Below are 144,179 nucleotides of genomic sequence, written 5' to 3'. Positions count from 1 at the left end.
CAGTGCTGAATCACGTGCTGTGCACGCCGTGCAGTCTCCTGTCCAGTGCTGAATGAAGTACTGTGTACCCCCTGCAGTCTCCTGTCCAGTGCTGAATCAAGTACTGTGTACCCCCTGCAGTCTCCTGTCCAGTGCAGAATGATGTACTGTGTATCCCACTACAGTCTCCTGTCCAGTGCTGAATCACGTGCTGTGTACCCCTGCAGTGTTCTGTCCAGTGCTGAGTCACATACTGTGTACCTCCTGAGGTCTCCTGTCCAGTGCTGATGTATTTGTGTGAGTGAGTCCACTTCCGCAGAGAGCTGTCTAGTGCTGAATGATGTTCTATGTATCCCCTGCAGTCTCCTGTCCAGTGCTGAATCACGTGCTGTGTACCACTTGCAGTCTCCTGTCCAGTGCTGCATGATGTACTGTGTAACCCCTGCAGTCTCCTGTCCAGTGCTGAGTGATGTACTTTGTATCCCCAGTAGTCTCCTGTCCAGTGCTGAATCACGTGCTGTGTACCCGCAGCAGTCTCCTGTCCAGTGCTGCATGATGTACTGTGTAACCCCTGCAGTCTCCTGTCCAGTGCTGAGTGATGGACTTTGTATCCCCAGTAGTCTCCTGTCTAGTGCTGAATCACATGCTGTGTACCCGCAGCAGTCTCCTGTCCAGTGCTGAATCACGTGCTGTGTCCCCTCTGCAGTCTCCTGTCCACTGCTGAATCACGCACTGTGCTCCCCCTGCAGTCTCCTGTCCACTGTTGAATGATGTACTATGTATCCCGGCAGTCTCCTTTCCAGTGCTGAATCACGTGCTGTGTCCCCCCTGCAGTCTCTTGTCCACTGCTGAATCACGCACTGTGCTCCCCCTGCAGTCTCCTGTCCACTGCCAAATGATGTACTATGTCTCCCCAGCAGTCTCCTGTCCACTGCTGAATCACGTACTGTGTCAACCCCGGCAGTCTCCTGTCCAGTGCTGAATGACGTACTGTGTACTCTCTGCAGTGTTCTGTCCAGTGCTGAATGACGTACTGTGTAACCCCTGCACTCTCCTGTCCAGTGCTGAATGATGTACTATGTATCCCTGGTAGTCTCCTGTCCAGTGCTGTATCACGTGCTGTGTATCCCCTGCAGTGTTCTGTCCAGTGCTGAATAACGTGCTGTGTACACCGTGCAATCTCCTGTCCAGTGCTAAATCACGTGCTGTGCACCCCCTGCAGTGTTCTGTCCAGTGCTGTATCACGTGCTGTGTACGACGTGCAGTCTACTGTCCAGTGCTAAATCACGTGCTGGGCACCCCCTGCAGTGTCCTGTCCAGTGCTGAATCACATGCTGTGCACCCCTTGCACTCTCTTGTCCAGTGCTGAAAGGTGTACTATGTATCCCACTACAGTCTCCTTTCCAGTGCTGAATCACGTACTGTGTACCCCCTGCAGACTTCTGTCCAGTGCTGAGTCACATACTGTGTACCCCCTGAGGTCTCCTGTCCGGAGTTGAAGTATTTCTGTGTGAGAGTCCACTCCGGCAGAGAGCTGTCCAGTGCCGAATGATGTACTATGTATCCCGTGCAATCTCCTGTCCAGTGCTGAATCACATGCTGTGTACCCCCTGCAGTGTTCTGTCCAGTGCTGAATCACGTGCTGTGTACCCTTTGCAGTGTTCTGTCCAGTGCAGAATGATGTGCTGTGTACGCCGTGCAGTCTCCTGTCTAGTGCTGAATGAAGTACTGTGTATCCCCTGCAGTCTCCTGTCCAGTGCTGAATCAAGTACTGTGTACCCCTTGCAGTCTCCTGTCCAGTGCTGAATGATGTACTATGTATCCCCAGTAGTCTCCTGTCCAGTGCTGAATCACGTGCTGTGTACCCCTGCAGTGTTCTGTCCAGTGCTGAATCACGTGCTGTGTACGCCGTGCAGTCTCCTGTCCATTGCTAAATCATGTGGTGTGCACCCCCTGCAGTGTTCTGTCCAGTGCTGAATCACGTGCTGTGCACCCCCTGCAGTCTTCTGTCCAGAGCTGAATCATGTGCTGTGTACGCCGTGCAGTCTCCTGTCCAGTGCTAAATCAGGTGCTGTGCACTCCCTGCAGTCTCCTGTCCAGTGCTGAATCACATGCTGTGTACCCTCTGCAGTGTTCTGCCCAGTGCTGAATGATGTACTGTGTAACCCCTGCACTCTCCTGTCCAGTGCTGAATGACGTACTATGTATCCCCGGTAGTCTCCTGTCCAGTGCTAAATCAGGTGCTGTGCACTCCCTGCAGTCTCCTGTCCAGTGCTGTATCACGTGCTGTGTATCCCCTGCAGCGTTCTGTCCAGTGCTGAATCATGTGCTGTGTACGCTGTGCAGTATCCTTTCCAGTGCTAAATCACATGCTGTGCACCCCCTGCAGTGGTCTGTCCAGTGCTGATTCACATGCTGTGTACCTCCGGCAATCTCCTGTCCAGTGCTGAATCACGTGCTCTGTACCCCCCTGCAGTGTTCTGTCCGGTGCTGAATGATGTACTGTGTACCCCCTGCAGTCTCCTGTCCGGAGCTGAATCATGCGCTGTGTACACCTGAGGTCTCCTGTTCAGTGCTGAATCACATGCTGTGCACCCCCTGCACTCTCCTGCCCAGTGCTGAATCACATACTGTGTACCCCCCTGCAGTCTCCTGTCCAGTGCTGAATCACATACTGTGTTCCCCCTGAGGACTCCTCTCCAGTGCTGAAGTATTTCTGTGTGTGAGTCCACTTCCGCAGAGAGCTGTCCAGTGCTGAATGATGTACTATGTATCCCCTGCAGTCTCCAGTCCAGTGCTGAATCACGTGCTGTGTACCCCCTGCAGTGTTCTGTCCAGTGCTGAATCACATGCTGTGTACCCCCTGCAGTGCTCTGTCCAGTGCTGAATCACGTGCTGTGTACTCCGTGCAGTCTCCTGTCAAGTGCTGAATGAAGCACTGTGTACCCCTGCAGTCTCTTGTCTAGTGCTAAATCACGTGCTGTGCACCCCTGCAGTGTTCTGTCCAATGCTGAATCAAGTACTGTGTACCCCCTGATGTCCCCCGTCCAGTGCTGAATCACGTGCTGTGTACCCCCCGCAATCTCCTCTCCAGTGCTGAATCACCTGATGTGTACCCCCTGCACTCTCCTGTCCAGTGCTGAATGGTGCACTATGTATCCCGGGTAGTCTCCTGTCCAGAGGTGAATCACATGCTGTGCACCCCTTGAGGTCTAATTTCCAGTTCAGAATCACCTACTGTGTACCCCCCTACAGTCTACTGTCCAATGCTGAATCAAGTACTGTGTACGCCGTGCAGTCTCCTGTCCAGAGGTGAATCACGTGCTGTGCACCCCCTGAGGTCTCCGGTCCAGTTCTGAATCATGTACGGGGTACCCCCTGCAGTCTCCTGTCCAGTGCTGAATCAAGTACTGTGTTCCTCCTGCAGTCTCCTGTCCATTGCTAAATGATGTACTATGTATCCCCGGTAGTCTCCTGCCCAGTGCTGACGTGCTGAATCACATGCTGTGAACCCCTGCAGTGTTCTGTCCAGTGCTGTATCTCGTGCTGTGTACGCCGTGCAGTCTCCTGTCTAGTGCTGAACGACGTGCTCTGGATCCCCTGCAGTCTTCTGTCCAGAGCTAAATCACGTGCTGTGCACCCCTTGCAGTGTTCTGTCCGGTGCTGATTCACGTGCTGTGTACCCCCTGCAGTCTCCTGTCCACTGATGAATCACGTGCTGTGTACACCATGCAGTCTCCTGTCCAGTGCTGAATCATATACTGTGCATCCCTGCAGTCTCCTGTCCAGTGCTGAAGCACGTGCTGTGCACTCCCTCCACTCTCCTGTCCAGTGCTGAATGTTGTACTACGTATCCCCGGTAGTGTCCTGTCCAGTGCTGAATCACGTGTTGTGAACCCCTGCAGTCTCCTGTCCAGTGCTGAATCACATGCTGTGTACCACCTGCAGTCTCCTGTCCAGTGCTGAATCACATACTGTGTACCCCCTGAGGAACTTTCCAGTTCAGAATCACGTACTGTGTACCCCCTGCAGGCTCCTGTCCAGTGCTTAATCAAGTACTGTGTACCCCCTGCAGTCTCCTGTCCAGTGCTGAATGATGTACTATGTATCCCCAGTAGTTTCCTGTCCAGTGCTGATTCAGGTGCTGTGTACGCCGTGCAGTCTCCTATCCAGTGCTAAATCACGTGGTGTGCAACCCAAGCAGTGTTCTGTCCAGTGCTGAATCACGTGCTGTGTACCGTCCAGTGCTGAATTACGTGCTGTGTATGCCGTGCAGTCTCCTGTCCAGTGCTGAATCACGTGCTGTGTACCCCCTGCAGTGTTCTCTCCAGTGCTGATTCAGGTGCTGTGTACGCCGTGCAGTCTCCTGTCCAGTGCTAAATCACGTGCTGTGCACCCCCTGCAGTCTCCTGTCCAGAGCTGAATCACGTGCTGTGTACCTCCGGCAACCTCCTGTCCAGTGTTGAATCACATGCTGTGTACCCCCTGCAGTGTCCTGTCCAGTGCTGAATCACCTGCTGTGTACCCCTGCAGTCTCCTGTCCAGTGCCTAATCACATGCTGTGTACCCCCTGATGTCCCCTGTCCGGTGCTGAGTCACATACTGTGTACCCCCTTAGGTCCCCTGTCCAGTGCTGAGTCACATACTGTGTACCCCCTGAGGTCTCCTGTCCAGTGCTGAAGTATTTCTGTGTGAGTTCACTTCCGCAGAGAGCTGTCTAGTGCTGAATGATGTACTATGTATTCCCTGCAGTCTCCTGTCCAGTGCTGAATCACGTGCTATGCACCCCCTGCAGTGTTCTGTCCAGTGCTGAATCACGTGCTTTGCACCCCCTGCAGTCTCCTGTCCAGTGCTGAATCACATATTGTGTACCCCCAGAGGTCCCCTGTCCAATGCTGAGTCACATGTTGTGCACCCCCTGCACTCTCTTGTCCTTTGCTGAATGGTGTACTACGTATCCTCGGTAGTGACCTGTCCAGAGGCGAATCATGTGCTGTGCACCCCCTGAGGTCTCCTGTCCAGTTATAAATCACGTACTGTGTACCCCCTGCAGTCTCCTGTCCAGTGCTGAATCAAGTACTGTGTACCCCCTGCAGTCTCCTGTCCAGTGCTGAATCAAGCATTGTGTGCCCCCTGCAGTCTCCTGTCCAGTGCTGAATGATGTACTATGTATACCCGCTAGTCTCCTGTCCAGTGCTGAAAAACGTGCTGTGTACCCCCTGCAGTGTTCTGTCCAGTGCTGAACCATGTGCTGTGTACCCCCTGCAGTGTTCTGTCCAGTGCTGATTCAGGTGCTGTGCACGCCGTGCAGTCTCCTGTCCAGTGCTAAATCACATGCTGTGCACCCCCTGCAGTCTCCTGTCCAGAGCTAAATCACATGCTGTGTACCCCCTGCATTGTCCTGTCCAGTGCTGAATCACCTGCTGTGTACCCCTGCAGTCTCCTGTCCAGTGCTTAATCACATGCTGTGTACCCCCTGATGTCCCCTGTCCGGTGCTGAGTCACATGCTGTGTAGCCCCTGCAGTCTCCTGTCTAGTGCTGAATCACGTGCTGTGCACCCCTTGCAGTCTCCTGTCCAGTGCTTAATCACATGCTGTGTACCCCCTGATGTCCCCTGTCCGGTGCTGAGTCACATACTGTGTACCCCCTGAGGTCTCCTGTCCAGTGCTGAAGTATTTCTGTGTGTGAGTCCACTTCTGCAGAGAGCTGTCCAGTGCTGAATGATGTACTATGTATCCCCTGCACTTTGCTGTCCAGTGCTGAATGACGTACTATGTATCCCCTGCAGTCTCCTGTCCAGTGCTGAATCACGTTCTGTGTACCCCCTGCAGTCTCCTGTCCAGTGCTGAATGATGTACTATGTATCCCCTGCAGTCTCCTGTCCAGTGCTGAATCACGTGCTGTGTACCCCTGCAGTGTTCTGTCCAGTGCTGAATCAAGTGCTGTGTACCACTTGCAATCTCCTGTCCATTGCTGCATGATGTACTGTGTAACCCCTGCAGTCTCCTGTCCAGTGCTGAGTGATGTACTATATATCTCCGGTAGTCTCCTGTCCAGTGCTGAAACACGTGGTGTGCACCCGCTGCAGCGTTCTGTCCAGTGCTAAATCACGTCTTATGTACCCCCTGCAGTGTTCTGCCCAGAGCTGAATCACCTGCTGTGTACGCCGTGCAGTCTCCTGTCCAGTGCTAAATCACGTGCTGTGCACCCCTGCAGTCTCCTGTCCAGAACTGAATCACGAGCTGTGTACCTCCGGTAATTTCCTGTCCAGTGCAGAATCACGTGCTGTGTACCCCCTGATGTCCCCTGCCCAGTGCTGAATCACCTGCTGTGTACCCTCTGATGTCCCCTGTCCAGTGCTGAGTCACATACTGTGTAACCCCTGAGGTCTCCTGTCCAGTGCTGAAGTATTTCTGTGTGTGAGTCCACTTCCGCAGAGAGCTGTCCAGTGCTGAGTGATGTACTATGTATCTCCGGTAGTCTCCTGCCCAGTGCTCAATCACGTGCTATGCACCCCCTGCAGTGTTCTGTCCAGTGCTGAATCACATGCTGTGTACCCCTGCAGTGTTCTGTCCTGTGCTAAATCACATGCTGTGCACCCCCTGCAGTGTTCTGTCCAGTGCTAAATCACATGCTGTGTACCCCTGCAGTGTTCTGTCCTGTGCTGAATCATATGCTGTGCACCCCCTGCAGTGTTCTGTCCAGTGCTGAATCACATGCTGTGTACCCCCTGATGTCCCCTGCCCAGTGCTGAATCACATGCTGTGCACCCCATGAGGTCCCCTGTCCAGTGCTGAGTCACATACTGTGTGCCCCCTACAGTCTGCTCAATCAGACAACGAACGTTTAGGTGTGTCCACCCTGCACCATCTTCACTGGGGGGGTAATGTATGCTGTTGCTGCTATTCAGTGCTGCACCACATACTGTCTGTGTCCACCCTGCACTATCTTCACTTGGGGGGGGGAGGGGGCGGATGGGGGTAAGCCATTCTACTGCTGCTGCCCAGTGCTGAATTACATACTGGGTTTGTCCACCCTGCACCATCAGCACTGAGGGTTTAATCCGCCCTGCAATGTGCTGTCCACCCTGCACCATCAGCACTGAGGGTTTAATCCACCCTGCATTGTGCTGTCCAGGTCTGAGTCACACACTGGGTGTGTCCACCCTGCACCATCAGCACTGAGGGTTTAATCCGCCCTGCAATGTGCTGTCCACCCTGCACCATCAGCACTGAGGGTTTAATCCACCCTGCATTGTGCTGTCCAGGTCTGAGTCACACACTGGGTGTGTCCACCCTGCACCATCAGCGCTGAGGGTTTAATCCGCCCTGTAGTGTGCTGTCAAGTGCTGAAGCCTCTCACAAATCGGTGCACCTCTGCACGGAGCTGTGCAGAGCGTAACCATCTTTTTTGACGATGCATTTATGCAGCAGATGCAGTAATGCATGCATCACTGTCCAAGGGTGCATTTCACCGATGACGGGTGCATTTAATGCGCCAGATACATTGACAAGCGCATCTCTGTGCACGTGCCCACGTTATTACACCCGTATCTTTCTCCAGAAGTGCTTATCCGGGAAGCCCAGGCAGAGATACACACGTTGCTGCTTGTGGTTCTCTCGGTGGATAGCGCACGTGCCCTGGTGCACGACACCTGCAAGGACAAGCCTGGGAGGAAAAAGGGAGATTTCGGCTCAAAGCCATGCATCTGGCAGGGTGGGAGGGCTAAGGCAGAGTCTATCAGAATTAAGACTCTCCTCTGAAGAGCTGCTAGGCCTGGGTCAGCGTCAGTCACATTTCAGACTCCCTTCTGAAAAGCTGAAAGGGCTGGGTCAGTGTCAGTCACATGTCAGCATGTCAGACTCCCTTATGAAAACCTGAAAGGGCTGGGTCAGACTCTGTCAAAAGTCAGACTCCCCTCTGAAAACCTGAAAAGGCTGGGTCTGTGTCAGTCACATTTCAGACTACCTTCTGAAAAGCTGAAAGGGCTGGGTCAGAGTCTGTCAAAAGTCAGACTCCCCTCTGAAAACCTGAAAGGGCTGGGAAGGTGTTAGTCACATGTCAGACTCCTCTATGAAAACCTGAAAGGGCTGGGTCTGCGTCAGTCACATGTCAGACTCCCCTTTGAAAACCTGAAAGGGCTGGGTCAGAGTCTGTCAAAAGTCAGGGTCTCCTCAGAAGCTGGAAGGTCTGGGTCAGTATCTGAAAGGAGGGCTGGGGCAGTCAGTCCCAGGTCAGACTGTCCTCTAAGAAGCTGAAGGGCTGAGTCGAAGTTTGTCATAAGCCCGGCGGTCCTCTAATGAGCTGCTAGGGCTGGGTCAGACTCCGCTACATGTCAGACTCTCTTCTGAAATGCTGCTAGAGCTGGGACAGTCAGTCACATGCCAGGCCCTCGTCTGAGAGGCGGCTAGAGCAGGGTCGGAGTCGGCCACAAAACAAGGCCTCTGAAAAGCTAAAGGGATGGGACAGAGTCAGTCACATGTCAGGCGTTTCTCTGAGAAGGTGAAAGGGTTGTGTCAGAGTCTGTCACAAGCCAGGCAGACCTCCAAAACACTGCTAGGGTTTGGGCAGTCAGTCACATGTCGGGCTCTGCTCTGAAGAGCTGGACAGGCTGGGACAGAGTCAGTCACATGTCAGGCGTTTCTCTGAGAAGCTGAAAGGGCTGGGACAGAGTCAGTCACTTGTCAGGCATCTCTCTGAGAAGCTGAAAGGGTTGTGCCATAGTCTGTCACGAGCCAGGCGATCCTCTAAAAGCTGCTAGGGTTGGGGCAGTCAGTCACATGTCGGGCTCTGCTCTGGAGAGCTGGACAGGCTGGGACAGAGTCAGTCACATGTCAGGCGTATCTCTGAGAAGCTGAAAGGGCTGGGACAGAGTCAGTCACTTGTCAGGCATCTCTCTGAGAAGCTGAAAGGGTTGTGCCATAGTCTGTCACGAGCCAGGCGATCCTCTAAAAGCTGCTAGGGTTGGGGCAGTCAGTCACATGTCGGGCTCTGCTCTGAAGAGCTGGACAGGCTGGGACAGAGTCAGTCACATGTCAGGCGTATCTCTGAGAAGCTGAAAGGGCTGGGACAGAGTCAGTCACTTGTCAGGCATCTCTCTGAGAAGCTGAAAGGGTTGTGCCATAGTCTGTCACAAGCCAGGCGATCCTCTAAAAGCTGCTAGGGTTGGGGCAGTCAGTCACATGTCGGGCTCTGCTCTGAAGAGCTGGACAGGCTGGGACAGAGTCAGTCACATGTCAGGCGTATCTCTGAGAAGCTGAAAGGGTTGTGCCATAGTCTGTCACAAGCCAGGCGATCCTCTAAAAGCTGCTGGGGTTGGGGCAGTCAGTCAGATGTCAGGCTCTCCTCTGAAGAGCTGGACAGGCTGGGACAGAGTCAGTCACATGTCAGGCTCTTCTCTAAAAGTGCGGTGCGACTGGTGGAACAAGGCGCCTCTGAAAGGTGTTGGTGCAGAGTGAGTTACATGGAGTAACTTTAGCTGAAACGGTCAAAGTGGACTCTCACCAAAGGCGGGACGCCCCAAAAACTAAGTGAGGAATCCTTGTCAAGTCCACAGATCTAAGACGAGGTCTTGTAGCATTCTTCAGCCTTGCGTTTGATATATTCCCAAACAGAGAGAACAGTCACCGGCGGGCGCACATCGGTGTGTTCAAACGTTTATATTCCATCTGTGTCCATGACAGATGTCCCATCGCCTCATTCTCAAGGCCTCCGCCCTGCTGCTTGCTTCCAGATTTTAAAATCAGAAAACGGGGCCACGTTGGCATACAAATGAGGATTGCCAGCCACCCATTGCAATGCACCTAAGTCAGTTATTTGAAAGTTTGGTGCTGTTTGCTCGTGGACATTTGTACAAATATCCAGTTTTGATCCAACGGGTTGGAGCGCGCAGCTCACCCAAGAGGGGCGCTGTTTGCAAGCATTTCACTTCCTTCTCTACTTTAATCCTCTCTCTTGAGGCCTCTTCACATGAAAGGCAGTGATTGCTAACTCCATTTTCATGAGTAAAACATGATGTGAGCGGGGGAGGGGGCGAGGGGGGGGGGGGGCCGGCAGCGCTAACGCAGGTTCCCGGATCCATTTTGCTAGGGATGTAGGCGTTGTACTGAGTGAAAGGTTTAACATCCATGCAGATCCGCTGCACGCCGAATCTGGGATTCACATGCCCTTTCATCTCTGACTGCATTGTATGTTCTCTTTAAATCTCTCACTTTTCAGTGAACTTGCAGTCAGTTTCACAAAGAGTGAGACTGTGAAGGAGGCGAACGCGTCAGTGTGTGGAGGGATGCCAGGCCTAGCGGCCTCTGCTCTGGAGCGGGCCCTGTCCCAGATGTGTTACAGATGTGCAGAGACAGCTGTCAGAGCTGTGTCACGACCCTTGGACCGGCGATGGAAGGAGAGCACGGTTCATCTCACCTGTGTCCCTCGTGGGTAGGCCCTTTCCCTGTGTCACACCCCGGGAGGGTAGGGAGCACCTCCACAGCGAGGGAAAGAGGGGGTGAGGAGGGGAAGAGGGGGTGAGAGGGGGAAAGAGGGGGTGAGAGGGGAAGAGGGGGTAAGAGGGGGAAACGGGATGAGAGGGGGATAGAGGGGGTGAGAGGGGAAGAGGGAAAGAGGGGGATGAGAGTGGGAAAGAGGGGGTGAGAGGGGGAAAGAGGAGGTGAGAGGGGGATGGAGGGGGTGAGAGGGGGAAAGAGGGGGATGAGAGGGGAAGAGGGAGTGAGAGGGGGAAAGAGGGAAATAGGGAGTCAGAGGGAGAAAGAGGGGGGAAGAGGGGGGAAGAGGGAGTGACAGAGGTAAAGAGGGGGTGAGAGAGGGAAAGAGGGGGACAGAGGGAGTCAGAGGGGGGAAGAGGGGGTGAGAGGGGAAGAGGGGGTGAGAGGGGGACAGAGGGAGTGAGAGGGGGGAAGAGGAAAGAGGGAGTCAGAGGGGGATAGACGGGGTGAGAGGGAAAGAAGGGGTGAGAGGTGAAAAGAGGGGGTAAGGGGGGATAGAGGGGTGAGAGAGGTAAAGAAGGGGTGCGAGGGGGAAAGAGGGGGTGAGAGAGGGGAAGAGGGGGTGAGAGAGGGGAAGAGGGGGTGAGAGGGGGAAAGAGGAAAGAGGGAGTCAGAGGGGGAAGAGGGGGTGAGAGGGGGATAGAGGGGGTGAGAGAGGGAAAGAGGAAAGAGAGAGTCAGAGGGGGATAGACGGGGTGAGAGGGAAAGAAGGGGTGAGAGGGGAAACGAGGGGGTAAGGGGGATAGAGGGAGTGAGAGGGGATAGAGGGGGCGAGAGAGGGAAATGGAATGAGACAGGGTGGAGAGAGAATGTGTGGGTAGAGAGAGGGTGAGAGTGAGAGAGGTAGAGAGAGAGAGAGAAACAATTCCTAACGCAGGAGCACATTTAGCCTGCGCGAGAGGCTCCCCGCGCTCCCTATCTGTTTTCTGCTGCATTCAATGCTATTTCTTAGTGCAAACTGCATCCTCACATCTGTTTTGGACATAAGAGAGCATTTTGTGCTCTGAAAATAGCACTAAGTTCTGGGAAGATTCTACCCCAAGAGTACCTTTAGCAGCAGCTTGTGCTCGCTATTTGCGTTCTGTTGCAGGGATTGTTATTTCTTAGCACAAAATGAGTCCTCACATACATTTTGTGATGTCCTTCCACAAATGGCCTAAACACCACCTGAGGAAGTATTTTGTCACCAGAGCCATCGGGTGGTCCTGGTGATGGACAGAGGGGTTGGTGGGCAGAGTACATAGGCCTAGATTTAAGAGGGCCTAGCGCCACTATAGCGCCAACTTATTATTTTGACGCTAAGGTGGCCTTTTCCCCACACCAAATTTACAAGGCGGTGTAATGTAATGCAACCCTCTGTGCTACATTATGCATGATGTATGCATAGGGGGCGTTCCCCCATCGGGGGGCTGAAAAAATGGCACAAAGAAATTTAAGAGATTTCTTTGCATCATTGTTTTCGGCTCTTTCAATGCCTGCTCAGAGCAGGCATTAAAAGGCAGCTCCCATTGTTTACAATCAGCCCCTATGTACTGTTCAGGTTTAGCGCCAACATTCTGGTGCTAACCCTGAACAGTACAGCAATAGCGTAAAAAATGCTGATGCTGTTGCCCCCTACACTGTGCCACGGTGCACCATATCTTAAATACGGTGCACACATGGTGGCGTTAGGGGGGGGGCACTGAGGAACGCAAGAAATGTGGCGCTGCATACACTTTTCTTAAATGTGGCCCATAGTGTTTGACAGAAAATTAACATGCAGTGTGGCCTACCTAACCCTTCAATGACCAAACTAATCATAATAATGAGAAGATAATTTTCCATGGAAAAAGTTGATTTACCCCACAGGGTAAAGAACACCGAACACAAGCCTTCGACTGCTTGGGTGAAACATTGTCCTACCCATTTGTAAAGACTACTGTATTAGAATAAAAATGAAGTCCTTTGCACCACATTCTTGTGGTGCATATAAAAAAAACACACATTGGCTTGCTGTTAGGGCACTCTGACAGCTAACTCACCCAACAGCTTCCTGGGGTGCAACCATTAATCTCTCTTTGCAGGATAAAGTGTGCCAGGCACAACATGCCAGACTGGCTGCTATCACCTGGCGAGAGACAGAGGGCAAATGACTGAATGCTTCCAAATATAAAGACTTGGAGGGCAGTTTACTCCATGAACAGGAAAGACTGTCTGTTACACTTTGAGGTCCTAATCGGTCTGCCGGAGATTTCACTGCTAACAGGACAACCAATGGTGCAAGGGTTGTTCTCAAGGCACGCACAGCATTTTTCTGAGTGTGTGCAATGTTTCTGTACTACTTGGCAAATAAAATACCAAAGACTTTGGCATGGCAGGTTTCTTCCTTGAGCATCAGGCTTCACGTGCCTGCCCTGAGCAGGGATCTATTGACTGTCGCTTTGCCCTAGACGGGGCGGGCGAATGACAGTGTGATCTGAAGTACACAAGTGATGGATGGAAGGCTTGAGTTGATCTCAGCCAATGGTAATTGCTCAGGGCCACATCCCAGTCCATTGTTATTTTGCACACCATGCCACTTCAGTTTGGACCCAGGCGTATGCAAATATGTCTTGAAGCTGATCCAATAGGAACAGTGCTGAAATTATGCAAATTATGACTGCATAATTTGCATTTTGCCGAGGCCTCATAAGTATTATCTACTTTGCTTCTCAGAGCCAGGCAGATATGTAGGAATAAGGCAGAAATTAGCTTAAAAACAGGGCTCATCAGATGTGCCTTCATTGTTTCGGCATCTCCTGCGGCCATCCCTGGGCGCGGGTGTCTTCGCTGATCTCCAAGTACGATTTGATGCAAAACTGATTCCATCTCTTTGTGTCTCGTCCATTGCTGGTAACGCGTGAAAACAGATTGGAAATCATCTGTCCAAACCAATGAAGGCGCCGCTTGATTATCGCAGCCGGCGGTGTCTGTGCCGAGCGCATCCCAGAGGGCGCTGCGAGGGACCCGCGGTGTGGGTGTAGCGTTCGCTTCTCGCCACTTCTCAGCGCTAGACGGAGATGAACAGTGACAGCGCTATCTCCAGTGCAATTACTGTGAAAGGCAGTTGTGAATTTATAGGCAGGGAAGTCATCGTTTGTAATAAATTTGCTTGAATTTGTAAAATAAATCAATTTTGTTTGCTAGTCTTTCTAAATCAAAAATAGCTCCTCTTTCAGTGCGACAGTGATAAGCAAACAAAGCACATTTGCTTTTGCAACAATTTCCACATCTGCTAACCTTGCACTAATGCTCAATGTAATCATTCATCAGATGTTGGAGGGGGGGTGCAATATTGTGCATCACCACACTCCCCAAATGTTCAAGGGAGAGTGGATGTTATTTGGAGAACTCTCTCTCTCAAACTAGGTTATTAAGGGCCAGATGTATCAAAGGGTTTTACCCATTCTGTGGCAATGGGAAAATGCTTTGGTACATATGGCCCTAAATGTAGCCAAATTGCGAATTTAGGGATTACGGGTAGGGTGACAAGAATTTTGAAGCCAAAAACCGGGACATTTTACAAAATAGAAGAAGGACTACAATTTTACTTCAACCAAGCGCACAGAAAGACAGCGCTCATCAGGAAAGAATTACCGAAGAGGCACTAAGAACATGAATAAAATGCAGTTTTGAAGGCTATTATCATCTCTTTTGATTAATCTGCTCCCTTATAACAGCTGCCAACTATCTCTGTTTTGGAGAATATAAAAATGCACTTCTCACCATTTTCTGTCGAACCTTTCTAAAACCTGGGACATGAGCAAAATTTCTTGAAATCTGCCAAGACAAATGGTGAAAAATCAGGACTGTCCCAGCAAATCCGGAAAATCTGGTCACCCTAACTATGGGATGAATGTAGTGAAAACATGTCATAAAACTTGGTAACAAATTGGACATGACCTTTTTTGACCAATCTTTAATTTTGTAATGCCACCTATGAACTAAGAGATCACAACAAAAAATGTTTGGATGCAGTGGGGGGGAGGGAGTGGCTCAAAAAGACCTGCCTAATATGTATTAATTATGAATGTCATTATTTGCAACCCCCGTGACTGGCTACAAACACGAGAATGACAGCCTGCAGGGGTTAAGAGACCAACATCCCTGCATGAGCATTCCCAAAACAGGAAACTGTTTTAAGGAGCTGTTGTGGAGTACTTGAAACTTGAAATTTTTTATTACCAAAGTTAATTAAAACCATCGCCATGCAAACGTTTGTACTATGTAAAAACTCAAACATACTCTCTGTTTAAGAATTAAATACACATAGTTTTTTTTTTTGCGTATTTTGATCCTAAATCATGTCATAAAATATTAAACGTATACATGGTTAAAGCCTGCTCCACTAGTTTCATCCTTTGTTCTTGATCTTAAATTCAGGGACTTACTTACGCCCGGGTGAAAGGTTGCGTCCTGGTTACTAAAAAATAAAACATGGTCGATTTCCTAAGGTAAATAACATAAAATTATGCCGAGGTACCAATGACTAATTACTAGCTAAGAGCTAGAGTTTACCATTTGGGAACTCTTCAAACATAAACCGAGAAACCGGACACTCACAGCCTACTCGGCTTTATTCTCCATTTCTTTTTGGGCCTGCACCACAAATTTATTGATTAAGGCCTACTGGTGCTGATCTTAAAAAACGGGCCTTTTAGAAACACATTGGGGGGAGGAACCAGAGTTCCACCTGCTTCCTCTAAGGCCACCCACACAATTCCCAAAGTGGAAGCTGTCCAATGGGACAGCTTGTTACCACCTCGTCTGATGGGCTGGTGACTGCTCAATGGCTTGCAACTGCGTTTGCAGTCACAAACCGTTGATACATTGCACACCGAATTGCAGATACGAATTGTCCACCCTTTTATGCACCTTTCAAATTGTGACTAAAAGTGAGTCACACAACACCATTTGTTAACTGGAATGCTTTCATCGAATCACAAAAGTTATTCTGTAAATACTAAAAAATGACAGTTTGTGGTTGCAAACACTGTGATTTTGGGAATTGCTGGGTTTGTGGCCCTAAAATGCTTGGTATATCATGCCCTCACTTCTCAAGGTATAGGCAGATTTCCTAGCCACATCTGTACTGGACTCCTGAAACTGTGATAAAACAGGTTTGCAATCCTTTTTCACCAGACAATGTGGTGTAAGAGCGACGCAAACCTTAAATGTGCTTCATGAATCCACGCTAGGCCACTTTGCGTGGCCCTGAGTGGCTCCATAAATCTTGAGTAAGGCAACATAGCACAAAACAGTGCATTGCGTTACTCTGCCCTGGGAAGGCGTTCCATGGGAGTTGCGTGGGTGTTCCCATGCAACTCCTATGGTTCTTGACGTGTCCCACATTTACCAGAACTGGTAGATATGGGAATGCACAAAACGATACACCTTCTCAGGTGAGCGCACCAAGGAGAAATATCTTTATGTCTCCTCGTTACTTCCTCTATGCGTGTTCCATTCTGCAGCACCCATAGAAGGAGGCAAATGCCCCTCAGGATTCTTTTTGTGCAGGAAGGTTCCCCTTCCTGCACAAAAACAATCCTGCATGCAACGGAGGCTCCCTTGCACCATGGTGCAAGGAGGGCTGCATTGGTGCTAGGCTGCCAAAAGGGCGTCAGCAATGGGAAAAGGCAGCCATGCACCATATTCCTTAAATCTAGTGCATTCCTGCCCTTTTCAAGTGATACAGTGGAGCACAGCAAGGTAACTTGCTGACATGCACTGCGTGTCTTCCTCAGAAGTATGCCCCTCAGAGTAGTATTCCTCCAAAGTAACAAATCCTATGTGTGAGAACTCTTCCACTCGAAACCCACTGACTGCACATACTGAGCATTTCACCCTGCTTAAAGCCATTGATATGCTTGACAATTACTATTTACCTTCTATTGTAAGTTAGAATCCATTAATATGCTAACTGTTCATCACTTTAATGACTGATAAACAATCCAATGTGTATTTTTGAATACTCTCTATAAGTAGTCATTATAAGTACAACTTTATCACTCACCAATGTATATAGTCGTGTATGTGGGGTGGCGGGGGGCTGTGTGTGTGTGCGCGTGTTTCTTTAGAGACAGACAGAGAAAATATCTCATTAAATATTACATACAGCAGCCATTGAATAGTCGTGCATAGATTGACCAAAGATACTTTCTGCTGTCCAGCATTTTTCTAATAGATTTATTACATGCATTTTCAGGATATTATTTTAATGAAATTACTTTATTTTTTTGAGAGACCATGATACTGTAGAGCAGCTTCATACCTTCGATACTGTGACGTGGCAGACAGAGTGCACATTGCCTCCCTCAGATGAGCTGTTAGTTGAGATGGACAGATGGACAGACAGTCTCCAGTGGGGTTCACTGTTAACTTCTACACCCAGCCAAGAGTGAACTCGGACAAAAGGCATTACGGAATGTTCATTAAAAAGTGGTTTGGGGGTCCCTGTAGTTTATTCTTTCCATCACACACCAGTTTTATACCTCAAAGCTAGACTGTAGACCCCAGGCCCTCCCAAAGCAGTCTACAATGTGCCTCTAACAAAGCCTCTCTTATTTGATTTCAGGTTGTGAGGGAGGTTGTAGGATACAAAGAGGTTCTAGTTAGGGCAGACCTTCAATGTTCATGAGTTTGCAATCTCTGGGGGAGGGGTGAGGGTATCTGTGGCTCCCATATTCTGCCTCCATGAAAGATAGTTTCTATACTTTGTGCTCCTGTGAAGAGTGGTGATTCAGTGTGCACACAGAAACATTGTGTGAATTGTTTGAAGTTGTAGAGAGGCAAAGAAATTCCATCTGGAAGGGGAGACCTTTGAAGGTAATTGGTGTTTATCTAGTCTGTTTTCTCTCCTAGGGCGCGCCACCTCCCACCACTGCCACTACTGCTAGGTCTTTCTATGGCTTTCTGCACTTTACAGGGAGGAGAGATCTCCAGGTTGCACTTCTGCTTGAAACGATGGGGGCAACCACCTTCTTTTTCCACACCTGTGGGGAAACTGTGGAGGCTGTTCCTTCTCCTACCTCACCGCCAAATCCTTCAACGCCTTCCCCTCTACTTCCGGACATCGCCTTCACTGGCAGATTTAAGGAAGAGACTTAAGACCTGGCTTTTCAAATGAGCCCAGAAACTTAGTGCCTGGATACCCTCACATGTGAATAGCAACGCTTTACAAATTAATTATCCATTAATTAAAGGTGAAACTCACACCCACTGAGTGCACATGTTGTACAAATGTTGAGATTTGCACTAAAGGGCAGTGACAGCGCATCAAGGCATGAGTACCACACTTGAGGACGAGAGACAAAAGATGCAGGACTCGTATCCCATGAGCAAGACAGCAGCACACGTTTTGGGGTCACACTGAATGATTCCTCTCTCCTGTGTCTCGTCTCTTGTGTTTTCACCTCCTCGCTCTACACAGTGCGGTAAATGATGAGCCTTCCATATCTAGAGACATTGATTGACCTAGGGCTGACTGGGGGCTCCTTGAAGGGTTGGGGGCCCTGTAGGGTTTGTGGTTCACTGTGCACAGGGGCAGCAAGGGCCTGTGTTACCCCACTGACCCCATGAATGACCCAGGAGCATGGTATTCGACTCTGTCCTGCACTGGTATTTGGCTCTGTCCTGCACTGGTATTTGGCCCTGTCCTGCCTCGGTGTTGGCTCTGTCCTGCCTCGGTGTTGGCTCTGTCCTGCCTCGGTGTTGGCTCTGTACTGCCTCGGTGTTTGGCTCTGTCCTGCCTCGGTGTTGGCTCTGTCCTGCCTCGGTGTTTGGCTCTGTCCTGCCTCGGTGCTTGGCCCTGTCCTGCCTCGGTGTTTGGCCCTGTCCTGCCTCGGTGTTGGTCCTGTCCTGCCTCGGTGTTTGGTCCTGTCCTGCCTCGGTGTGTGGCTCTGTCCTGCCTCCGTGTTTGGTCCTGTCCTGCCTCGATGTGTGGCTCTGTCCTGCCTCAGTGTTTGGCCCTGTCCTACCTCGGTGTTTGGCTATGTCCTTCCTCTGTGTTTGGTCCTGTCTTTCCTCGGTGGTTGGCTCTGTCCTGTTTCGGTGGTTGGTCCTGTCCTGCCTCGGTGTTTGGCCCTGTCCTGCCTCGGTGTTTGGCTCTGTCCTGCCTCTGTGTTTGGTCCTGTCCTGCCTCGGTGTTTGGCCCTGTCCTGCCTCGGTGTTTGGACCTGTCCTGCCTCTGTGTTTGGTCCTGTCCTGCCTCTGTGTTTGGTCCTGTCCTGCCTCGGTGTTTGGCCCTGTCCTGCCTCGGTGTGTGGCTCTGACCTGCCTCTGTGTTTGGCCCTGTCCTGCCTCGGTGTTTTGATCTGTCCTTCCTCTGTGTTTGGTCCTGTCCTACCTCGGTGTTTGGCCCTGTCCCGCCTCGGTGTTGGTCCTGTCCCACCTCGGTGTTGGCTCTGTCCCACCTCGGTGTTTGGTCCTGTCCCGCCTCGGTGTTTGGCCCTGTCCGCCTCGGTGTGTGGCTCTGTCCTGTCTCTGTGTTTGGCTCTGTCCTGCCTCTGTGTTTGGTCCTGTCCTGCCTCTGTGTTTGGTCCTGTCCTGCCTCGGTGTTTGGCCCTGTCCTACCTCGGTGTTTGGTCCTGTCCTGCCTGTGTGTTTGGCTCTGTCCTTCCTCGGTGTGTGGCTCTGTCCTACCTCTGTGTTTGGCTCTGTCCTGCCTCGGTGTTTGGCTCTGTCCAGCCTCTGTGTTTGGCCCTGTCCTTCCTCGGTGTTTGGTCCTGTCCTGCCTCGCTGTTTGGCCCTGTCCTGTCTTGGTGTTTGGCCCTGTCCTGTTTGGCCCTGTCCTGCCTCGGTGTTTGGTCGTGTCCTGTCTCTGTGATTGGACCTGTCCTGTCTCTGTGTTAGGTCCTGTCCTACCTCGGTGTTGGTCCTGTCCTGCCTCGGTGTTTGGTCCTGTCCTGCCTCGGTGTTTGGTCCTGTCCTGCCTCGGTGTTTGACTCTGTCCTTCCTCTGTGTTTGGTCCTGTCCTGCCTCGGTGTTTGGTCCTGTCCTGTCTCGGTGTTTGGCTCTGTCCTTCCTCTGTGTTTGGTCCTGTCCTTCCTCGGTGGTTGGCTCTGTCCTGTTTCGGTGGTTGGTCCTGTCCTGCCTCGGTGTTTGGCTCTGTCCTGCCTCTGTGTTTGGTCCTGTCCTGCCTCGGTGTTTGGCCCTGTCCTGCCTCGGTGTTTGGACCTGTCCTGCCTCGGTGTTTGGTCCTGTCCTGCCTCTGTGTTTGGTCCTGTCCTGCCTCGGTGTTTGGCCCTGTCCTGCCTCGGTGTGTGGCTCTGACCTGCCTCTGTGTTTGGTCCTGTCCTGCCTCGGTGTTTGGCCCTGTCCTGCCTCGGTGTTTTGATCTGTCTTTCCTCTGTGTTTGGTCCTGTCCTGCCTCGGTGTTTGGCCCTGTCCTGCCTCGGTGTTGGTCCTGTCCTACCTCGGTGTTGGCTCTGTCCTGTCTCGGTGTGTTGGCTCTGTCCTGCCTCGGTGTTTGGTCCTGTCCTGCCTCTGTGTTTGGCCCTGTCCCGCCTCGGTGTGTGGCTCTGTCCTGTCTCTGTGTGTGGCTCTGTCCTGTCTCTGTGTTTGGCTCTGTCCTGCCTCTGTGTTTGGTCCTGTCCTGCCTCTGTGTTTGGTCCTGTCCTGCCTCTGTGTTTGGTCCTGTCCTGCCTCGGTGTTTGGCCCTGTCCTGCCTCGGTGTTTGGTCCTGTCCTGCCTGTGTGTTTGGCTCTGTCCTTCCTCGGTGTGTGGCCCTGTCCTACCTCTGTGTTTGGCTCTGTCCTGCCTCGGTGTTTGGCTCTGTCCAGCCTCTGTGTTTGGCCCTGTCCTTCCTCGGTGTTTGGTCCTGTCCTGCCTCGGTGTTTGGCCCTGTCCTGTCTCGGTGTTTGGCCCTGTCCTGCCTCGGTGTGTGGCTCTGTCCTGTCTCGGTGTTTGGCCCTGTCCTGTTTGGCCCTGTCCTGCCTCGGTGTTTGGTCGTGTCCTGTCTCTGTGATTGGACCTGTCCTGTCTCTGTGTTAGGTCCTGTCCTACCTCGGTGTTTGGCCCTGTCCTGCCTCGGTGTTGGCCCTGCCCTTCCTCTGTGTTTGGCCCTGTCCTACCTCTGTGTTTGGTCCTGTCCTGTCTCGGTATTTGACTCTGTCCTGCCTCTGTGTTTGGTCCTGTCCTGTCTCGGTATTTAACTCTGTCCTGCCTTGGTGTTTGGTCCTGTCCTGCCTCGGTGTGTGGCTCTTTCCTGCCTCTGTGTTCGGCCCTGTGCTTCCTCGGTGAGTGGCCCTGTCCTACCTCGGTGTTGGGTCTGTCCTGCCTCTGTGTTTGGTCCTGTCCTGTCTCTGTGTTTGGTCCTCCTGCCTCGGTGTTTGGTCCTGTCCTTCCTTGGTGTTTGGTCTTGTCCTTCCTCGGTGTGTGGCTCTGTCCAGCCTCGGTGTTTGGTCCTGTCCTGCCTCGGTGTTTGGTCCTGTCCTGTCTCGGTATTTGACTCTGTCCTGCCTCTGTGTTTGGTCCTGTCCTGCCTCGGTGTTGGCTCTGTCCTGCCTCTGTGTTTGGTACTGTCCTTCCACGGTGTGTGGCTCTGTCCAGCCTCGGTGTTTGGTCCTGTCCTGCCTCTGTGTTTGGCTCTGTCCTGCCTCGGTGTTTGGTCCTGTCCTTCCTCGGTGTTTGGTCCTGTCCTTCCTCGGTGTGTGGCTCTGTCCAGCCTCGGTATTTGGTCCTGTCCTACCTCGGTGTTGGCTCTGTCCTGTCTCGGTGTGTTGGCTCTGTCCTGCCTCGGTGTTTGGTCCTGTCCTGCCTCTGTGTTTGGCCCTGTCCCGCCTCGGTGTGTGGCTCTGTCTCTGTGTGTGGCTCTGTCCTGTCTCTGTGTTTGGCTCTGTCCTGCCTCTGTATTTGACTCTGTCCTGCCTCTGTGTTTGGCTCTGTCCTTCCTCGGTGTGTGGCTCTCTCCAGCCTCAGTATTTGGTCCTGTCCTGCCTCGGTGTGTGGCTCTGTCCTGCCTCTGTGTTTGGTCCTGTCCTTCCTCGGTGTTTGGTCCTGTCCTGCCTCGGAGTGTGGCTCTGTCCAGCCTCGGTGTTTGCTCCTGTCCTGCCTCTGTTTGGTCCTGTCCTGCCTCTGTGTTTGACTCAGTCCTGCCTCTGTATTTGACTCTGTCCTGCCTCTGTGTTTGGCTCTGTCCTGCCTCCGTGTTCGGCTCTGTCCTGCCTCGGTGTTTGGCTCTGTCCTTCCTCTGTGTTTGGTCCTGTCCTGCCTCGGTGTGTGGCTCTGTCCAGCCTCGGTGTTTGGCCCTGTCCTACCTCGGTGCTTGGCCCTGTCCTGCCTCGGTGTTTGGCCCTGTCCTGCCTCGGTGTTTGGTCCTGTCCTTCCTCGGTATTTGGTCCTGTCCTTCCTCGTGTGTGGCTCTGTCCAGCCTTGGTATTTGGTCCTGTCCTGTCTCGGTGTTTGGCTCTGTCCTGCCTCTGTGTTTGGTCCTGTCCTGCCTCGGTGTGTGGCTCTGTCCAGCCTCGGTGTTTGCTCCTGTCCTGCCTCTGTTTGGTCCTGTCCTGCCTCCGTGTATGACTCTGTCCTGCCTCCGTGTTCGGCTCTGTCCTGCCTCCGTGTTCGGCTCTGTCCTGCCTCGGTGTGTGGCTCTGTCCAGCCTCGGTGTTTGGCCCTGTCCTACCTTGGTGCTTGGCCCTGTCCAGCCTCGGTATTTGGTCCTGTCCTGCCTCGGTGTGTGGCTCTGTCCTGCCTCTGTGTTTGGTCCTGTCCTTCCTCGGTGTTTGGTCCTGTCCTGCCTCGGTGTTTGGACCTGTCCTGCCTCGGTGTTTGGCCCTGTCCTGCCTCGGTGTTTGGCTCTCTCCTGCCTCGGTGTTTGGCCCTGTCCTGTTTGGTCCTGTCCTGCCTCGGTGTTTGGCTCTGTCCTGTCTCGGTGTTTGGTCCTGTCCTGCCTCGCTGTTTGGACCTGTCCTGCCCTCGGTGTTTGGCCCTGTCCTGCCTCGGTGTGTGGCTCTGTCCTGTCTGTGTTTGACCCTGTCCTGCCTCTGTGTTTGGCTCTCTCCTGTCTCGGTGTTTGGCTCTGTCCTGCCTCTGTGTTTGGTCCTGTCCTGCCTCGGTGTTTGGCCCTGTCCTGCCTCGGTGTGTGGCTCTGACCTGCCTCTGTGTTTGGTCCTGTCCTGCCTCGGTGTTTGGCCCTGTCCTGCCTCGGTGTTTTGATCTGTCTTTCCTCTGTGTTTGGTCCTGTCCTGCCTCGGTGTTTGGCCCTGTCCTGCCTCGGTGTTGGTCCTGTCCTACCTCGGTGTTGGCTCTGTCCTGTCTCGGTGTGTTGGCTCTGTCCTGCCTCGGTGTTTGGTCCTGTCCTGCCTCTGTGTTTGGCCCTGTCCCGCCTCGGTGTGTGGCTCTGTCCTGTCTCTGTGTGTGGCTCTGTCCTGTCTCTGTGTTTGGCTCTGTCCTGCCTCTGTGTTTGGTCCTGTCCTGCCTCTGTGTTTGGTCCTGTCCTGCCTCTGTGTTTGGTCCTGTCCTGCCTCGGTGTTTGGCCCTGTCCTGCCTCGGTGTTTGGTCCTGTCCTGCCTGTGTGTTTGGCTCTGTCCTTCCTCGGTGTGTGGCCCTGTCCTACCTCTGTGTTTGGCTCTGTCCTGCCTCGGTGTTTGGCTCTGTCCAGCCTCTGTGTTTGGCCCTGTCCTTCCTCGGTGTTTGGTCCTGTCCTGCCTCGGTGTTTGGCCCTGTCCTGTCTCGGTGTTTGGCCCTGTCCTGCCTCGGTGTGTGGCTCTGTCCTGTCTCGGTGTTTGGCCCTGTCCTGTTTGGCCCTGTCCTGCCTCGGTGTTTGGTCGTGTCCTGTCTCTGTGATTGGACCTGTCCTGTCTCTGTGTTAGGTCCTGTCCTACCTCGGTGTTTGGCCCTGTCCTGCCTCGGTGTTGGCCCTGCCCTTCCTCTGTGTTTGGCCCTGTCCTACCTCTGTGTTTGGTCCTGTCTTGTCTCGGTATTTGACTCTGTCCTGCCTCTGTGTTTGGTCCTGTCCTGTCTCGGTATTTGACTCTGTCCTGCCTTGGTGTTTGGTCCTGTCCTGCCACGGTGTGTGGCTCTTTCCTGCCTCTGTGTTCGGCCCTGTGCTTCCTCGGTGAGTGGCCCTGTCCTACCTCGGTGTTGGGTCTGTCCTGCCTCTGTGTTTGGTCCTGTCCTGTCTCTGTGTTTGGTCCTCCTGCCTCGGTGTTTGGTCCTGTCCTTCCTCGGTGTTTGGTCTTGTCCTTCCTCGGTGTGTGGCTCTGTCCAGCCTCGGTGTTTGGTCCTGTCCTGCCTCGGTGTTTGGTCCTGTCCTGTCTCGGTATTTGACTCTGTCCTGCCTCTGTGTTTGGTCCTGTCCTGCCTCGGTGTTGGCTCTGTCCTGCCTCTGTGTTTGGTACTGTCCTTCCACGGTGTGTGGCTCTGTCCAGCCTCGGTGTTTGGTCCTGTCCTGCCTCTGTGTTTGGCTCTGTCCTGCCTCGGTGTTTGGTCCTGTCCTTCCTCGGTGTTTGGTCCTGTCCTTCCTCGGTGTGTGGCTCTGTCCAGCCTCGGTATTTGGTCCTGTCCTACCTCGGTGTTGGCTCTGTCCTGTCTCGGTGTGTTGGCTCTGTCCTGCCTCGGTGTTTGGTCCTGTCCTGCCTCTGTGTTTGGCCCTGTCCCGCCTTGGTGTGTGGCTCTGTCTCTGTGTGTGGCTCTGTCCTGTCTCTGTGTTTGGCTCTGTCCTGCCTCTGTATTTGACTCTGTCCTGCCTCTGTGTTTGGCTCTGTCCTTCCTCGGTGTGTGGCTCTCTCCAGCCTCAGTATTTGGTCCTGTCCTGCCTCGGTGTGTGGCTCTGTCCTGCCTCTGTGTTTGGTCCTGTCCTTCCTCGGTGTTTGGTCCTGTCCTGCCTCGGTGTGTGGCTCTGTCCAGCCTCGGTGTTTGCTCCTGTCCTGCCTCTGTTTGGTCCTGTCCTGCCTCTGTGTTTGACTCTGTCCTGCCTCTGTATTTGACTCTGTCCTGCCTCTGTGTTTGGCTCTGTCCTGCCTCCGTGTTCGGCTCTGTCCTGCCTCGGTGTTTGGCTCTGTCCTTCCTCTGTGTTTGGTCCTGTCCTGCCTCGGTGTGTGGCTCTGTCCAGCCTCGGTGTTTGGCCCTGTCCTACCTCGGTGCTTGGCCCTGTCCTGCCTCGGTGTTTGGCCCTGTCCTGCCTCGGTGTTTGGTCCTGTCCTTCCTCGGTGTTTGGTCCTGTCCTTCCTCGGTGTGTGGCTCTGTCCAGCCTCGGTATTTGGTCCTGTCCTGTCTCGGTGTTTGGCTCTGTCCTGCCTCTGTGTTTGGTCCTGTCCTGCCTCGGTGTGTGGCTCTGTCCAGCCTCGGTGTTTGCTCCTGTCCTGCCTCTGTTTGGTCCTGTCCTGCCTCCGTGTATGACTCTGTCCTGCCTCCGTGTTCGGCTCTGTCCTGCCTCCGTGTTCGGCTCTGTCCTGCCTCCGTGTTCGGCTCTGTCCTGCCTCGGTGTGTGGCTCTGTCCAGCCTCGGTGTTTGGCCCTGTCCTACCTTGGTGCTTGGCCCTGTCCAGCCTCGGTATTTGGTCCTGTCCTGCCTCGGTGTGTGGCTCTGTCCTGCCTCTGTGTTTGGTCCTGTCCTTCCTCGGTGTTTGGTCCTGTCCTGCCTTGGTGTTTGGACCTGTCCTGCCTCGGTGTTAGGCCCTGTCCTGCCTCGGTGTTTGGCTCTCTCCTGCCTCGGTGTTTGGCCCTGTCCTGTTTGGTCCTGTCCTGCCTCGGTGTTTGGCTCTGTCCTGTCTCGGTGTTTGGTCCTGTCCTGCCTCGCTGTTTGGACCTGTCCTGCCCTCGGTGTTTGGCCCTGTCCTGCCTCGGTGTGTGGCTCTGTCCTGTCTGTGTTTGACCCTGTCCTGCCTCTGTGTTTGGCTCTCTCCTGTCTCGGTGTTTGGCTCTGTCCTGCCTCTGTGTTTGGTCCTGTCCTGCCTCGGTGTTTGGCTCTGTCCTGCCTCGGTGTTTGGCCCTGTCCTTCCTCTGTGTTTGGTCCTGTCCTGCCTCGGTGTTTGGTCCTGTCCTGCCTCGGTGTTTGGCTCTGTCCTGCCCCTGTGTTTGGTCCTGTCCTGCCTCGGTGTTTGGTCCTGTCCTTCCTCGGTGTGTGGCTCTGTCCAGCCTTGGTGTTTGCTCCTGTCCTGCCTCTGTTTGGCCCTGTCCTGCCTCAGTGTGTGGCTCTGTCCAGCCTCGGTGTTTGGCCCTGTCCTACCTCGGTGCTTGGCCCTGTCCTGCCTCTGTGTTTGGTCCTGTCCTGCCTCGGTGTTTGGTCCTGTCCTCCCTCGGTGTTTGGTCCTGTCCTGCCTCGGGGTTTGGCCCTGTCCTGTTTGGCCCTGTCCTGCCTCGGTGTTTGTCTCTGTCCTGCTTCTAACAGCCCTTAGCCTCTAGATGAAGAGTTAAGGGACGCATTCCCTACATAGAGGAGAAAGGCGGCCCTGTCCTGAAGCCGGGGGTGCCCTGTCCTGGGGTGCCCTGCCCTGAAGCCGGGGGTGCCCTGTCCTGGAGTGTCCTGTCCTGAAGCCAGGGGTGCCCTGTCCTGGAGTGTCCTGTCCTGAAGCCAGGGGTGCCCTGTCGTGAAGCCGGGGTGCCCTGTCCTGGGGTGCCCTGCCCTGAAGTTGGGGGTGCCCTGTCCTGGAGTGTCCTGTCCTGAAGCCAGGGGTGCCCTGTCATGAAGCCGGGGTGCCCTGTCCTGGGGTGCCCTGCCCTGAAGCCGGGGGTGCCCTGTCCTGGAGTATCCTGTCCTGAAGCCAGCGGTGCCCTGTCCTGAAGCCATTGGTGCCCTGTCCTGGGGTGCCCTGTCCTGAAGCCAGGGGTGCCCTGTCCTGGGGTGCCCTGTTCTGAAGCCAGGGGTGCCTTGTCCTGAAGCCAGGGGTGCCTTGTCCTGAAGCCAGCCTTGCCCTGTCCAGGGGTGCCCTGTCCTGAAGCCAGCGGTGCCCTGTCCTGAAGCCAGGGGTGCCCTGTACTGAAGCCAGGGGTGCCCTGTCCTGGGGTGTCCTGTCCTGAAGCCAGCGGTGCCCTGTCCAGGGGTGCCCTGTCCTGAAGCCGGGGTGCCCTGCCCTGAAGGCAGGGGTGCCCTGTCCTGAAGCCGGGGGTGCCCTGCCCTGAAGCCAGGGGTGCCCTGTCCTGAATCTAGGGGTGCCCTGTCCTGAAGCCGGGGGGTGCCCTGTCCTGAAGCCAGGGGTGCCATGTCCTGGAGTGTCCTGTCCTGAAGCCGAGGGTGCCCTGTCCTGAAGCCAGGGGTGCCCTGTCCTGAAGCCGGGGGGGCCCTGCCCTGAAGCCAGGGGTGCCCTGTCCTGGAGTGTCCTGTCCTGAAGCCAGGGGTGCCCTGTCATGAAGCTGGGGTGCCCTGTCCTGAAGCCGGGGGTGCCCTGTCCTGGGGTGCCCCGTCCTGAAGCCGGGGGTGCCCTGTCCTGGAGTGTCCTGTCCTGAAGCCAGGGGTGCCCTGTCCTGAAACCAGGGGGTGCCCTGTCCTGAAGCCAGGGGTGCCCTGTCCAGAGGTGCCCTGTCCTGAAGCCGGGGGTGCCCTGCCCTGAAGCCGGGGGTGCCCTGTCCTGGAGTGTACTGTCCTGAAGCCAGGGGTGCCCTGTCCTGGAGTGTCCTGTCCTGAAGCCAGGGGTGCCCTGTCCTGGGGTGCCCTGTCCTGAAGCCGGGGGTGCCCCGTCCTGAAGCCGGGGGTGCCCTGTCCTGGAGTGTCCTGTCCTGAAGCCAGGGGTGCCCTGTCCTGGGGTGCCCTGTCCTGAAGCCGGGGGTGCCCTGTCCTGGGGTGTCCTGTCCTGAAGCCGGGGGTGCCCTCATGAAGCCGGGGTGCCCTGTCCTGGAGTGTCCTGTCCTGAAGCCAGGGGTGCCCTGTCCTGGAGTGTCCTGTCCTGAAGCCAGGGGTGCCCTGTCCTGGGGTGCCCTGTCCTGAAGCCGGGGGTGCCCTGCCCTGAAGCCAGGGGTGCCCTGTCCTGGAGTGTCCTGTCCTGAAGCCAGGGGTGCCCTGTCATTAAGCCTGGATGCCCTGTCCTGAAGCCGGGGGTGCCCTGTCCTGGGGTGTCCTGTCCTGAAGCCGGGGGTGCCCTCATGAAGCCGGGGTGCCCTGTCCTGGAGTGTCCTGTCCTGAAGCCAGGGGTGCCCTGTCCTGGGGTGCCCTGTCCTGAAGCCGGGGGTGCCCTGTCCTGGGGTGTCCTGTCCTGAAGCCGGGGGTGCCCTCATGAAGCCGGGGTGCCCTGTCCTGGAGTGTCCTGTCCTGAAGCCAGGGGTGCCCTGTCCTGGAGTGTCCTGTCCTGAAGCCAGCGGTGCCCTGTCCTGGAGTGCCCTGTCCTGAAGCCGGGGGTGCCCTGCCCTGAAGCCAGGGGTGCCCTGTCCTGGAGTGTCCTGTCCTGAAGCCAGGGGTGCCCTGTCATTAAGCCTGGATGCCCTGTCCTGAAGCCGGGGGTGCCCTGTCCTGGGGTGTCCTGTCCTGAAGCCGGGGGTGCCCCGTCCTGAAGCCGGGGGTGCCCTGTCCTGGAGTGTCCTGTCCTGAAGCCAGGGGTGCCCTGTCCTGGAGTGTCCTGTCCTGAAGCCAGGGGTGCCCCGTCCTGGGGTGCCCTGTCCTGAAGCCGGGGGTGCCCCGTCCTGGAGTGTCCTGTCCTGAAGCCAGGGGTGCCCTGTCCTGGAGTGTCCTGTCCTGAAGCCAGGGGTGCCCTGTCCTGGAGTGTCCTGTCCTGAAGCCAGGGGTGCCCTGTCCTGGGGTGCCCTGTCCTGAAGCCGGGGGTGCCCCGTCCTGAAGCCGGGGGTGCCCTGTCCTGGAGTGTCCTGTCCTGAAGCCAGGGGTGCCCTGTCCTGGAGTGTCCTGTCCTGAAGCCAGGGGTGCCCCGTCCTGGGGTGCCCTGTCCTGAAGCCGGGGGTGCCCCGTCCTGGAGTGTCCTGTCCTGAAGCCAGGGGTGCCCTGTCCTGGAGTGTCCTGTCCTGAAGCCAGGGGTGCCCTGTCCTGGAGTGTCCTGTCCTGAAGCCAGGGGTGCCCTGTCCTGGGGTGCCCTGTCCTGAAGCCGGGGGTGCCCCGTCCTGAAGCCAGGGGCGCCAGATGCGCCCTGACTGCCCGGAAGTCTGCCCTCTCCTGCGGCCACCCCTAGGCGCGGGTGTCCCCACAGATCTTTCAACGCGATTTGATGGGAATTGATTCCATCTCTTTGTGTCTCGTCCATCGCTGGTAACGCGTGAAAACAGATCGGGAATCATCTGTCCGAACCAATGAAGGCGCCGCTTGATTACCGCAGCCGCCGGTGCCCGTGCCGAGGGCGCTGCGAGGGACCCGCGGTGTGCGTGTAGCGTTCGCTTCTCGGCGCTAGACGGAGATGAACAGTGACAGCGCTATCTCCAGCACAATTAGTGTGAAAGCCAATCTCAGGAACGCTCGCAGAGCCACCGGCGTGAAGTAAATGTGTTTTGATTTTTAATACAAATTCATTTCGGTTGTTGGTGTCTGTAAAACGTTAATAGTCCCTCTCGGTGTACCGCAGAATTATGGGCTTAAAGGAAGCGTGCTTTCTTATTATATCCAGATCGTCGAACCTTGGAAAGGTGTCCGCACTTTGACCCTTGTGTAGGTTTTCCGGGGATGGGAGGGTTGTTCGAGGGTGCTTAGAAAAACAGCGCAAACTCTTAGGGGAGCACGAGGGCCCGAAGGGCATTTGCCCGAGTCTGCCCAAATTGTGCCACTAATCGGTGGAAAATGTTGCATTTTACGACACTGTAGGGTAGGCGTGTGCATGATGAACACGTTGCTGATTACCGGTTTGCAGACTTTACTTACTGGTAAACTGGGGCTCGAAAAACGACCTCTGCACAGAGTGACTTCACCAGTGCGAAATTTGTAAATAGAAACGTGACGGTGGCCAAAGACCCCCCTTAAACATGCGGCTGCTGCAATTATATGTGCGAACACGGAATACTGTTTGACGCAAAAGCGGCGCAAAGAATTATAGTTTGTAAGTTTTGGCTGCTTTTGCGTCAAACAATGACGCAAATGCTGCGCAAAAAAAGTATATGGGCCACAGTCCTTTCGCACACACACACAACAGGAAAGCGGATCTTGGAAACACTCGTGACACCAGACACGCGTCTGACCACCTTGGTTCCAGCCACTGGGGTTCTAGAGCCTGCTGGAGAGACTCCATTGAAAGAGGTCGAAGTTAGAAAAGCACAGAAGCCAACACAATTAATTGAGGTAGGAAACATGAACACGCACAAAGTGGAAAAGCTGCGCAGGATATACCTGTGTAGGGGTTCGAGGCGTTTCAAGCATGGGCAAAGAGGGCTCGGCCAAGGGCCCCATGTTTTAAGGGGGCCCTGACAGAGCTAGCTCTGTTCTGCAGAGAGTCTTGCCCTGATGACCTTGAGTCATTTTTAAACAGATTGTTTTAAATAACCTTTTCCTTTAATTCATTTTTCATGTGGGAGATGTGTGAGAGTCTATTATGGGCATTTTGCAGACACCTTCTCTGTTTTTCTTTCTTGCAACATCCATAAAAAAGTTTCTTTTGGATCAAAACAGGGCCTCACATGTGAGAAATGAGATGGTGTCACAGATATTGTTTGCAGTATTATCAGTGAGATACTGCTGTGCTGAATATTGACACAATTCACTATCCCTGAATATTAGATATAAACACATTTAAAGTTTGTGTGAGTGCACCTGTGCACTGTCAGTGACCTGGTTAAAGAGGGCGTGAAAGGCTGAATTGGATCATACATTTCAAGCTGGACTGAACAGGGGCCCCCAAAAGAGACATAATGTAGAGCAACGGTACTCAAAGTACGGCCCGCGGGCCGCCAGCGGCCCCACGGACCTAGCTTGGCGGCCTGCGAGACGCACACCAAACGCCACATCATAATGGCAGCAGTATGTAAACATAGAAGAGGGCCGCAGGAGCATGCTCCCGTGGCCCTCCTCTATGTTTACATACGGCGGCCATTGTTTATGGCGTTGCCCTGACGATCCTGGAAGCCAAAGCCCCATAAAAGTCAGCGCTTGCAGCTAACTTTTACGGGGCTTTGGTCGTCTGCTTCCTGTCACCGGCTCCACGTCTGCTGCCCGCCTGCCTGCCTGCTGTTCCACATTTGTGGCATCTTCACAGTGCTTTGAGTCAGGTAAGGCTCTTTGGTTATTTATTTATTTGTTTTTAATGTAGTGTGTGTTACTCGGGTAGGCATGAGAGCAGATTGCGCTGTGTGTGTGTGTTACTGGGGTGGGGTGAGAGCAGATGGCGCTGTGTGCAGATGGCGCAGTGTGTGTTACTGGGGTAGGGGTGAGAGCAGATGGCGCTGTGTGCAGATGGTGCAGTGTGTGTTACTGGGGTAGGGGTGAGAGCAGATGGCGCTGTGTGCAGATGGTGCAGTGTGTGTTACTGGGGTAGGGGTGAGAGCAGATGGCGCTGTGTGTGTTACTGGGGTAGGGGTGAGAGCAGATGGCGCTGTGTGTGTTACTGGGGTAGGGGTGAGAGCAGATGGCGCTGTGTGTGTTACTGGGGTAGGGGTGGGAGCAGATGGTGCTGTGCGCAGATGGCGCAGTGTGTGTTACTGGGGTAGGGGTGGGAGCAGATGGCGCTGTGCGCAGATGGCGCAGTGTGTGTTACTGGGGTAGGGGTGAGAGCAGATGGCGCTGTGTGCAGATGGTGCAGTGTGTGTTACTGGGGTAGGGGTGAGAGCAGATGGCGCTGTGTGCAGATGGTGCAGTGTGTGTTACTGGGGTAGGGGTGAGAGCAGATGGTGCTGTGTGTGTTACTGGGGTAGGGGTGGGAGCAGATGGCGCTGTGTGCAGATGGCGCAGTGTGTGTTACTGGGGTAGGGGTGAGAGCAGATGGCGCTGTGTGCAGATGGCGCAGTGTGTGTTACTGGGGTAGGGGTGAGAGCAGATGGCGCTGTGTGCAGATGGCACAGTGTGTGTTACTGGGGTAGGGGTGAGAGCAGATGGCGCTGTGTGTGTTACTGGGGTAGGGGTGGGAGCAGATGGCGCTGTGTGCAGATGGCGCAGTGTGTGTTACTGGGGTAGGGGTGAGAGCAGATGGCGCTGTGTGTGTTACTGGGGTAGGGGTGAGAGCAGATGGCGCTGTGTGCAAATGGCGCTGTGTGTGTTACTGGGGTAGGGGTGAGAGCAGATGGCGCTGTGTGCAGATGGCGCAGTGTGTGTTACTGGGGTAGGGGTGAGAGCAGATGGCGCTGTGTGTGTTACTGGGGTAGGGGTGGGAGCAGATGGCGCTGTGTGCAGATGGCGCAGTGTGTGTTACTGGGGTAGGGGTGAGAGCAGATGGCGCTGTGTGTGTTACTGGGGTAGGGGTGAGAGCAGATTGCGCTGTGTGCAGATGGCGCAGTGTGTGTTACTGGGGTAGGGGTGAGAGCAGATGGCGCTGTGTGTGTTACTGGGGTAGGGGTGGGAGCAGATGGCGCTGTGTGCAGATGGCGCAGTGTGTGTTACTGGGGTAGGGGTGAGAGCAGATGGCGCTGTGTGTGTTACTGGGGTAGGGGTGGGAGCAGATGGCGCTGTGTGCAGATGGCGCAGTGTGTGTTACTGGGGTAGGGGTGAGAGCAGATGGCGCTGTGTGTGTTACTGGGGTAGGGGTGAGAGCAGATGGCGCTGTGTGCAGATGGCGCTGTGTGTGTTACTGGGGTAGGGGTGAGAGCAGATGGCGCTGTATGTGTGCGCGCTGTGTGTGTTACTGGGGTAGGGGTGAGAGCAGATGGCGCTGTATGTGTGCGCGCTGTGTGTGTTACTGGGGTAGGGGCATTGTTTTGAAAAAGGGGGTGGGGTGGTTGTTCCCCCTCTAAGCCCTGCCCCCTCTAAGCCCCGCCCCCCGCTGTTACTTCAGTGCGGCCCTCGGCCGCAAACCATACTGCAATTTTGGCCCCCGAGAAAAAGTTTGTGAGTACCCATGATGTAGAGCGAAGGGTTAAAAAGTGGCGCAATGCTTGTAAATATGGCGCAGTGATTTTGGCCATGTGACACCACATTAGCGTAAAAAAATTCCCCTAATGTGTCATTAAAATCACTAAAATGGCACTAGGCCGTCTTACATCTGGGCCTATGATGTTTAAAGGATTATTTTTTAAAATGGCAGTACTGCATCCATAACCATCAGATGGTGGCTGTTTAACCTGTGAGAACACGCGGCTACCATCCGAGGAAGATTCATGCTATACAATATTACCTTTAAAATTAAAAACAAATACATACTAGTGTCGTACGCCAAAATGCTCTCCATATTTAACACTTACCCCCGCAATCCACCTAATGGTATCTCCATAACAGTGTTTCTCTTTCCTGTGAAAAAGTTATCACACATTACGCATTGACTCTGCAAATAATTGTTCTAGGAGCGCCCCCTGTGGCAAGCCCTAGTATTACTGATCCAGGCGGCAGATGGGAGGCTCCTCTGGCCTTTAGCCTTACAATGTTATTTGAGTAATCTGGGTCAGACCTAACAGGTCCCTGTTTCTCCCAGAGGCAGGTAGAGCAGAAGGAATAATCCATTACTGTTAGCTCGTCACAAGTGTCAACAAATTCATGAACTTGCAGCGCGCGGCCTCCTGGGACCAGGAAGTCCTCAGTAAGTGGGTCAGATGTGGCTCGTTCTCTTCTTCCAAAGGAGACCTTGTATAGGAAACTGTCAAATGCAAAAGGAAACATCCTGGCTCGGATGTGGATAAAAATAACCAGTCCCTCAGAAGCACCGTCCCTTCCACAAATGTCTCCCCCCTTACCCAGGGCTCTAAACTGCTTAACGCTGCGGAGTTACTTTACTGCGGTTAGAAAGAGGTGGGAGAGACTCAGGGCTCTGGAAGTGAGTGATGTCTTCGTAGCTGGGGCCTTGCAGGCTGCCTGTGGCTTCCAGAAGCTCCTAGAAGGATTGCAGTAACTGGGCCAGGCATCTCTGGGCCTTAAATCTCTTTAGGATTCAAGAACAGACCTCCGATTGCCAACTCTACCTTTCTATAGTACAGCCAGGGCTCCTGGAATTATGTGATAGTTCGGCCGCGGCGATTTCCGCATATTTATAGATTTGCCACATTTGCACATAATCCATTATTTGCCGCATAGTCTGGGGATTTTAACAATTTTTGTATTTATTTATAGCTCTAACTGTTCAAAAGTTACTAAAATGCAACAACACTTGTTGCCATGCAGGGGAAGGCCATAAGCAAAGCTGGACTAGACACCTTTCTGTTGATTATTGCTATATTTGGATGCTAAACAGGTACCAACGAGGTGCCACTAATGCCCAGAGAGTGTTACCAAGGTTACAACTGATGAAATAATGATGTAATACTAATAAAAAAGTGCCACATTGTGTGCATAATTTTCCCTTTCTTGCCGCGTAATTTACTCAACCCTGCCACATAATTTGGCCCTCTCCTGCTTCATAACTCCAGTGGCCCTGAGTATAGCTTTCAGCAGCTGGTAGCTGAAAGTGCTCTCCTTTCGTTCTTCAAAGACTTGGGGCCAGATGTATCAAGCCTTTTTACTTTCGCAAACAGTCCGAATGCCCGTTTGCGAATACAAAAATGCCTTTCAGTATTTATGAAAGGCATTCGCAACGCAAATTTAAGGAATTGCTAAAATCCGCAATTCCTTAAATTTGCGAGCAAATTGCGATTCTCGAAATAAGAAATCGCAAATAAGGAATCCTTATTTACGATTTCTAAACCACATTTAACAGGCAATTCCTTAATGCGAATTGGGTATTAAGGAATCGCTATAACCACCAAGTTGAACTTGGTAGTAACTGTTGGACTTTTCCTTTTGCAGGGTCATCCCCAGACTTTTTTGCCTCCTGCCTCCTATATTTTTCTGACATGTTGCTGTTGGCTTTTCAACTCTGAGCACTTTACCACTGCTAACCAGTGCTAAAGTGCATATGCTCTCCTGTTTAAATTGTATGTAAGTGGTTTATCCATGATTGGCATATTTGATTTACTAGTAAGTCCCTAGTAAGGTGCACTAGAGGTGCCAGGGCCTGTAAATCAAATGCTACTAGTGGGCCTGCAGCACTGGTTGTGCCACCCACATAAGTAGCTCTGTAATCATGTCTCAGACCTGCCACTGCAGTGTCTGTGTGTGTATTTTTACACTGTAAATTCGACTTGGCAAGTGTACCCACTTGCCAGGCCTAAACCTTCCCTTTCCTTACATGTAAGGCACCCCTAAGGTATGCCCTAGGTAGCCCCAAGGGCAGGGTGCAGTGTATGGATAAGGTAGGACATATAGTAATGTGGTTTATATGTCCTGACAGTGAAATACTGCCAATTTCGTTTTCACTGTTGCAAGGTCTGTCTCTCTCTCATAGGATAATATGGGGGCTACCTTTAAATATGATTAAAGTGTAGATTCCCCTAGAGAAGAGATGGACAGGTGGAGTTTGGGATCCCTGAACTCACAATTTAAAAATGCATCTTTTAGTAAAGTTGATTTTGAGATTGTGAGTTTGGAAATGCCACTTTTAGAAAGTGAGCATTTTCTTGCTTAAACCATTCCGTGACTCTGCCTTGTTTGTGGATTCCCTGTCTGGGTCAGTTGACAGTTGGGTTGTTTTCACCTCACACCAGACAGTGACACAAAGGGAGCTGGGGTGTGATCTGCATTCCTGATTAGCCATCTCTGCTAGGAGGGAGGGGTGGAGTGGTCACTCTCATCTGAAAGGACTGTGCCTGCCTCTGACAATGCTGTCTCCAGCCCCCTGGTGTGTGTCTGAGGCCTTGCCTGGGCAAGGCAGGATTTCACAAGAAGGTGTGAGTCCCCTTTGAAGGAAGGTGACTTCAAAGACTAAAATGGGTATAAGAAGGGCACCCAAACTTACAAACTTTAGAAACACTTCTGGAATCAAGGGGAACCTCTGCCTGGAGAAGAGCTGATCGCTGAGGAACAAGTGCTGCCCTGCCTGTGACTGTGCTTTGTGGAGCTTTCCTGCAGTGCTGCTTCTGCCAGAGTAAGAGGGCAAAGACTGGACTTTGTGTGCCTTCCATCTTGAAGAAGAAATCTCCAAGGGCTTGATGTAGAGCTTGCCTCCTGTTGTTGAAGTCTCAGGGATAGCAAAGACTTCTTCCTGCCAGCACCTGGAGTCTCTGGAGAGACCCCTACTCTGCTCTGTGGTGCCCTTCCAGTTCCTGGGACCCTGAAAGGAGAGGCTGGCAGCCTAAGGACAAAAATACACGCACCGAGCGCCGTGCGGAGAAAAGATCGACGCGAATCCGATCGCGGCTGAGAAAACGACGCGACGCCGGCTCCGCAGCTGAGAAACGACGCCGCAGGAAACGCGACCGGAGAATCGACGCCCGGAGCAGGAGAAACGACGCGCAGCATCGCTGACGAAGGCTGAGAGATCGCAACCTGCGCCGCGGGACTTTCGGACCGTCGCGTGGCTGGCTGTTTCGACGCGCATCGCCGTGCCGAGTTGTTTTCGACGCATATAACCGTGCAGGGTTATTTTCGACGCGCACCGCCCGTGCGAGGTTATTTTTGACGCAAACCAGGTACATTTTCACGCTAGCAGCGCTAGTGTGTTGTTACAACTACCTAAAGACTCTTTTTATTTTAAACCTTTAAAAAATCATAACTTGACTTGTGTATGTTGGATTTTTGTCGTTTTGGTCTTGTTTTGTCTAGATAAATATTTCCTATTTTTCTAAACTGGTGTTGTGTCATTTTGTAGTGTTTTCATTAAGTTACTGTGTGTGTTGGTACAAATACTTTACGCCCAGCACTCTGAGGTTAAGCCTACTGCTCTGCCAAGCTACCAAGGGGGTAAGCAGGGGTTAGCTGAGGGTGATTCTCTTTTATCCTAACTAGAGTGAGGGTCCTTGCTTGAACAGGGGGTAACCTGACTGTCAACCAAAGACCCCATTTCTAACATTGGTGACCAGCGGTCGGGATTTGGACTTGTATTTGTACTTGACATACAGTAATTGAGTGTACACTACTGTTTTTGATCTCAGACCACTACGTGACCACATACTACTTGTCTTGTGATTCTGCTTTTTGTTCTCTGATGTCCTCCTGGAAGTATTGCTAATATTTTTGGACTTTGGTTTTTGGTTGTGAAGCCTTTGCAGAAATGGAAGTCAATTTCTGGCACCTATCTATGTATAAAAAGTGGCAGCTTAAAGCATTCTGCATGGAAAGGGGACTGGCTGTGAACAAGGAATCCAGAAGGGAGGATCTTGAGTCAGCCCTGTTTCAGGATGAATTGAAACGTTGTCAGGCAACACCACCAAATGAGTCTGAGGAGGATAACTACTCTGAGGAGGAGGACTACTCCAAAGAGGAGGGCAGTGGCCCTGAGGAGGGAACAGAAAGAGATGATAGGCTCCTAGCTCGAATCCGGAGTCTGGAAGAGCTTAAGAGGGCCGAGGAGAAGAGAGCCTTAGTCCTGGCAGAAAGGAGGAGGGACTTAGAGATTAAAAAAATGATTTATGCTTACGAGCTTAAATTGAAAGAGCTGGAAGTCATGAGGGCTGAGTCCAGCTGGAATGGTGGCAGCAACAATTGTATATCCAGTGATGCTGCAGAAGTACACATGCCCAGAGAGGTGGTGCCCTACTTGAAGGAGGGAGTTAACACACGCCAGGAGGTTCAGGGGTATGAGGTAGCTCCAGTGATGCACAGGGTCCCTGAGGTGGATTGGGGAACTGGCATGGGGAGTCATATTCCTACTGGTGGGAGGGACACTCTACTGACTCTAGTTGAGAGTGACAGGGAGAGGGGTTCCCCCCAGGTAGAAGTCCTGGTTATGGAGTGTGAAGACATCCCAGAAGAGTGTGGGTTGAGTGTCAGGGACAGTCAGGTACTGTCTCACCAGTCTCAGGAGGGTGATGTGGGGTGCTTTTTCAAAGCAGAGTCACTGGATGGTTGGGTGAAGGGTACTTTGGTTAATTCATGTGAGGGGCTGAGTGATGTAATTGCTGGAGAGCATATGTCTAGTCCTTATTTTCCAGAGCTATGCCAACACCAGGTGGAGTGTGAGTTCTCTGACCCCAGGGAGCTTACAATGGAGGCAGACTTCTGGGTGAGTACCAGAGAGTCTGAAGAGGCATTTGGGGGTGCTCCTGAGAGGAGTGGTCTAGGTAGTTCCCAACCAGGTGAGGTAGGGAAGGATTGTAGTGTCCCAGGTAGGTCCCAGTGTAGTGGGATGGGTGAGGGACCCCATGTCCAGTCTCAGAGGAGAGGGAATGGGGATGGGTTGAGGCCCAAGGTGCCCGAGATCCGGTCCCAGGTCCTGGAGGGTTCCCTGCGGGAACACCAGGAGGGGAGCCTAGCCTGTACCATAGGGCCATCTGTTGAGGGAGACCCCACAGTGTCAGGAGAACTTGGGGGGGCGGCTGTAGCCAGCGTCCCACCAGTTCTGGTGTCTGGCAGTACCACTCCTAGTGAGGGGGTGCAGAAGTCCAGACAGAGGGTTGAGAGGGGGTTGCGGACCCCAGTGGAGAACCTGGAGGGTCAGGGGTCAGCTCTGAGAGCAGAGCCCCCCATGAATGACCTTGGTGAGACCATTTCTGGGTTGGGGGGAATCCAGACTCTGTCAGATGGGCAGAGGTCAGGAGACCTGCGCCAGCCAGACTCTTGTGTGGCCCTTCGGGACAGTGTGTCCCTTGAGGGGGGTAAGTGTGCCCCCCTGGAAGTCCTGGTGTGCCAGGCAGTGGTTCAACCGCAGGGTGGTGACTCTGGGTTGAATAATCAGGTTCAGGGGGTAAACTCTGACCTGATGGGGGGTAAGTGTGCTCCCCTGGAAGTCCTGGTGTGCCAGGCAGTGGTTCAACCGCAGGGTGGTGACTCTGGGTTGAATAATCAGGTTCAGGGGGTAAACTCTGACCTGATGGGGGGTAAGTGTGCTCCCCAGGAAGTCCTGGTGTGCCAGGCAGTGGTTCAACCGCAGGGTGGTGACCCTGGGTTGGATGACCAGGTTCAGAGGGTAAACTCTGACCTGGTAGGGGGTAGGTATGCCCCCCAGGAAGTCCTGGGTTGCCAGGCAGTGATCCAGTCTGTGGGTACAGGCCCTGGATTGGGAGGCCAGGTTAAGGGTGTCCCCCCTGACCTGGAGGAAGGGGCTACTGCTAACAGTGCCCCTGCCATGTTGTCTTCTGGGGGGGCCGCTCCTAGTTGGGTGGTTCAGGACCCCAGACGGGAGGGCAGGGGGAGGGAAGCCTCACCCCTGGCCCTGGTCCAACCTGAAGGTACAGACCCCAGGTTGGAGGATCAGTTGCAGGTTAACATCCCTGCACTGATGGAAGAATTGTGCAGGACTGCTTCTACAAGCACCCTGACAGTTTTTGACTCTGGGGGTGCCGCTTCTGCAGGGAGGGTACAGAGCCCCCGAGGGGAGGACCAGGGTCAGGTTGTCATCCCTGACCTGGTGGAAGAGAGAGTGGTCAAAGGGTGCCAGGCACCTGGGGCTACCACCCCCCACTCTCCACAGTCACAGTGGTTAGAGAGGCCTGAGGTCGGGCTCTCATCCCTGACAGTTGTCTGGGGCCACTGTGGCTTGCTGTCCTGGTGGACAGAGTTGCCCCTGGGGGGGGAAGGACGAGAGTCACACCCCAGGGGTGGAGTGGGCAACACCATTGTGTTGGCCCTGGTGGTACTATCTGCCCATTGCAATACATCTGTGAGCAAAGTAAAGTTAGGTGTTGCACAGATGGTGTCTGTAGATGTGGAGAAGGGTTCCCCATGGGTTAGCTTAGTGGGCCCTGAGAGTATGGACAGAGGGATCCAACTGGAGTCAGGAAGGCGTAGAACTGGAGCATGCCCCTGCTGTTGTGGGCCTGGGTCCCTGTTCTATCGCCCCAATCAGGGAAGTACATCAAGGTATTGATTGTTCTCCCCTGGCTTTAGGCTGGTAGGGGGTCGTGTTGGACTTTTCCTTTTGCAGGGTCATCCCCAGACTTTTTTGCCTCCTGCCTCCTATATTTTTCTGACATGTTGCTGTTGGCTTTTCAACTCTGAGCACTTTACCACTGCTAACCAGTGCTAAAGTGCATATGCTCTCCTGTTTAAATTGTATGTAAGTGGTTTATCCATGATTGGCATATTTGATTTACTAGTAAGTCCCTAGTAAGGTGCACTAGAGGTGCCAGGGCCTGTAAATCAAATGCTACTAGTGGGCCTGCAGCACTGGTTGTGCCACCCACATAAGTAGCTCTGTAATCATGTCTCAGACCTGCCACTGCAGTGTCTGTGTGTGTATTTTTACACTGTAAATTCGACTTGGCAAGTGTACCCACTTGCCAGGCCTAAACCTTCCCTTTCCTTACATGTAAGGCACCCCTAAGGTATGCCCTAGGTAGCCCCAAGGGCAGGGTGCAGTGTATGGATAAGGTAGGACATATAGTAATGTGGTTTATATGTCCTGACAGTGAAATACTGCCAATTTCGTTTTCACTGTTGCAAGGTCTGTCTCTCTCTCATAGGATAATATGGGGGCTACCTTTAAATATGATTAAAGTGTAGATTCCCCTAGAGAAGAGATGGACAGGTGGAGTTTGGGATCCCTGAACTCACAATTTAAAAATGCATCTTTTAGTAAAGTTGATTTTGAGATTGTGAGTTTGGAAATGCCACTTTTAGAAAGTGAGCATTTTCTTGCTTAAACCATTCCGTGACTCTGCCTTGTTTGTGGATTCCCTGTCTGGGTCAGTTGACAGTTGGGTTGTTTTCACCTCACACCAGACAGTGACACAAAGGGAGCTGGGGTGTGATCTGCATTCCTGATTAGCCATCTCTGCTAGGAGGGAGGGGTGGAGTGGTCACTCTCATCTGAAAGGACTGTGCCTGCCTCTGACAATGCTGTCTCCAGCCCCCTGGTGTGTGTCTGAGGCCTTGCCTGGGCAAGGCAGGATTTCACAAGAAGGTGTGAGTCCCCTTTGAAGGAAGGTGACTTCAAAGACTAAAATGGGTATAAGAAGGGCACCCAAACTTACAAACTTTAGAAACACTTCTGGAATCAAGGGGAACCTCTGCCTGGAGAAGAGCTGATCGCTGAGGAACAAGTGCTGCCCTGCCTGTGACTGTGCTTTGTGGAGCTTTCCTGCAGTGCTGCTTCTGCCAGAGTAAGAGGGCAAAGACTGGACTTTGTGTGCCTTCCATCTTGAAGAAGAAATCTCCAAGGGCTTGATGTAGAGCTTGCCTCCTGTTGTTGAAGTCTCAGGGATAGCAAAGACTTCTTCCTGCCAGCACCTGGAGTCTCTGGAGAGACCCCTACTCTGCTCTGTGGTGCCCTTCCAGTTCCTGGGACCCTGAAAGGAGAGGCTGGCAGCCTAAGGACAAAAATACACGCACCGAGCGCCGTGCGGAGAAAAGATCGACGCGAATCCGATCGCGGCTGAGAAAACGACGCGACGCCGGCTCCGCAGCTGAGAAACGACGCCGCAGGAAACGCGACCGGAGAATCGACGCCCGGAGCAGGAGAAACGACGCGCAGCATCGCTGACGAAGGCTGAGAGATCGCAACCTGCGCCGCGGGACTTTCGGACCGTCGCGTGGCTGGCTGTTTCGACGCGCATCGCCGTGCCGAGTTGTTTTCGACGCATATAACCGTGCAGGGTTATTTTCGACGCGCACCGCCCGTGCGGGGTTATTTTTGACGCAAACCAGGTACATTTTCACGCTAGCAGCGCTAGTGTGTTGTTACAACTACCTAAAGACTCTTTTTATTTTAAACCTTTAAAAAATCATAACTTGACTTGTGTATGTTGGATTTTTGTCGTTTTGGTCTTGTTTTGTCTAGATAAATATTTCCTATTTTTCTAAACTGGTGTTGTGTCATTTTGTAGTGTTTTCATTAAGTTACTGTGTGTGTTGGTACAAATACTTTACGCCCAGCACTCTGAGGTTAAGCCTACTGCTCTGCCAAGCTACCAAGGGGGTAAGCAGGGGTTAGCTGAGGGTGATTCTCTTTTATCCTAACTAGAGTGAGGGTCCTTGCTTGAACAGGGGGTAACCTGACTGTCAACCAAAGACCCCATTTCTAACAGTAACCATGTGCAAATTTTAAAAATGCATTAAAAATGAATTTTTATAATTGACATGTAACGCACACATGCCCCTTTGGCATGTGTGCGCCTTACATGTCCTTAAAAAACTTCTTGGGGTGCAGCAGAGGGGGCCTTAGGCCCCCAGCACCCTGGGGTTTGCATTTCCCAAATTTGCTAATTCCAGTTACGAATTCGTAATTTGGGAAATGCAAAATATTCGCAAATATGGGCCTACAGGCCCATAGGTGCGAATGGGGCCGGTATCGCAATTTGCGATTCGGTAATAGCATTTGCAATTTTTAAGAAATCTCTATTTCCGAATCGCAAATATGATACATTGCATTTTGCGAATCAGAAATAGCGATTTCTTAAAAATCGCTATTTCCGAATCGCAAATGCATTTTTTGTTACATCTGGCCCTTGATTCCTTGGCATCATGTTTGCAAACTGACAGATGAATTCCAGTATATTAGTAAAGGTCAGTGAACTGACACAGGAAACCTTTTTATTCTGCAATTGTAATTTTGCATAGATCCAGGTTATTGGATTTTGCATTCTAATTGATTTCTCCCCTCATGCTTTTTTCAGATGAATTTTCCCCACGGTGGACTGCTTTGAGCTCAAAATGTCATGTAATGCTGTGAAGCTTGAGTCCCCAGACTTAGATACAATTTACGCATAGCAGCGCAATGCATAAAGTTGCGGTGCTGCATTGCATGAACAGGAGAGCGGAACATTGCTGTCTCTACTAAGATGCGCCATTGTTCTGCAATCTCCCTGCACGGGCACACATTTGACTGCCATGCACCGATGTAGATACCCTTGCATCAGAGTGTGCTTCGTAGTAAGCATAGTTTTTGTGCAGAAATGGGTCCCTTCTGCTACACAAGCTATGCTTTAAGGCTTTTCCCAAATTGTAAGTGTGCTGTCAAATTTAGCACACGTGCAAAGAGCCCAAAACAAGGAGAAATGAAAACATTTTGCATGGTTACACCTGCCTCCAGGAAGAACAGGATTTTGGCACAAACCCCTTTCTACATTTCGTTGGGGCAGATTTACTACTATTTCATGCAACCTGGTGCACCAATAGAAACATGCTGAGCTATTAGAAAGGGAGAGAGTAGACATTCTGCATATTTACTAAGATATTGTGTATTTCTGCTTTCTCCGTGCGCCGGAGCACTGTGTGCTGCCTAAGTGCCAATGAAGCTACCTTGCATTATAGTTTACAGGCACAATTGTTGTGCAGGAAGGGATACCTTCCTGCATAAAAACAATCCAAGAGGCATTTTCATCTTTCTGTGTGTGATGCACAATGCATCACACATAGAAATAAGACATAACAAGGAGAAAAAATATTTTTCTCCTTGTTATTCCATCCTGTGGTGAGGCATACCGACTTAACACAATCCCACGTTTTCAAACCTTTTGCTTTGCTTGTTTTCCAGTAAGGAGACAACGGTGGGCCAATTACTTGTCATTCTTCTCGTCCTGCGCAGCGGATAACCCAATTTGTTACACTGATATTAAACAACCTTCCAAGCACTGAACACTCCGTACTTGTGGTCTCGCGGAAGGCTTTCAAATTCACACATTGCATGTGCTCTTTCAGAAAACATTATGCTCCAAGCATTAGCTGTGGTCTTGCAGAGAGCAGGCTGCTCTACACATTTACTGTGATCTTCATAGTTTTGTTGAGGCTCCTTTAAGTGCAACCTGTGTCCCTGAGAAGGGCATGTTCAACAAAACGTAACCTGTTGACTTGCAGAGAGCCCACTCATTAACTCATTTGTGTGCTTTGCAACAGAGCCACTTTGAGCCATACATGTACATTTTGTTTTTACCTTTTTAGGTACAGGCGGCCTGGTTCACAAAAGTAAACTTACACCTGAAATCTAAGTTAAGATCTAAAGTCTAACTTTATTCTTGAAGTCTAACTTTAGATATGTAGTATAAACTTAAGCTTCAGTCCTAAACTTAGACTTCAGGTCTAAATTTAGACTTTAGGGCCCCGATTTAGATCTTGGTGGATGGGTTACTCTGTCACAAATGTGACAGATATCCCATCCACCTCATTACGATTCCATCATGCCCAATGGAAATCATAATACGGCGGACAGAATAACCGTCACATTTGTGACAGAGTAACCTGTCCATGAAGATCGAAAACAGGCCCTGAGTCTAAGTTTAAATCAAAAGTCCAACTTTAAATCTGAAGTCTAAGTTTAGACCTGAATTCTAAGTTTAGAGTTCAGGTCAAAAGTTAGAATTCAAGTCTAAAGTAAGATTTTAGGCCTAAACTTACACTTCAGCTCTAAGTTTACCTTTGTGAGTCAGGCTCACCGGCTGCTAAGCCGAGGCCAGGACTTCTAAAGTCGGTACTGTCTCCTGTGATCTCAGACAGAGAATTTCTGTGGTGTCTGCAGGGGGCACTTTTCTCCAGTTGGCAAGCACTTCAGTTCAAAGGGACCCTTTCCACAACTTGTATTGATCTATCTACTTAAGGAGGTTATATTGTTAGACAGCAATTACCAGCAGTGTATTAAGTGAATAAGAAGAACTCAAGAATGGATTAAGCTGTCAGATAAGAAACGTGTGGGAATCCGATTAGAGTGTGCTAGCACCTATACTGACAGCGAGACAAACAAGGGGGGATAAACAGATTATTCACAGTCTAGGAACAGGGGTCTCCAAACCTTTCAGTACAAGAGCCACATCACATATAATACATATATTTGCAGGCCCAAAAAAATCAGTTTGATAAATGAATGAATAAAATGTAATCAAATTAATAAGGTTTACTTGGATCTTTTTTGTAATTAGCTTGATATGATTCAGAACAAAACAGAAATATGGCAATTGCAAAGAAACAATGCTGTGCTGAAAGTGAGAAATGGTATACAATGAGTAGAAATGTCAAATATTCACAAATGCTCTGACAAAATATTCAATTACTTAACTGTAGATGACAACAGATAGCCAGATAAAATCTTATAGCAGGCTGTGTGTGACCTGTGGGTCGTAGTTTGGAGACCCCTGATGTATGTAAGACCAGTGGCTACACATTTTCAGGGAGTCCCTGCTTCCTGGATCATGGCTCTGAACAACTCACTTAATAACCAGGCATGCATACGCCTGGTGGAGGCAGATGTGCTTGTAGCAGCAGTGGAAGGTTTCACAGCAGACCATGCCGGTAGGGTTGGGGCAGTACACCATTACCAGGGGGCACATCGATGTGCTGGTAAGACATTGGAGCTATATATGCTCTAAAACATGTCCAGCGTTAACCTCCAGATCTCACACTTTCATTCTTTCAAAGTTTAACCTTCAACTATATTCCTCCAACCCAATAATTTGAAAGCTTTGAACTTTATCAGCATATTTTCCTAATATCAGTCAGCAGCAACAGGGACTTATCACCTTGCAAGCACAGACATGTAAAATATCACACATTTTAGTGGTAACACTTTTCCTAATGTTTTGTGATTGTTGATAAAAACTAATGCTAGGTGTGGACAGCTAATATGACCAATTATTCACTAAAAACAGAATCCTATAATTGAGATGCAAAACTTACCGCTTCTGATTGGTACTAACCCTTGGTAACCAAGAAAAGTATCATTTTATCGAATGATGTATGGCCGGTTTGTTCTTGAGAGTACTTGTAGGGGTGTCCACCAGTCATGTCAGAAGGCGGGTTAGGAGGTAGGCTGCCCACTCTGCTCTACTCCTAGTGCTGAGCCTGGAAGAAGTAGTGAAACATGGCCATCTATACACACACTGGGGATGCAACAGATATTGCCTTCAGTTTCACCCTAGGTTTTCATGCCGAGTGTGTGTCTGAGAGGTGAAGGTGAGGGCTGGTAGAAGCTGCCAACAGTAGTAGTTTTGTTTACAGATCCAGGGAAAGCAATAAACTCTCTCTGAGCCCTGACATGAGCTGAGTCCATTTTTCCATTTGTGCTCTAGGCCCAGGCAAAATGTAAATTAAGCCTGTGGGATTTTTATAATTTCAGGGATTCTGTGTTGCACTTTTTATGTGAGATTCCCAAAATTACACCATTGCACCACATTGCATATTTACCCTGCGGTTCGTGGTAAATATAGTGCAGTGGCATGAGAGCAACACCAACAACCAGAATGTGAACAGCTGTAACTTATGTCTATTGTGTTTTTTGTGCTATTTCTTAGTGCAAAGTTAATCCTCACATCACATTTCATGCAAAAATATAGTGCTAAATGATAGATTTGCATTACATGTAATTTTCCAGAATTATGATAAAGCAAATTACACAGATTTTGCATACCCTAGTGCCCACGTTTTTTCTCATTATGCGAACCTGATTGTCAGTTAAAAGGAGGAAGCAGGGCTTGGATGGACAAAGTGCTGCACAAATCCTTACCTCCTATTTCCAGCTGCCCCTGCTTGTCCCCAGGGCTTAACCTTCACCATTGCCTTTCAGTGTCGGGCTCTCCCTTGTTGACCAGAGTCGTCTCACTGCGGGGTATCCCGCCTCCTCTGGGCTGATTGGCCGAGACCAATATCAAGCAGCTCTCCACCGTTTGAGCCCAGGGGTTGCCGCACACCACGTCACAAGGCCAGCGCCTTAGCACGCAGCTTCCTCCCACCACCATCAGCAGCTTCCACCTCAGTGTTTGATTTAACGCATCTGATGCTGTAGACACTATGGGCCTGATTACAACTTTGGAGGAGGTGTTAATCCGTCCCAAAAGTGACTGTAAAGTGACGGATATACCAGCAGCCGTATTACGAGTCCATTATATCCTACGGAACTCGTAATACGGCTGGTGATATATCCGTCACATTTGGGACAGATTACCACCTCCTCCAAAGTTGTAATCAGGCCCAATGTAACTCACAACATTGCTGAGTGAGTCTGCAAGAGTTTTCTAGCACTGAGGTTTGTGATTATGAGATTTGTATAGTTTTTGTTCACTCAGCCTCTTTTATGTCCAATCTGAGCTATAATATATGACTGAGAATCTACTTGGAAGGGACTAGATTGAAAAATTACCATAGTCCTAATGCAATACAAAACATCTATTGATTTCTTCTATATTTATCAAGGAGAGTGTTATTTTAACCTGTTTTTAACTTTCTAAATGTTAACAACTTTGCCATTATTTTTAAATGTGATGAATATGTTTTTTTTCTTATTCTTTTATGCTTCTTTGGTTCTGAAAACCAAATAAAGTACTGTGTGAACAGAAGAAAAGTGCTAAAAACATTTTGAAACAATGGTTGGCCACATGGCCACACATACCCAGATATTTTTAACAGCCTGTAATACATATAGCTCATTATCCATTATCGCGGACATCATGGATGTTTTCACTAGAAGAATATTTCTGACTAATGCGACCACCCAAAATGGCACGTGACCCTTGAGGCGACCACCCAAAATGGCACGTGACCCTTGAGGACTCAAAAAACAATGATCATTCCTTGTTCGAAGTCCAGTTTTCATGGCCAGGGCTGGGTATTGCGCCTTTAATGGAAGGCTTGGGGACGCGAAGAGATCTCCATGTTACACCTCTGTTTTACTGGAAGGTGTAGGCTCCTTCTGCCCAGGAGGACACCTAACTAAAGTCCCCATCAAGCTGATAGTTACTGCACTTGTATGGCAGCCATCTTTCGCTTGTATGCACTAAAAGCTTCCTTCACACCCATGCGTGCAAAAAACAACTTTGTGTTTGTGCCACTTTGCTTATCTGTGTTTGAAACGTCACTGGCTGTATTGCTCGCTCAGAAACTTCAGTGCCTACTATCCTGTCCCTAAGTCTCAAAGCCTGTTGGTGGTGGGCTATGGTGGAGTGGCCTGAAAAGTATCCGAACCAACTTGATTATGCTCTTGTACCTATGCAGGGTAAAGAGACAACCATCTTGCCTAGTTTCTCTCATTATCAAATCATCTCATATTTCCACCATTTTATTTGGTCACTAAAATACGTACAAATATGTAATACTATGGTTTTAACAACCCAGCAGGTCCCTTCTTCATATGTAACATATTTGACATGTGTTGTTAGCACTGATGCAGAGTAGTCATACGTCATCTCACTTCCTTACAGCAGCATTGTTACTACGGTACCAAAAGTAAAACAGCATTGGGAAAGCCACTAGCTTTGGCATTGGCTTCCGGCCTTTTCGCTTTGCTAACGCTTGTTTTGTATGACCATTGCTTTTGCAAAACCTCATTGTTGGGGAAGATGCTGGGCCCCCTACCTATATAAAAAATGCCGAAGAACAAAGATATCTTTTGGCTTAAAAAAAAGCAGACATTTCTTTTACGGTCTCTAGCGTGAAGGGAACTACTTTGTGTGCAAATCTGCTCCTTGGGAATGAGCAGAGGGCTGTCATTCACAGTGAAGGTAGCCAATGGCTAAAAATGGGCTGACCTACTGCCCCATGGTGTAAGATGTGGTGGGTAGAAGGAAAATGGAAATAACACAACAGAAAAATGAATGAAGAGGACTGCCTGGATGGTTGTATAAATATGGTTGCAACTGTGTAGTTTTAGTTAAGTCAGAGGGAGGGATTTAGAGTTTTCAGAGAGGGTGCTCCATTGCAACATCAACTGAGTACTCTACCAAACCAAATGTCTACGTACTTCATTTAGAGTTGACCGGACATTCAGTATGTTGACTGCGGAGAGAAGTCAGTCTCCACCACTGATATACACCTCCGACAGCCTTGGAGAGTAAGGCCGTACACCCTATTTGACTGGGCGGGCAAATAGCAAGTTTTCACTGTCCATCGCTGCCAGGTAACACCTGCCAGTAAGGAGAGGTGAAAACATCAAAATGACCCCCAGACCAACATTGTTTTTTTATTTTCAAAAACAAAATCCAACTTTGGGGTCTTGTATTTGACAATAAAAAAAAACTGTTGAAAGTTTGACACATCGCTCCATCATGTTGACGGAGCCATCCATCAAACTTTCTATGCCAGTGCTTCCTGGAAAAGCAAAAGTAAAGTACTCTAGCATAGCGATGAGAAAGTCCAAATCAGGCCCTCAGTTTCCATAGCAAGAGCTTATTTGTTTTGCTAATAACTTGATGCTTCTTGACAAATCCATAAAACTTTCTACAAAAAACGTTCTTCCACATCAACTCCTTCCTCGTAGGTTTCAGGATAATCCGTCAAGTGAGAGCCAAGAAAAAAGTCTCAAAACATTGCTTTACCATGTTTATTCCAGTAGGAAAGTTTGCACTCCGATAAAGAAAAAAGAGCGGTTTCAGACTGCTCAGTTATGAGTTATACAGGCAGGACCATGGTCCGCTAACCAAAAAAGGCAGAATGCCAGAGGCCTGGAAATAGGCAGTCCAACCTCCAGCACTGACAGCACCGCAACCAACTACTGACCCTATTACAAGCACATAGTCGCTGTGGCAGACCCCAATGGTGCTCAGCCAATGGTGATCCAAACCACTGCGATCCGCGGTCACCAAAGTAATACACAACAGCACATTGGCTGAATTTGAAAACGACACAGCTGACACACATTGCCACACTTCTCTCAGTAAGAAAGTGGAAATGTGGGACACCCTGCACACAGAGGAGGACATTAGGAAGAGGTGGAATGACCTCAGGGGCAAGGTCCATTCTCTGGTGTCCAGGCAGCAGCTGAAGACCAAGAAGACTGGTGGTGGCCCTCCCAATGCCCCATTACATCTCTTTCCCTGGGAGGAGAAGGTCTTGGCCATCCTGCATCCTGAGGGCTAGACATTGTGAAGCTGGACATAGGTATTGACCCATGTCCAGTGCATGTGTAAAATGGCATCCCCACACTCACGAAGTCCTGGAAAATGGTCCTGGATGACATGGGGCACCTCTGCTAGTGCAGGGGTGCCCTCACACACAGGTACTTTGCACCTAGCCTTCAGGGTTGGACGGCCTGACATATAGGTGACTTATCAGTGACCTGGTGCAGTGTAAATGACTGTGGAATGGTGCTTACACCATTTCACACAGGCTGTAATGGTAGTCCTGGAGAAGCCTTTGCATAGGCTCCCTATGGGTGGCAAAGGTAATACTGCAGCCCATAGGGATCCCCTGGAACCCCAATGTCCTGGGTACCTAAGTACCATATACTAGGGACTTATAAGGGGGCACCAGTATGCCAATTTGGGATGAAATACTGGGTTAGCAGTATGTAGTGACAAATTTGAGAGGAGAAAGAGCATAAGCAATGGGGTCCTGGTTAGCAGTACTCCAGTGACACAGTCAAGCATACTGACAAAAAATAGTGAAACATAATGACAAGCAGGCCAAAACCCATAAGCACTGGTGTCTTGGCTAGCAGGATCCCAGTGACACCGTCAAAACACACTGAAATCAGGCAAAAATTGGGGGTAACATGCCAAAAAGAGAGTACTTTCCTACACCTAGCCACTGTTTTGCCTGCACTGGTGGCAAGATGGCATTCTCAGGCCATCCTCCCAAGAGCTAATGATCTGGACATTTCAGCAGCTGCTTGACTTAAATGGAATTGGCATGCTTCACAAATGTTGCGTCAATACGACCAATACCATAGGTACTTGCCACAATATGGTTAACTCTAAATTAATCCTATTTAATAAAATTAACTTTTTACAAGGTCTATGTTTAGTTTAACACTAAATTGTTGGAGGTAAATGTCACAATACAACTTGTAACATTGTATCTTTCACATCAACAGGTCGAGCTGCCACTGGACACACAGAGGCCACGTAAGAGACTGCCACTATCCCTTAGATTAAGCCATCAGTGAAGAAGACACTCCTGGATGTCTGGACGTGGAGGACCGTTCTGGTCCATCTGGGCCACCTGGTCAGAAACCAAGAGTGAATCTCACTGTGGCCATATCAACACCTCCCAGCCCTGTTGCCTCAACATCACAGGCAACCATTCGCCCCCAACCTGTGTACCAAGCACAGTGTCTTCCATCTTGGTCTCCCCAGTCCTAGATCCTAAGCTGCAGAGCAACACTTCGGACAACGAGGGTCCAGGAACCAGTAAGAGAGGGGACCCTGTGGCAATGGCACAGGTCCGTGGTGGTAGGGTGCATGGGAGGGATTCTGTGGGCCAGCGGGCTGAGGCCACTGGGACGTCTAGTGGCCAGGACAACATCAGCCACATCTTGGGGGTCTATCAGGAGTCCCAAGGCGTGATGGGCCAGATCTTGACGGAACTCCAGGAAATCAAGCAGCTACAGAGGGTCATGCATAGGGACATGCAAGAAGAGATGGAGGCCCATGATTACAACGTGGCCTCCCTAACAGGGGTGATGAGGGACATACACATGGTTCTGAGCACGGCTTTTCAAAACCAATCTTCCCTTTCCTTTGACTCATCACCACCAGGCGCATCTACATTGGTGCCAGCCACTGGAAGGGAGGCTCTGCCAGTGGATAAACCCACCACAGACACCCCTGCCTCATCCCCCTCCACGCAAGTGGGAACATCCAGCAAAAAATCCAGGAGGTGCAGATGCTAAGACACCCACCACTACCAGGAAGTGACCTCTTCCTAAAGAACTCCTTTGTGTGTCACATATTCACTCTGTTGACCGATCCTCAACCACCTACCAATTCCAATAGGAGGAGTACTCTGGACTTTGGACTCCCAGTGGTAGCATCTACTCCAATCATTTCATTCACCATGACTGACACTTTCACTTTATTTTGTTCTTCTTTTCTGTCCAAAGTTTATTTTCTGCATCACCATTGTAAGAAATTCACCCATCACAAACTTGTGTGCTTGCTTAATTATAACATTTTGCTATGTAGAGATGTAAGACCATGTGAACCATATGATGAAGACATGCCTTACTTGTGCAAGGAGGGGTATGTTATAGGTACACAGTGTCGTGCACAGGATTATAACCATTACACACAAACACATACAAACAAGTGTCTGATCACACAAAACATTTTATTCCAGTGTACAGCACATAGGGGGTCATTAAGACCCTGGCGGATGGCGGTAATTTGGGCAAAGGTACTGCCAACAGGCTGGCAGTACTTTTTCCCAAATTATGACATTGGCGGTTTGGCTCAAGCCAAACCACCAATGTACCACTCCATCTGCCAGGGTGATAACAGCCGCCGGGCTGGAGACTTCAGTCTCCAGCCAGGCAGCTGTCAGAACCCCACCCTCGGGATTATGACCCCACCTACAGCCATGGTTTTCGTGGCAAGCTTACCGCTTACTATCAGCATCCGCCAGCAAAGCACCGCCAGGCCGTATCATAGAGCATGATATGGTAGGCGGTGTCTTGTTGGCGTGGGGCTGCTGCTGGCAGAATCGCCACCTTACCGCTGTCCGTTGCCATGACTGTCGATGGAATTTCACCAGCCTTCTGGCAGAATTCTGCCTACGGTCATAATGCGGTTGACGGCTGGTAGCCACGGCTGTGACCTAAATTACCTGGAACAACCCATGTCCACTTTGTATGTCAGAACAGCATTAAATACCTGCCAATGTCACAACTCTGAGATGCCCACATGAGAATGTCATGTTGAAGGTACCTGTATAAAGGCAAAACAAGGAGTGTAGGCTTGAAAACATACCTATTACACAAATCACATAGCACGCAACTGGAAATTTAATTACATTGCAAAGAAACTGACACAAACAAAGCAACATCATCAAGGTGGGGATATGTTACAAAGGCTAACTCTTCAAGCAGCCTTTGACTGAATATTTCAGAGTATAAGCTCCCTAGTTGTTGCTACAATACCCAACTGCACACATTCTCACAACTACAGTTCATTGTACAGACGCAATCACATTCATTACATTACATAACATACTTACACTCATGAAAAGTAGTTGTGAATGAGATCTTCCTGCAAGTCAGCTCCTTCCTCTTCACCACTGTCATCCTCACTTGGCATTTCAGGATTCTCTCCCTGTGGTACTGCAGGCTCCCTCTCCTCTGGGATGCACAGGATATTCCTCCGCAGGGCAATATTGTGGAGCATGCAGCATGCCACAGTGATCTGACACATTTCTGGGTGAGTAGAATAGGGCTCCACATGTCCTGTCCAGAGACCTAAATCTGGCCTTCAGGAGCCCAAAAGCCCGCTCCACTACCCACCATGTTCTTACATGGGCCTCATTGAAGTGACTTCCACTGGCGTAGTTGGATACCTTAGTGGTGTTCACAAACAATGATGTTTTGGATATGTGGAGTCTCCTGTAAAGGAATGGGACATACATTCAACAGCGAGTCACTCACTTTGTGATTGTAGCAGCGGACATTGTACACACACAATCAGGACAGATGTGACTTACCAATCAGCCATGCCCTCTCTGGGCACAGTTGTGACATCAGCTGGGGTATGGTGCTGTTCTACATTATGAAGGAACCATGGGCTGAACCTGGATAACAGATACACACATATGAAATGTAGAGATCCGCCAAACAGACAACTTGCATGTTGATGGAATGGAAGTTCTTTCTGTTGTGATAAACTTGTTCATTGGCCTGCGGTGAGACCAAGCTAACATGTGTGCCATCAATGACCACCACTACATGTGGGGTGCATGCAAAACCATAAAAGTCACCCTTCACATTGGCTAAATCCTTACGTCTCGGAAGCTGGATATAGCTGTCAAGGTGTTTCAACATTGTTGAGAGGACATCCTTTAACACCAGATTGAACATAGGTTGGGACATACCAGCAGATAGGGCCACTGTATGTTGGAAGGACCCTGTGGCTAGGAAGTGCAATACTAATATGACTTGTAGAATGGGTGGAATGCTGGTTGGATAACTAATAGATGGCATCATATCTGGCTTCAACTGACAACATAAGTCCACTATTGTTTGCCTATCCAGGCAGTATTACAATATTATGTGCCTTTGCTCCATGGTCTGAAGGTCTGGCAGTGAACTGCAGACAGGAGGTTGTCACATCCGTCCTGTACTTGGGTACATATGTCTGACAATATATGATATTTAACATTAGTGTGTGTGTCCAGAGCAGCATACATGATGCATGTCAATGATATCATGTGACAAAGCCTTTCTGACTGGATAGAAATGGCACCTAGTGCACATTACAGTTGCAAATAACATAAGGCTCACCTGTGACCCACATAGTTTTTAACACATGTGTCCACAACATGGATTTGGAGCAAAATAAACATGTGTAACACAATTGCCCCTCGAAATGTGACTGTATATGACGATAGTCAAAATGACCGTCGGCGGTGGTGGACTGTGCTCCACTGTTAAATGCCATCTGTGTCCTGCAACATACTACAACGGTTGTACATGACATGTTTGTGAGGTCCAAAAACCTTTTTTGCAGGTGTGATGCAGTTTATAAAGCCCAATACAACATTTCAGGCTGCCAAAATGGTGGATGCCTGACCTGCTCCACTGGACATTAGGAACTGCCCATGACCGCCAGCGGAATTCATCATGTTGGTTGCAACCACGGAAGACATAGCCATAGGCTAATATTTCCAGTGGTGGTCGCGGGCCAAAGGCTGTCTCCGTCAATGGTGACAACCGCGTACGTGGCGGACGTGACCCCATTGTTCTGCATATTCACTCACTTGACTCCTGACACTGCTGCCAGCAACATCTTCTTGACCTGAGCTGCTGTGTGCCGCCTCTGGGAGCAATCATGCCATGTCTAGCAGGTGACAGGGCCCCTTTCTTCTGTCTAGAGGAGCTGGAGAAGCTTGTGACTGAGGCTCTACCCTTTATGGGCAGCTCTATGGATCACCAGAAGAGCAGGGAAGTACCTCATGTGCATAATTTTCTCTGTACCTCACCATCCTTTCCCTCCTCATGGGATAGAATATACCCATGTGTGCCAGCTAGACTTCTTGTGTGCCTGTTGCTGCAGTCTGTGTGGCATCAATGGAATGGAATGGACAATGTACAGGTATTGGGATGTTAAGTTCAGTCACATTGTGTTGAGTGAGGTTTTTAGATCATCCTTGTGTTGGATGCCCATAACTAGGAGTAAGGAGACATTACTGACATCCACTGACATCTCTTTCCTCATGATTGTTGTAATTGTCAGACAACATGTGTGTGCATGATAGCTGGAGCTGTTTACGCATCCTGTATGAGTCATTTGAGAATCAAGTGAGCAATGTGTACAGTGCCACATATCTTTGAGCCTAAAATAAAGTTGCACGGGCAAGTGTGTATCGGAAAAGTCAGCGATGTGTTGATTCCTTACTTGCAAGTGAGGCCATGTGTCATTTTCTCCTCCGGTCAGGTGGGCGATGTGTCATTTTTCTCTTCCGCAAGAGAGCAATGCATCGATTTCCAGATGGGCCCCTTAGGTTCAGGCAGGTTCACGTCGATTTTGACGCCCATCGACTAAATTGCTACGTGAGGCTTGCTTCCATTTCAGCAGCCGCAAGCGAGTGTTGCACTGTTTCTTCAGCTGTGATGCAGGTGATGTGTCGATTTTCCTGCCGGGATGCAGGTGGTGCATCGATTTCTCAGCCGCGATGCAGGTGGTACGTTGTTTTTACAGCCGCATTGCATGTGGTGCGTCAACTTTTTCCCTGCACGGCTCCTGTGCAAGGATTTCCTCCTTGGTTCCACCACCTTCAACTTTCAAGGGTCCAGGGACTGGATAGGGCACCACTTGGCAGGGTAGGAGCCTCAGCAGAGAGTCCAGGTCCTTATAAAGGAAGTCATTGATGGCCCTGAGACTTCAAAACAGGAGGTAATCTCAGTCCAAGCCCTTGGAGACACTTTAAAAGCCGGAATATACCAGAAAGTCCAGTCTTTGTCCTCTTTCAGGCAGAAGCAACAACTGCAGGCCAACCCAGCAAAGCACAGTCACAAGCAAAGGGGCAGTAGTCCTCCTCCAGGTCTTCAGCTCTTCTCCTTGGCAGAGGTTCCTCTTGAGTCCACAAGTAATCTAAAAATCTGGGATTTTGGGTCCACTACTTATACCTCTTTCTGCCCTTGAAGTAGGCAAACTCCAAAGGAAAGCCTCTGTTGTTCACAAGATCCTGCCTTGCTCAGGCCTGGCCCCAAACACACACCAGGGGGTTGGAGACTGCATTGTGTGAGCGCAGGCACAGCCCATTCAGGTGTATGTTTGAGCTCCTCCTCCACCCTAGCCCGGGGAACCAATCAGGATATGCAGGCTACACCCCAGTTCCCTTTGTATCACTGTCTAGTGGAGATTCAAAAACAGCCCAACTGTCAGTCTTACCAAGACAGGGAATACATAAGCAGGCAAAGTCACATATTGATTTAAGCAAGAAAATGCCCACTCTCTGAAAGTGGCATTTTCAAACTGACAAACCAAAAAACAACCTTACCAAAAGATACATTCTTAAATTGTGAGTTCAGAGACCCCAAATCCATATCTCTATCTGCTCCCAAAGAGAAACTGCAATTAACAGATATTTAAAGGCAGTCCCCATGTTAATCTAAGAGAGAGATAGGCCTTGCAACAGTGAAAACTGAATTTGGAGGTATTTCACTATCAGGACAAGTACAACAAATTAGTACATGTCCTACCTTTATCATACACTGCACCCTGGCCATGGGACTACCTAGGGCCTACCATAGGGATGCTTTACATGTATGAAAAGGGAAGGTTTGGGCCTGGCAAGTGGGTGCACTTGCCTGGTCGAATTGGCAATTTAAAACTGTACTCACAGACACTGCAGTGGCAGGTCTGAGTCATGTTTACAGGCTTACTCATGTGGGTGCCACAATCAGTGCTGCACGCCCACTAGTAGCATTGGATTTACAGGCCCTGGGTACCCCTAGTGCACTTTACTAGGGACTTACTAGTAAATCACATATGCCAATAATGGAAAGCCAATAACACATACAATTTACATAGGGAGTACTTGCACTTTAGCACTGGTCAGCAGTGGTAAAGTACCAACACCAGCAAAAACAAAGTCCGGCACACAGTCAAAACATGGAAAGCAGAGGCAAAATAACTGGGGAGACCACACCAAGGATGTCAGGTCTAACAGACTGAGTATGACTTTTATGTAAGGAGCAAAGCGAGCAAGCTCAGTGGACAAACGTGGGGTCCATGGTGGGTCCTCCTCCCAAGAAAAAAATTAAAAAAGATTGACAAATGGTGCATTTGAAAGGAAATACATTTAGTGAGAAAGCACAGTTTATAAAGCAGATGAAATGTACAGTCTTGAAATATTAATCACATTAAAAACTGCCCCATATCTTACTGCATTAATATGTTTCCCCTTTACTTTAATGTGTGAATTGTACAGCGCGACAACTGCAGGCCCTTTAAAGTGTGTGCATACCCAGTGTTTTGCACTGCATGCAGCATCAGCTTTGGAAAAAAAGCTCTAACAAGGCATCAGCAAACACCCATCGCTGCTGGCTGCAATCAGTCATACAGAAATATGTGCAGACAAATCTTTAAGTGGGATGAAAAAGTGGGGACTCTCTAAAAAGGAACATGCAAAATAAATTTCTTTGATTCCCATAGTGTGCCACCTGGCCTGTATTTTGGTTTCTCTCTAAGATGTTATTGCATCCTGAAATATAACAAAACAACTGAAATACACGTAAAGCCTGTCAGTACTATAGGCTTTGTCAGTTGTTGTTAGCTCTTTATGATACATGAGTAACAACAATGATTAGTTATAAATATTTACCATTGGAAATGTTTCAATTTAGAAGTTGTGAAACTGTGAATTAAATAATATTGAGGCCTGTGGAAGGAGTAGGGCCTTCAGTTATGTGTGATTTATATTAGATATGTTTGCTCTTTTTCTCGTTACCTCATCGATCTACACATTTTCAACCTCCTCTCTCCTCTTCAGCACCCTCTTTTCACTGTCCACTGAATGCACTTCTTCGCATCTCCCTCATTTTACCACCCCAAACATACACTGCACTCATTCACATTCAAGCACTTTATTTCCTTTTGCTTTTGCCTGCTAAATATTTTGACCACTGTGCACCCCCTTCACATACATTTACACTGAATTTCAATTGCAACTGGAATACATGACCATTGTTCTGTGTGCTATGCAGAAGCGCCAACACACTGACAGGCACTTTGCTCTACCTTCAGCCTCAGCACCAGTGCTCTCAATCAAAGCCCCTTATAAACACTGGCATGAGTCAAAGTGCACTATGCAAGAGTAATACAATGCACAGAAACAGAGCATGATGGAACAGCTAACTCTCTTGGCGAACGCAATATTAACTAAAATGTGAAATAAGAGAGGAACTAAATCGCTTTTCAACATTCATTGTTTGCATATCAATCCATGTTTTTGGCATTAATGCTAAAGGCATGATGATCGGGCCAGTTTTAACACCATACAGCAGATAGGTGCCATTTACTTAAGCACATATTTCTCCCTTTGCGCTTGACTCCAATATTTGTATCAATTTCACAAGGGAACAAGAACCCCACTCATCTTTTGTATCAATTTCATGAAGAAACATATACAGCAGCTCCACTTCTAAAGGAGCCAGTGATCTGCAGCCAGGGCTTGGGGGTGTCACAATGGGGGAGGATAGTGTGACAAGGGGTCTCAGTACAATAAAAATAACACAAAAGCATTATAACACTTATCGAAGGCAAGGCACGAAATCACACGTGCTTGCATCCACTCCTACTGCATGATGAATGAGGAAAGGGTAAGATTTATGCCTGTGAATGACAGATGGTTGCCCTCACATAGGGATGAAGACTCTGACGCCCACAATTATGTCACTGGCCTATGGTGAATACTGTCATAGACCACAATAGAAATGAAGGGCTTTAGAGCAGTCAGCCCTGTGTCGTGCGTCATAGTATAGAAAGTTGATTTACTGCCTGACTTTTGTCTCCTGCTTCAAGGCGTGGTTGGCCAGGCAGCCTGGAACAGACAGCCCAGAGTTAAATGGATTGATTTGTTTAGTGTTACGATCGTTATGATCGCATCTGTGAAAAAATCGATCTATTTATTATTTTTTGCTATAAATGTTTAGGAAGTTCAGAGGGGAGCAGCCCCTCAGTCCTAAAGGAGAAATTACCTCTGTGCGAGGGAGACTAAACAACATCCTCTTCATCATTGGATTCTTCCTCTAGTGGCCACTCCCTAGTGGTGGTAGACCCATCGGGATGTACCCCCTTACCATCTTTGTCCACCACCACTAGTTATATCACCACCGTCCCTGTTGCTCCCCACCCAGTTGGCCGTGCCCGCTCACCCAAGAGGGTGGGTGTCTCCCTTGCCGCAGGCACCTCCACCCCAGCCCCTTTTACCCCTGCTGTCCTCATGAGGAGACTATTGACCTCTTGAGGAGTATCTCTGTGGGTCAGACAGCCATTGTGAATGCCATCCAGGCATTGGCAAGCCAACTGCAGCAGACAAATGCATTCCTGGAAGGCATTTATGGTGCAATGTCTGGCCTAGAGAGATCTTTTCAGGCTCTGGCCTCCACACTGATGGCAGACAGTCAGCCTCCACCTTCCGGCCCCCCTCCACCTCCCTCTTCCCAATCCAAATCCTCCATTCCCCTACCTACCCCAAGCACACAGACTGATCCGCATGCATTCACCTCACTACACAAGAGCATCACACATAGACACAAGCACCACCAAACACACCGGCGCGCAAGCAAACAGACACCCACACACAGCATCAGTCACCACTTCCCAGACACCCCACCAGCCCTACCATACCACACATGACATCAAGAATACCTACAAGTGCCACCACAACAGTCAGTGACACACGCACCATGCCCACCATGCCTGCAGACACCACCCCAACAGACACACAGACATCGACCACCACCAGCATACCCGCAGACACCACCCCAACAGACACACACACATCCACCCTCCCACATCACCCAGCACCTCCCCTCGAAGCCCCCAAGACATGCAAGCACCCACACTACACACGCAACAGACACCACACAAACACAAGCATACATCCCACATGCATACACCCAGGACATCCACTTTGACACAGCAAACAACCACTCCCTTGTCCTCCAAAACCCAAGGCCCCTTCTGATGACCGTCCCTGTGTTCCTAAGTCTGTTTTTTTCTTTGAGCTAGCCCTTTCCTCTTTTACCTCCAACCCGTCCCAAACCCAAGAGGCTCTGACCCACCTCCCAACCCATGCCTTCCACCTCCAACTCCTGCCTTGTCACACCTGCCTACCCTGCAAGCACCCATACCCCTCACCCACCCAAAAGGAAGCCCACCCCTCCTAAGAAGCAGTCTACCCCTCCCAAACTCACCCATCTCAAATCTGACCCCCCCTCCAAAGATGATCCCCTTCCTGTGGTAGTTCCCTGGCAGTAAAGGGGTCAATTGATAGCACAATGATGTGCCTGAAAAATGGCATATGGACTGGGCAATGGCCTTGGACTATTGAAATTTGTTTTATAAATTAACCCAAACAGTTGCTTATCTTGGGGTATACATTTGTCCTGTAATTCCTTATCTACCTCTATGTTGTTCCTGGGAAATTTGGGTTGTCTGCCTACAGTTGTGTGTGTTTCAGCCTGCTTGCAGATCCATTTGCTGGTGTTTGCAGTATCTACGTTTGTGGGCAGTGCTGGTGTCCCCCAAGACAAGAGTATATGTTGACTGTATTGATATGTGGGTATAAATGCAATTGTGCTGTCATAGCATTGTGTTTTGTTTGGTATGGTAGGTATTTCATCTTATGTTGTCCATTGTGAGCATGTATGGTGTTAGACATGTCCCCCTGATATGGATTGTAGATTCATCTACTCTGTGGCAGCTTGAGTTTTGTTTCTGCAGCCATGGAGTGTGTTCAATTGTGCTACCGTTGTTTGCATTTGACTGTGCATGTGTCCATTTAGCTGTGTGTACCTTGCAGCTACTTCATGAAGATGTATGTGCCATGCAGTTGTATGTGCTTTGTTGACATGCACTTCCACATTGTCCAGAGAGGCATGTCATTTGGCTCTAGTATTGTTTGTTCCTGAGATACATGTAGGGACAGTTCCTGTGCAAATGTTGTTTAAGGGGTGTTGGAGGCTATCCCTCTACGCAGTGTACAAAAACCAAGTACACTATGCAGAGGGTCTGAACAACCACATGTTAGTTTTCAGGGGTAAAAATCAGACCACCTAATGCTCTAATTTTTAAGGTAGCTGGTCGAGCAGTTAGGCTAATCCAGGAGATGTGCTAAGTATTTGCTGTACTCACAAATCCAATCATGCACCACACACACGCAATGAATAACTCAAGACTGGAATTTATATAAATACTTCAGAATTTTATATAATTTTCAAGACCAAAATCTTTAGAATAGGTTAAGTACTTTTCTTGTTATGACTTTTTAAAGTTTTAGCAAAGTTAGTATTTCTGTGCGTAATTCCGCACCATTGGAATCAATAGGCAGTCACTTTTAAAAATGCATTAAAAATTGTACGCTTGAGTTACCAGTCTCTTCTTTTGCAGGGTGGTCGCAGTGGTCTGTGGGCACCTTGTGCCAGCTAGAGAGCTTCGGGCAGCTCCTGGTTCCGGCGGGTGCAGCGTTGGAAAAGTTCTTGGCACAGGCACAGGGCCACCTGGATGGGCCACTTGGAAAAGGAGCTGGTTTGCACATTCAAAGTGGTGCCTGGGGGTCACCTTTGGCTGTCGAGGTCACAAGGGGTTGCCAAGTGCAGGGCGTTTTGGAGGTCTTGGGTGCTGTGCGCAATGGAGTCCACTGGAGCTGGAGGTAAGTCTCTTTGGGGGTCGCTTGCAGGACAAGGGGGGCACTCTGGTCAGAGATCCGGGGTGTTCCTGAAGTCCCTCGACTGGGGCTTCCTCCTGATCCTTTGTTAGCTCTGGGGGAGCTGGTTTTCTCCTGGTCTGATGTCAGCTGACCAGGACCAAGGGTATTGCTCTATCTCGGCCACTAGGGCCGCAGCGCCACCAATCTTGGTACAGTTGGGGGGCACTTCTGGACTGTCATCTGTGTGTCGTTGGGTTAGGTCGCGGAGATATCGGCAATTTAGTGAGGTGTACTTCACTGGTTTCTTGGTCTTTTGCAGTTTACTAGAATTTCTTGAGTGGTGCCTCCACTCAGGAAGGAGATCTGGGGTGATCCTTGAAGCCTGGAGGTCCCCTGGGTTTCTTGGGGTCGGTCCAGTGTTCAGCTCCTCCCCTGTCGCGATTGTCAGGACTTTGGTGCAGCAAACAGGGGTCTTGGCGCCTCTTCTGGTGCAGCAGGACCTCAGTTCTCGTCCTGGCGGTTTCTTTGGTGCTGGTCTTCTTGTCTTCTTGGAATCCATTTTGAATCTTTTTTAAATCTAAAAACTTGGTCTAGGGGAGCCCACTAAGTACTGAATTTAGTGGGCATTTTAGGGGGAACCTGGTAGTGTCCAATGGGGCACTTACCCTTAGGTGGCTACACCCACTATAGTGACCACTTCCTGTGGGAAGGGTCACTTCCCTAAACCTCATTGGCTGTTTTTCTCCATTCCAAGATGGAGAAAACTGATTCAGAGGGTCCATTTCACATGCAAGCTCTTAGGGGTGGTGCATGGTCAGCGAGGCCACTCCTCCTACCCTTTCTCTGGTTTCCCGCCTTTGCTCCCGCCAAAAGTGAGGGTTTGCAAAGGGGGAAGCCCTTTGCTGCTAGCAGCAGGCCTGGAAGCTCGAGTTTCAGGGGCTGTAGCCCTTTGAAGTTCACCGCCAGGGTGTTGCTCATTCCTGAGGGAGGGGGAGATAGCTCCTCCACCCAGGAAGGGCATTGTCTTACAAACCAGAGAGCCAGGGCTCACCCCCAAGTTTGTATATTGGATGTCTGGAGTGGCAGCTGGATGGAACCAGCCAGCAACTCTGCCAGTTAGGGTTAGCTCTTGCAGGGGGCACCACTAAGGTGGCCCCAGGGTACATTTAAGGTTAAATCCAATACTGGTATCAGTTTGGATATAATATTCTGAGTTGTTTGATACCAAACAACCCATGGTGCAAAGTGGCAATTATGTAGCTGGGGAACTCGTGTTTGACCAGTGCCCAGTACAGACATTAAAATGGCTTCTCTGTTCACTCATTATGTCCTAGGTTTAGTGAGGACACAGTGGGGGCAAATTGCTCATGCAGCTATGCCCTCACATATAGTATGGTGCACCCTGCCTTAGGGCTGAAAGGCCTGCTAAAGAGGTGACTTACCCATAACATATGCAGTGTATGGTGGACAGGGCACACAGTGAGTGTGCCATGTCAGGTTTATTCTTTTAGGGTTGTCCCAGCACACTCAGACCCTCATTACAACCCTGGCGGTCGGCGTTAAAGTAAGACCGCCAACAGGCCGGCGGAAAAAAATGGGATTATGACCACGGCGGAAACCGCCAACATAGACAGCCACTTTAACACTCCGACCACCAAGGCGGTACAGACAAACAGCATGGGGGTCACCACCAACAGTCAGGCGGGAGACAATGTACCGCCCACACTATTATGACAGGCCAATCTGCCACCTTTTTCGGGGCGGATTCAACGCAAACAAAAACACGGCGGAAACAGGACTTGGAAGGGGAAACACTCACCTCTACACAACTCACGAGGAACCAGGACGCCATGGAGCCTGAACTCCAAATACTCCCTGCGATTGTCTTCCTGCTCCTCTACCAGGAGCACGACCAACGGCGGCGACGACCACGGTGAGTACTGCACCTACAACACAGGGGAGGGGGGAGGGAAAAGAGAGTGACACACTCGCGCAACACGCAACACCCCCACCCTCACCCACAACAACACACACACCAATATATGCTGAAACATTACATATACACCCCCCCCATGCCCCCTGGAAGAACACCATGACAAAAGGAAATGAGTTGAACGATTGCAATCATGTAAAATCCATTAATCAAAAATGTATATACACTATAAACAAATATGTACACCAAGAATTCAAGTCCAGGTACTGCACCAATATAGTCCGTGGACCACTGGGCCCAAAATGCATGGGCGAAGCCCACACAAGATACCCGATCGAAACGGAGGGAACACTGCAGGGGCATCAGATCGAAAAAAAACAGGCACCTCAGGGGGAAGGGAAGGGGGGGCACCTCAGCCGGATGAGTGCACGACGCCAGCTCCACAAGGGGGCTCTATGCCCATTGATGTTTCCTGGGGAGTGCAAAGTCACAGTCTCTCAAGTCTCTCAAGTCGGTGGTTTGCCCACTGCTGCATCCTGGGGAGTGCAAAGGCACAGTCTCTCAAGTCTCTCAAGTGGGTGGTTTGCCCACTGCTGCATCCTGGGGAGTGCAAAGGCACAGGCTCTCAAGTCTCTCAAGTGGGTGGTTTGCCCACTGCTGCATCCTGGGGAGTTCAAAGCCACAGTTTCTCAAGTCTCTCAAGTGGGTGGTTTGCCCACTGCTGCATCCTGGGGAGTGCAAAGCCACAGTCTCTCAAGTCTCTCCAGTGGGTGGGTTGCCCACTGCTTTATCCTGGGGAGTGCAAAGCCAAAGTCTCTCAAGTCTCTCAAGTGGGTGGGTTGCCCACTGCTTTATCCTGGGGAGTGTAAAGCCACAGTCTCTCAAGTCTCTCAAGTGGGTGGTTTGCCCACTGCTGCATCCTGGGGAGTGCAAAGCCACAGACTCTCAAGTGGATGTCTTCCTCCACTGGTTCTGGAGGGGGCCTGGTGCCCAGAGTGCTTCATCCTGCCAAGGATGGAGGTAGTGGATGTCATTCTCCACTGGTTCTGGAGGGGTCTTTGTGCCCAGAGTGCTTCATCCTGCCAAGGACTGAGGTAGTAAATGCCTTTCTCCACTGGTTCTGGAGGGGGCCTGGTGCCCAGAGTGCTTCATCCTGCCAAGGACTGAGGTATTGGATGCCTTTCTCCACTGGTTCTGGAAGGGGCTTTGTGCCCAGAGTGCTTCATCCTGCCAAGGACTGAGGTAGTGGATGTCATTCTCCACTGGTTCTGGAGGGGGCCTGGTGCCCAGAGTGCTTCATCCTGCCAAGAACTGAGGTAGTGGATGTCATTCTCGACTGGATCTGGAGGGGGCTTTGTGCCCAGAGTGCTTCATCCTGCCAAGGACTGAGGTAGCGGATGTCATTCTCCACTGGTTCTGGAGGGTGCCTGGTGCCCAGAGTGCTTCATCCTGCCAAGGACTGAGGTAGCGGATGTCATTCTCCACTGGTTCTGGAGGGGGCTTTGTGCCCAGAGTGCTTCATCCTGCCAAGGACTGAGGTAGCGGATGTCATTCTCCACTGGTTCTGGAGGGGGCCTGGTGCCCAGAGTGCTTCATCCTGCCAAGGACTGAGGTAGCGGATGCCTTTCTCCACTGGTTCTGGAGTGGGCCTGGTGCCCAGAGTGCTTCATCCTGCCAAGGACTGAGGTAGTGGATGTCATTCTCCACTGGTTCTGGAGGGGGCTTTGTGCCCAGAGTGCTTCATCCTGCCAAGGACTGAGGTAGTGGATGTGATACTCCACTGACGGTGGGGCAACATGGAAGCTGCCCAGGCCCCTGGAACTGACCACCAGCCTCGTACGAATGACCACTGAGGATGGCAGCCATGACTGCGGTGGTGCCACTGGCTCAGGATGTAGCGTGGCCGCTGGCGGTGCTGGTGGCGGGCTCAGTAGCGACAGTGCTTGCGGCGGTCATTGAGCAGCGGTGCTGATGGGGGGCTCACTGACCTTGGTGCTGGCGGCGGTGTCATGAGCGGCGGTGCTGGTGGGGGGCTCACTGACCTCGGTGCTACCGGCGGTGTCATGAGCGGCGGTGCTGGTGGCGGGCTCACTGACCTCGGTGCTGTCGGCGGTGTCATGAGCGGCGGTGCTGGTGGGGGGCTCACTGACCTCGATGCTGGCGGCGGTGTCATGAGCGGCGGTGCTGGTGGGGGGCTCACTGACGCGGTGCTGCTGAAGGGCACAGTGTCTGCGGTGCTGGTGAAGGGCTCAGTATCTTGGGTGCTGGCGGCGGTGCCCGTGGCGGCGGTGCATGTGGCGGTGCCGGTGGCGGTCTTGTCCGCTGTGCAGGTTGGCGGCGACGTTGACTTGCCTTTCTTTTTCAGGCCCTTCCCCACCTTGGATGGTGGCGCAGCTGTCTTGCCACTCCCAACTGTTGTCTTGGCTGAGCCCTTGGTGGCAGGTGTTTCGGTCTTTGCCCTCTGGGATGTGGGCAACTTCTTCTGTTTTGGGGTTGGGGGAATGTCCTTGGCCTCACTCCTTGGGACACTGGCAGCCCTGCTGCTTGGCGCACTCCAGAATCCGGTCACTGCTGGCACCACTGTGCCCGGTGATGTGGTGGCTGAGGTGCTGGGTTGGGACCTGGAAAGGCAGGCCCTAGGGAATGGAAGGTGGTGGGGGAGGTGAAGGGAAGAGGTCAAGGTTTTCCAGGAAAGGTTTTTTAGACACACTGGGACGGGTAGATGGAGGGGGTTTGGGAGTGGAGGAAGAGGTAGTGGTTGTAGGAGGTGTTCGTTTGCTGACTTTGGGTGAAGGTGCATGGGCTGGAGGCTGTTGTGAGGTGGATGGCTGTTGGGTGGGTGTGTGACTGCGTTTGTGTACTTTGGGAGGAGGGCTCACAGACACACTGGTAGAGGACACAGGGGATGTGTGAATGGTAGTGGGGGTGGTGATCACACGTGAGCGGTGTGTGGTGATGGGCGTGCTGGTGATGGAGGTAGTGGCTGAGGATGTAGTGCATGCAGGTGTGAGTGGAGACGTGACAGGGAGGGAGGAGGGAGACATGGAGGAGGGGGACACAGTGGAGGCAATGGATGTTGGTATGTCTGCATGGGTATGATGCTTGTGTGAGTGCCTGTGGGATGTGTGGTGCTTATGTTTGCCAGAGCTACCCTTGTGTGTTGAGGTGTGTGCATGCTGGTCTGATGGTGTGCTTGGGATAGGCCGAGGTACTGGGGATTGGGTCTGGGTGGAGGAAGTTGGAGGGGGGAGGTTGGACACAGGTACAATGGCTGCCATCAGTGCTGAGGCCAGAGTCTGAAATGCTCGCTGTTGGGATGCCTGGCCAGAATGAATGCCCTCCAGGTATGCATTTGTCTGTTGCAACTGCCTCTCTACACCCTGGATGGCATTCAGAATGGTAGACTGCCCAACAGTGAGGGATCTCAGGAGGTCAATGGCCTCCTCACTGAGGGCAGCAGGGCTGACTGGGGCAGGACCTAAGGTGCCTGGGGCGAAGGAGATGCCCACCCTCCTGGGTGAGCGGCCATGGGGCACAAGCTGAGGGGCTGCTGGTAGGGCGGTGCTGGTAGGAGGGGTGGCGGCTGTACCTGTAGATGCGGGGGGCACAGAGGGGCCGCCACCGCGAGGGAGCTCCCATCAGAGGAGGAGTCGGTGTCGCTGGTCCCTGCTCCAGTCCCCGCCGTGGAGCTCCCCTCGCCCTCCGTCCTCCGTCCCACTGGTGAATTCTGACTCCGTAGTCTCGCCCTCCAGGGCCATGTGGGATGCAGCTCCCTCCTGCTCCGGTGGCACAGCTCCTCCGCATGATGATGCTAATGCACACAAGAACAGGGAGACCACAAAAAGGGGGGGAAAGAAAGTAGAAAGACATGTTCAGTACATGCAATACCGCTACCGTTGGCGGACACTACAGACACAGCAGCCCTCTGCACAACGCCATGCACTTAGAGTTCCCTAATTCCTCACAGGGACATGGGGTACATGGCCTATGCCCGATTGCTGCACACATGGAAGTCACAGGAGCCTGACTAGGTGTAGATGGCTCTTACTACTGGAGGGGTTGAGGTGGCACTAAGCCTGCCTCACAAAGGGTCCTTGCCTTCAAGGCTTGCCCTAGCCTAGGGGAACCCACAGCCCACCTCCCCCACCCAGACACCTCCAATGCGAGTCAGATGGATGTGACTGTACTCACCCCCTTGTGGCTGCTGTGATGCCCTCAAGCGCCCATCAAACTCCGGATATGCCACTGCCAGGATCCGGAACATCAGAGGGGTCATGGTGCGGCGGGCACCCCTCCCAAGGTGGGAGGCCATCTCCAGCTGGGCCTCTGCTGTCTTCTTGCTCCAGCGGCGAATGTCCTCCCATCTTTTACGGCAGTGGGTGCTCCGTCTGTGGTGGACCCCCAGGGCCCGGACGTCCTTGGCGATGGCACGCCAAATATCCTTCTTCTGGTGGGCGCTGACCTACAGGAATAGTACAGGGGAAAAGGTACAACATTAACCATCCGGACCGTCACAGTCATTGGCCGACGTTCCCACCCTTGCCCTGACGCACATACACTCACCGTCGGATCATGCACGACTCATCCTCCCCCCCCTATCTGCCATCCACACCACTCCAAACAGGCATGGCCCATACAGCATGCTCACAGTGTACTCACCTGTTTGTCTGGAGGACCGTAGAGTAGCGTGTACTGGGGGAGGACCCCATCCACTAGTTTATCCAACTCCTCCAATGTGAAGGCAGGGGCCCTTTCCCCAGACACATGAGCCATCGTCGCTTCCAGACTGCGGTCACAGCAGCACTTGCAGTGTAGGTCCTCTCCTGTTGAAGATCAGGTATCAAGTGAGTGAACAGAGAGAAAATGGTGGTCACGTCCGCGGCGGTGCGTACTGTCACCGCCGGCGTACATCATCATTGGATCCTGGGACCCATAGGGTCCAATGTTAACCAATGCAGGATTGCGCCGCGGTCTTCGACCTCCTACCGCGAATGTGTACAATGCCAGCGCAGTTACCTCATATCCCCTTGTCCCACATTACAGGTCAGGCAGCCGCCATTTCAGGGGGCCACATGGCATTAATTTGAAATGCGTCACACATTTCTAGGCCTTGCATACACACTAAGACAGGCACATAGCGGATTGACAAATGTGTGCAATAAAGTTGTTGTTTTAGTACCTCAGTGTTGGCTGACCCTCTGATCGCTGTTCTCATCCATAGAGCACGTCCGCTGGGGCAGGTGATGAGATGGCGGCATCCTCCGGTGTACAGACCGCTGGTGGACCTGTCGACAATGGAAGAGCAACATGTAATTGTCACCTACAGACTTGATCGTGCCACAATCCATGAACTGGGTGCCCAGTTGGAGCCAGACCTGATGTCAGCTATCCGCCATCCCACAGGAATCCCCCCTCTAGTGCAGGTCCTGTCAGTACTCCATTTCCTGGCAAGTGGGTCTTTTCAAAATACAGTGGCCATAGCATCAGGGATGTTCCAGCCTATGTTCTCAAACGTGTTGTCCAGAGTGTTGTCTGCCCTGCTGAAACACATGCACAGCTACACCGTTTTCCCTCAGGTGGAGGATTTGCCTACAGTGAAAGGTGACTTCTATGCCCTGGGATAATCCCCAACATCATAGGTGCCATTGATGGGACACATGTGGCCTTGGTACCCCCCCGCAGGAGTGAACAGGTGTACAGAAACCGGAAGAGCTACCATTCTATGAATGTGCAGATGGTGTGTTTGGCAGACCAGTACATCTCCCATGTGAACGCCAAGTTTCCTGGCTCAGTGCATGACGCTTACATTCTGAGAAATAGCAGCATCCCTTACGTGATGGGGCAACTCCAGAGACACCGTGTGTTGCTAATAGGTGAGGACAAGGACCCTATACAGTGTGAATTGTTGTCTGGGGCTGTCCCTGAGGGTTATTGTGTGTCTAACAGTTGTCCCTCGACATTTGCAGGTGACTCTGGCTACCCCAACCTGTCATGGCTACTGACCCCAGTGAGGAATCCCAGGACAAGGGCAGAGGAACGGTACAATGAGGCACATGGGCGAACTAGGAGGGTTATAGAGAGGACATTCGGCCTCCTGAAGGCCAGGTTCCGGTGCCTCCATATGACAGGTGGTTCTCTCTATTACTTACTGAAGAAGGTTTGCCAGATCATCGTGGCCTGCTGTATGCTGCACAACTTGGCTTTGCGACGACAGGTGCCTTTTCTGAAGGAGGATGGTTCAGAAGGAGGTCTTGTGGCAGCTGTGGAGCCTGTAGACAGTGAAGAAGAGGAGGCAGAAGAAGAGGACATAGACAACAGAAACACCGTGATCCAGCAATACTTCCAGTGAGACACAGGTAAGAAGACATCACTGCCTCCTACATCTGATAAAATTGTTCGACCTATCATCTGTCTGTCACATTCACCCAGTGTATGGACCCTAATTTGTCACTTTCCCTTTCGATTTCACAGATGTGGGTCCCACTGTGTGACCTCTGCTATGTTTTTTTTTTTCATGAATCTTTTTATTATTGTTATTATTATTATTGTTACAAAGATAACATAACAGTGTATTTCAGTGACAATATTCGCATAGTATACAGTACAGTTACAGCCGTTGTATATTTGGTAAGCCTGTGAATATATTAGATTCCTAAGTGATAGAGTGTATTGCGAATTCAATCATATGCAAGACATAACACAGCTTGAAGGGTTGACATGAACTAAGCCGAACTACTTTGTAATCAGGTTGCCTTAGTATCAGGGTTAAGGCCCAAAGCGTTAGCGGTCTTGTTGCTCTATGTCGTAGGACTTTCCGTCTGGGTGTACTGACATTTGTACCTTTATATATGAATGCAGATCCAGTGTTAATAACAAAACAAGAAAAACAACATTCTTAAACTATGGAGAACCAAGTCTACAAATATCTTAATGACATCATTTTCCTGCCTTTGCACGTGCGGGATCCCCTTAATACTGTGTAAGTGCCTTTATTCGTTGTAAGCTGTGTATGAACTCTGTGTGTTTAGTAACTATAGTGTCCAGGTTTAGTTGCTTCTAATTATGGCGTAGCACTTTGCGAGTGTATCCCCACCTCTTTTCCTAACATCACAGAATTTCAGTGATCCCTGGGTTATTTGGCCCACTATACCATCTCCGCAGAGTCGGGGCCTGAATCTGGGGTTTGTAATTGTGTCAACATCTTTTCCCAACTGTCTGACAGGGGGTATTTCCTTAGGCCAAGTGTGTCCTCCCGTTTCAGCGCTACACCCTCGGCTCCCGCCCAAAGGATAAATGACTGCTTATGACCTCTGCTATGTTACCTCATGGACTAGAGCTGTGTGACATAGGTATGTTGACAATACAATGGACATAGCTATTTCCCTCAGTTATTCCGAATACACGTTTATGAAAGCACAGACTGACACCAGATTGTTTTGTGATTCAAGGGTGTTTATTTAAGTGCTAAATAGTGGAGGGGGTTGTAAAATGGTCAGGGTTGATGGTGGAGGAATGTCCATGGCAGAGACCAGTCTATTTGTCTCACAGGTGCATTGTCCAAAGGGGCATAGGAAGTGGAGGTAGGGCAGTTTAAGGATGGACAGGGTGACAAAGTGGGACAGAGGAATGGCATTCAGGGTGGTGTCATTTCTTGGCGGGGGTCTTGGCATTGTTCTCTGTCTTTGTCCTGGATCTCAGGGACCGCTTGCGGGGTGGTTCTCCATCTGCAGGGGGTGGGGTGCTGGTGTCGTGGTCCTGTGGTGGGGCCTCCTGTCCACTAGCGCCGGCGGAGGTGGTGGGCAGTTCATCGTCCAGGCTAGTGTCAGGGGCCCCTTGTTGTGGCACAGTGTCCCTCCTGGTGTTCACAAGGTCATTCAGCACCCCTACAACGGTGCCCAGGGTGGTGTTGATGGACTTGAGTTCCTCCCTGAACCCCAAATACTATTCCTCCTGCAGCCGCTGGGTCTCCTGAAACTTGGCCAGTTCCGTTGCCATTGTCTCCTGGGAATGATGGTACGCTCCCATGATGTTTGAGAGGGCCTCGTGGAGAGTGGGTTCCCTGGGCCTGTCCTCCCCCTGTCGCACAGAAGACCTCCCAGTTCCCCTGTTTTCCTGGGCCTCTGTCCCCTGAACCGTGTGCCCACTGCCACTGCCCCCAGGTCCCTGCTGTTCTTGGGGTGGTGGGTTAGCCTGGGTTCCCTGTAGTGGTGGACACACTGCTGCTTGACCTGTCCTGGGGACAGAGGTATGGGCCCGCTGGGTGGGTGCTGTGCTGGTGTTTCCTGAGGGGGGAGGCTCTATGGTGGCCTGTGACTGTGTGAGGGGAACCGACTGTCCCGAGGTCCCAGATGGGCCGGGCTGGTCATCTTGATCCAGTTGGACAGAGCTGCTGTCATCACTGTGGGCCTCTTCTGTGGGGGGAGTGGACATGTCTGGAACCTCCTGTCCGGTGATGTTGGGTAGGGGTCCTGCAGGGGTGTAAAGGCATGATTATTGCATCTGTGTGTGCCATGGTGTGCAATGGGTGGGTGACCCTGTACCCCAGTGCTTACATTCTTGTGTAGGACCTTGTGTGATAATTGTTTAGGGGTCTGTGTGGGTATGTGTAGTGGACATGCATTGGTGATGGGTGTCCATGCTTTGTTGTTGCATGCAGGGCTTGGTGCTGGGATGTGTGGTTTGTGATAGTGGGACATATGTGAGGAGTTGGAGTGATGGGGGTGAGGGCGAGGGTGGGGGTATGTGATAGCATGCAGGTAGGGTGGGGGATGAAGTAGTTGAAGATTTGACTTACCAGAGTCTATTCCTCCAGCTACTCCTGCGAGGCCCTCAGGATGCAGTATAGCCAAGACCTGCTCCTCCCATGTTGTTAGTTGTAGGGGAGGAGGTGGGGGTCCGCCGCCAGTCCTCTGATCCGCAATGTGGTGTCTTGAGACCACGGAACGCACCTTCCCCCATAGGTCGTTCCACCTCTTCCTGATGTCATTCCGTGTTCTTGGGTGCTGTCCCACTGCGTTGACCCTGTCCACAATTCTGCACCATAGCTCCATCTTCCTAGCTATGGAGGTGTTCTGCACCTGTGATCCGAATAGCTGTGGCTCTACCCATATGATTTCCTCCACCATGACCCTGAGCTCCTCCTCAGAAAACCTGGGGTGTCTTTGCAGTGCCATGGGGTGGTGTGGGTGATGTGTGAGGTGGTGTGTGTTGTGATGTGTGGGGTGATGTTTAGGGGTGTGTGGTGTTTTGTGCGTGGATGTGTATGAGTGATGTTGTTGTGTGCCTCTGTATGCTGGTGTGGTCTTTGCTTTGCTGTCTCTCTGCTTCTTCCAAATTTTTGGTAGTTAGGGTTTGTGGGTAATGTGGGTGTGTGTTTTATATTGTATTGGGTGTGTGGGAGTGGTGTGTGTATGTGTATAAGGTGTGTGTATTTCGATTTGTCCAATGTGGTTGTGTTTTGTAAAAGTGTGTGTATTTTGAGCGCGGCGGTGTGTACCGCCGATGGAATACCGCGGTTGAAAGACCGCTGCGTGGATTCGTGGGTCGTGATAGTGTGGGCGTATTCCTGTTGCCGTGACGCTGTCGGTTTTGTTATCGCCAGTTTATCACTGACCTTTGGTGTGGCGGACTTGTGTGGGTGTCTAGATTTTGGAATAATGTGTAATAGCTGTGGCGGAATTCCGCGGCCACGGCGGTGTGTTGGAGGTCTTCTGCACGGCGGTAAGCGGGATTTACCGCCAATGTTGTAATGAGGGCTTCAGTCTCTCAATGCTGTGCAGTTCCCAGAAAACATATAAGGGGTCCGGGTGAGGACACCCTGACCTCATGCCACTTATAGGAGGACCCAGAAGGACCCCCATCAGGGGTCAAAATGTTAAAACAATTTGGGGGTCATTTCAACCCTGGCGGTACGGGACCGCCAGGGCTGAAATGACGGAAGCACCGCCAACAGGCTGGCAGTGCTTCGAGGGACATTACGACCATGGCGGAAGCACTGCGGTCACACCGCCGGGACCGGCGGTTTCCCGCCACAATGGCCCCGGCGGTAGTAATCCGCCAGGGCAGCGCTGCTAGCAGCGCTGCCCAGGGGATTACGAGTCCCCGACCGCCAGCCTTTTCCTGGCGGTTTGAACCGCCAGGAAAAGGATGGCGTTACGGGGAGTCACGGGGCCCCTGACATGGGCAGTGCAGGGGCCCCATGACAGGGCCCCGTGCAGCTTTTCACTGTCTGCTATGCCATTTGGAGCCGGCTCCCATGTTGCGGCCCACATCCCCGCCGGCCCAGCGGGGATGTCAAAATGGGCACCGCGGGAGTGCGCCCGCTTTGGCGGCCTTACGGCGGTTACAACTTGGCTGGCGGCAGTTGCCGCCCGCCAATGTTGTAATGAAGCCCTTTATGCCACGATTACAGCAGTACTCCTGTGGGAACTAGCATAGCTCTTCTGTGAGGTACTGTAGTACTCAAATGGGGAGCCAAAACACATCCTTCAACCCCATGGTGCTAAGGTACCCTGCAAGCTTCATTGTGGCTAAGCTTGCATAGTGCATTGGTTCCATAGAGCTACCCAAAAAGTGTTTGCTGGAAAATGGCCCTCTCTGAAGGGTCACCCCAAACTTTTTGCCTTCCTCCTTCTCTTTTTCTGACCTCATTTTTGTCGGCTTTAGGACCTGTGCACTTTACCACCGCTAACCAGTGCTAAAGTGCTTGTTCTCTCTGCTTAAAATGTGGCAACATTGGCTTATCCATAGTTATAATTTAATTATAAGTTCCTAGTAAAGTGCACTATGTGGGACTAGGGCCTGTAAATTAAATGCTACTAGTGGACCTGCAGCACCGATGGTGCCACCTACTTAAGTAGCCCCTGAACCATCTGTCAGGCCTGCCATTGCAGAGCATGACTGTGCAGTGTAACTGCCATTTTAACCTGTCAAGTTTGACCTATTGCCAGGTCTACACCTTTCCTTTATATACATATAAGTCACCCCTAAAGTAGGCCATATGTGACCCACATGGCAGGGTGCCATGTATTTAAAAGGCAGGACATGTATTGTTTAGTTTTACATGCTCTGCTAGTGAAAAAACTCCCAAATTCGTTTTTCACTACTGCACTTCCTATCCCTCCTATAGAATAACATTGGGGTTACCTTATTATCTCCTTTGAGTGTACCTTTTTTATTTTAGATATATGTTAAATGTTGTCTTCTAGGTATGTAGGATAATAGTGTGGGAATTTATTAAATATTTACTAAATAACTTTTTTTTAATACTAATTACTTAAAAATATATAATTATTTAAATTGTTTAACTGTTTTTAATGTATATTTTTTATTTTTTTGTAATAGGTTTATACTTTTATTAATTAATACTTGTATTAAAATAAGGTATGTCTTTGAAGTGAAGTGTTGCACAGACTGAAGTGGGAATAGTAAATTATACCCCTCCTCTGTCCAAAGATTTCCCTACTGTTGCACAGACTGAAGTGGGAATAGTAAATTTTACCTCTCCTGAGTCCAACGCTTTCCCTACTGTTGCACTGACTGGAGTTGGAGTAGTAAATTATGCCCCTTCTCTGTCCAAAGATTTCCCTTATTTTGCACTGACTGGAGTGGAAATAGTAAGTTTTTTCCATCTTGAATCCAGTGCTTTCCCTACTGTTGCACAGACTGGAGTGGTAATAGTAGGGTAACTCCCCAATTTGTGGTATTTTTATTTACATCTGGGAAAGTAGCGAAAGCGTTGGACTCATGAGGGGTTGTATTTACTATTACCACTCATGAGTCCAACGCTTTCGCTACTTTCCCAGATGTAAATAAAAATACCACAAATTGGGGAGTTACCCTTGTCCATGGGGCCACTGTCTGCTACAAAACAATCTCTGATAGCCTAGTGGGTGCATTCCTGCTGCACAATCATGGTCCCTCCTGTGATCCCATAGCAGGAATGCACTCAAGAAAAACAATGAGGGAAAGGAAAAACTGTTCCTTTCCCCCAGTATCTCCCATCCCACCTAATCCCCCCACCGACTTGAGGTGAGAGTGCTCACCAAATAGTTCTCCCTCACCAATGCATTAAAAGCAAATTACTTTGGCACCTTTTGATGACATTGGTGTGCTGTGCATGTGCACTGCCATCTCTGGAGTGGCCATGTGGTAGGGGAGTCATGGGGGGGAGCGCTTCTCCCACAGGTGTGTACTAGGACGTGCACTGCTAATTACCCTACATATTACACCAGTCATGACATGTTCGATGACATCATTAAGAACATCACTGGGACCTCTGAAATTACATCATTGATGATAACACTGTGCATGGTAGGGGCATAACTTACAGTTACTTTAAGGCACGAGCGATAGTTACTGACATTTTTACCTAATGATACTGCTCTTGAGATTTAGCTCTGCATACAATGGGCATACACGATGCTGCTCTTGACATCCTTGTCATAGAGTGAAAGGCAACCTTGGCATGTGGATCCACAGTGCAGGCAAAAGACTGAAAGTTAGCCATGTGTGGGAGACACAGAAACAATGCTACTCTTCAAAGTTAGCCATGTGTGGGAGGCATGGACCCAATGCTGCTCTTGATAACCTTGGCATGTGGATCTGCAGTGGAGGCCAAAGGCTTAAAGTTAGCCATGTGTGGGAGGCACAGACACGATGCTGCTCTTCAAAGTTAGCTGTGCATAGGATGAGGTGCAGAGATGATGCTGCTCTTGACGCCCTTGGTATGTGGATCTGTAGTGAAGGTCAAAGACTGAGGGCATGATTTAGATTTGGCTGAGGGGGTTACTCGGATAGCCCGTCCACCATACTATGATACCATTATAGCCTATGAGAGCGTAATACCACGGATGAGATATCTGTCACGTTTGTGAGGGAGCAACCCCTTCGCCAAACTCTAAATCCGGCCCTTAATGTTATCAATGCGTGGAAGGGGATGGGAGGTGCTCCCCATGTAACACGCAGTTTTGCGGAGGTACGAGAGCGGAGCCCCTCGTTACAATTATGGTTTTACGACACTGTCTTAGTTCATATTTCTGTATTGTGGAGTTCCTGATTCTATTTCTGCCACTCTGCTGGAACAGTAGCATCTTTATATATAGAGACAACCTTGATGCTCTTTTAAGTGGCTGTCATAATAGCTTCCTTCTGTTCTAGTACTTCAAGAGCATCACAGGCATGTAAGCTGTAAGCAGCGAGCAGCTGAGGCATTATGGGAGATGGCATTAAAGGTAACTAGAACTGCTTTTTAAAGCTGTTTTTACTGCAGTGAAATAGCACTTTGTAGTGTGTGCACAAAAGTCTCATAAGCTTTGCCTCATTATCTCATGCAGCATTTTCAGATATTTCGCACAAATCATGAAATTCAGCTCGCACACCTGCAAATCTAGGCTATTTGATGCTTTGTCAGGAAACACGTGTCTCTAAGGACCCCATTCAGCCAAAGGCCTATGCATATATATAAGAAATGGAAGTATCAGGGGCCCCCCACCACATTCTGGGGAAGGGGTGGGGATTCAACATGTTTTTGCTAGTGACATTGTTTTACAGTGAATTCTGGGACATCCTGGAAAGAAGCCTTTTTAGGAGTTACAATGTGCGGATGGTGAAATATACCTTATCTGGGGACAGATTACAGGCCTGCTTTAAGGAAAGTTGCACTGCACCCAGTGCAGAGCCACCTTCCTTATGCCCCTTAGCACCCCTCTACTGCCATCATGTGTGCGCTGTATCTAAGATACGATGCACCATGGTGGTAGTAAGGGAAAGTAACGTCAAAATGTTTTACGCAAGTTCAGAGCTTTGTAGGAGTAGCGTCAAAAATGTTGACGCTAATCCTGCCAAGACCATTGAGGCCCATTGAAAACAATTGTGTGACTCCTTTTAAAGCCTGCTCTGAGCAGGCTTTAAAAGTGCCGGAAAAAAATGATGCAAAGAAATCTCTTGGATTTCTTAGCATAATTTTAACAGACCCCGTAACGGAGGTACCCTACCTTTGCATAAATTATACCTGGCACAGGCATAATGTAGCCAAAAGGGTTACAAAGTGGCACAATGCATGCATTGCGCGACTTTGTAAATGTGGTGCAGCAATTTTGGTCTTGTTGGGCCACATTAGCGTAAAAAAATGACGCTATTGTGGCACAAGGAGGTGCTAGCTGCTCTTCAATCTGCCTCTAAGTGTTTGTCCGGATTTGGGTGTGAAGGGATGTTTCCCTAGAGGCACTCAGAAAGCCACTGAGGGACTCACACAGACAGGAGATCTTTTCAATGACTTTCTGAAGACAAGGTAAAATTTTAAACTTCACAGAATTAATTGTAAACTTAATCATTTTTAAGTTTTACCTGTAACGCTCTTGTGCTGTGCTTTCAAAATGTCAAAATGTCTTGTAAACAAAAAAAATCTTAAAACAGGCCTGTTACTTACCATTAGCTGGCTTCCACGTCGCTCCCATTTCCTTGTCTCTTATTGGCCAGCGCCACCTCATCGCTTTTGGCTTCTTCCTGGGGCTTTGTGTGTGTCCCTGCCATGGAGCAAAGACCAAGCACACATCCTGCAGGAACTTTTTTCATTTACTAGCATGCACTCCTATAGAGTGCATGTCTCTGTAGTCTGTCTCCCTCTCCCTGCTTCCTCCCACTGTTGCTTCTCTCTCCCTGGTGTTGCTTTCACCTCACACTCGTCTCACTGTCATGGTCCCCCCCACCCCTCCCGCTGTCCGCTGCTTCTTTGCCCACCACTCCGATGTCTGTTATTTGTAACCCACCCCTCCACCCTCTGTTCAATGTCTGTAAATCCACCCCACACTCCTCCCACTGTCCATTGTTTGTAACCCACCAAACCACCCTCCTCCATCTTGTTGTTCCCCCCAACCCTCTGCTCTGTTTTTATACATATTGCACAGCAGTGCGGGCTGCTGTGCAACATGTCTTCGAGGAAAAAAGAGCTATGATGCAGCCAATGTTGGCTGCGTCATAGTGCTTTTTTTTACTTTAAGCCATGTTGCACAACATCTGGCGCTGCTGTGCAACGTCTAAAATAACATTGACAAAGCCAATAGATCTTGCATGGACGAAGCCTGTTGACTTTGTCAATGCTTGTTATACATGTAAGAAGATAAGGTAGTTCACAGCTGGGTGCTCATACATAATGGAAATACAAAAGGCCATGGCTTTTCAAAACAATCAGTGGCAAGGCAAATACTTTTAGCTTATAACTAAAACTTTAAGGCATATGAGCCATTCCTATTGGCTTTACCAAAGTGTATTTGTCATTTTTGGCCCACCATGTGCTGTGCTTATCCTTCCTCATCATTTCACCTTTCCATTTCCTTTGTTAAGAAGCATGGAAGATTGTGGAGGCTTGGACAAGAAACTGACCAAATCCTCCTCTCCCCATAAAAAATCCTGATTCTATGTAGATGCTCCTTCCACATGTAGAAATGCATCCCTTGCTTTATGAATTCGGTAACTATGAACATAAAGTTCTTGCAATAAAGCCTGCATGTTTCACTAGATGATTCTGCTGCTACATTCTATGTTGTATGACACTATATCGAGGTTGATAATATCAACCTACCACTACATATTCAACTACAATGCCTATCAGTACATCATCGAGGTAAGTCCACAATTCTTAATCCTTACTCAGGTTTACCTTGTAATTTAGTGGACATTTTAGAGTAGTGGATGAATATTGTTCTCACGTGATCTAATGCTTGTGGTATTCTAAACCAGGAGTCACGGCAGCTTCCTCTCACGTGCAACCCAACGGCATCATTCTAAAGTTCAGCCACCTTGGAAAAAGAACTTACCATCTTTTGGAAATCATACAAGATGTAAGTAGTCAGATAAATTGACAGGACACAGTGTGGCCCAAGAATGTGTGGCACGAGGAACTTTCCCTTTTGTCTTGAAATTGAGGTGCTGTGCCAAGAAGCAGACATGAGCTAAAAAGGCACTTTAAGAAAATTTGTGGATATTATATGGACATCATTTAACCTCATGGAGTGTTCTTTGTGCCAACTGCAACTGTAATTTGTCCTTGGAAGTCCCTGAATGGAGATTCCAGCTGTTACTTCCTACCGTTGTCTACAGAGCAGTTCAGAAGAATGGTGGAAGGTGAAAAGAGTATGTGAAAGCAGCTGGTGTTTGAATATTGTTGTACTTGATGTATTGAATTGATGCACTGAATTGATTAGATCCTGCAGGAATTCTGTCAGCACCTCAATATGGACCATCCACCCAGAAATTAAAAACCTGTGCCTTTCTCCAGCTCACCTTACCTTCAGCACACATGTCAACAAGATCTTTGCTACATGTTGCACTCCTTTGAACAGTTTAATGTAAATTCTTCCTTGTCTACCAGTTGAAGGAAGAAGGATATTTGATCTAGGCTGCTACTCCATTGGTATGCAGTCTTTCTTGCCTTACCTGAACATCTTAGCCATCACATCTAGCTTGGGAAAATGCAACAGTGTACCTGTTACTTAATTTAGCTGAGCTGGGATCCATTAAATCCCAGTTGGACTATACTCTGCATGTTACATCTTTCGCTTGGTGCACAAGACACTTGCTGGCACATGTCCAAAGGGTCAGACACTCAAAGGTAATGAGAACCAAGGTGCAACCAACCACAGGAGCCTGATCAGACTGAAACATGTCTTGGGTTGCTTGTATTCTGGTTTAAAAAGAACTTGGCTTGGTAGTTCGGGTTAGACTTTTTCTACTGGAGATGGAGCCAGGATTTTAGGGTCTAATCTGAGGTGACATGGTGGGCAAAAAAACAATGAGATGGAATGCTACCCTGAGCGAATGCCAGTGGTTATAAAAATTGTAAGTGTTCTTCCCGTCACCTTTTGTGTGTTTGACATGTCCTACTTCTCTTTAGCTCTTGGCTTCAGACCTACGATCCCTCTCACATGCTATGTTCATCTTATCATGTGTTGATATAATGGCATCAAGCGATGCTCTACTCACACTGGAGCAAGCAAAATCTTAAGCAGCAACACTCTGTTATGTTTTAAAACAAGCTCCTATGGAGCGCAAATCAAAACGACTGGACAATGTGCATAATACCTCGATGATTACTTAGTAACATCAGAATTTCTTTTTTTTTTTTAAGTGTTTACCTCTTTCTCACCTTTGTTTTGGTTTTAAGTAACTAAACAATAAATCTTACTTACTTATCATGTGTTGTTGGTTGTTCCCATGGCCCATTACACCAGAGCAGGGAAGCCTCTTTTTCAGTTCTCGCTCCTGCTCCTAGTACACTGGTGATAAACTGTTCCTGTGTGTCTGCAGAGTAAGCAGTGCAGGATGCAGCAGCTTAAAGCCAGACCTTTTGGCATTGCCAGTGCTTTTTGTGAAGGGTAATAGTATTGGTGGTTGATTTTTGAGTTCAATGGGGAAAGCATTCCACATGACCTGGGACAAACAGTAAAGGAGTCTGAAGGAAAATGAATGTGTCATTAGTTCAGCCGGATGTCAGCCCTTCCCAAGTAATAATTCCAAAATCATGTCAGGTCCAACATTCAAGTGCAATATGTAAACCTGGACGCAACCCCTAGTACCTATGGCACAGAGCAGACAGATCTAATTGAAAAGGGTGTAAATTATTTAGGAGCACCAACACAATTAAAAAGTAAAAGAAAATACAATAAACATTCTACAACCAATTTCTAAACATTAAGAACATTTTAATGAGGAAAATTATGCCAAAATTACTGAAATTCAATAAGAGGAACAAGAGGGATGATTTTTGAAACTGTTAGGGCAAAAAACGCAAAGAATAAGTAAAGTGTCAATCAGAAGTCACCGATCTTGGTTGACTGCAGCTAGGCGCAATTACTGGTCAACCGCGATAAGGCAGAGGTCATATACACCAGGCTTTCCATCCCGGATAAATAATTTACCTTCTTACATAGCCTATCTAATGGAACAAGCTATTGACTGTATCCGGCAAAGTACTCCTGTAGTCCGAGAGCCATTGGACGAGGTGCCACAGAAGCCATTGGTTTTGGTGGGAAAAACTCAGAACAGGAAAATTCCAAGTGTATGCCTGCCAAAGTCCTCTCGTTGGTTGAATAGTTTTCTCGCCTTCGCCTGGCCACAGTTTCAACCTTTGGACTTAGGGGCTGATTTAAGAGCTCCTAGCACTTCCTTGGGCCACATTAGCATCATTTTTTTTACGTTAATGTGGTCTAACAAGGCCAAAATCCCTGCACTAAATTTACAAAGTGGCGCAATGCAAGCATTGTGCCACTTTGTAACTCTTTGCGCTACATTATGCCTGCGTCAGGCATAATGTATGCAAAGGGGGCATTCCCCTGTCAGGGGGGCCGAATAAATGGTGCAAAGAAATCTAAGAAATTTCTTTGCGTCATTTATTTTGCCACTTTTAACGCCTGCTCAGAGCAGGCTTAAAAGGAGGCATACCATTGTTTTCAAAGGGTTTTGCGCCAACATTTTTTATGCTAATCCTGCAAAGCTCTGAACTAGCAGCAAACATTTTGACTCTAGTTCCTCTAACTACTGCCATGGTACGCCGTATCTTAGATACGCCGCACACATGGTGGTGTTAGGGGGGGCGCTAAAGGGCCCAAGAAAAATCGTGCTGCACTTGGTGCAGCGCCACATTTCTTAAATCAGGGCCTTAGTCTTTTTTTTGAAGCTCAAAATCCTCCAGCGGGGTAAGTCTAAAGCTGTATCCAATGAAGTCCTCTCAAAATCAGACACCATAGCCGTGAGATCCCTGTTAAATCTCTTGGAGTCTTGGAAGTCCAAAAATGTTCTAAGTCCCAAATTTTCAGAGTTTCTGGAGAAGTTCCTCTTGGTTTCTTCGAAGGCTCGCGAAACATCAGGGACAGCACTAAGGGGCCACAACTCATTCCAGCAGAGGCCAACAACAAGGTATTGTTGAGGTACCATTGCCACTGGTCAGCTGGAAACTCCAGGAAAAAGTCCTCTTGCAGCTTGGTGTGTCTGTTGCAGTAGACACACAGGAGGTCAGCCAACGGACTCTTGGAGTCCCCCTCTGAGTCCTGGGTACAAGTGGGAGCAGGTCCAGACCTTCAGGTCTCTACCTGAGTCCCAGACAGCAGGTCCAGATGTCTTCTGTTCTTTCTTGGCTCCAGATGTGTTCTGATGAGATGTGGCGAGATGCCACATTTGTAGGATTTACTGAGTGATTCCTGGACACACCATAACCAATGAGGAAAGAGTTCCCAGGGGCAACCCCTCTCACTTATAACTCAGTGCAAACTATCCCATGGTGCACTATTCTGAGGTACTATATGGCAGCACTCTCCTGCCTTTGGGGGGTTTCTGTTGTGAAACCCAAGAGTACATTTAGGGAACTGAGTAATCCCCGCCCCTGAACTACAAAAAACTGGTTCTGGGACCAAGCTGGTTGAAGATGGCCCAGGAGTCAATGGCTTCTCTTCCCTAGGTTACTCTTAACATGTAACTATGAATGGGCATGCCTCGCTCTGGTCCATTTTAAGATAATAATGTCCCAAGCCCCAGGTCTTAATGCTAAAAAGCCTTTGTCATTGTTTCTGCTCTGAAAATAGTTTTCACATCTCATTATGGAAAAGCACTGACAGAGGACAGATGCTGATACCTAATGCCAATTAGCCTACTGGAGATTCAGGCAGACAAAGTATAACTTCAAAAGTTACTTTTCCTCAATATTTATTAAACTTCTAGCTTCATCAATGAATTTAATTTTTAAATAAACATTAAAAAATGTGGATGAATCATCTTGGTAGCTTATCTCAGGCCAAAGAGAGCAGGATTAATATTTTAGCTGAACTTTAGTTTTCCTCATAGAACACCATCAGACCTTAACAGTGAAAACATTGTTTGGGGGCTAGCCACTGTAGGTAGTTGTCAACATAAAATATTTGCATGTACCATTTTTAAACACTAGGGGGCATATTTATGATCCCCCAGCACCCCCTAGTGCCACATTAGTGTCATTATTTTTTACGTTAATGTGGCCCAACGATCCTAAAAATCCCCGAACCATATTTACAGAGTGGCGCAATGCATGCATTGTGCCATTCTGTAACCCTTTGCACTACATTATGCCTGCGCCAGGCATAATGTATGCAAAAGGGGTGTTCGCCCGCTAGGGGGACCGAAAAAAATTATGCAAGGAAATCTATGAGATTTCCTTGCACCATTTTTTGGGCACTTTTAATGCTTGCTGAGAGCAGTCATTAAAAGGGGGCTTCCATTATTTAGAATGGGTGCATATGTACTCTGCAGGAGTAGCTCCAACATTTTGGCGCTACTCCTGCAGAGTACATCAATAGTGTCACATTGAATGTTGCTATTGCCCCCTACCCTCTACCATGGTGTGCTGCATTTTAAATATGGCGCACACATGGTGGAAGTAGAGAGGTGCTAAGGGGTGCAGGGAAAGTAGCGCTGCACTTGGTGCAGTGCCACTTTCCATAAAAATGCCCCACAGCACCTTAGAGTGTGGGATACACTGCCTACTTAATATATAAAAGTATTCTTTTCCCTGACAAAAAGGGCTATGTTTATAAGTATGCCTGCAGGTTTGAATGTTTCACCAGTCAAACTACACAGGTAGGCCTTTGGTCATCTTTTCTTTGTCAGTCCATTGAATGGCATAAAATGTGCTGTGTGTACAGCAGTCCACATGTGGCATTTGACCTCCCATGCCACTGGTGCATTTCCTGCATCATATTTCATGCCCTTACTGAAAAGCAAGTGTTCCAATTGAGGATTAGACAATTTTACAATTTTTTAGGGGTCATAGAGCATGTACTGCGGACTGGACGGCAGTGCCCCTATGTGCAGACTTAAGAAAACAGCAATCCCATTCCTAAAAAATGAGGGTGATGACGCAGAAAGAGCGATTTCCTCATAAAGTCTATCCATTTTCTGGTCTTATAACTATCAAGTTTAGCCTTCTGACATGTTTAACCTTCTTCAAGTCTAACCTTCTGACGTGTGTTTTCTAACCTTCTTCGCGTCCAACCTAACATTCTGACAAGAGTGATAGTCAGGGTCACAGAGTGAGAGAAATATAAGGACAACTTTGTGACACTGGGGGCCAGATGTATCAAAAGGTTTCTGCAATTACAAATGGTGCAAATCAGTAAATTCCACCGTTTGCAGACGGAAAATTGCCTCTCACGATGTATGAAAGGCTGTGCAGTGCAATTTTAGGGAATCGCAATTTTTAGCCATTCCCTAAAATTACAACTGTCAATAGAGAATCGCAAATTGTGATTCCCTAACTAGTAAATCGCAAATAGGGAATTCCTATTTGCAATTTCCAAAGCACGTCCCATGCATTTCCTTAATGCGAACAAGGCATTTAGGAAATGCAATTACCACAAATTCAAATTTGGTGGTAACCATGTGCAATTTTTACAATGCAGTGGCATGTAGCCCACACATTCCCCTCGGGTATATCTGCGCTTTTTCTTTGGGAGGAGGTGCATCAAAGGGGGGCCTTAGGCCCCCAGCACCCTTGGATTTGCATTACCAAATTTGCGAATTCCTAACAGGAATTTGAAAATTGGGAAATGCAAAACCATTTGCACCTTTGAGCCTTCAGATCCATAGGGATGAATGGAGTCCGTATCCATAATAGCGATTCCTTAATAGCGATTGCGAATTTTAAGAAATCGCTATTAGGGATTCGCTATTTTCTTACATCCCATTTTACATTAGTGATTTCTTAAAATTCGCTATTTAAGGAATGCAAACCGGGTCTTTGATACATCTGGCCCTGGGTGTCTCCGGTCAGAGGAAAGTAGAGAAAACCAGGAGATTGTCTTTATTCAGAAGGCTGTATAAAGCAGACACTTTTAAAAGGCATTCTGGCATTGATGAAAGGCCAGTGAGCTGTCTACGAATGTAAGTTGCCCAGTTCTGTTGAATCTGGTGAAAACAACTGGCTGAGTGGTTTTTCAAACTTTAAAGATGGTGAAGTGGCAGCTTCTACTACAGATAAAGAGAACCTTTCTATTTACCTGTTTCGCTAAGTCATCTATGTCTCAAGTTATCATCTCTCTCTCCATGGCATGCTTAGTTCTCTTTACCTCACTTTCTTCTACTGTATGAATCCCACTAATTTACTGATTCCTTCCTCCATACTCTGTGCATCTATAACTCTGCCCTCTCTCCCTTTCTCTACTTCATCTCTCTCTCTTTACCTCTCTGTCTTGTTTCATCTCATCTCTAATCATTTTTACAGTCACTAAGCCCCACCGTTCTCTCAACCTCTCTTTTTTACATCCTCTCTGTTTACCTCAGCGTCACCTTGCTCAACAATCCTCTAGCACTTTCACTCTCTCTGGCTCTTTGTGTCTCATTTCATGCTCCTTCCTTCATCTTCATTTTTCCTCATCACACCTCTCTCTTTACATCTCTTTTCTTAGATCTACAACTTCACACGCTATGTGGATATTGTTAGACCTGGCATCCTTGGCGTAGTCTCCCCTACCTGTTTTGCCTCTGCTTCCCATGTTTTGACTGTGTGCTAGACCCTGTTTTTGCTGTTTTGGTACTCAGTGCACTTTACTACTGCTGACCAGTGCTAAAGTGCAAGTGCTCCTGTGTAAATTGTATGTGTAATTGCCTTTTCCATGATTGGAATATTTGATTTACTAGTAAGTCCCTAGTAAAGTGCACTAGAGGTGCCCAGTGCCTGTAAATCAAATGCTACTAGTGGACCTGTAGCACTGGTTGTGCCACCCACATTAGTAGCCCTGTAAACATGGCTCACTGCAGTGTCTGTGTGTGCAGTTTTAAACTGCTAATTCGACCTGGCAATTGTAACCACTTGCCAGGCCGAAACCTTCCCTTTATATACATGAAAGGCACCCTTAAGGAAGGCCCTAGGTAACCCCATGGGCAGGGTGCAGTGAATGTTAAAGGTGTTCTGACAGTGAAATACTGCCAAATACTGTTGCAAGGCATATCTCTCTCATAGGTTAACATGGGGACTGACTCTAAATATCCTTAAAGTGTAGTTTCCCTTTGAGAGCAAATAGAGATGTGGAGTTTGTGGTCCCTGAACTCACAATCTAAAAATAGATTGACACTTTTAGAAAGTAGGCATTTTCTTGCTTAAACCATTCTGTGACTCTGCCTGCTTGTGTATTCCCTATCTGGTCAGACTGACAGTTGGGCTGTTTGTGCATTCCCTCTAGACAGTGATATAAAGGGAGCTGGGGTGTAGGCTGCATATCCTGTTGAGCCATTTGAGCTAGAGTGGAGGTAGGAGTGGTCACTTACACCTGAATGGGCTGTGCCTGCCCTCACACAATGCAGTCTCAAACCCCCGGTGTGTGTGTCTGGGGCCAGACCTGGGCAAGGCAGGATCTTGTGAACAACAGAGACTTTCCTTTGGAGTTTGCCTACTTCAAAGGCAGAAAGGGGCATAAGTAGTGGACCCAAAACCCCAGATTTTCAGATTACTTCAAGATCACTTCTGGAACCAAGAGGAACCTCTGCCAAGGAGAAGAGCTGAAGAGCTGGAGAGGGAGTACTGCCCCATTGGCTGTGACTGTGCTTTGCTGGGTTGGCCTGCAGTTGCTGCTTCTGCCTGAAATAGGACAAAAACTGGACTTTGTGGTATATTCCTGCTTGTGAAAAATCTCGAAGGGCTTGGACTGAGCTTGCTTCCTGTTTTGAAGTCTCAGGGCCATCAAATACTTCCTCTGCCAGCACCTGGACTCTCTGCTGAGACTCCTGCCCTGCCAAGTGGTGCCCTATTTAGTCCCTGGGCTCTTGAAATGTGAAGCTGGTAGGAAAATGGCGGAATTCCACTCACAGGAAGCCGTGTGGGGAAAATTTAGATGCATCACCTGCAATGCGGCTGAAAAAAGATGCGCCACCCGCTTCGTGGCTGAAATTGATGCCCACCTGCATCGCGGCTGGGAGATCCCCGCATCACGGCAGGAGAAACAACACAACACCTGCTTGCAGCTGCTGATAACGATGCAAAACACACGCAGCGTGGTTTTCCAACACTGTGCGACCAGGATTTCTCACACATCGTTGCTAGGCGTCAAAGTCATCGTGAACCTGCACGGATCTGAGGTGCCCGTCCGGAAATCAACGCATCGCTGTCTTGCAGGAGGAGAACAATGACTCATCGCCTACCCGACTAGAGAAGAAACAAAACGGCCTCACTTGCGAGTAAGGAATCGACGCATCGCTGACTTTTCAGAATAATGAGAGCTTACGCAACAAGCATCCCAACTTAAGGCCTTATTTAGAGTTTGTCGGACAGGTACTCCGTCACAAGATATTACGATTTCCATTGGATATAATGGAATCGCAATATGACAGATGGTATATACGTCACGTTTGTGACAGAGTAGCCCCATCTAAATCAGACCCTTAGTTGGCACATGCATGGGGGTGCCAAAGGTCTACATTCCCGCCTACTAGTATAATCTCATGTTTTAAGCGGTGAGCTTCAGGCTCCATGCGGTTGGAGCAGCTTACGCGCACCCCGCGATCGCCAGGAACCAGCTCAGTTTTCCAGGTTGTATGAACTGCAATCTCACTCTTCAGAAATGGTGCACAGATTCTCAGAACTTGGGCAAATAAGTTTGCTGGGAACACTCCACATTTTCAGAACAAGGGTGTTTTCATCTCATTGTTTTCAGCAGTTTTATGTCATCCCTAGCTGGGTGGTGCCCTAAGGCGGCTGCCATACCCGGCTTTCTGTAACCGAAGGTACTGTCTTTTTCTCTCTCTCTCTCTGTCTTTCTCCCTCTGTCTCTCTTTCCCTCACCGCCCTCTTTTTTTCTCTGTCTCTATCATTGTTTTTCCTTTTCTCACCTTTGCGCACTCTCTCCTCCCTTCTTCCTGTATCTCGCTGTCTCCACTTCCTCTCTCTGTCCCCCTGTCCCTCTGATTCTATTTTTCTCTTTTCTCATCTGATCATTTCCCTCTCTTTTCTCATCCCTGTCATTCTAGGTCCCACTTTCGCTTTCTTTTCCTCTTCCTTTCCCCACCCTCTCTCTGGCTCTCTCTCTTCCTCTCTCTCTCTGCCTTTCCTTTTCCCCATCTACTTTGTCTCTCTAGCATTTTCTTTCCTTCTTTTGCCTTCTCAATCGTATCTCTTTCTTTCACTTTTTCACTCTCTCTCCCCATCCCTGTATCTCTCTCCGTCCCTCCCCATCTCTCCGTGCCCTGTCTCTGTCCCTCTCTCATGTGTTCTATCTCTATCGTTCTCTTTCTTATCTCGCCACTTCCCTCTCTAGTCCCTTCCCTGCCTCTAACTTTCTCTCTCGCTCTCTCAATCCCTCTCCCCATCCTAGTCTCTCACTTTCTCCCTCTTCACGCCCAGTCTCTGTCCCTCTCTTGTATGTGTATGTCTCTATCTTTCACTGTCCTTATCTTGTCGCCTCTCCCTCTGTTCCCAACCCTGGCACTGTCTTTCTCTGTCACTTTCTCTGTCACTCTCTCCCCATCCCTGTTTCTCTCTCCCTCTTCAAGCCCAGTCTCTGTCCCTCTCTTGTATGTGTCACTCTCCTTCTCTTGTCACCTTCCCCTCTGTTCCCAGCCCTGGCTCTGTCTTTCTCTGTCTCTTGCTCTCTCACTCTCTTAACGCCCAGTCTCTGTCCCTCTCTTGTATGTGTCACTCTCCTTCTCTTGTGACCTTCCCCTCTGTTCCCAGCCCTGGCTCTGTCTTTCTCTGTCTCTTGCTCTCTCACTCTCTTAACGCCCAGCCTCTGTCCCTCTCTTGCATGTGTCTCTATCCTTATCTTGTCGCCCACCCCTCTATTCCCAACCCTGGTTCTGTCTTTCTCAGTCTCTCTCTCCCTCTCTCTTCAAGCCCAGTCTCTGTCCCTCTCTTGTATGTGTCACTCTCCTTCTCTTGTCACCTTCCCCTCTGTTCCCAGCCCTGGCTCTGTCTTTCTCTGTCTCTTGCTCTCTCACTCTCTTAACGCCCAGCCTCTGTCCCTCTCTTGCATGTGTCTCTATCCTTATCTTGTCGCCCACCCCTCTATTCCCAACCCTGGTTCTGTCTTTCTCAGTCTCTCTCTCCCTCTCTCTTCAAGCCCAGTCTCTGTCCCTCTCTTGTATGTGTCACTCTCCTTCTCTTGTCACCTTCCCCTCTGTTCCCAGCCCTGGCTCTGTCTTTCTCAGTCTCTCTCTCCCTCTCTCTTCACGCCCAGCCTCTGTCCCTCTCTTGCATGTGTCTCTATCCTTATCTTGTCGCCCACCCCTCTATTCCCAACCCTGGTTCTGTCTTTCTCAGTCTCTCTCTCCCTCTCTCTTCACGCCCAGTCTCTGTCCCTCTCTTGTATGTGTTTGTCTCTATCTTTCACTGTCCTTATCTTGTCGCCTCCATCTCTATTCCCAACCCTGGCTCTGTCTTTCTCTGTCCCTTGTTCTCTCCCTCTCTCACTCTCTCTCTCTCCCTTCTTTCTCCGTCCTTCTAGCCCCTCCCCCTTCTCTCCTTCCCTCACCTTGGCTGTTCTGTGCATACATTGTGCTGACTCCGCGGTGCTGCATGTGACTCTCACAGCATCCCGAGGCCTCAGGGCGCACGCGGCGTGCCAGCCGGCTCCATTCTTCAGGGTTTGTCTCTCCCTCCCCTGCGGTCCTGACATTTTGTGACATTTGCATTTTACCGTCAGTAATGCCAACCTTCTGTGCCAGTTTATGATGTGGGCCGCGTGCAGCTTCGTGCCCCCATGGGGAGGTAACTGTGTGCGGCTCTTTGTCTGTGTGAGGGGATGTTACCTACTGAGTGTGAATGCCATGTTTGTACCCGCCCGGCCGGGGGTGAATGTGTGGATGGCATGGGCACCATTCACTACAATAACATGAGAGTCTGATCTAGGGAGGGGGAGACGTTTTAAGACATGGACAGGATGGGCAATTTCCCAAGGCCCCTCATCGTCCATGGGGTCCCCATTCAATATGATTGAGAGTCACAAGTCCTCATAAAAACAGCTGTTTTCTAAAAGTGAATCAAATCACACGGTCACAATTCCTCATAAAAACAGTTATTTTCGAAAAAATGAATTGTTAGAAATGGGGTCTTTTGTTGCAGTCAGGTTACCCCCTGTCCAAGCAAGAACCCTCAGTGTAGTCAGGGTAAAGGAGAATCACCCTCAGCTAACCGCCGCTCACCCCCTTGGTAGCTTAGCACGAGCAGGCAGGCTTAACTTCAGAATGCTAGGTGTAAAGTATTTGTACCAACACACACATTAACTTAATGAAAAAACGACAAAATGATTCAACACAGGTTTAAAAAAATAGAACATATTTATCTAAACAAAACAAGACCAAAACGACAGAAATCCAACATACACAAGTCAAGTTAGTGATTAAAAAGCAAAAAGAGTCTTAAATCCTTGAGAAAACAGATAAAACACTGTTAGTGTTGAAAAGTACCTGGGTAGCGTCAAAATAACACGCACGGGCGAGTGTGCGTCAAAAAAGGTAAGCGGTGCGTCTATTTCTCACCCACAAACGAGCTCGTGTGTCGTTTCTCCTTCTCCAGTCGGGTAGGCGTGTGATGTTTTTCCTCCCCGTAGGGGAGCGATTCGACGATCCGGGCAGCACTCGGGTCTCGGCAGACGTTGCAGCATTTTTCCGCACCCAGCAAGGTTTGCATCGAAAATCCTGCCGCACTGTCTCAGCAAAACTGCGCAGTGTGGGTTGCGACGTTAACAGCCTCCATCAGCAGGTGCGAGCGTTGTTCTTCCAGCTCCGTGCGTCGAATTTCCAGCCGTGATGTCAGTGGAGCATCGATTTCTGCCTCAAAGCCGGCGGCGCACAGTTTTTCAGCCGCGTCTCGGAAGGTGCGTTGGAATTTTCCCTGTACGGAGGTCAGTGCGTGGATTTTCAGTCTTGGTCTGCCAGCTTCACCTTCCAAGGCCCCAGGAAGTGGATAGGGCACCACTTGGCAGGGCAGGAGTCTCAGCAATGCGTCCAGGTGCTGGCAGGAGAAGTCTTTGATGGCCCTGAGACTTCAACAACAGGGGGCAAGCTCAGGACAAGCCCTTGGAGATTTCTTCATAAGCAGAAAGGCACACAAAGTCTTATCTTTGTCCTCTCGCAAAGGCAGAAGTAGCAACTGCAGGTTAGCTCCACAAAGCACAGTCTCAGGCAGGGCAGCACTTCTCCTCAGCTTTTCAGCTTCTCTCCAGGCAGAGGTTTCGCTTGATGTCCCGAAGTGCCCTTCTTACCTTTTTATACCCATTTTGCCCTATGAAGTAGGCTTACTTCAAAGAAAAGTCTCTCTTGTTAGTGAAATCCTGTCTTGCCCAGGCCAGGCCTCAGACACACACCAGGGGGTTGGAGACTGCATTGTGTGAGGGCAGGCACTGCCCTTTCAGGTGTGAGTGACCACTCCCCCCTCCCTCCTAGCACAGATAACTCATCAGGAAATGCAGACTACACCCCAGCTCCCCTTGTGTCACTGTCTAGTGTGAGGTGCAACCAGCCCAACTGTCAAACTGACCAAGATAGGGAATCCACAAACAGGCAGTCACAGAAATGGTTTAAGCAAGAAAATGCCCGCTTTCTAAAAGTGGCATTTTCAAACACACAATTTTAAATCCAACTTTACTAAAAGATGTATTTTAAAATTCTGAGCTCAGAGACCCCAAACTCCACATGTCTATCTACTCCCAAAGGGAATCTACGTTTTAATCATTTTTAAAGGTAGCCCCCATTTTAACCCATGAGAGAGATAGGCCTTGCAACAGTGAAAACCGAATTTAGCAGTATTTCACTGTCAGGACCTATAAAACACATTAGTATATGTCCTACCTTAAACATACACTGCACCCTGCCCATGGGGCTACCTAGGGCCTACCTTAGGGTGTCTTACATGTAAGAAAAGGGAAGGTTTAGGCCTGGCAAGTGGGTACACTTGCCAAGTCGAATTGGCAGTTTAAAACTGCACATACAGACACTGCAGTGGCAGGTCTGAGCCATGTTTACAGAGCTACTAATGTGGGTGGCACAACCAGTGCTGCAGGCCCACTAGTAGCATTTGATTTACAGGCCCTGGGCACCTCTAGTGCACTGTACTAGGGACTTACCAGTAAATCAAATATGCCAATCATGGAAAGCCAATTACATACACATTTTTATACAGGAGCACTTGCACTTTAGCACTGGATAGCAGTGGTAAAGTGCCCAGAGTAACAAAAACAGAGTCCAGCACACATCAACAACCTGGGAAACATAGGCAAAAAGTTAGGGGAAACCACGCCAAGGATGAAAAGTCTAACATGAATTATACAGTCACAATTCCTCATAAAAACAATTGTTTTCTAATTTGCCAGCTGGGGATGCTTAACCGAAACAAAGGGGCAAATTTACTTAAGGTTTGCTCCTGGGCAAAGCCGTACAAAGTCATACAAACCAGTGCAAACTCTTGTAAAAGCAGAAAAAGTATTTTGGGTAGGAAATGTCTCGTTTTGTTAGTGCAACTAGTACTGTGCATCAAGGGCCGTTGCTTGGGTCTAACTTACCACTAGCATCCATAGGGTTTGATGCAAAGCCTGAGCTACTGAGATAGCCAGGCTGGTTTTGCATAACAGAATAACACATCTTTAGAGCACATGCTAACTTGAAGAAATGTTTTACTTTCTCCAGACATCCCAAACTTTGTTTTGTGCTGCACAGTATAACACAGACAGCAACTACAAAGTGTTTAGGAATTGTTTAGTGTGAGAAAGTGGATTATTAGTTGAAGTGGAAGGTAGTCGTCGTTGAGTAATAATGGCACTATTCCTTACTAGATCCATTGAGGCCTCTATAATTTATATCCGAGCTCAACTCTTGATAGCCATAGCACAGAGCAGCCAGACTTAACTTAGAAGAAATGTGTAAAGCAGTGGTTCCCAGCTTGTGGTCCGGGGACCCCTGGGATCTGGAAGCCTCCTCAGGAGGTCCGCGACTGCTTAGAAAACAAAATATTATTAAAAGATTAGGTTCCCAGCTTTAAGTAATGACTCAGTGGGGGGTCCCTGTATTCCAATAACGATTCAGTGGGAGTCCCCTGATTCCAGTAATGATAAAGTGGGGTCCACGGAAGTCAAAAGGTTGGGAATTACTGATGTAAAGCATTTATCAATACCAAAATAATTAAAAAGTAGAAAACATGACACTATAAAAATCCCATGTTGATTTATAAAAATAGAGAAATGAGCAAAGAAACACCAAAATTACAAAAATCAGATATAGGAGACTGGAAGTGGGACTTTTCAAAGTTTTAGATGTTTCTAGTGCCAAAAAGTGCAAAGCACCAACTGGGGGCAACTGGTTGCACTAGACTGAGTCAAAGGCAAAAGTTAAGGCAGACAGTGATGGGACACAGGTTCAATACAAAGACTAGAGTTTGTCCGGTGAAAAATTGTAACTTCTGACTGCGTCACTGTAATGGAAGACAAAGAGCCTCCGCAGGGCACGGCAGCAGGCTGTGGCCGAGGTGGGTTCCACAAGGCCGCATAGCTGTCAGACAAACTTTTGACGGGAGCTCAAAGCAGGAGAAATATGAATTTTGCACAAAGGAATATCCCTCTGTGACAGGATCCCTTTGGCACATTCTCAAGGTAAGGATTTCTACCTTTGGATTTAGAAACATTTTTGGAAGCCAATGTCCTTTCAGCGTGGCAAACCAGGAAGTTGAGTCTAATTCACAGTGCGACATCAGTGGCTGTGGCTCAGTGGTAGTCTGGTGATAGCCTCTGGTTCTTTTTGAAAAATTCTTGAAAACAGCTTTTAGGGTTAGGCAGGAGGAGTACACTATCATACTTACTCAAGGGGACCAGGGCCTTAGAGTCACCACTTGTGGCTCAAGACTGACTCCAGGAGAAGCCATCAGCAGAATCCAGGGCAAGTCCAGTTAATACTGGTCATCTGGCTCTTCAACAAGGTGAGTTTCTCACAGCTTCTGTGCCCTTGTAGCTTAATGGGACGATAGCCAACTAGCCTTTGGAGTCCACTCTTTGGTCCTGGGTTTCAGTGGGAGTAAGTCCAGCCATTGGGGTTTCTCTGCAGAGGTTACAGTAGGTGCGGTCTTCTTTCTGAAGTTCAAAAGGGGTTTGACGGGTGCAGTTCTTCTTCTATCTTCCTCAGGTCCAGCAGTGTTCTGAAGAAGGTGTCCAGGGGTTCTACTTTTATGCCTGGCACTAGTTTGTGGGTGGGTGAAACTCCCTGCTCAATAGGAAAACATGTTCTAAGGGCAACCCTAATCACATTGACAACATTTCCGGGAGGATTGACCCTAAATAATCCAACCAAACCATGATGTGCCAAAACTCAACATGCTGAATATCTCTTTCCCTGGCAAAGAGCTCTGGATACACCCCAGAAGTGTGTCTAGGAACATGACAAACTCCCCCCGCAAACCAGTTCTGGAACAGGTGTCACCCCCACTGGGATTGGTGCTGCTCTAGCTACTTGGATACTTGGATAATGAACGGGGCAGGGCTAGGAGTGAGGTACAGTTGTCTAACAGGGGATTCTACTTTGAAGCTTGTCCAGTTGGTGGGCACATCCCCAGACCATCCTGTCAGAAGGAGGTCACACTTTCTCCAAGCCAAGGGCCTTGTGTTCCCTTTCCTGGATGCCATTCACACCTCCTAGCAGGCTGCCAGGTAACAATTGAGGACTAGCTCTGAAAAGGCTACAAAAGGCTTTAGGCAAGAAAATGCTGACTTTCGGCATTTAAAAATTGTAATTTAAAATATGACGACTATCAGATTGTATTTTACATTTCTGATTGAATTTTTGAATCCTTGAATCATGGTTTTAGATATTCATAAACTGAGGTTATGCATTATAAGGAGTTATAATGTAACCCAGTTCTGTTGTATGAGAAAGCCAGCCTTGCTGCATCGAAAAATGACATTGGAGATTTTTCACTACCACGACATGTCAAACGTAAGCACAGAAGTCCTACATTTTTAATACCATACACCTTGTCCTATGAAAAATTAGGGCCTACCTCAAGGGTGACTTATAATTATTAAAATGTAAGTTGTAGGCCTGTAAAAATGTGATTTTAACCGGTAAAATGATTGCCATGCCAGGCTGCAGTTGCAGGCCTAGAGTCCTGTTTTCACTTGCCACTTTAGTGGTGGCACAATTACCACTGCAGTCCACTAGTGACATTTAATTACAGGTCATTGGTACCCATCTTACCGTATAAAAGAGAATGAGAAGTAAGTTAGAAAACCAGTCAAAGAACAGCCAATTCTAAATGTTTTTAGGGATCAGAGCACATACACCAGCAATAGAATCTAGCAAAAAGTGGGTGGAGTGACTATGCAAAAACAGCATTTTCTTAAATCTTGGCATTGGATTTGGCAGGAGAAGGGTGTGCCTCCAGTACAAATACTGTGCTAGACAACATGCATCCACATCTGCACCTTGGCACAGAGGCTCAGCATTGTGCTAGGTAGTCTGTTTGGGTGACAGCACGGGCCATTTTTAATAAACATGGCTTTGCACTGCTTTTCCCCCTTGCATAGTGAAGCACAGCAACTTTGTGTTGTTCTAATAAATAATACATCCACCCCTTAGTGTGCATGCCTTACCTTGCCCAGACTTAAGCAATGCATATTCCAAAAGTTGGTGGCAATTAAATTGAGAAATAATACTTCAGTTTATTTCTCTCTCCTTACATCATCCGATTTCTTCTACCAAAGCCCACTTTCCTAGCCTCTCTCTATCTCTAATCTTCTCTGTACCTTGTTCCTCTCCTTCTATGTCAGCTCTCTGTACCTTACCTTTTCTTACCTGACCTCTCTCTCAACATACCCGATGTGCATCACTCAACTTCATCTTACTCTGTCCCTCTCTCATGATCTTGTCCCTCTCTCTGTCACTGTCTGCGCCTGCATCTCTATCTCTTGCGAACACCTTGATATCTCAACTCTCTCTACCTCATCCCTCTCTCTGTGTTTCACTGACATTCCTGTATCTCCTCTCTATTTCACTTGTCATACAAACTCATCTCTATCTTTACCTCACCACCATATTGTTCTCCCTCTCTCCATGTCTCTACTACCTTACTTTTTCTACCTCTCTCCTAGACCTTTAGATACCTTACCATTCCTCCTTACTTCTCTACCCCATTTCTCTCTCTACCTCACATCTCCCTCAGTAACCCCTCTGTAGGAAGCTGGCTGTGTATATACTATATCAAAATGAGATATAGTGTGCACAGAGTCCAGGGGTTCCCGAGAGGCTTGACAGAGGCAAAAATAGATACAATTAATGCTCTATTTGTGGTAGTGTGGTCGAGCAGTTAGGCTTATCAGAGGGTATTGTTAAGCATTTCTTGTACACACACAGGCAATAGAAGAAACACACACTCAATGACGTAACTCCAGACCAATACGTTTTTATATAGAAAAATAAAGTTTGTTAATTTATTTCTAGAACCACAAGATTCAGTTTGCAAGAATACAATTTTCAACAGTTCCTGGGGGAGGAAAGTAAAGTACAGTTTCTGAGGTAAGTAACAAACTTACAGGTTTAGTCTCCGGGGCATAGGTAGCCCACTATTGTAGGTTCAAAATAACCCCAAGGACCCAGCACCAGCAACATGGGGCCGGTCACGTGCAGAGGTCAAACAGGAGCCAAAATAACGTAGGCCCCTATGGAGACAGGGTACTCTGGTTCCGTTCTGCTTGCAGGTAAGTACCCGCGTTGTTGTAGGGCAAACCAGTGGGGTTTAGAGGAGCACTGGCAGGGCCCCAAGTCGTCACCAATCCCACACCCTCAGCGGTACAGGGGCGGCCGGGTGCAGGGTGCAAACAGGGTGGAACTTTATGAGTGAACCCCGGGGGTCACTCAGACGCTGCAGGTAAGGCACAGGGGGGCTCCTCGGCCAAGCCACCGACTGGATAAGGAGGAGGGCTGCCTACTGGTCACTGCTGCACCGGTGGTCGGTTTCTCTCGAGTCTGGGGGCTGCAAGTGCAGTGCTTCTCCAGGTGTCGGATATCTTTGTCCCGGGCAGTCGTGGTTATGGGGGTCCTTGGGATTCCCTCTGCAGGCGTCGTCGTGGAGGGGTGGAGAGGTCATACCAGGGTGGACACTTGGTCAGAATTCCCTGGGGATCCTCTCTGGACAGTTGGGCGACTTGGACATGGGCTATGGGCGTCAGGTGCAAAGTGGATAGGACTCACACTTCCGGAGTGAGGTGGGAGTCCATAGTTGCTGTTTTTTTTTTTCTTTTCTGGACAGTGCTGCTGTCCTTGAGAGTTCCTGGTCCTTCGTGGGTCACCGGGCAGTCCTCTGGAGTTGGCCAGAGGTCGCTGGTCCACTGGATGCGTCGCTGGGCTGGTGCAGGTTCTCTAAAGCAGGAGACAGGCCTGTAGTGTTGGGGCCAAAGCAGTTGTGATCTTCCTTCTTTTCTGCTGGGGTTTTCAGCTTAGAAGTCCTTCTTCTTTCTTGTCAGGTCACCAGGAATCTGATGACTTGGGTTCAGGGAAGCCCTTAAATACTAAATTTAGGGGCGCTTTAGGGGTCAGAGGTCAGTAGCCAATGGCTACTGTCCCTGAGGGTGGCTACACCCTCTGCATGTCCACTCCCTTTAGGGTCAGGGCACATTCCTAATACTATTGGCCCTGATCCTCCAAACCAAGATAGACGATTCTGCAGGGAGGGGGTCACCTCAGCTCTGGACACCTGAGGGGTGGTCCTGGCTGAGGTGGTCACTCCTCCCTGTTTTCCCTAATTTTTCCCGCCGGACTTGTCGCCAAAAGTGGTGCTTTGTCCTGTGGGAGGCATTTCCACTACCTCGAGTGCCCTGGGGCGCTGTAACGCGAGGCTTGAGCCTTTGAGGCTCACTGCCGGGTGTTACAGTTCCTGCAGGACGGAGGTGTGAAGCACCGTCACCCAGGGCAGGCTTTGTTTCTGACCACAAAGTGCCCAAAGGCACTCACCCCATGTGGTCAGAAACTTGTCTGTAAGTGGCAGGCTTGCACAGACCAGTCATTCCTACACTACCAGGTTGGGTAACATACAGGGGGCATCTCTAAGATGCCCTCTGTGTGCATTTTTCAATAAATCCCACACTGGCATCAGTGTGGGTTCATTGTGCTGAGGAGTTTGATACCAAACGTCCCAGTTTTCAGTGAAGCCATTAGGGTGCTGTGGAGTTCGTAATGACAAACTCCCAGACCATATACTTAATATGGCTACACTGCACTTACAATGTCTAAGAATGGACTCAGACACTGGAGGGCCATATTGCTCCTGCAGCTACGCCCTCACCTGTGGTATAGTGCACCCTGCCTTAGGGCTGTATGGCCTGCTAGAGGGGTGACTTACCTATGCCACAGGCAGTGGTTTGTGGGGATGGTACCCTGAGAGGGATGCCATGTCGACTTTGCCTTTTTCTCCCCATGAGCACACACAAGCTGCAAGGCAGTGTGCATGGGCTGAGTGAAGAGTCCCCCAGGGTGGCATAATACATGCTGCAGCCCTTCGGGACCTTCCCTGGCCACAGTGCCCTTGGTACCATGGGTACCTTTTACAAGGGACTTAACTGTGTACCGGGGCTGTGCCAATTGTGGGAACAAAGGTACAGTTTTAGGGAAAGAACACTGGTGCTGGGGCCCGGTTAGCAGGATCCCAGCACACTTTCAAACAAAGTTTGCATCAACACTAGGCAAAAAGTGGGAGGCAACCATGCCAACAGTTGCATTTTCCTACACCCTCTCTCTATGTGATGCTCTCTCAAACAAACACTTACCTCTCTGGACTTTCTACACCTTTCAATTCACCCTCTCCATCTCAACTATCTCTCTCAAACTTTCTTTCTAGATCTTTCTACTGTTGTAGAGCCATTTTAATGATGACTCTGGGTATGTTATTTTAGCAAATAGGCCTGCTGCTTGTGCCTTTTAGCCTAGTAACGTTTCATTTTATTCTTTTAGAATTGGCCATATTCGTGGTTGTGTTTTATTTTCCTTAATCTTGTTGTCCTTTTGCCTAGGAAAGCATTGCATTTCTTAGCACAACATTCTTTCATTCTGTGCTTTCCTCAAGGATGCAGCAAGATAGGACTGTCAGCACAAGTGGTACACCGAGTCTCTAACATTCACAGAAATATGAATTTTTACGTGGTGACACTGTCTGAGGACATCGGGGGTTTTATTATAAAAACATGCAGGTTAGAGGAAGGTTCCAGCCAGAAGACCACGACTGCACAGCTACACGCTGAGACCACCGGTTCCATGACCTACATGGGGATGTGTCTCCAAAGATAACAGACTTCTCCACTACTGTCATACTCAGGTATGGGGGATGATGTTTTCCCAGGGGGATTCATGAAGGGTAGATTAGAGCTTATCATGCTGTGATCTAACATAGCTGAGGTAGGAATTTATATTTTGTGCATAGTGAAATATTGTGGGACTTTTCCTGTGTTTCACTTTCCTAGTCACCATTTTGTGTATGAGACTAATGTAACTGAGAGAAAAGGATGAGATGTGATCCACTATGATTTCCCTGGGAATTCATAATGTCATGCGCCCGGTTGCCACAAATCATCCCTGCTCTTGAGCAAAGATGAGGTGCTGCTAGCTGGCCCGAAACAGATTAGGCCGACACTTGCCACATGATGTGGGACTGGACTTAGTTCCCCACAATTCAGGTGATGCTGCCGCCCAAATCCAGCAGACTTATTGGTTCAGTTAGAACCAGTGCAACATTACTGCACTCTGACTTCCTCTCACAACTCTCTATCTCTGTATCAACCTTACATTTTTTATATTTCACACATTTTTATCAACTTCCTCTTTTCACTCTCTATCACATTCCTCTTCGTACACTTCAAGTTAAAGTCCTCTCTCTATTACCATCACTCTCTACCCGACCCATCCTTCTGTACTTCTTCTCATTTTGCTCTTTCTCTACCTTGCATCTTTTTGTTTTTACTCGTCTTTCTGTCTACAGCTACTTTTCACAGACTTTACTGCTCTCTAATTCACCTCTTTTTTCACATTAGCCTGTTTCTCTCTCCACCTCTCCTCAAGGAGTAATACCCTCCTCTACCTTTCTCTTCATTTCTTCTCCCTATCTCTATCTCAATCTCTAAAACATTTCCTATTCTACCTATTGTTCCTGCTCATCTTTCTCTATTTACTTTACATCTCTCCTTACATGTCCTTCTACATCATCTCTATCTCTACCCTTTCCCTCTCCACTTTTTGTGTCTTACTATTAAGTTCTATTTATGACTCTGCTTGACTCCTGTATCCTGCCCCATCCCATTTCTCTTACTTAGTAGGGTCACACAAAATTGTCTAACCAGGGATGTGCACATTTGTAAAGAGCAGAATAGGGCAAGACACAAGAAGAGAAATTAGGGGAAAAGTATTAGATTTTAACCAATGAAACGCAGAAAATCCTCAGAGCAGAGCTTTGCTTTTCACAATTATAATAATAGTGCCATAGTGAGGGGATTGTGCATTTGTGATTACATGCATTTGGCGACTAAATCTACAATTTTAAGCATTATGGGCATATGTCTTATTTTAATCGAAGCAATAAAAAGGTTAAGGATCGAATGCTTGAATTAATCTTAGCCACTGGCAAACGTTCGGGCTGCATCCCAATCCATTGTTTTTTGCCTGGCATGCCACCGCAGTGTGGCCCCAGCTATATGCAAATAGGTGGTGGCTTTGCTCCAGTGGGAACCGTCCAGCCCCAGCTGCCAAGGCAGGCCCTCCAAGAACAGGAATACAGGGCAACCTAGGACCAATTTCACCCTTGTTATGTGCTCCTGTCTTCATGATATGATTTAAGCCAGGCCAACACCTGTCCTTGGACTTCAGTACTCCTCCATATCGAACGCTGGTGATCAATTCAGTAGAACTACCATTGCTACCATTGCCCTAGCATTCTGATCGCAATTGTCCTTTATGAATTCCGAAACCTCCAATAAGGCAGATTCTGTGCTTTACCCTGCATGGAAACCACCAGATTGAGTATCATGTAAAGGATGCTTTAACTCCAGAAAATGATAGAATTGCCTGTTGACTAGCTTCTCCAGCATCTTTGCTATTGCAGACAAGAGTGAAATTGGCCTGAAGTTACTGAGGACATTGGGGTCAACATTGGGTTTCTTCAACAAGTGGAGCATGTGGGCCTGCTTCCAACTCCTCAGCACTGTGGTAGACTCCAAGGAGGAATTCATCAGCTTGTTCAGAATGGGATTAACAAGCCTAGTGATCAATTTGAGGATGTCAGGAGGACATTGGTTGAAAGAAGAACCAGATTTACAGTAGGCCATTATGTTGGATGAGTCCTCCAAGGAGATTGTTTCACAATTGGACAAAGAAGGCCAGGTAGAAAAACTCTTATGCAAGGTAGATGTGGCTCCCCCTGAGCGGGAAACTGATCATAAATTGTTTTGATTAAAAAAGAAGTCAGAGAGCTCCTCAAAAGAATCTTCTGATTTTATTAAAAAAAGAAGTCAGAGAGCTACTCACAAAAGTGAGCTGAAGGTATAAGATGGTTATGAATTGCACAGGGGGACAGAAAGAACTAACAATCTTGAAGAGTACCCATTGTTTATTCATGGCAGAGGCAATTGAGGACTCCTTGTGAGACTTGCAGGAAGACCTACGAAAGGTCATCAAGGCTTTCTTATTTACAGTTTTTGCCGCTCTGTCTGTAAGAATTGCCTCCATTCACACTCGAGGCATTTACAATGCATCATTTTCTCTTTTAAAGAAGCCAAAAATAAAGGAGCTGAAGGTCTTGTTCTCCTCTGAGATACAACTTGTATTGGGACGAATAAAATATAAGGCTTCTGATAATCAGTTATTCACATTTTCTAAATCATAGTCAACGTAATGCGATAGTTTGAGAGAGATAGACTGGAGAGCCTCAGATAGAAGTTGCTATGAGATTTAGTGCCAAGGCCATGATGCTTCTTAAATGCCACCTGATGCTTCTTGGGTAGATTGGTGATAATATTAAAAGGTACCAGGAAATGGGGGGACCAGTTAGCTTGATGGTTAAGCTAATACAAACATTCAGGGAGAAAGAGAAAATGAGATTCAAATGTGTTCGGCCATGTGAGGGGGTGGGTCATGCACATGTTCTTCAAAATTAATTCCCTTTAAAGAAGTTTAAAACAGTTTGGTCACTGAACAACTTCAAACATATATGAGTAAATTAAAATCTCTCAACATTAAAATATTCAAGTGAAGTATGGAAAGTTGGCCTACCAGGTTCATATGTAAGTCAAGGGAATCATTGGAACAATTTGGTGGTCTCTAAATTATGAACCCTGGCACTGTAAAAGAGGGATCCAGATTAATAGGAAAGGAAAGCCTTTCTGTAGTCCCAGTATCAGTCTGTTTAAATGTTGTACACAAAAAAGTATCCCTTTCACTATGGCCACACCACCGCCCTTTTTAAAAGTCCTATTAATATGCTGAATTAAGAAGCCAGGTGGGATAGCTAAGGTAATTTCAGTTGAGGAGGAGTCTGCAAGCCACTGAAAGCAAGTCATCATGCTTCGGTAAGGATCTACATTTAATCAGACATGCAGAGAAAGTGGTGTTAGGCAGAGAGTAATGCTGACTCCCATTCACAAATAAGGGATTCATAATAACTCCTGGTTGGGTGCAGTCCGAGGGAATAAGAGAATAGCAGCAGGTCAAATTTTTAGCTGTAAAACCCTTGCTAAATTCTTCATAAAAGTTTAGTTTGTGGCCACCCAGAGAAATAGCAAGAGGCTTTTGAACATGTAGCAGGTCACTCCTCAAACATGCCTACAATGCTGGAGACCCGCTAGGCTCACCGACAGCATGGCTGGTTCTGGAAATGATCTGAATGCAGACAGGTGCAGACGGGCTTTCCTTTGGCGTGCCTTCAGAGCACCAGCGGCGCACTCGATGCATGCGTCCGCGGCATTGCCGCTGGAGGTAGTCAATGAAAATGCCCCATTCCAGCGACTAGAGTGCATCGAACTAAGAAGGGTGCCTCTGTGGTGGAATCGGTGAGGAACAAGGAAGTGCCCCCAAAATTAAGAAGAATCCTTTTTAAAGCAACCTGAGGCTGGAATTAGTATCTCTGCACACCCCACTCAACCCACCAACAAACAAAGTTAAAAAAAAAGAGAGCATAAAATTAGTCACCAGCAACATACGCCTTCTTATGGGCTGCAGAGGAAAAATGTGCTGGAGTATCTGTTCTCAGCAGCACTAACATCACCTTCATTGGACTGCGCCAACACTTCTCAGCATAGCTACCAGACCTCTAATTTGACAGCACCAACGCTTCTAAGCATGACTGCCATATCTCTAATAGGGCAGTGCAAACACATCTTTGCATCACTGACATACCTATTATAGGCAGCATTAAAACTTCTTTGCTTCACTGACATACCATTAATAGGATAGTGTCAACACTTCTCAGCATGGCTGCCATACCTTTAATAGGACAGTGTCAACACTTCTCAGCATGGCTGCCATACCTTTAATAGGACAGTGCCATACCTTTAATAGAACAGTGTCAACACTTCTCAGCATGGCTGCCATACCTTTAATAGGACAGTGTCAACACTTCTCAGCAAGGCTAACAAATGTAATAGGACAATGTGAACACTTCTCGGCTTGGCTGCCATACCTTCAAAAGGACAGTGTGAACACTTCTTGGCACTGTTGTCATACCTTCAATAGGACAGTGTGAACACTTCTTAGCATGACTGCTGTGCCTTTAATAGGACAGTGCAAACATTTCTCAGAATGGCTGTCATACCCATAATAGGGCAGCGTTTACACTTCTCAACATGGCTGCCATATCTTTAATAGGGCAGTGAGAACACTTTTCAGCAGGCTGACATACCTTTAATAGCATAGTGTGAAGACTTCTCAGCATGGCTGCCATACAGGTAATGGGACAGTGTGAATATTTCTCAGCATGTCTGCTGAACCTTTAATGGAACAGTGTGAACACTGCTCAGCATAGCTGCCATGCCTTTAATAGGACAGTGTGAACACTCCTCAGCATAGCTGCCATGCCTTTAATAGGACAGTGTGAACACTGCTCAGCATAGCTGCCATGCCTTTAATAGGACAGTGTGAACACTTCTTAGCATGACTGCTGTGCCTTTGTTTGGACAATCTGGAGAGCCACTTCTTACTGGGATGCTGGGCTTTGCCTATACAATATCCACACATCTCAGGAGGGCAGCCACACTCTAACTCCATTCTAATGACATTTCTCATCAAGGGTACCACCAGAGGTGGGCGGAATTCCCACGAGGCAAGAGAAATAAGCAAATTGTTCCACTTTCCTATGCTCGTAGAGTGTCATTTGAGATTATCTGCTGCTCAACAGGCAGAAAAAAGTAAGTTGGCTTGAGTAACACTGTAAGAGGCCAGACAACAAATTTGCCTTAAGTCTAATTGGATTCCAGTAAATTCATTGCCCATCCTGACAGTGCACTTCAAAGCAAATTTCCCATCTACTGTCTGCAGTGTCTTCCTAGTGCTCTTGCAGGCATGCACCACCTACAAGCTTCCCTGCTGGGAATGCTGCTTTCAATAGCATTGTCTAGGGATGGCTATTGTAATTAAGTTAGTGTAGTTACTGTTAGACCTGACAGCCTTAGGGTGGTCATCCCCCAACATTTTGCTGGCCTCCCTCCACTTTTCTGACACTGTTTTTATTGGTTTCAGGACTCCGCACACTTTACCACTGCTAACCAGTGCTAAAGTGCAGATGCTCTCTCCCTTAAGCATGGCAACATTGGCTCATACTTAATTGGCATATTTAATTTATCTATAAGTCCTAGTAAAATGCACTACATGTGCCCAGGGCCTGTAAATTAAATGCTACTAGTGGGCCTGCAGCACTGATTGTGCCACCCCAGAAGCAGCCCCTTAACCATGTCTCAGGTCTGCCATTGCAAGGCCTGTGTGCAGTTTATTGCCACTTCCACTTGCCATGTAAAAGTACTTGTCAGGTCTTAAACTCCCATTTTTCTACATGTAATTTATGCCTAAAGTAATCCCCAGGTTAACCCATAGGGCAGGGTGCTATGTAGAAAAAAGGCAGGGCATGTACCCAAGTGTTTTATATGTCCTGGTAGTGGAAAACTCCTAAATTCATTTTCCACTACTGTGAGGTCTGCTCCTTTCATAGGCTAGCATTAGGGTTACCCTCATATACTGTGTGAGTGGTAGATTCTGACCAGAAAGGGGTAAACATGTCATATTTAGTATGGCCAGAATGGTAATAGAAAATCCTGCTTATTGGTGAAGTTGGATTTTATATTACTATTGTAGAAATGCCACTTTTAGAAAGTGGGCATTTTTCTGCACTTAAAATCCATCTGTGCCTTACAGCCTGTCTCCAATCGACATCTGAGCTGGGCTGGTTGACAGCTCCATTGTGCAGTTCCCCCAGACAACCGCAAACACAGGATACTCAGTCACACCTGCACACATCTGCATACTGAATGGGTCTTCCTGGGCTTGAGGGTGGAGGGGCCTGACACTTACATGTCAAAGGCTACTGGCCTACCCTCACACAGTGGACTGCCAAACTCCCTACTGGGACCCTGGCAAACAGGATGGTACTAAAAAGGGGAGTTTGTGCACTTCAAAACCACTCTTTGAAGTGTCCCCCACTTCAAATGCATTTTTGGGTATATAAACTGGGTCTCTAACCCCACCAACTCAGGCACTTCTGGACCTGGACCTGCAACCTGTCAAGAGTAACTGCCTGGCTGCCCAAAAGCCTCATCTGGGCTGCTTTGCTGTGAAGGACTGCTGCCCTGCTGCCCTCTGACTTTGCTGAGAAGTGCTCTCCAAGGGCTTGGATTGAGGTTGCCCCCTTTTTATTGAAGTCTCAGGGCCAAAAAGACTTCATCTCTTCAAGGTACTCCTTGTGCGCCGAAAATCAACGCACAGCCTGCCGGAAACGATGCACAGCCAACTTGCAATGAGAAAATCACCACACAGCCGAACTGGAACGACGAGACCTGCCTTATGAGTGAAGAATCAATGCAGTACCTGCCTTGCGGCCGGAAATTAGACGCACAGCCCTGGGCGTCAACAAGAATCCTGCATCACACTGAGGACCCGAGCCTGCACGCCAAGAAACGACACAAAGCCCTGATAGTGTGGAAAGAAATGACACATCGTCTGTGCTGTGCCGGAAATCTGAATCACACCTTATTTTTATATGCATCTCTTCCTCTGCGGTCTCCGTGCATGTAATTTTTTACGCAAACCAGGTACTTTATGCAACCAAGAGACCATTGTTGATTTCTAAGATTTAAGACCCTTTCTAATCTTGCAAAAGTGATAATTCGAATTATACTTATTGAATCTTTATAATTTTGACCTTAATTTAACCAGATAAAATATCTTATATTTATCTAAACTTGTGTGGTGTTTTCACTGTGTTACTGTGTGATTTATTGCACAAATACTTTAAATATTGCCTTCTAAGTAAACCCTGACTGCTCATTGCCAAGCTACCAGAGGGTGGGCACATGATAATTTGGATTGTCTGTGACCTATCCTGACTAGGATTGTGGTCCCTATTTGGACAAGGGTGTATACCTCTGCCAACTAGAGACCCCATTTCTAAGAGTTACCATTAGGATAATTGTGTTGTCCTGCTCCTGACAGTGCTAAGCTCCAGGTGAGACATAAATTCATTGTTTCTTGCATTCATCATTATCCAGAATAACAAATTCTTGTTTTTCTGGGTAATTCACCTGCATTCGTTTTTTCAACTGGAGCATGAGGCATGCAAAAGCAGAAATGATGGAGTTTCCTGCAATTTCACATGCGCTGACCGCTGATTGAAAAATGGGAATTTCACCCACCTTCTAGCTGCAGAACTTTGACTGGAAAAGCCTGGACCACTGTTCCTCAGTGGGTCCCCTGAACCTTTCATGGACTTCCCAGCAGAGCTGTCCAATCTTTAATGAACTGCACACACCCTTCTCAATATGGCCGAACTGCCATTAATGGAACAGCGTGGGCATCACATCTCTAGAGGACTGCCATACCTTTCTTAGAAAGTACAAGCACATCTCTAGAGGACTGCAATACCTTTCTTGGAAAGGGCAAGCACATCTCAACAGGGCTGCCTTATATTTAATGACACAGAGGCAACTCTTTCCAGCAGCAGGGCTCATATACCTTTGAGTGTAAAATCTAGAATGACATCTCCATGAACTTTTCGAGCTCTTGTCAGCAAGGTAGCTAAACTTTTTATGGACAGGAACAGAATTCCTCAGCTTGTCTGTTATACTAGTCATGGCCCTTACCTCACTTTCCCACAGGATGGCTAGACTTTTGAGGAAGAGGTGCAATATTTCCCGGAAGGATTGCAGTGACTGTAATGGGGCAGTTGGAACTAGAACTTTTCAAGGTGTAGGTTGAGGTTCAGGGTGTGGAATTAAGAAGCGAGTCACATTTAAGGCCATGTGTATGGTGCATAAAGCTCTATATGGTGCCAATCCAGGGGGATTAAAAACATGTTTCAATGGTACTCTCAACTCAGCCTTCTCAGATCAGCTACTCATAACATTGTTGTCATCCCTAAAGCTCTCAGGAAGAGATGGGGAGGCAGGGTGTTTTCAGTGGCAGCTGCAAATATTTGGAATTCCCTCCTCCATCACCTAGTCAGGATCAAACTGCATTTGCCTTTTAGGAAAGCCTTAAAAACCTGGCTCTTCTCTTTGTAAGTGACCCGGGTGGGGACAGGATTACGTAGCCAGGACTAAACTGAATGTTACCTTGGAAAGCCTACAATATCGGGCCTTTCTTTTTGTAAGCAGCCCGGGTTATAAGACAGGTCATCTCAGGATCAGCACTTTGCGCCTTGATGCCTTTGGCATTGTTTGCACTCTACAAATATCTATCATTCATTCATTCATTCATTCATTCAAGAGCACTAATGGAAGGCAGAGGGCAGAAGCCATAACAATGCCCGAATACTAAAGAGGGGACGAACACTGGGATATGGTGTGTTACTTATTTGGCATAGTGCAAACTTTGCTTCATGGAACATCGGAGACCGCCACAGTGGACTTGAATCGTCCTCCAGGCAGGTGCCACCTCAACAGGTCCTTGTTCCTGCTTCCATGGTTGAGCGTGTCCTCGTCTCTCAAGAGCAGTGCATCCCTAATCCTACCAGCAGGGACAAGTATCAGCCAGAAGGTTTATCCCGAGCCCAGGATTAATCCTGGCTTAGTTCAGAATAGCAACTTGAAGCCCTGGACAGGTGCTGTGTCTGAAGGGAGCTGTGGGGCTCCCTCTCTGGAAGGGCAGTCATTACCCAGTATGGGTCTATTAATGAGAAGACGGTACCAATCAATTACTGGGGCATTTCTAAAATGTATAACTCCGAACTTATGTAGCGAACACAACTCAAGGACATTAGAGCAATTTTAAATTACACAGTGTTAAATTAATTTATTGTTTTTGCTCGAAGTGCTTAATACCCTGATTAGGAGTATAGGGGCTATTTAGCACACCTGATAAATAACGATACCACGGGTGCGCAATAAATAGCATCTATCATGAGTTTTTGGGGAATAACATGCAGACGTTGATGTTTAATGCACCTAAATCCACATTATACAACAAATACCATACACATTTGTCCGGTTAAATTTCAGCAGGTCTGACCTGCCAAAATGTAATGATCCTTGAAGTATTTAACACATCCGATAATTATCAGATGTGTTAAATAAAACAAAACTCGAATTTCAGACCCATGCTTAAATAGGGGTTTATGCATAGTTCGGAATGAACCAACCCACTCCTAATAAAGCCCTAGGTGATCTACTCAGAATCACAGGATGTTGACCTAACTCTGAAACTTGAACCCGGCTTCCCACTTCCTGAGTCGGCAGCTGTGGTTGAGAAGCCACATCCTCCCCTATTGCGGGATTAATATTTCCTGGGCCAATCAAAGGCCGTGCTACGTTTAGAAATACATAACGTTGGTCAGTTTTTGCTGCAGATGTTTTCAGCATTTCCAGAAGGAAGGAGTTATAGTTGTAGGTAAAATGTAGAGGTCACACTCCAACATGGGATCCATCAGGGTTGGAATGGTCTTCAGGGCAATCAGGAAGTGCCTAGTGGGCTGGTCTGACAGATCAGCGTGTGGGACGGATTTTTAGCCATCTGTGGGGCTGTTTTATGGCCGGTGGTCCAATTTTATTGTTTGTTTCCCTGGTATTACCACAAGCATGCCTACAGCAAACACGAATGCATACAATCGCCCATACCACCCAAAATAGCCATATAGCGTGTCTTTGCAAGCTCAAAACCTGATTTGCAAATGTGGGCCACTTTTTTAGTTATCCGGCTCCCTTGCAGGGGCCACTTTTACTTTGGTCCCAGTCCAGCCCTGGCCTGGGGTCCCTTTCCAGAAATCTCTTAGTTCACAACAAATATAAAGGCAATGATAACAAGAGGAATGTATATGAGAAAAAAGTTCAAAAAGTTTTCTTTGTTGGCGTGGCTGCCCGGTTGGTCACACCAGCTTTGTCGGTTTCTTTTTTTCACTAGGCAAGCATTGGTTAGAATATACATTACAGCTGAAACCAGACAGGACAACACAACTACAACCTCTCAAGGAAGGGAAGCGTGAATTGCTAGAGGACAACATTCACACCACGGGCTGTCCACACCACTGTGTGCACCACCACCTCGCACCAGCAGGGGGAAGTGAGGTGGCCATCTTGTGGTTGGTTGGTGGACACCTCCCCCAAAGATACAGGTAAAAAGTTCCCTGTCCCTTCACTAAGACACAGCTGTCACCTCTACTAGGCTCCCCTGAGGGGTCACAGGTCACATTCCACTATATGTGAAGGCATCCCTTGAGTGTACCACCACTCAGAGAGAGCCCAGGACTCTGTGGTGGTGTTACAGTTGGTTCTTCACACACAATCTCCCAGGGCTATTGAGATGCAAGGACGATTGGCTGACAAAAAATCACAGGGCAGATCAAATCGCACAAAATACTGCCGAGTGTCCGTGTCGACCACTTCCGCCCATCCTTGTCTCTCCACGGTCCACGGTAAATGTCAATCAGGATCCTGTGAGGGACGCACACATCAGATGAGACATCTGCAAATAGCATCTTTTTTGTGCGCGGGAGATAAGGAGACGAGCGGCTGAGCGCGCCCTGTGGTGTTGGTGTTATCAGCAGGCGGCAGGCATCATCCTGTCTGGTTCACTGTCCTATCACAGGCCCCGTCCGGCCCCCGGGGGCCCCTGCGTCTTCACGGAGAGGCCAGCCAGTCTCAGAAGTCGCCGATTATCCCGCGTGTTTTTTTTCTCCTAAAGCTGCGGCTTTTTGGTCGTCTGACTGAAGACATGGCTAATGAAGGAGACGAGACCCCCCCCCCCCCGGGAAATGTTCATTGAAACTCTTGGAATAGGAATCGTGGCTTCTGTTTTGAGGGATTGTTTAAAACTGGCACAGAGAGTTGTATTTCTGCAAACAGACAGTGCCCTGGGCATCACAGGAGGCCTGGGCGTTAATTACAGGTCTGCTGGTGTGCTCCTTGGAAGCCTTCCCAGCTCCCTGCATCTCACAAAAGACGTCTGATCTTCACAATTAATGCACTTTATGTGTCTGTGATATTTATAAGGGTGAATAAAAACGGCGTAATTTCGTGTAGTGCAATCATGCGAGATTACCTAAAAATGTAACGAGATTATGCATGAATCATACGAGAAGAGTGATTCTGCGTTCAGCGCTATTCCTTAGAGCACAAATCCCCCCTTGTGTCCAAAATGGATTCAAGGGTGCATCCTGCGTTAATAAACAGCGCTAAAATCAGCAGAGCATGGTAGGACTTTTCCCCTCAAGTTACTCTTAACTCCGCGAGCAGGAATAAGCGCATTGTTATCAGTAATTCTGCATCAAGGAGTAATGCAGAATTACTAAAACTACTCTGATTACTCTGGCTTAATTGAAATTCGGGCCAGGCCTAGGTATTTCTACAAAGAAATACAGCTGCATATTGAACATCAGGGTGAACCAGGGGCTCAAGATGCACCTTTATCAAGAGAAAGTTGCTGCTTGTACCAGGCAGATGTCCCTTCGGAGACACTGCAAGTGCATTAACCTGGCAGGCTTCCTCCTTTTTGATGCTCCCTGGGTCCGAGTACTGGCATTACCCTGTGGAGCAGAGCAACACCACTCACACTTAGCTTGTGTGAAGGACCCTAAAATCTTGGGCCCTTTTCACAGTTCTATCAAGCCGGGCTGCCACAATTACCAGGCCCAGAGTCATCTATTCCAGGCAGTAATTGCACCTCTGCACCACGCTACTACAATTTCATATCTCTGGAGTCAGGGCTGAACAAGCAGACCTGGAATGACTAGGTCCAAACCTGCATAGTTATTGTTGATTCCAGGGACAATTCTGCTCCCATTTATCACCTGCTCTGAGTAAATGAAAAATGGGAGGATGGGCGCCCAGTGTGGAGTATAGGCAGTGCTTAATTTGTGCTTGTTGTTCCTGGTGCTGAACACCGGCACTTATTTTTTTAGGGCCGAGTCTTATTCTTCTGCCTCAAGCATTTGCTGCGAGCAAAATACACATATGGGAAAGACGAAGGAAGAGAAAAACGAAAAAGCGTCATAAAGGGAGAAAGTAGAAAGCTTTAAGAGTGAGCTGAAGGGGCAGGAAGTGGCTTTAAATGTATTGAAGAGGCCCGAGATGGCTTCAGGATTACGCCGCCTCAGTATTCCGTGTTCACACATTTAATTGCAGCAGCCGTGTGTTTAAGAGGAGGGCTTTGGGCACCGGCACCTTTTTATTTACAAATTAAGCACAGAGTATAGGGGTGGGGCAGGTGGGAGTAGGGCGTCAGGGTGTGTGGCTGGGTGTGAGCTGGCTGATAAGAACATGGCATGCTCTACCATATGGTAGGATGGAAGTTTGCAATTATGCCAGCAGTCTATGCCCCACTGGTAAAATCAGGCCCAGTGTTCCGACATCTGAGCCTGTTGTAATCGGGTGGATGGGCTACCACCCAGAGGTACCGCTCCGACTGACTACTACTCAGGCCCTTGAAATTTAGATTGACTGGAAGACATTTGCAATACCAAATGCCTCCCTAGCTAGTTGCATACCTCGAAGTGCTTTGCACCACTTTTTAACAAGTCTACACCTACTCAGGGGGTCCGTGACTGCACAGAAAATTAAGCAATATTAACAGATTAATAATGTATATATAAATATAGAAGCAACATGTACATTTGACATTTTTAAAATGTTTCAGAAATGTGAAGAAAATTAAAATGGGAGGCTAACAATTATGTTGGTACCCTCTGATTAATTTATGGGAGCACTGCAAGTGCATCAAAAAGAATATAGTATGGGCGAGGAATGGTGGCCTCAAATTAATTTGTAAAAGCTCCCACCTTCCAATTGAAATTAAAATTTTGATTTTTTATATTTGAGTGTGATTAAAAGTGAGTATTTCATAATTTGTGTATTTGTTTGATGAGTACTCAAATTTCAAATCAAATTCAAAATTTTGATTTGCTTATAGGAAAAACCATAAAAGCCTCACATAGCATACATCAACTACAGACAGGGATAAAAACAACCATTCAATTAATATCAATCAACTATAATACATAGACACGATCAATACGTCGTAAAAATTTGCAAAACTACAACCAGTCCCTCATAGAGTTCCTTGATCTCATAGCAGCTTTAAAAAAACTAGCAATATTCATAGCAAGCATTTGTAAAAACAAAATGGCTGGCCAATCTAGTGTAAAATGTTGGGGCTTTAAAAGAGGAACTATATAGGCCTTTCTGGGAGTATCAAAATATCTGCAGAACAAAACAAAATGCAAAGTGTCCTGCAGAGACACCTGGTCGAAGCCGCAGGATACTAATAAGGGTACCTCATGCCATCCCAGAGGAGATGCTAATAATGAGGGTAACAGGCTCAACCTAAATTGGGTCAGAAGTTATCCATCATAGTTAGAGGTAACAACGGTGAGATAAGGTTCTGTAAATAAAGTAGTTTTCAACACAAATATTTCCTTCCCGACACCTTCTGAACTTACTTGAGCCAGTGGATCCGTAAAGCATAATCCAGGGATAAACAATGCTGCAAAACCACTCTATTTACGTGTGCACCTTTAGTCCAAAAATTGACCCAACATAAAAGGGAGTGAAGAGCTATTATTATATTAGTAAGATAAGTCATACCTAGTTATTCGTGAACTATATAGGAAGGGGTACTCTGGGGACACAGAAGACAAGTCAAAAATGTACTTTCAGCCATCTGAAGGAATTCTTAATATAGCCCCAAATATTACTCCCATAGGATACTCTAGAAACTTTTTCAGCACGATGAACTTGTAATGAGGCCCTTACCAGCTTCCTGCCCAATATGGAGGCAAACCTTCAGACTGCTGCATTAGTCCTAGTAAAATCGGACTTCTTCCTAATTAACAAAAAGGTCCAGCATAGGTCACCATCCAACAAGACACCCAAGTACAGGAAAGCTTTAACCCTCGTAGAATCTGTGATCCTACCTTGTAGGTAAGTGTCTTTGTGTTTTTTGACCAATTACCACCACATGGGATTTGCTAATGTTACTACTAAGGTCCGAGTCTTCCATAAAACCTGCAAATGCATTTATGAGGGCTTGTAGACCTTCCACATGTGGACAATCTGTACCCTCATCAACAAGATCTTGTCCTTATTTACCTTACCTTATATACAAGGTGAATAGAAAGAGGGCCAAAATACACCCCTGCCTGACACCATGCCTGGTTTTAAAACTACATGTGCAATGGGAGTCAGTAGTATATCTGACCGATGCAACAGTATAGACATGAAGATCCTTCAAAAAATAAACTAAGTCCTCATCAACCCTCATGTCAAGCATAATCCCCCAAAGTTTATCACTGTTTACACCGTCAAAGGTCAAGGTTAAATCCATGAAAGCCAACTGAATAGAACCCTTGAGAGCCACTATGCATTTGTTCAGAATCAAAAATAGGTTCAAACACTGGTCAATAGTTTACCTTCCAGGCCCAAAACTGCATTGGAGATCACATAGTATGTTATGTTTGGTGGCTCAGGTTGATAATCTGTTCAATACGACCCCACCCAGATCCTTAACAAGAGAGTTGATCAGAGAGATGGGCCTGCAACACAGAGGGTGATCCCTGTCCCCTTTTTAAAATACTGGGACGATAACTGAGGAAGCCCAGGAGGAGGGGGCACCTTCCTTGACAGATGCATTCAAACCATTTGTTAGGATCGGAACCCATATGTCAGTATCGCTCAGATAAAAATCAGGAGGGATCCCATCAGGTCCTGGAGCCCTATTTTTAGACAAGCCTAAAATTCCCCTTTTTACTTTATCCAGGGTGAATACCAGATGAGAAGAGCCTACAAGGGGCTGCAAATCCACTAGGAGAGCTAAATGTGGGCCCCCATTACATACCCCCACAAAGTGGTAAACCCAGCTATCCATGTCAGTGTGATCCACTAAAGAAGAAGCATCAACCTGAACAAAATATGGCTGGTTAATGATGCTCCAGAACTTGGCACTGTTCTTTAGGCAGCCAAGATCAAGCAAATTATTCCATAAAACATCCCTGATCACATTTCTGTGCCTTCTCACTTCATCTTTATATTTGTTATGACATTATACCACAGAAATGCCATTGCTTTATAAGCCTTTTTTAGGTCTCCTGAGGCTTGTGAGCACCCTTTATAACACCGTTTCACCCAACAAGGGATCTGGGGCACACAAGACAACTAAGAGACTCAGAAAAAACACCTGTACTATAATAAAAGGCACCCAATAGCATTGGGGGGCAGGATGTGCCATCTAGACAAGTTTCAGTCTCATTCACACATGTAATAGCTAGAGTATATCTAATGTGCTCATGGATTTATACTGATGAATACTAGTTTCTGTAGTTTTGTATCTTGATTTGCAGTTAAAATTGCTGGGACCGAAGTCCCCAGATTCCAATGACTCAGTGGGTTCTCCAGATTCCAAAAATGATTCAGTCAGGATCCTCGTATTCCAGTAATGATCGAGTTGGCGTCCAGAGAAGTCACAATGTTAAGGACCACTGCTGTAGCACACATGTATTAGGGACATTTAACACCGCCCACACAAAGAGTTACTCACCACTATTTTCTCATTCAGTCCAATTAGTGCAAGAATGGGCATGCATCTTTGTGCTTTCACATTCTCTGCTTTACTCGCTCTGAGGTTAGTCTTCTTTCAGAACCACATTAAAGATTTTAACCTCTTCCTTATAAATCAAAGGACAGAGGATGTTCAGTGCTCTATAAAATATGCCGCCTTTCTGCTGGAGCGCACTGCATCCACTGACGTTGTAGGATCCTGTTTCAAATTGTAATGCATAATGCATGAGAAATTGAGCTTTCACTAACTTATGAAACTTTATTCTATCATCCATCTTGGATGCGACTCCATAGTACACCACATGATCATTATTGTTGCTATAAATTCACTGCGATAAAGATTCTGGGCTTTGCTACGAAAAGACTAAGGTGGTCATTAAAACCCTGGCGGACGGTGTTAAAGGTGCGGTAATACCGCAAACAGGCCGGCGGACAAAAAAAGGGAATTATGACCCTGGCGGAAACCGCCAACAAAGACAGCCACTTTAACACAGCGCCCACCACGTCGGTACAGACAAGCAGCGTGGCGGTCACTGCCAACAGACAGGCGGAAGACAATGTACCGCCCATAGTATCACAACCCGCCAATCCGCCACCTTTTCCGGGGTGGAATCACCGTGGATAAAAACATGGCGGAAACAGTTTCTGCAATGGGAAAACGCTCACCTGAACACATCCCACGAGGAAGGAGGACTCCATGGATCCGGAATTACAAATCCTACCGGCCCTTGTATTCCTACTCATCTACGAAGAGCAACGCCGGCGCCGGCGAAGACAACGGTGAGTACTGCACTACAACATAGGGGAGGCGGGAGGCAAAAGTCAGGGGGACACACACGCAACACCCCTACCCCCACCCCCACCCTCGCATATTACAACACACACACCAGTGCATTCACAAACATCACACTAACAACCCACAACCCCCCGGAAGAATGCAAAGACAAAACAAAATCAGTTCAAACATTGTAATCTTTCAATATACAAGTCTCAAATATATACAGATATATTATAAAATCATTCAAAAGTATATACATTACGAGAAGTAGTGCAGATATGCACAAATCAATGTCCGTGCACCACTAGGCCAAAAATGCATGGGCGAGGCCCACAGAAGATACCTGTCCACAAACGGAGAGAACACTGCCGGGGCATCAGAGAGAAATACAACAGGCAACTCAGGGGGAAGGGAAGGGGGGGCACCTCAGCCGGATGAGTGCAAAGCCAGATCCACGACGGGGCTCCATGCCCATTGATGTATCCTGGGGAGTGCAAAGCCACAGTCTCTCAAGTCTCTACAGTGGGTGGGTTGCCCACTGTACCATCCTGGGGAGTGCAAAGCCACAGTCTATCAAGTCTCTACAGTGGGTGGTTTGCCCACTGTACCATCCTGGGGAGTGCAAAGCCACAGTCTCTCAAGTCTCACAAGTGGGTGGTTTGCCCACTGTACCATCCTGGGGACTGCAAAGCCACAGTCTCTCAAGTCTCTACAGTGGGTGGGTTGCACACTGTACCATCCTGGGGAGTGCAAAGCCACAGTCTCTCAAGTCTCTACAGTGGGTGGGTTGCCCACTGTACCATCCTGGGGAGTGCAAAGCCACAGTCTCTCAAGTCTCTACAGTGGGTGGTTTGCCCACTGTACCATCCTGGTGAGTGCAAAGCCACAGTCTCTCAAGTCTCACAAGTGGGTGGTTTGCCCACTGTACCATCCTGGGGAGTGCAAAGCCACAGTCTCTCAAGTCTCTACAGTGGGTGGTTTGCCCACTGTACCATCCTGGGGAGTGCAAAGCCACAGTCTCTCAAGTCTCTACAGTGGGTGGTTTGCCCACTGTAACATCCTGGGGAGTGCAAAGCCACAGTCTCACAAGTAGATAACAGCCACCACTGGTTCTGGAGGGGGACTGGTGCCCAGACTGGATTAGTCTCCCGTGACAGTTCCTGTCCCGTCACTGTCCCAGCTGCACATGGGATAACGATGCTTGATGTGGCGGTCTTTTCCTTCTTCAGCGGTGTCTGGACTGTTCAGCGGTGCTTTGCCATGGCGGTTCTGGACTGTTCAGCGGTGCTTTGCCATGGCGGTTCTGGACTGTTTAGCGGTGCTTTGCCATGGCGGTTCAGGACTGTTCAGCGGTGCTTTGCCATGGCGGTTCTGAACTGTTCACCGGTGCTTTGCCATGGCGGTTCTGGACTGTTCAGCGGTGCTTTGCCATGGCGGTTCTGGACTGTTCAGCGGTGCTTTGCCATGGCTGTTCAGGACTGTTCAGCGGTGCTTTGCCATGGCGGTTCAGGACTGTTCAGCGGTGCTTTGCCATGGCGGTTCTGGACTGTTCAGCCGTGCTTTGCCATGGCGGTTCTGGACTGTTCAGCGGTGCTTTGCCATGGCGGGCTCTGGACTGGGCATTGGTGTGTGGCATGACGTCCCTGGACTGGGCATTGGTGTGTGGCATGACGTCCCTGGACTGGGCATTGGTGTGTGGCATGACGGTCCCTCATTTCCCAGTGGGGCTGTGGCTGCCGGGGCCCTCCTGGGCAATGACTCTGGCGGTGGTCTCCTGACCAGTGACGATACTTGGGCCCTCCTGGGCAATGACTCTGGCGGTGGTCTCCTGACCAGTGACGACGGTTCTGGCGGTGGCGTCCCGGCCGCCGGGAAGGATGCCGCCCTTCTCCGCCGTGATGCTCACACCAGGCTGTGCAGACTTCTTCTGGCCCTTCCCCACCTTTGGAGGAGTCACAGCTGACTCTGCAATCCCCCTGGGACCCCGGTGAGTTGTTTTGCCTCCAGGAGTCTTCACACGGTCTTGTCGGCCACTTTCCGACTTCAGAGCCTTTACAGGGGGTGGACTGGCAGTGCCTTGGCTCCGTGTCACACTGCCTGCCCTGGTGGCCGGTGCACTCCACACAACTTGAACACGCACCACTGGTACTGGAGGCTTTTTGGCTGAGGCGCTATGACGGGTCTGATGAATTGGAGGGGGTGGCAAAAAGGTCAACTTTGCAGAGGGACAGTTTCTGACGAACACTGGGATGGGTAGTTGGAGGGGGTCTGGGAGTGGAGGAAGAGGAGGTGGTTGTAGGAGGTATCACTTTAGGTGTTTTGCGTGCAGGTGCAGGTACTGGAGGCTGTCGTAAGGTGAATGGATGTTGGGTGTGTGGGTGCCTGCGTTTGTGTACTTTGGGAGGGGGCGTCGCAGACACACTGGGAGAGGACACAGGGGACGTGTAAATGGGAGTGGGGTGGTGAGTACAGGCGAGCGGGGTGTGGTGCTGGGTGTTCTGGTGCGAGTCCTGGTGCCTGTAGATGCAGTGCATGAAGGTGAGAGTGTAAGCGACACTGGGAGGGAGGAGGGGGACGACGAGGAGGGGGACACAGTGGAGGCAGTGGATGTTGCTGTGTCTGCATGTGGGTGATGCTTGTGTGTGTGCCTGTGGGTTGTGTGGTGCCTATGTTTGCCTGAGCTACCTTTGGGTGTTGAGGTGTGTGCATGGTGGCCAGATGGTGTGCTTGGGATAGGCTGGGGTACAGGAGATTGGGTCTGGGTGGAGGAGGTTGGAGGGGGGAGGCTAGACACAGGGACAATGGCTGCCATCAGTGCTGAGGCCAGAGATTGCAGGGTTCGCTGAAGGACAGCCTGACCAGAATGAATGCCCTCCAGGAATGCATTACCATGTTGCAACTCCCTTTCTACACCCTGGATGGCATTCACAATGGTAGACTGCCCAACAGTGAGTGACCTGAGGAGGTCAATGGCCTCCTCACTGAGGGCAGCAGGGGTGACAGGGGCAGGGCCTGAGGTGCCTGGGGCGAAGGTGATACCCACCCTCCTGAGTGAGCGGGCACGGGCGAAGGCTGAGGGGCTGCTGGGAGGGCAGTGCTGGTAGGGGAGGTGGCGGCTGTACCTGTAGAAGTGGGGCGCACAGATGGTGCCGCCACCACAAGGGAGCTCCCATCGGCGGACGAGTGCCACTGGTGCATTCTGATTCCGTGGTGTGGCCCTCCATGGCCATGTGGGATGCAGCTCCCTCGTGCTCCGGTGCCACTGTACCTCCGCCTGATGATGCTGATGCACAAAACAACAGGGAGAGCACAAAAAGGGGGGGGGAAACAGAAGAAAGACAGGTTGAGTGCATGGCATACCGCTACCGTTGGCGCACAATACAGACACAACAGCCCCCTGCACTACGCGGTGCTCCTGGCCTCTACAGATGCAATTACTGGGATCTGGCCTACATGGCTATGGTGGACTTCTGCACACATGGATGCCACAGGGGCATGTATACCTGTACTTGGCACTCTACTGCGGTGGGGTGGAGTGCCACATGGCCTGCATTACGGAGGGGCCTAGCCTACCTAACTCGCCCTGGCCTAGGGAAACCCACAGCCCTCCTCCCCCACCCAGACCCCTCAACTTCATTACGGAGGGGCCTAGCCTACGTATTTCTGCCTCTCCTAGTTACACCCACAGGACTCCTCCCCCACCCAGACCCCTCCACTGCGCGCAAAGTCCGCTGAATGAGAGTGTACTCACCCCCTTGTTTCTGCTGTGATGCCCTCAAGTGCCCATCCAACTCAGGGTAGGCCACCGCCAGGATCCGGAACATCAGGGGGGTCATGGGGCGACCGGCACCCCTCCCACGTTGGGAGGCCATCCCCAGCTGAGCCTCCGCCGTCTTCTTGCTCCATCGACGAATGTCCTCCCATCTTTTACGGCAGTGGGTGCCCCGTCTCTGGTGGACCCCCAGGGTCCGGACATCCTTGGCGATGGCACGCCAAATGTCCTTCTTCTGGTGGGCGCTGACCTACATGACATGCACAAGGGAAGAAGAGAAGTCATTACCAACTGCACCATCGATGTGAGTGTCCCCCCTCCCTACCCTAGCCATGTGGCACATTCATTCACATGCATTAATGTTCCCTGAACTCTGCTCCCTTCCCTCTTAGAACCAGCCCTCTCCACCCAGGCCTATCCCATACTACATGCTCCCTGTGTACTTACCTGTTGGTCTGGAGGACCGTAGAGTAGCGTGTACTGGGGGAGGACCCCGTCTACTAGTTTCTCCAACTCCTGAGCAGTGAAGGCAGGGGCCCTTTCCCCAGACGCAGCAGCCATCGTCGCTTCCAGACCGAGGTCACAGCAGCACTTGCAGTGTAGGTCCTCTCCTGTCGAAGATCAGGTATCTAGTGATTGAACAGATAGAAAATGGAGGTGATGTCCGCGGCGGTGACGTCCGCGGCGGTGCGTATCATCACCGGCGGCGCACTTGTTCATTGGCTCCTGGGACCCATAGGGTCCAATGTTAACCAATGCAGCATTGTGCAGCGGTCTACAACCGCCTACCGCGACGGTGTGCAACGGCAACGCAGTTACCCCCACAATCCCATTGTCCCATTTTAGAGGTCAGGCAGCCGCCATTTCAGGGGCCCACATGGCTTCATTTACTTCTGCGTCACACATAGCTAGGCCTACACTCACCACACATACAGGAAGGGTTTTGTGTTTGGTGTCGTGTTCTGTGTAACTGTGGGTACATACCTTGAAAAAAGTTGACTCTGTGGTCGCTGTTGTCCTTCCTAGGCATCGTCATTTGGGACAATTGAGAAGGTGGCGGAATCCTCCGGTGTACCGACCGCTGGTGGACCTGTTGACAATGGAGGAACGACATTTAATCGTCACCTACAGGTTTGACCGTGCCACTATCCAGGAACTATGTACCCAGTTGGAGCCAGACCTGATGTCACCAATCCGCCATCCCACTGGAATCCCCCCTGACGTGCAGGTGCTGTCAGTGCTCCATTTCCTTGCAAGTGGCTCTTTTCAGACAACAGTAGCCATGGCATCAGGGATGTCCCAGCCCATGTTTTCCAACGTGCTGTCCAGAGTGTTGTCTGCCCTGCTGAAACACATAAGGAGATACATCATTTTCCCTGAGGTGGAAGATTTGGCTACAGTGAAAGGTGACTTCTATGCCCTTGGACATATCCCCAACATCATAGGTGCTATTGATGGCACCCATGTAGCTCGGGTCCCCCCCCACAGGAGTGAACAGGTGTACAGGAACCGGAAGAGTTATCATTCCATGAATGTACAGATGGTATGTTTGGCAGACCAGTACATCTCCCAGGTTAATGCTATGTTCCCTGGCTCAGTGCATGACGCCTACATCCTGTGGAATAGCAGCATCCCTGATATGATGGGTCAACTCCAGAGGCACCGTGTGTGGCTATTAGGAGACTCTGGTTACCCCAACCTGTCCTGGCTATTGACCCCAGTGAGGAATCCCAGGAACAGGGCAGAGGAACGCTACAATGAGGCCCATGGGCGGACTAGGAAGGTGATCGAACGCACCTTCGGCCTCCTGAAGGCCAGGTTCAGGTGCTTCCATATGACAGGTGGTTCCCTATTCTACTCACTGAAGAAGCTGTGCCAGATCATCATCGCCTGCTCGATGCTTCACAATCTTGCTTTGCGACGCCAGGTGCCTTTTCTGCAGGAGGATGGTCCAGATGACGGTGTTATGGCAGCTGTGGAGCCTGTGGACAGTGATGAGGAGGAAGCTGAGGAAGAAGACAACGACAACAGGGAGTCAGTCATACAGCAATATTTCCAGTGACACACAGGTGAGAACATTTTCATTTTTACCATTACATTCACTGTCACACGTCTTCCTCTATCCTGTGTGTAATTTCATAGGATTATTTGGTAACTGAGTTGTTCCTTTACAGTACGGTTTGTAAATCACAGGTGTGCTTACCAACGTGTGTCATCTGCATGCATCCTTCAAGGACTTGTGACGTGTGACATAGGTATGTAGGTATGTTGCCTTTACAACTAGAAATGCATTTTGACACTGTCATTGATAATACATTTGACCAAATCATAGACTGACTCAACATTGTTTTGTGGTTCAAGGGTGTTTATTTAAGTGCTCAAAAATGGAGGGGGGTTGTAAAATGGTGATGGGTGATGGTGGAGGAATGTCCATGGCAGAGTCCAGTCTATTAGTCTCACAAGTGCACTGCCCATATGGGCATAGGAAGTGGAGCTGGGGCAGTTTAAGTATGGACAGGGTAACAAAGTGGGACAGTGGGGTGACAATCAGGGTGGTGTCATTTCCTGGCGGGGGTCTTGCCATCTTGCTCTGTCCTGTTCCTGGATCTCAGGGACCGCTTGGGTGGTGGTTGTCCGTCTGCAGGGGGTGGGGTGCTGGTGTGGTGGTCCAGTGGCGGGGCGTCCTGTCCACTAGCGCCGGCGGAGGTGGTGGGCAGTTCATCGTCCATGCTAGTGTCAGGGGCCCCTTGGAGTGCCACGGTGTACCTCATGGTCTGCTGTATGTCCTTCTGCACCCCTACGATGGTGCCCAAAGCGGAGCTGATGGTCCTGAGCTCCTCCCTGAACCCCAAATACTGGTCCTCCTGCATGCGCTGGGTCTCCTGAAACTTGACCAGGACCGTGGCCATCGTCTCCTGGGAGTGGTGGTATGCTCCCATGATGGAGGAGAGGGCCTCGTGGAGAGTGGGTTCCCTTGGCCTGTCCGCCCCCTGTCGCAAAGCAGCCCTCCCAGTTCCCCTGTGTTCCTGTGCCTCCGTCCCCTGGACCGTGTGCCCACTACCACTGCCCCCCGGTCCTTGTTGTTGGGGTGGTGGGTTATCCTGGGTTCCCTGTAGTGGTGGGCACACAGCTTATTGACCTGTCCTGGGTACGGAGGTTTGGGCCCGCTGGGTGGGTGCTGTGCTGGTGTTGCCAGAGGGTGGAAGGTCAGTGTTGGGCTGTGCCTGTGCAAGGGGAACCGACTGTCCTGAGGCCCACGATGGTCCGGGCTGGTCATCAGGATCCAGTAGGGCAGAGCTGCTATCGTCACTGTGGGCCTCTTCTGTGGGTGGAGTGGAGTTGTCTGGACCCTCCGGTGTGGTGACGGTCCTTCGTGATCCTGCAGGGGCATAAGAGCCTGATTATTGCATGTGTGTGTGTCATGGTGTGCAATGGGTGGGTGTGCGTGTACCCCAGTGCAAGCATTCCTGTGTGGGGGCTTGTGTGATGATGGTTAGGGGTTGTTCTGGGTATGTGCTGTGAGCATGCTTTCGTGATGGGTGTCCATGCTTAGTTGTGTCATGTAGGGCTTGTTGTTGGGATGTGTGGTTTGTGTTCTTAGTACATTAGTGAGGAGTTTGGGTGATAGGGGCAGGTGTGAGGGTGGGGGTGTGTGATAGCATGCAGGTAGGGTGGGGGATCTGATAGTTAAGATTTGACTTACCAGTGTCCATTCCTCCACCGACTCCTCCGAGGCCCTCAGGATGCATGATGGTCAAGACTTGCTCCTCCCATGTTGTTAGTTGTGGGGGAGGAGGTGGGGGTCCGCCGCCAGTCCGCTGAACCGCGATGTTGTGCCTGGAGACCGCTGAACGCACCTTCCCCCGTAGGTCGTTCCACCTCTTCCTGATGTCCTCCCAATTTCTTGGATGCTGTCCCACAGCGTTGACCCTGTCGACTATTCTGCGCCATAGCTCCATCTTCCTGGCTATGGATGTGTGCTGCACCTGTGAGCCAAATAGCTGTGGCTCTACCCGTAGGATTTCCTCCACCATGACCCTGAGCTCCTCCTCGGAAAAGCGGGGGTGTCTTTGGCGTGACATGGGGTGGTGTGTGTGATGTGTGGGGCGGTGTGAGTGTTGATGTGTGTGGTGATGTGTAGTGGTGTGTGGTGGTTTGTGCGTGGATGTTGTGTGGGTGATGGTGTTGTGTGCCTCTGTGTGGTGGGATTGTCTATTCTGTGCTATATCTCTGTCGCCTTCGTGACTAATTTTTGGTCGTAGGGGTTTGTGGGTGATGTGGGTGTGTGTTTTATATTGTGTTGGGTGTGTGGGAGTGTTGTTTGTATGTGTATCAGGTGTGTGTATTTGGAATTGTCCAATGTGGCGGTGTTTTTGGAGATGTGTGTGTATTTTGAGCGCGGCGGTGTGTACCGCCAATGGAATACCGCGGCTGAAAGACCGCCGCGTGGATTCGTGGGTCGTGATAGCATGGGCGTGTTTCTGTTGGCGTGGAGGTGGAGGTTTTGTTTTCACCAGTTTAACACTGACCTTTGGTGTGGCGGACTTGTGTGGGTGACTGAATTTCGGCAGATTCCGAGATGTGGGTAGTAATAGCTGTGGCGGAATTCTGCGGCGGTGTATTGGCGGTCTTCTGCACGGCGGTAAGCGGCTTTTACCGCCAATGTTGTAATGACCCCCTAAAACTTTCCCAGCTACACTGAATGAAATTTACTTTTCCAGGGACAACCTAATTGTCTCAGATTGAACAACATGCTATGGGCCTGATTTAGATCTTGGTAGAATCAGTCCCGCCGTTGTTTTTGTATCGGATAATCCATCTGCTGACTAGGCAGTCCGCCTGCTATATTTCAATGCTGGCAGACCCATAGACAAAAGTAATTTGGTGAACCGCCATCCCAGCCAGAATTTTCCACCTGCGTCGACGGCGCCATAGGAAAAAAGCAGCTGGTGGTGGAACCGCAGCCAGTTTCACCGCCGAGCCAATGCTGTCTTTGCAGCCATGGAACTGATCGTATAAGCCCTACCTTTGCTGCTGCTACTGGACCACAATAAAAATCAACCCTGTCATTGCCAGAACCAAAGGCAAGTGACTGTTTTTCCTGGTGTTAGAAATTGGGTCTCTAGTTGGCAGAGGTATACACAGTTGTCCAAGTAGGGACCAGAATCATAGTCAGGGTAAGTCACAACAAAACCTAAATTATTCTGTGCTCACCCTCTGGTAGATTGACATAGAGAAGGCAGACTTAACTTAGAAGGCAATCTGTAAAGTATTTGTGCAATAACTCATACAGGTACACAGTGAAAACACCATAAAAAGTACTCCACACCAGGTTAGGAAGATAGATAATATTTATCCGAATACAATAAGACCAAAATGACAAAAATCCAAAATACACAACTGAAGTTATCACCTTTTAAAGATTTTAAAGAGTCTTAATCCTGAGAAATCAGTAGTTGTATCTTTATAACACACAGACCCTTGGATGCATTGAAAACAAAGATGATGCAGGCTGCAAAGGAGGTGATGCATTGGAAAAAGTAAGCGATGCATCAATTATTTTTACGCACAGCAGGCGATGCATTGATTATTTCCACGCTGGGCAGTTGATGTGTGGATTATTTTCCCGCATGGCTGGTGACGCATCGATTCCTCTCCCCTCTGGCTAGCAATGAGTGGAATCTTTTCCCACCGGACTAGCGATGCGTCGATTCCTCTCCCCATCTGGTTGGTGATGTGTGGATTCTTTGCCAGCTGGACTAGTGATGCGTTGATTCCTTGCTGTGGTGCAGCGTTGATGAAGAAAATGATGCCTAGTGATGATGCGTGGAAAATCCAGCCACACAGCAATGATGGATTTGCACTGAAGCAGGTGATGCATCAATTTTGCAGCTGCAAGACAGGTGCTGCATCGATTTTTCAGCAGCGGTGCAGGCACTGCATCGATTTTCCTGCTGCAATGGCTCTGGTGCATGGATTTTAACTCAGGTTACCAGCTTCCACTTCCAAGGGCCCAGGGACTGGATTTAGTACTACTTGGCAAGTCAGGACTCTCAGCAGAAGAGCCCAAGCAAGGCACTGGCAGATGAAGTCTTTGATGTCCCTGAGACTTCACAACAGGAGGCAAGCTCTGTTCAAGCCCTTGGAGACCGTTGGAAAGCAGGACATAGAAAGCAAAGTCCTGTCCTTTCACTCCCAGAACAGAAGCAGGAAGCAGCAGGAAAAACAAAGCAACAGGCAGAGTGGCAGTTCCTCCTACAGCATCCAGCTCCTCATCCTGACAGAATGTCCTCAGTCCAGAAGTGTTCTGATGTTGCGGGGTCAGCAGTCAAATACTTACACTCAGTTTTGCCTTTGAAGTAGGCAAACTTCAAAGGAAAGTCTATGTAGTGCACACAACCCTGCCTCTCCCTGCTCTGGCCCCAGACACACTCTAGGGTGTTGGAGAGTGTATTGAGAGGGGGCACCACAGCCCTTTAAGTGCAGGTGTCAGCTCCTCCCTCCCGCTCTGGCCCAGGAAGTCTCATCAGGATATGCAGGACACACCTCTGTTCCCTTTGTGTCACTGTCCAGAGTGAATTCATAAACAGCTCAACTGTCAGTCTGACCTAAATGTATATTCAGAAGCCAGGAAGAGGCACAAAATAGTTAAGCAAGAAAATGTCCACTTTCCGAAAGTGGCATTTTCAAACTTACAATCTAAAAACCAACTTCGCCAAAAGATGTGTTTTTAAATTGTGAGTTCATATCCCTATCTGCTCCCAATGGGAAACAGCACTTAAAAGATACTTCAAGGCAATCCCCATGTTACCCGATGGGAGAGATAGGCCTTGCAATAGAGAAAAACCGAATTTATCACTATTTCACTATCAGGACATGTAAAACACACTAGTGCATGTCCTAACTTTAAAACACACTGCACACTGCCCATGGGGCTGCCTTGGGCCTACCTTAGGGGTGACTTACATGTAGTAAAAGGGAAGGCTTGGGCCTGGCAGTGGGTACACTTGCCAGGTTGAATTGGCAATACAAAACTGGACACACAGACACTGCAGTGTCAGGTCTGAGACATGTTTAAAGAGCTACTCATGTGGGTGGCACAATCAGTGCTGCAGGCCCATTAGTAGCATTTGATTTGAAGGCTCTGGGCACGTCTGGTGCATTTTACTAGGGACTTACTGGTAAATCAAGAATGTCAGTCATGGATAAACCAATCACCAATACAATTTAAACAGAGACCAATGCACTTTAGCACTGGTTAGCAGTGGTAAAGTGCCCAGAGTCCTAAAGCCAACAAAAACAGGTCAGAAAAACTCTATATCTTATTCACATTTACTAGTTTGGTCCAAACTGCCTTCATGCTAATGGACACCTACACAAAAAGTCACATTAACCCCAAAGTTAAAATGTGTCCATACAGGTGTGTTTAATCATTTTCCATAAACTATCATATCAGATCCATATGCATTACACATTATTATAACTACATAATCTATTAAATGTACTAATTGCAATGCACAATGCAACAAGTAGGTTTACACAAAATGCCAAATGTACATTCAATTTCACCTCTAAACTTGAAACATGTTATATATATGAAACTTCATTTAACTCTAAAGTGTTTTTTATGTGTAATGTATACATGTTTATTGTTAACACCTATCATTTTCAAATAAACACGCCTGCATTTACAAGTTACACAAAAACTAAACTTTTAATATTGGTATAAGTGGCCATTATCATGATAAATGCTTGCACAAAAATGTACATGTTCATTACAAATATTCATCACTAATATTTGCAGTATACAAATAGGTATAAAATAAAATATGTTTTGGTTACTGTTATAAATGAATTTAAGTTCATGGTACTCACATTTGCATCAATAACATTGTCATCAATCAATTACTATTAGTCAAAAAATAATGTCAGGACAAACTTTGTGAAAACAATGATAACTTGTTCAACAAATGAGATACTTCTCTCAGAATCAATGTAGAAAAAAATAATAATCGCCCATAAAACATTTTGCCTTGTAATTTGGGATTCGGGCCCAGAACCTGCCTTCTAATGACACTGCAAAGACAACCTCCTCAGTAAGGGGCATCTAGTGGGCAGACCAGGCACCTCAATGATCTTTCTTGGGGGGGGGGGGGTTTGGTTTCTTAGGGATCAGGGACAGGTAAGCAGTAAAAGGGGTGGAGGAAAAGGGGTATGTTTAGATGTGTGAGGTTTTGTACGTCTTTTGCATTCTGGTGATTGAGTGTGTGGGTTTGGTTGGTGTTATTTTGAGTGTAGGTGTGTGTAACCATGTGTTTGGATGAGTGTAGTGTAGAGGTGGATGTTGTGGTTGTGGTGCTTGTGCGTGTAGTGGTGGTTGTGGTGATAGTGGTGGTGCATGTGTCTGTAGTGGTGGGTGCTGAGGTTTTGGGTGTGGTGGTTGTGGCTTTGGTGATGGTGATTGTGGGTGTGGTGGTGGGTGTGGTGGTTGTGGTGGTTGTTGTGGTGCCTGTGGGTTTAGTTTTAGTAGTGTGTGTCTGTTGGATGGGTATAAGTTTGTGTTTCTTGGTGTGTTTGTGTTTATGTGTGGGTGTGAGTGTGCTGATTTTGTCTGTTGGAGTGGATGAGTGCAAAGAAGTGTATCTGCTTGGGATTGAGGTGGGAGTTGGGATAAAGGGCATAAAGTTGGGCGGGTTGGGGAGCAGTGGTCTGTACAGAGGTTATTTTTGCTAGCGATCTCTGCATGTCAGACAGTGAACAATGAACGCCATCCAGAAATGCAACCATATGTTGTATTTGGCAACTAAGCCCCTGAATGCCATTCAGGATCGCTGTCTGACTTACAGAGAATCAGCTTAAAAGGTCAATAGCCTCTTCACAGTGTGCAGCGGGGGGGCAGGGGCAGAGGAGGAGGTGCCAGTGGCAAAGGAGACACCAGCCCTTTTAGGCCAGTAGGTGTGGCCAACTGGTGGGAGCAAGAGGGAGAGTGGAGATGGGAATCTGGGTGGTGGACAAGGATTCAGATGGAACAGGTTTTGTAGGGTCTGCCACCAATAGGGACTGGTCACCTTTGGAGGAATCAGAAGAAGATATTGAGCTGGTGGCATCCGTGCCAGTCCCCTCATTCTCCATGCCACTGTGTCAGTCTGTGTCTGATGTTTCTCCACACAACACACAGTGGCCAGCTGTTCCTCCACCTTCCTGACTACTGTCTTCTTCGCCTGCGCATGAAGATGCTGAAAAGCCACATTAAACATTTTTAATATACATGTGCAAATCAAAATGATCACAAAGTTATTTTACAAAACATTTCCTCATTTCAATTTGTCACCTGCTTTAAGACTATAAACTTGGGTATACTTTGCCATTACCCCATGCATTCTGGGAATGTATTATGGACCTATTTTCTCACAGTTTTGTAAATTGCTATCATTAGTCCAATTTCATTTTAGATCATTTCTCTTAAACACTTCAAAGTTTTCATGAAATTGCTTGACATCTCTGAATGGTACAGATTGGTTGTTTTGAATAGTGAACTCATGTCACAAAAATAAATATCTAGTAAGAAACCTTTTTACCATGTACATTTTCCATCTGCAAAAGTCCCTTTCAATTACTCCTTTGCTTCAACATTGATTTATCACCTGAACATAACAAAGGCCCGAAAAATGTTGTTTGTGGTATGTGTAACTCTGTCACCAATGTGTACACATTCCTGTCTGTTTCAATTAATAATGTTTGCCTACTAAATTCATGTTTGTTCAATGAAACTGGCGTACACGCACATTTGTGAGTAAGGCTTCATGCAAATCTGCAAATGTTAAAATGGACTGACTTGAACTTTGCAATGAAAACATATTTATGGACTGTTTTTCCTAAGAAGTGTTGCCATTGCCTTCATGCCCCTAGTCATTTAGGATCAGATGACTTAATATTGTTTGGCCATTAAACCAACTCACCAGTGAGAAGTCATAAACATTTACTGTATCATAAGTGCATTGTATGCCACGTCACCTGTAAAATGGCCTACATAACCTCCTCACAATTGTGATGGAGCATCACACATGACAGAATTATCAGTTGTGGTCTGTTTGGTACAGCTGTCACTCACAACATATACAAAATCCAGGTTCCTGTTTTTTCTTAGGTAGGCATGTGTCTGCTCAAAGCAGTCTTTTGGTTGTGATAAGGAATCTAGTAGCAACCTTTAACACAATCACTACACAAAAGACAAAATGATATACCTAGTGCAAAACGTACAACTTCCAGAACTCTTTTTGTGTGATCCTGTAGTGAGAGCTACTTCTGATCATAATAAATTATTGTGAGCTAATGAAGGATGTAGGAAAGTAGCCTTGTTCTAGCATGTTTACCCCCACTTTTGGCCTGTTAGTCAGTGTGTTTGACTGTGTCTACTTGGATCCTGCTAATCAGGACCCCAGTAGTTTTGCTTTCTCCCTTAAATTATTGCTGTTGCATACTGGTAACCCAGTATTTCACTCACAATTGGCCTACTTGTGCCCCCTTATAAGTTCTTAGTATATGGTACTCAGGTATCCAGGGCATTGGGATTCCAGGGGATTCCTATGGGCTACAGCATATCTTTTGCCACCCATAGGGAGCCCATGCAAAGGCTTCTGCAGGACTGCCATTGCAGCATGCGTGAAAGGGTGCATACACCCTTCCACTACCATTTACACTGCACCAGGTCATTTATAAATCACCCCTATAGCAGGCCCTCTGGCCCTGAGGACAGGGTGCAGAGTACCTGTGTATGAGGGCACCCCAGCACTAGCAGAGGTGCCCCCTCGACCTCCAGGACCATTTTCCCAGACTTTGTGAGTGCGGGGATGCCATTTTAGGCGTGTAGTGGAAACACTATGTCCAGTTACATAATAATAACTCCGAACATAGGCATGTTTGGTATCAAACATGTAGGAATCATACCCCCATGCTTTTGCAAGCATTGGTTGCATGATACCATGCACTCTGGGGGCTCCTCAGAGGACCCCCAGTACTGCCATTCCAGCCTTCTTAGGTTTTTCCAGGCAGCCCCAGCTGCTGCCACCTCTCAGACAGGTTTCTGCCCTCCTGTTGCTCAAGCAGCTTGAGCCCAGGAAGGCAGAACAAAGCATTTCATGTGGGAGAAGGATGTTACACCCTCTACCTTTGGAAATAGGTGTAACAGGCTGGGGAGGAGTAGCCTCCCCAAGCCACTGGCAATGCTTTGAAGGGCACATTTGGTGCCCTCCTTGCATAAACCAGTCTACACCGGTTCAGGGACCCCCAGTCCCTGCTCTGGCATGAAACTGGACAAAGGAAAGGGGAGTGACCACTCCCCTGTCCATCACCACCCCAGGGGTGGTGCTGAGAGCTCCTCCAGAGGGTCCCTGGGTTTTGCCATCTTGGATTTAAATTTGTCAGGGAACTCAGGGAGCATCTGAGTGGCCAGTGCCAGCAGGTGACATCAGAGCCCTTCCGTGATAGGTGCTTACCTGGTTAGGTGACCAATTCCCCTTTCCGGGCTGTTTAGGGTCTCTCTCTTGGGTGGTTCTGCAAATTCCGTTTGCAAGACTCCAGCAGGAATCCTCTGCATTCTGTACTTCACCTTCTTACCAACGGAACTGCATCTGGACCCTCCAGGAACTCTGTAAACTGCAACAAAGAAGCAAAGATGAATTCTGCAACATTGTATCTTCAGCTCTTGCCAGGAACTGCAACTGTTTCTAGGTCGTGCATCCTCCGAGGACTGCCTGTCTTCAGCCTGCACCAGAAGAACAAAGGAATCTCCCTTGAAGTGAATGAGTCACTTCCCTGCTTCAGCAGGCACCCCTCTGCAGCGACGACTGGTGGCTTGGGTCCCCTCTCCTGAAGAAGTACATGGATCAAGCAACACGGGTGGTGGACTGAAGTGGTCCCGATGGTCCAGACGTCCAACTGTCCAACTTTGGTGGAGGTAAGAGCTTACCTTCCGACGCCAGACAGTATCCCCGTGCATTGCGTATTTTGCAGTTGCCAAGGCTTGTTGGCATCCCTCCATGAAGTTCTCCATGTTCCGTGCAGCTCCACCCCCCAGCACTCCTTCCTGCGATACACAGCCTCCTGCGTGGTTCGCCGGTGGCGTGGGAGTACTTTGTGTAGTGCTGCATGGGCCTCCTTTTGCACCTTCTTTGTCCCCGTGCTGTGGGACTCCTGTGCACACTGCCTGGTCTTCTCAGGGCTCTCTCAGTTGCTAAGAGCCCTCTCTGTCTCCCCCTCCTGGGTAGAGTCCACCAGGTGCCTCTTGGTCCCGGGCAACGCCATTTTCCTCTAACTGGGAGCTTTGCGTGTGCCAAGGCTTGTTGAGAATCCAACAACACAAACCAGACTGCAATCATCCATCTGGCATGGGACATCATCCTCACCAACCAGGAACCTGCATCCGTCTTCTTGGGTGCATTACTGACTGTTGTTCTTCACCGGTGGTTCTTCTTTTGCACCTTCATCCGGGTTAGCAGGGGCTCCTGTTCTCTCTGGACTCTTCAGTGCTTCTTGGACTTGGTCCCCTTCCTCCACAGGTCTTCAGGTCCAGGAATCCATTGTTGGTGTCTTGCAGTTTCTTCTGGTTATTGCATAATCTTCTATCACGTGCTTTTGTGTGTTCTAGGAAAATTACTGTGATTTACTCCTGCTTTCATGGGCTCTGAGATGGGTTCTATTACTTACCTTTTGTGTTTTTTAACACTCCCAGCGCCCCTCTACACACTACACTTGCCTATGTGGGAAACCAACTTTCGCATTCCACTATTTTAGTATATAGTTTGTGTTCCCCCTACGCCCATTTCTAACTATTGTGATTTTCACTATTTGGACTATTCTCTAACTGTTTTTACAGCTATTTCTGCAATCTAGTGCATATACTGTGTATATTACTTACCTCCTAAGGGAGTATAGTCTCTAAGGTAAATTTGGCATTTGTGCCACCAAAATAAAGTGCCTTTATTTTTGTAACACTGAGTGTTTTCTTTCATGTGTGTGAGTACTGTGTGACTAAAGTGGTATGGCATGAGCTTTGCATGTCTCCTAGTTAGGCCTTGGCTGCTCATCCACACTACCCCTAGAGAGCCTGGCTTCTAGACACTGACTACACTTCACTAATAAGGGATAACTGGACCTGGTATAAGGTAAGTACCTTTTCTGCCCACTACAAACCATGCCAGCCTCCTACAAAGGCTAAACAACTTGTACATTGTTAGAACACACACCCATGCCCAGTTTCATTGGCTTAATGCCTAATGTTTTAAGAGCCTGATAATATGGTTACAACCACATACTATGACTAAGAGCAGTATGGAAGGGCTGTCATGTGTCAGTGAGAGCACAGGTTTCTGGTCATGTATGAACATGTGTATGTAGGAATGGGACTTATTTGTATGGCTGACTGAGAGCTGGCGTCATATGTACTTGGAGCACAGGATATACCTTTCCCCATATGTGGCACCATTAGAAGTAAAATACACATGCATTACTCAGAAAATGGGATCAATTTAGAGTGCAAAAAACAAAACGATTCGGACAAGTTTATAATTTCAAAAATTTTCCTGCACCTCACATTTCTCTCATTTCGACAAATGGCTTTAATTTTCAATTATATTTATGGCACATTTTTTACTGGCCACTGGAAGTAAGGGGTGTAGGAAAGTACCATCTTGCCTGGCATGTTACCCCCATTTTTCACTGTATATATGTTGTTTTAGTTGTATGTGTCACTGGGACCCTGGTAACCCAGGGCCCCAGTGCTCATAAGTGTGCCTGAATGTGTTACCTGTGTAGTGACTAACTGTCTCACTGAGGCTCTGCTAATCAGAACCTCAGTGGTTATGCTCTCTCATTTCTTTCCAAATTGTCACTGACAGGCTAGTGACCATTTTTACCAATTTACATTGGCTTACTGGAACACCCTTATAATTCCCTAGTATATGGTACTGAGGTACCCAGGGTATTGGGGTTCCAGGAGATCCCTATGGGCTGCAGCATTTCTTTTGCCACCCATAGGGAGCTCTGACAATTCTTACACAGGCCTGCCACTGCAGCCTGAGTGAAATAACGTCCACGTTATTTCACAGCCATTTTACACTGCACTTAAGTAACTTATAAGTCACCTATATGTCTAACCTTTACCTGGTAAAGGTTAGGTGCAAAGTTACTTAGTGTGAGGGCACCCTGGCACTAGCCAAGGTGCCCCCACATTGTTCAGAGCCAATTCACTGAACTTTGTGAGTGCGGGGACACCATTACACGCGTGCACTACATATAGGTCACTACCTATATGTAGCTTCACCATGGTAACTCCGAATATGGCCATGTAACATGTCTATGATCATGGAATTGCCCCCTCTATGCCATCCTGGCATTGTTGGTACAATTCCATGATCCCAGTGGTCTGTAGCACAGACCCTGGTACTGCCAGACTGCCCTTCCTGGGGTTTCTCTGCAGCTGCTGCTGCTGCCAACCCCTCAGACAGGCAGCTGCCCTCCTGGGGTCCAGCCAGGCCTGGCCCAGGATGGCAGAACAAAGAACTTCCTCTGAGAGAGGGTGTGACACCCTCTCCCTTTGGAAAATGGTGTGAAGGCAGGGGAGGAGTAGCCTCCCCCAGCCTCTGGAAATGCTTTGTTGGGCACAGATGTGCCCAATTCTGCATAAGCCAGTCTACACCGGTTCAGGGACCCCTTAGCCCCTGCTCTGGCGCGAAACTGGACAAAGGAAAGGGGAGTGACCACTCCCCTGACCTGCACCTCCCCTGGGAGGTGTCCAGAGCTCCTCCAGTGTGCTCCAGACCTCTGCCATCTTGGAAACAGAGGTGCTGCTGGCACACTGGACTGCTCTGAGTGGCCAGTGCCACCAGGTGACGTCAGAGACTCCTTGTGATAGGCTCCTTCAGGTGTTAGTAGCCTTTCCTCTCTCCTAGGTAGCCAAACCCTCTTTTCTGGCTATTTAGGGTCTCTGTCTCTGGGGAAACTTTAGATAACGAATGCATGAGCTCAGCCGAGTTCCTCTGCATCTCCCTCTTCACCTTCTGATAAGGAATCGACCGCTGACCGCGCTGGAAGCCTGCAAACCTGCAACATAGTAGCAAAGACGACTACTGCAACTCTGTAACGCTGATCCTGCCGCCTTCTCGACTGTTTTCCTGCTTGTGCATGCTGTGGGGGTAGTCTGCCTCCTCTCTGCACCAGAAGCTCCGAAGAAATCTCCCGTGGGTCGACGGAATCTTCCCCCTGCAACCGCAGGCACCAAAAAGCTGCATTACCGGTCCCTTGGGTCTCCTCTCAGCACGACGAGCGAGGTCCCTTGAATCCAGCGACACCGTCCAAGTGACCCCCACAGTCCAGTGACTCTTCAGCCCAAGTTTGGTGGAGGTAAGTCCTTGCCTCACCTCGCTGGGCTGCATTGCTGGGAACCGCGACTTTGCAAGCTTCTCCGGCCCCTGTGCACTTCCGGCGGAAATCCTGTGTGCACAGCCAAGCCTGGGTCCACGGCACTCTAACCTGCATTGCACGACTTTCTAAGTTGGTCTCCGGCGATGTGGGACTCCTTTGTGCAACTTCGGCGAGCACCGTTTCACGCATCCTCGTAGTGCCTGTTTCTGGCACTTCTCCGGGTGCTACCTGCTTGAGTGAGAGCTCTTTGTCTTGCTCGACGTCCCCTCTCTCTGCAGGTCCAATTTGCGACCTCCTGGTCCCTCCTGGGCCCCAGCAGCGTCCAAAAACGCCAAACGCACGATTTGCGTGTAGCAAGGCTTGTTGGCGTCCATCCGGCGGGAAAACACTTCTGCACGACTCTCCAAGGCGTGGGGGATCCATCCTCCAAAGGGGAAGTCTCTAGCCCTTGTCGTTCCTGCAGTATTCACAGTTCTTCAGCCTAGTAAGAGCTTCTTTGCACCAACCGCTGGCATTTCTTGGGCATCTGCCCATCTCCGAGTTGCTTGTGACTTTTGGACTTGGTCCCCTTGTTCCACAGGTACCCTCAGACAGGAATCCATCGTTGTTGCATTGCTGATTTGTGTTTTCCTTGCATTCTCCCTCTAACACGACTATTTTGTCCTTAGGGGAACTTTGGTGCACTTTGCACTCACTTTTCAGGGTCTTGGGGTGGGTTATTTTGCTAACTCTCACTATTTTCTAATAGTCCCAGCGAACCTCTACAAGGTCACATAGGTTTGGGGTCCATTCGTGGTTCGCATTCCACTTCTGGAGTATATGGTTTGTGTTGCCCCTATCCCTATGTTTCCCCATTGCATCCTATTGTAACTATACATTGTTTGCACTGTTTTCTAAGACTATACTGCATATTTTTGCTATTGTGTATATATATCTTGTGTATATTTCCTATCCTCTCACTGAGGGTACACTCTAAGATACTTTGGCATATTGTCATAAAAATAAAGTACCTTTATTTTTAGTATAACTGTGTATTGTGTTTTCTTATGATATTGTGCATATGACACTAAGTGGTACTGTAGTAGCTTCACACGTCTCCTAGTTCAGCCTGAGCTGCTTTGCTAAGCTACCATTATCTATCAGCCTAAGCTGCTAGACACCCTATACACTAATAAGGGATAACTGGGCCTGGTGCAAGGTGCAAGTACCCCTTGGTACTCACTACTAGCCAGTCCAGCCTCCTACATTGGTTGTGCAGCGGTGGGATCAGTGCTTTGAGACTACTTACCACTCTTGTCATTGTACTTTTCATAAGAGAAAAATATACAAAACAAGGTCAGTGTATATACACATAGCCAAAAAGTTTTGCATTTCCTCTTTTCACTCTTTTCTAAGTGCTGAAAAGTACTTCTAAACTTTCAAAAAGTTCTTAAAAGTTTAAAAAGTTTTTTTCTGTCTTTCCAAAAAGTTCTGAAAACTTTTTTCTCTTTGTCTATCACTTTAACTCTCTCTAAAAATGTCTGGCACAGGCCAAAAAGTTGAACTGTCCAAACTTGCATATGATCACCTTAGCTGGAAAGGAGCAAGGAGTCTCTGCATAGAGAGAGGTTTGAGTGTAGGGAAGAATCCTTCCTTAGAACTGTTAATTAATATGCTTAGAGTACAGGATAAGGCCATAAGTGCCCAATCTGTAGAAAAAGTAGCTAATGGTTCTCAATCTGATCCAGGGACTCCCCCAGGAAAAGGTTCAGGAAAGAAACTTCTCAGCCTGCCCATTACTAGACAGTCTAGCATAGTTGGTACAGAGGTTGAATCACATCATACTGATGATGTGCTCTCACATTATGCTGGTAGCCAAGCTGTTAGGGTGCCCTTGGTAAGGGACAGGTCTCCTTCTGTTCATTCCCATCATACCTCTGTATCTAGAAATGTCCCTCCCACCCACCCTGATGACAGATTGTTAGAAAGGGAGCTCAATAGATTGAGAGTGGAACAAACCAGACTGAAGCTCAAGAAGCAACAGCTGGATTTGGATAGACAGTCTTTAGAAATAGAGAGGGAAAGACAGAAAATGGGTTTAGATACCCATGGTGGCAGCAGCAGTATTCCCCATAGTCATCCTGCAAAAGAGCATGATTCCAGGAATCTGCATAAGATAGTTCCCCCTTACAAGGAGGGGGATGACATTAACAAGTGGTTTGCTGCACTTGAGAGGGCCTGTGTTGTACAGGATGTCCCTCAAAAGCAGTGGGCTGCTATCCTATGGCTATCATTTACTGGAAAAGGTAGGGATAGGCTCCTTACTGTAAAAGAAAATGATGCTAACAATTTCCAAGTTCTTAAGAATGCACTCCTGGATGGTTATGGCTTAACCACTGAACAGTACAGGATAAAGTTCAGAGATACCAAAAAGGAGTCTTCACAAGACTGGGTTGATTTCATTGACCAGGCAGTGAAGGCCTTGGAGGGGTGGTTACATGGCAGTAAAGTTACTGATTATGACAGCCTGTATAACTTGATCCTGAGAGAGCATATTCTTAATAATTGTGTGTCTGATTTGTTGCACCAGTACTTGGTGGACTCTGATCTGACCTCTCCCCAAGAATTGGGAAAGAAGGCAGACAAATGGGTCAGAACAAGAGTGAACAGAAAAGTTCATACAGGGGGTGACAAAGATGGCAACAAAAAGAAGGATGGTAAGTCTTCTGACAAGGGTGGGGACAAATCTAAAAATGAGTCTTCATCAGGCCCACAAAAACACTCTGGTGGGGGTGGTGGGCCCAAATCCTCCTTTAATCAGAACAAGGAAAAGAAACCATGGTGCTATTTATGTAAGATAAAAGGCCATTGGACAACAGATCCCAGTTGTCCAAAGAAAGGCACCACAGCTCCTACCACTACAACCCCTACTGCTACACCTAGTGTCCCTACTAATAGCAGTGGTGGTGGGAGCAAACCTACTAATAGCCAATCCAAGGGAGTAGCTGGGCTCACTTTTGGTAATTTAGTTGGGGTTGGTCTGATTAGGGAGACCACAGAGGCTACTTTAGTCTCTGAAGGGGCTATTGACTTAGCCACTTTGGTTGCTTGCCCCCATAACTTGGAGAAGTACAAGCAACTAACCCTAATAAATGGTGTTGAGGTCCAGGCCTACAGGGACACAGGTGCCAGTGTCACAATGGTGATTGAGAAACTGGTGCACCCTGAACAACACATACTTGGACACCAGTACCAAGTAACCGATGCTCACAACATAACACAAAGCCACCCCATGGCTGTTGTAAATCTCAACTGGGGGGGGGTATCTGGTCCAAAGAAAGTTGTGGTAGCTTCAGATTTACCTGTAGACTGTCTATTAGGGAACGATTTGGAGACATCAGCTTGGTCAGATGTGGAGTTGGAGGCCCATGCAGCAATGCTGGGCATCCCAGGGCATATTTTTGCTTTGACAAGGGCTCAGGCCAAAAAGCAAAAAGGACAGGGAAGCTTGGATCCTGGAACAATGGACCAAATGCTCCCTAAAGCTAGGGCTAGTAGAAGCAAACCACTTCCTACTATCCCTCCCTCTACAGTGGATTCTACTTCTGAGGAAGAAGAATTCCCTCCCTGTGCAGAACCTACACCAGAGGAGCTAGAAGCAGACACTGCTGAGCTTTTGGGTGAAGGGGGGCCTGCCAGAGAGGAGCTGAGTGTGGCACAGCAAACCTGTCCCACATTAGAGGGTCTCAGACAGCAAGCTGTCAAACAGGCTAATGGGGATGTCAGTGACTCACACAGAGTTTACTGGGAGGACAACCTCTTGTACACTGAGCATAGGGATCCTAAACCTGGAGCTGCCAGGAGATTAGTGATTCCTCAGGAGTACAGAAAGTTCCTCCTAACACTGGCACATGACATTCCCTTAGCTGGGCACCTGGGTCAAATGAAAACTTGGGACAGATTGGTACCACTGTTTCATTGGCCTAGGATGTCTGAGGACACAAAAGAATTTTGTAAGTCCTGTGAAACCTGTCAAGCCAGTGGCAAGACAGGTGGCACTCCAAAGGCACCCCTTATCCCACTGCCTGTGGTTGGGGTTCCCTTTGAAAGGGTAGGGGTTGACATAGTTGGCCCCCTTGACCCTCCTACTGCTTCAGGCAATAGGTTTATCTTGGTGGTAGTGGACCATGCCACAAGATATCCTGAAGCTATTCCTTTAAGGACCACTACAGCTCCTGCAGTGGCAAAGGCCCTCCTGGGAATATTTTCCAGGGTGGGCTTCCCAAAGGAAGTAGTATCAGACAGAGGAAGCAATTTCATGTCTGCATACTTAAAGGCCATGTGGAAGGAGTGTGGTGTAACTTACAAGTTCACAACACCCTATCATCCACAAACAAATGGACTGGTGGAGAGATTTAATAAAACTCTCAAAGGCATGATTATGGGACTCCCTGAAAAACTCCGCAGGAGATGGGATATCCTTCTACCATGCCTCCTTTTTGCCTACAGGGAGGTACCCCAGAAAGGAGTGGGCTTCAGCCCCTTTGAACTTCTTTTTGGACACCCTGTTAGGGGTCCACTCACACTTGTAAAGGAGGGTTGGGAACAACCTTTAAAAGCTCCTAAGCAGGATATTGTGGATTATGTACTTGGCCTCAGATCAAGGATGGCTGAGTACATGAAAAAGGCCAGTAAAAACCTTCAGGCCAGCCAAGAGCTCCAGAAGCAATGGCATGATCAGAAGGCTGTTTTGGTTCAGTACCAACCAGGGCAGAAAGTGTGGGTCTTGGAGCCTGTGGCCCCAAGAGCACTCCAAGATAAATGGAGTGGACCCCACACAATTGTTGAAAAGAAGGGTGAAGTCACCTACTTGGTTGACTTAGGCACTGCCAGGAGTCCCCTTAGGGTGCTCCATGTCAACCGCCTGAAACCCTACTATGACAGGGCTGATCTCACCCTGCTCATGGCAACAGATGAGGGACAGGAAGAAGACAGTGATCCTCTACCTGATCTCTTCTCTTCCACAGAACAAGATGCTCTTGTGGAAGGTGTAGTTTTGGCTGATTGTCTTACTGCTGAGCAGAAAGATAATTGCATAAATCTCCTAGGACAATTTTCAGAACTCTTCTCCATTGTTCTAGGCACCACTTCTTGGTGTGAGCACACTATAGATACTGGAGACAGTTTACCTGTCAAAAGTAAGATCTATAGGCAGCCTGACCATGTCAGGGACTGCATAAAGCAAGAAGTTCAGAAGATGTTGGAACTAGGAGTGGTTGAGCACTCTGACAGTCCATGGGCTTCTCCTGTGGTACTGGTACCAAAACCCAATTCTAAAGATGGAAAGAAGGAAATGAGGTTTTGTGTAGACTATAGAGGTCTCAACTTGGTAACCAAAACTGATGCTCACCCTATACCCAGGGCAGATGAGCTAACAGATACACTGGCATCTGCCAAGTATCTAAGCACTTTTGATTTGACTGCAGGGTATTGGCAGATCAAAATGTCAGAAGATGCTAAACCTAAGACTGCATTTTCTACCATTGGAGGACATTACCAGTTTACTGTAATGCCTTTTGGTTTGAAAAATGCACTTGCCACTTTTCAGAGGTTGGTGAACACAGTCCTGCAAGGGCTGGAAGCTTTCAGTGCAGCATATTTGGATGATATAGCTGTCTTTAGCTCCAGCTGGGATGATCACCTGGTCCACCTATGGAAAGTTTTGGAGGCCCTGCAAAAGGCAGGCCTCACTATCAAGGCTTCAAAGTGCCAGATAGGGCAGGGTAAGGTGGTTTATCTGGGACACCTTGTTGGTGGGGAACAGATTGCACCACTTCAGGGGAAAATCCAAACTATTATTGATTGGGTTCCCCCTACCACTCAGACTCAGGTGAGAGCCTTCCTAGGCCTCACTGGGTATTACAGGAGGTTCATTAAGAACTATGGCTCCATTGCAGCCCCTCTTAATGACCTCACATCCAAGAAAATGCCTAAAAAGGTATTATGGACAGCAAACTGTCAGAAAGCTTTTGAGGAGCTGAAGCAGGCCATGTGCTCTGCACCTGTCCTGAAAAGCCCTTGTTACTCTAAAAAATTCTATGTCCAGACTGATGCATCTGAATTAGGAGTAGGGGCAGTCCTATCACAACTTAATTCTGAGGGCCAGGATCAACCTGTTGCTTTTATTAGTAGAAGGTTGACCCCTAGAGAAAAGCGTTGGTCTGCCATTGAGAGGGAGGCCTTTGCTGTGGTCTGGGCTCTGAAGAAGTTGAGGCCATACCTGTTTGGCACTCACTTCATTGTTCAGACAGACCACAAACATCTACTTTGGCTAAAACAAATGAAAGGTTAAAATCCTAAATTGTTGAGGTGGTCCATATCCCTACAGGGAATGGACTATACAGTGGAACATAGACCTGGGAGTAGCCACTCCAATGCAGATGGACTCTCCAGATATTTCCACTTAGACAATGAAGACTCATCAGGTAATGGCTAGTCTTATTGTCCTTCGTTTGGGGGGGGGGTTGTGTAGGAAAGTACCATCTTGCCTGGCATGTTACCCCCATTTTTCACTGTATATATGTTGTTTTAGTTGTATGTGTCACTGGGACCCTGGTAACCCAGGGCCCCAGTGCTCATAAGTGTGCCTGAATGTGTTACCTGTGTAGTGACTAACTGTCTCACTGAGGCTCTGCTAATCAGAACCTCAGTGGTTATGCTCTCTCATTTCTTTCCAAATTGTCACTGACAGGCTAGTGACCATTTTTACCAATTTACATTGGCTTACTGGAACACCCTTATAATTCCCTAGTATATGGTACTGAGGTACCCAGGGTATTGGGGTTCCAGGAGATCCCTATGGGCTGCAGCATTTCTTTTGCCACCCATAGGGAGCTCTGACAATTCTTACACAGGCCTGCCACTGCAGCCTGAGTGAAATAACGTCCACGTTATTTCACAGCCATTTTACACTGCACTTAAGTAACTTATAAGTCACCTATATGTCTAACCTTTACCTGGTAAAGGTTAGGTGCAAAGTTACTTAGTGTGAGGGCACCCTGGCACTAGCCAAGGTGCCCCCACATTGTTCAGAGCCAATTCACTGAACTTTGTGAGTGCGGGGACACCATTACACGCGTGCACTACATATAGGTCACTACCTATATGTAGCTTCACCATGGTAACTCCGAATATGGCCATGTAACATGTCTATGATCATGGAATTGCCCCCTCTATGCCATCCTGGCATTGTTGGTACAATTCCATGATCCCAGTGGTCTGTAGCACAGACCCTGGTACTGCCAGACTGCCCTTCCTGGGGTTTCTCTGCAGCTGCTGCTGCTGCCAACCCCTCAGACAGGCAGCTGCCCTCCTGGGGTCCAGCCAGGCCTGGCCCAGGATGGCAGAACAAAGAACTTCCTCTGAGAGAGGGTGTGACACCCTCTCCCTTTGGAAAATGGTGTGAAGGCAGGGGAGGAGTAGCCTCCCCCAGCCTCTGGAAATGCTTTGTTGGGCACAGATGTGCCCAATTCTGCATAAGCCAGTCTACACCGGTTCAGGGACCCCTTAGCCCCTGCTCTGGCGCGAAACTGGACAAAGGAAAGGGGAGTGACCACTCCCCTGACCTGCACCTCCCCTGGGAGGTGTCCAGAGCTCCTCCAGTGTGCTCCAGACCTCTGCCATCTTGGAAACAGAGGTGCTGCTGGCACACTGGACTGCTCTGAGTGGCCAGTGCCACCAGGTGACGTCAGAGACTCCTTGTGATAGGCTCCTTCAGGTGTTAGTAGCCTTTCCTCTCTCCTAGGTAGCCAAACCCTCTTTTCTGGCTATTTAGGGTCTCTGTCTCTGGGGAAACTTTAGATAACGAATGCATGAGCTCAGCCGAGTTCCTCTGCATCTCCCTCTTCACCTTCTGATAAGGAATCGACCGCTGACCGCGCTGGAAGCCTGCAAACCTGCAACATAGTAGCAAAGACGACTACTGCAACTCTGTAACGCTGATCCTGCCGCCTTCTCGACTGTTTTCCTGCTTGTGCATGCTGTGGGGGTAGTCTGCCTCCTCTCTGCACCAGAAGCTCCGAAGAAATCTCCCGTGGGTCGACGGAATCTTCCCCCTGCAACCGCAGGCACCAAAAAGCTGCATTACCGGTCCCTTGGGTCTCCTCTCAGCACGACGAGCGAGGTCCCTCGAATCCAGCGACACCGTCCAAGTGACCCCCACAGTCCAGTGACTCTTCAGCCCAAGTTTGGTGGAGGTAAGTCCTTGCCTCACCTCGCTGGGCTGCATTGCTGGGAACCGCGACTTTGCAAGCTTCTCCGGCCCCTGTGCACTTCCGGCGGAAATCCTGTGTGCACAGCCAAGCCTGGGTCCACGGCACTCTAACCTGCATTGCACGACTTTCTAAGTTGGTCTCCGGCGACGTGGGACTCCTTTGTGCAACTTCGGCGAGCACCGTTTCACGCATCCTCGTAGTGCCTGTTTCTGGCACTTCTCCGGGTGCTACCTGCTTCAGTGAGGGCTCTTTGTCTTGCTCGACGTCCCCTCTCTCTGCAGGTCCAATTTGCGACCTCCTGGTCCCTCCTGGGCCCCAGCAGCGTCCAAAAACGCCAAACGCACGATTTGCGTGTAGCAAGGCTTGTTGGCGTCCATCCGGCGGGAAAACACTTCTGCACGACTCTCCAAGGCGTGGAGGATCCATCCTCCAAAGGGGAAGTCTCTAGCCCTTGTCGTTCCTGCAGTATTCACAGTTCTTCAGCCTAGTAAGAGCTTCTTTGCACCAACCGCTGGCATTTCTTGGGCATCTGCCCATCTCCGAGTTGCTTGTGACTTTTGGACTTGGTCCCCTTGTTCCACAGGTACCCTCAGACAGGAATCCATCGTTGTTGCATTGCTGATTTGTGTTTTCCTTGCATTCTCCCTCTAACACGACTATTTTGTCCTTAGGGGAACTTTGGTGCACTTTGCACTCACTTTTCAGG

Source organism: Pleurodeles waltl, chromosome 11 (assembly GCF_031143425.1).
Source record: "Pleurodeles waltl isolate 20211129_DDA chromosome 11, aPleWal1.hap1.20221129, whole genome shotgun sequence".
Lineage (NCBI taxonomy): Eukaryota > Metazoa > Chordata > Amphibia > Caudata > Salamandridae > Pleurodeles > Pleurodeles waltl.
Note: the sequence above shows the minus strand (reverse complement) of the source record.